This window comes from Bolinopsis microptera, chromosome 2 (genome assembly GCF_026151205.1).
Source record: "Bolinopsis microptera isolate Bmic1 chromosome 2, MBARI_Bmic_1.0, whole genome shotgun sequence".
In the NCBI taxonomy this organism is placed as follows: domain Eukaryota; kingdom Metazoa; phylum Ctenophora; class Tentaculata; order Lobata; family Bolinopsidae; genus Bolinopsis; species Bolinopsis microptera.
The window spans coordinates 17074117-17190087 of record NC_087073.1 but is presented as its reverse complement, the minus strand read 5'-3'; the positions used below and the strand labels follow the sequence as shown (position 1 = coordinate 17190087).

The window sequence follows — 115971 nt, the reverse complement described above, 5'->3', positions numbered from 1 at the left end:
TCACGCAACCTACCCCAGAATGCTGGTCTGTGTGGCGGGCCATGTTCTAAATCTCTTTCATTAACTAAAATATCGATCTTATCCATTGCACAATCTGCATACTCACATGAGTTCTTAGGACCCATCGCCGCTCCACGCTCCTGACGGTATGTTATACCGTTGAACGAAGCTATGTTGTAATCAAGAGTGATTTCTAGAGCACTAATAATGCATTCTGTACTGAACAATTGATCATAACTACTTCTTTCATTCAGGTGCTTGGTGCATTGTTGGATCCCCATATCCCTGGGGATATTGGTGAACATGTTGGATATATCTATGGCAACATGTATCACCTCCTTACCCAACAATATGGTGGACTCATTCAAGCTATCAATCTTCCTCAAAAAATGAGGGGTGTCAATAATTCTATAATCTAAAATAGCCTTCTTCAATTCGTATGCAGTCAGGGCAGATAGGTTCTCAATGTACGAACCACATCCAGTAGTAATCATCCTCCCAGGGTACAAAGGTGGCTTGTGGGCCTTGGGATTCAGGTACATATTACCAGGCTGGTTGAGCTCCGTACACGGAATAACCTACTCCCTGACCTTCTTAGACATACCTAATTCTTCTTTATACTTGACTGTCCAACATGAAATTTTATCAATTAATTCTGAAACTAAATCATCTACATTATTTACAATACTATATACAGATCTATCATTCAAATGTACACCTATTCGTTGAATATATTCTTCCTCTCCAAGAAGAAAGAATCCTACCCCTTTGTCAAAAGGTCTAATAACCACATTCTTCCATCCTTTCACTTCTTTGAGAGCTGATCTGATAGGTGCAGCGATGTTGTCTGGTGAAACATACTTCTGAGTTGGCCGGTGGAGATCAACTTCTGCTCTGCAGCATTTAATGAATGCCTCGAGTGCAGGGTTTTTACATGATTCAAAAGTACGTGATGATTCGGCCTTGATGAGGCAGCGCTCCATGTCAGTAACTCTTTTATCTGCTTTGTTGGGTCCACATTTGAAGCTATCAAAAACAACTTTGGCTCTCATTTTGGAAAACCATGTACACAAATCGTTCTCGAAGCGACTCAGATCTGGTAGGGGAGGTGTAGGTGCAAACTTATGAGACAAGAAGAAGACATATAGTTGCTCTTTGGTGAGCTCCTTGTCTGTAAGGTTAACAACTGTTATATTATGATTGGCTACTGGGACACGTCATACACACGGTTGGATTGTTAATTCGGTTGAAGTACCTTTACATCCATTATCACCATAATCTGAACATGATTTATTAAAAATTTGCAATATCGAAAACGAAAAATGTGAATAAACTGAAAATTTTGAAACTGAAAGCTGCACTCAATTGATGGAAGGCAAAAATTTACTCATAACTAGCAAGGTAATAGCTACAAATGAACAGCAGATTTATAAATCTGCTGATAAAAATTAGATAAAAGACATGGTAACTGATAAGAGTTTGAAATTACACGTAAGCAGATAAATTGTCTAAAATTTCTGTCTCAAATCAAGTTTATAGTGCATCATGAATTTAGGCTTGTTCGATCAAAGTTATATTAGGAGATATTAGGAAAATAGTTCGGTCGGCCGGAAGGGAGTCCAGACTGAGTGTGGTGTGGAGGCAGGATCACCGAAAGACTCGAGATGCTTGTGAGAGTAGTGTACTCATCTAACCGCCATCCAGTATGTGCCACCGGTAGAAATACATATATTATGATTGGCTACTGGGACACGTCATACACACGGTTGGATTGTTAATTCGGTTGAAGTACCTTTACATCCATTATCACCATAATCTGAACATGATTTATTAAAAATTTGCAATATCGAAAACGAAAAATGTGAATAAACTGAAAATTTTGAAACTGAAAGCTGCACTCAATTGATGGAAGGCAAAAATTTACTCATAACTAGCAAGGTAATAGCTACAAATGAACAGCAGATTTATAAATCTGCTGATAAAAATTAGATAAAAGACATGGTAACTGATAAGAGTTTGAAATTACACGTAAGCAGATAAATTGTCTAAAATTTCTGTCTCAAATCAAGTTTATAGTGCATCATGAATTTAGGCTTGTTCGATCAAAGTTATATTAGGAGATATATATACTTTTATAACAGATTTGCTATGTAATTAGGTAATTTGGCAGGGGACCTTAACTTTAAGATTGCCTATCAAGTATTACTACATATTATTATTAAATACGTGAGGGGCATTCAGAATTAAATTGCGGTCTGTTTGGACTGAGCGAGTTCATACTTTCGCACCGTTTTAACTACGAAAATATAATGCGTTTTTTAGAATATAATAGGCGGGTTTATACTTTTGCATTTCAACTGCGATAGTGAATTCCCGGCCGTAGGCACGGTTGCACTAGTTAATTTATAATTACAGGGAGGTCTAGGCACCATTCAGCGATTACCGTACTTAAGGAGCATTCTGGGAGTCAAAGCGTCGGACTTAAAACTAAAAAGTGACAGTTAATTGCCATTTTTTAATCGTAATCACATAATTATATCAATTATAAAACTTCGCTAGGCCTTAAAGTTTAATATTACTACCACTCTAACTAGTAGGCCTTTAACGCGACTCTAAATTAGTTAAGTGCAGTTCTTGTGACTGTAATAGTACTGTTACTACTTAAGTACTACAATGAGTGCCTCTTCGAATAACAACTCATACTAGACTTATCAGTTGGTACTAACTTTAGAGTTTAGACAATTACTTAGCTAAATTCTTTTTTTCTTTATTCTTTTTGATATAGAGCAGCTTACCACTTAGGTCTAGGATCATTAGCTCACTACTTAACTACTCAAGTTTGTTCACTAGCTGATATAAGTTTGAAGGCTACCCTAGAGCCAATCTTTATTAATAACCGAACGGCATCAAAAATTATAATATATCGGGTAAAATGTCAATGAACTAAACATGTATCTACCCTTAGGCCTTAGTGTTACGGAGATATCTACGGAATGTTTTGCAATAACCCTATAAGAATCCAAGACGTGAAATTCCGTGACACAGACCGGTCTCACAAAGTCGCTAGTTTTCTGCTCATCAGTTCACGAGCAAAGCTACCTCCTTAACCTTAATATTGAACATGAAAATATCTCGGAACCCATGCAGTTTAAGTTGACTGGAAACCTGTTTATAAGTGTAGTGACAAATCAAACGAACGATCTTGGTTATGATTGACGTACTGTGGTTCGACACGCATGGAAGTTCGACAAATAAAGTTCGCCAACCTTATTTCAAAAAAATACCCCTGTCGAACTTCGGTGCTCGTCGAACCAGAGTCCAGCTGTAGCGCATTAAAGTTCGACAAATATTTTCCCTCCATTTACTGCTTAGTGCTTATAATCGAACAGTTCACGTCATGAACAGATAATGTGGTATTAAGGGGACATATACCAAAACCTGATACTTTTTGAGTTTAAGGCCAGATTTCATAACTCAAAATTGAGTGAAACCCTGTTCCAAAAAGTTGAATATGATCTCATCAGCTACACTCACAAGAATTTTTGAAGCGATATCTTATTACCTGGGTGATTGGTAGAATATACAACTTTGATTCTTTTCAAAAATTTCAATTTTTCTTCTCTCGACCTTGTTTGGTCTGTAACTTCGTCATTTATTGTTTAATTATAAAATCCTTTAAAGGGCTTCTTGTACGGATTATAAATAATGTTCAGTAAAACTTTACCTCACTTTACCCTCCATTAAAAGGAAAAAGGGGTCGGTTGGGCTGGTCTCCGACCTAAAGCATCCATCTCATTTATTTTAGGTCAGAGGATACTTTGATAGACGTTATTATTCAAATATAATTAAAAAATTAAAAATGACTTGTTAGCCTCATTTCCCCCTCAATTAGCGAACAAATTTTCTTCTCTTTGGATTCTGAAAGAGTTCGATCTGACGAATCGATTAAACACGTTTAAACTTTTATTGCATGCTTGGAAGCTGTCGTTAAAAAACAAAATGTAAAATGTCTCGTTAGCCTCAATTTGCCCTCGACTAAATGCTTAAAAAATTAATTATGGCATCGTAATCAGCTCATCGAGACAAAACTTTTAGTACTAATATCTTAAGATTTAAAGGAAAATTGTTTTCAAAATGTTGTAATCTGAACACAAGGTTGAAATTTCACCTTCTTCAAATATTATAATTTTGGTACCAAAAGTTGTGTCTGACTAAGCTCATTACGATCCTGTATAAATTAATTCAAAATATTCAATATTTTAGGAGTTTTAGGCATTTTAAGCAATAAATTACTCATTTTTCTTCTTTTGTCATTTTACATTCTTGCAATGCACAGGAGGCCCAAATACAGCTCGACGTTATCGTGCTACACGGTGAATTTTCATTATTCACAGTTAGAGGCAACTTTTGATACCAAATTTATCAAAATTAGATACAAAAAATTCTGTGCCAACTCAGGGCGCTTATTACATAGACTATAGAGTCCTCGTGTGCCCTGTGTTCTTCACTGTTGGTGTTTTGTTGCGAGTGTTTCTTTCTTTTGTTAATCAGTCTAACATTTTAAGCAGCCCTCATTATAAGCAATAGAGATAAAATTGAAAAATCAAGAACTGTCTTGTGTCCATAAAAGGGCTTCTAAGGTAATAATTTTCTGGTTCGAAAAGGTTATGAATTTTTTAATTGAACAGATAATGATATCTTATTTGTGCTATATTACTGACGTCTAGAGTAAAAAGCTTACGCTTTTATTTACGGATGTAACAATTAACATTTTGATCATCAAGCTACGGACTAAAACTGTGGACGGAAATATTTAGGCCATTAACCATTTCTCTAGAATTTCTTAGGGGATCAGATGCACAATGATATAAGCTACAATGAACAATTTTGTCATTTGTAACGGTTTCAATACAAATTGCTTGCTTCAGGGCTTTTATGTGACGTTAACGACAGCTTGTATGTTGTGCTGTTGTTGTTGTTGTATGACAATTTGAATAGTCATGACATGCATGAGCACTGAGCAGTGAGGCTGCCTCTTTGACGCGGACCTTTTATCTTTATATCCTTGACGCATGACCCTTGTTCCTTTAAATCTGCAAGTTAGTAAACAATCTGAGACTTATAATCTATATCCTGAATAGTTCTGAGTACATCAGATAGTTTATATATACCAACCATTAAAGCAGACTCTCCGAGTAAGTGTACCTATATCCTGAACTCGCAGCGCCGAGAAGGGGGATTGAAACTGTTGAAACTCAGGTAATTTAGATGGTCGGCACAGTTTGAGTTTAACTGTGGTCTAAATGTAGCAATTACCTGAGTTGAGATCAGTGTTCTGGTACTTCTTAGCTGCAATTAAGCACGCCTTCACAATGAGATTCAAGCATGATATAAAATGTTACTAGAGTCATATTGTAGCCTGGTAATGAAACATGAAGCTGTTGCCATGCCCGAAATGTAACATACAATTTGTATCTAGTTGTGGGATCATTCTCGGTTGTAAAATACCAATCAATATCATTAACGTTTGAGTGAGACATCATTTGTGTTCACTGACGACTCATTATCTAAGTGTTTATGTTATAAGTTTAAGGTAGATCTTTAAGCCAAGCTTAGCGTTGAGAAGTTTCCTTGTACTGATCCTGCCAAACTATTATAATTTCCGGGTACCAATTTCCGGGTACGAATTACCGGATACCAATCACCGTTTAGTAACGTTTGCCTACTTTACTTCAGAGTTCATTCTGATTTTTATGGAAATTGGCAGCTGATTGACGTGACTAAGACACTGCTTCATCATTTAACTGAGCAGTGAATCACAAACCACGTGACTAAAACACAATTTCATCAGTGAATCACAGAACAACTACACTTAGTATTCAGATGCCAGCTACTTAATAGAGGATACGTTTGTATATTTATTCGTTTGTTATTTTGCGAATATAAAAGCACTCCTATAGTTTTAGACAGCTGAACATACCCGCGATGAACAATTTTACGGACAAGAAAACCCGCTACGATTCACGACTTTACTTGGTAAGAGATAAGTGTGTCGCATCAAGTTCAACAATCAAAGTTCTCACTGCTGAATGGTGTAGTATTATTTAACGAACTTTTTATCTTGGCAGCCTTCACCTTGCAACATACTAAGGCCATGATATAAAGTGAAATTAAAGCATCCGAATACATCATCGTGATATAATTCAAGTTTAGAGCGCACAAACAAGCAAATTTTAAAGTGCCTCAAGCACAAATGAGCAGTTTTTGCTCTGAGTTACCTTATCTTAGCCACTTAATTGCTACGCAATATACTGAAAGAAATAATGTTTAAATCAGCTTAATTAACTGAATAAATAGTATGAAATTTCGAGGTTTGAAGCAGTAATGAACAATGCTCACTTATTTACCTGAGAAATCAAATGTTTCAGATCGAACAGAAGCTGATGATCTATGTGCGTACATGCGAAAAGTTTCGTCAAATGGTTGAATATCAAGCTCAGTGCGGACCTGAATGGGAGGACCCATTATTAGGTGCCCCACGTCACTAATTAGTGACGTATATTTAGTGATGTGATTCATCAGTAGAATGGACACAGGGTAGAGTTCACATGTCAACTCTGTACATTATAGCTGTGCATTAGAAACATACATGATCTTTAAGATTTGACCACTGGACTCGTATATCACATAAGGGACGGGAGCTCTTGATAAAGGGGCGTTCTTGTATCTAGGGATGTGAGATGTACGTGCCAAAGGCATGTCAACAGCTACTCGACTCTGATGGATACATTTACTCCCGGAAAATGGACACGGATCGAGTATTTGTTTACTGTAGCCTCAATGTTTCTGTAATTTCATTTCTGTTTTAGTTACGCATTTGATTTTTAGTATGCGAATAGAAAATCAATACGGCTTTAAAATGCGATGTTCGGCGACCTCCTAGCTCACTCATTAGACTCAGTAGAAGTGATTAAACTGCGAGGGACAATTGAGGCTAACGAATTAGCCTCATCATTTTTCAAAAAACAACTTTCTCAAGTAGAATTTAGATAGTGATTAGACTTGATCAAGATCTAAGCTTTAAATATTCGAGGTGAAAATGAAGCTAACCATCTTTTGAGAGGGTGACATGAGGCTTTCGAACAATTTGAAGGACTATTCCGAAGAAGCAGTGGAACAAGTAATGAACAAAACCTTGATAGTTAGCCTTATTTTACCCTTCATCAAAAGACATAAAGGGTAGGTGTAGTCTAGTACCATCGACCTAAAGTATCCATAATGGCCCATGGCGACCTAATCCGGAACACTAGAGTAAAAAAATTGTTTAGTCGTTCCTGACCCTATAGAGCAACTAATAAGATATGATTTCTAATTATTTGAAAAACTTTTGGTAAAATGAACCACTCTAATCCATATAATGTATACCAGGTCAAAGAATAGTTTAAAGGACGTTATTGTTCAAAAATGAGAAATGATCTGTTAGCCTCACTTTACCCTCCATTAAAATGAAAAAGGGGTCGGTTGGGCCGGCTCTCGACCTAGAGCATCCATCTCATGTATTTTAGGTCAGAGGATACTTTGATAGACGTTATCATTCAAATATAATTCAAAAATTAAAAATGACTTGTTAGATTCATTTTCCCCTCAATTAGCGAACAAGTTTTCTTCTTCTCTTAAGATTCATCTGATGAATCGATTAAACACGTTTAAACTTTTATTGCATGCTTGGAAGCTGTCGTTAAAAAACAAAATGTAACATGACTCGTTAGCCTCAATTTGCCCTCGACTTAATGCTTTAAAAATTTTATTAATCGAAACTCAATTAGTTGAACTATAATTATAAAAGACATGTGACATATCATATATATATATAATATGCCTATTTTAAAAGTTCTTCCTGTGCCAATTTTCTATAAAGTTAAATTGGGAAAAACGTGGTCCATCTCGTGCGAACTTTCCAAATAACCAGGGTCATGTACAGTTTCTATTAACATTATCAAACTTTATCATATGTGACTCATAATTATTCAATGAAAATCTGTCATTATAAATTAAAACATAATGAAATAAAACAGAATGAAACTGAGTTGAAAGCTAATCTAAATTACAAAATGACAAATGTATCTTAATCTCTGCTCTCTTGTTGAGTACAAAGGTTGGGACTTGCCAACTCAAAGTTCCCATAGGAAGTCACCACTAACAGCTACCAAGCACCAGGAAATTTCTCTTTCAGATATCAGGTTACAATTATAGTACACGCACAAATGACGACACGTTAGACACAGATACCTAGCTCTAAGAGCTATTAAATCACCAGGAAATTCTCTTTCAGCTTTCAGGTCCCATCGAAGTCACCCACCACAGAGCTAGGGATTCCAATTTGCTCATTCTGACTACAAGGACACACTGATAATGAGTAGTCTTGGCACTCCTCCCTCCAGTAACCACTTTTCAGGTCTTTTCAGTTAAAACAGCTAATGCATAAGGGCTGACACACGCTAGACACAGGCTGGTGATAAGACAGAGTTAGGGATTTCATCCCTCTCACTCCGACTACGAGGACACACTGATAGCGAGAATTCCTGGCACTTCTTCCTCCAGTAACCACTTTTCAGGTCTTCTCAGCTAGACAGCTATAAGGGGCTCATCTTGAGGCCATCACATTTAACCTAGGATTTGGGGACCGGGTTAGCTTTGCCACACTCTTCATTGAAGTGTGACTGGACGCTCTATAATCATCTAATAGCAGCAGAGTTTGACTGACACCCTTACTGGTTCTAATCAGTTTCTACAGTGGAAGATCTCAACGCTCGAAAACAGTTCATCTCGGACATCCTGCAGAGATGCTTTATCACAGCCTGTCCCATTACACGGGGAACCCTTAGATCTACAGTACCCTGGTGGACAGCATAGCTCACTAAAGCATAGCGGACCTCTTTAGTTCTGAGACGCAAAGCTAACCGGACCAGGAATAAACAACAATGCAATGCTTCGGGGATGCAAATAGGACATACAACTTTTAACGAATGCCTTACTCAAACTTTGGATTCAATTTGTTAGCTCGACGTTACATGGTAACAATACAGGTCAGAAAATCCTCCTTCAGGTTCATTGAGGAAATCATACTCGCTATTTGCGTTACACATGGCAAGTATCTGGACTAATGATAACTTAGGATCCCCATCAATCATTAATTCCTCTCAGATTCCCAGGCTGCATTTAAAGCGCTTAACAGCACCAGTTTTAACTCCAGGTTCGTTCTGAACATCTCAGACCAACTCAACTCACTAGGTATTCACAATGAGTAGAATTTAGATGTTCCAGGACATGAAGGAGTATACGGTAAAGAACTAGCGGACGAATTCGCAAAGGACGATCAATCCAACAACATCCCCATAGAACCAGAACCCTTCCTACCAATTAGGCCACACTCAGTGACAAAAGAAAATCACGCTTGAGATGTTCCTCCACAAATATAAATACAGGAACTTTAATTTTTCTGGAACTCACATCAGATGGCTAACATGGCCGCTGTCAGGATAGGTCACAGCCCACTAGTTTACTTTCAGAACGTGGCGAACAACGTCAACTTCGAGACGCAAGATTGTGAACACTTTTCAGGAGAAGCAGAAACATCCCAGCACCTCCTCTGCAAGTGCATCCAGATCATGACGCTCAGAATGAGGATAATTGGTAAACCCCTACGGAGGATCTTAAGAACAGTAAACTCAACCATATCTTCAAATTTGTGGAACAGTCGACAAGACTGGATAGGGAAAACTCTTTTGGGTAACCTCCTTGGATTCTTCACCAGGAACTTTCGCTAAATCCCACACTAGGAACTCAACCTAGGCCCATCTCCGCATAGAGACATATCTCCCAGGCTTTGACCTTGCTCAGAAGTCCCTTGTCTGCCCGTAGAACTAGAAGTACTACAACGGAAGTGGGTTTGCTCTGAGCCAGGTAGCGACAGCTTCAAGACTCCAGGGGTCTGTTGCATTGATATTTATTGTTTTATGCATTCTGTGGACACGGCGATAAGACCTCCCTCTTAAAGTAGGAGGCCAAAAACCGTTGACCAGAACAGAGAGAGAGAAATCAGTTTAACATTTTAAGCAGCCCTCATTATTAGCAATAGAGATATAATTTCAAAATCAAGAACCGTCTAATGTCCATAAAAGGGCTTCTAAGGTAATAATTTTCTGGTTCGAAAAGGTTATAATAGTCTTAATTGAACAGATAATGATATCTTTTTTGTGCTATATTACTGACGTCTAGAGTAAAAAGCTAGCGCTTTTATTTACGGATGTAACAATTAACGTTTTGATCATCAAGCCATGGACTAAAACTGTGGACGGAAATATTTAGGCCATTAGCCATTTCTTCAGAATTTCTTAGGGGATCAAATGCACAATGATACAAGCTACAATGAACAATTTTTTTATTTGTAACAGTTGTAATACAAATTGCTTGCTTCAGGACTTTTATGTAACGTTAACGACAGCTTGTATGTTGTGCTGTTGTTGTTGTTGTATGACAATTTGAATAGTCATGACATGCATGAGCACTGATTGAGCAGTGAGGCTGCCTCTTTGACGCGGACCTTTTATCTTTATATCCTTGACGCATGACCCTTGTTCCTTTAAATCTGCACTAGTAAACAATCTGAGACCTATAATCTATATCCTGAATAGTAGTAGTACTGACTACTGAGTACATCAGATAGTTAGATACCAACCATTAAAGCAGACTCTCCACGTAAGTGTTCCTATATCCTGGACTCGCACCGCCGAGAAGGGGGATTGAAACTGTTGAAACTTAGGTAATTTAGATGGTCGGCACAATTTGAGTTCAACTGTGGTCTAAATGTAGCAATTACCTGAGTTGAGATCAGTGTTTTGGTTTCTTAGCTGCAATTAAGCACGCCTTCACAATGAGATTCAAGCATGATATAAAATGTTACTAGAGTCATATTGTAGCCTGGTAATGAAACATGAAGCTGTTGCCATGCCCGAAATGTAACATACAATTTGTATCTAGTTGTGGGATCATTCTCGGTTGTAAAATACCAATCAATACCTATCATTAACTTTTGAGTGAGACATCATTTGTGTTCACTGACGACTCATTATCTAAATGTTTATGTTATAAGTTTAAGGTAGATCTTTAGCGTTGAGTAGTTTCCTTGTACTGATCCTGCCAAACTATTATAAACCACTTATTTCCGGGTACCAATTTCCGGGTTCCAATTTCTGGGTAAAACACAATTATCAGTGAATCACAGAACAACTACACTTAAGTATTCAAATGCCAGCTACTTAATAGAGGATATCATTGTTATTTCTTCGTTTGTTATTTTGCGGATATAAACGCACTTGTCCTATAGTTTTAGACAACTGATCATACCCGCGATGAACAGTTATACGGACAAGAAAACCCGCTACGATTCACGACTTTATTTGGTAAGAGATAAGTGTGTAGCATCAAGTTCAACAATCAAAGTTCTCACCGCTGAATGGTGTAGTATTATTTAAAGAACTTTTTATCTTGGCAGCCTTCACCTTGCAACATACTAAGGCCATGATATAACTTTAAATGAAAGCATCCGAATACATCGGTTCACGTACTGTAGTGCGACACGTACTCTAGTGCGACATGTACCCTAGTGCGAAACCTCCAAGATCGACACTGTCGCAGTAGAGTACGCTACCTGGATCGAAGTGCGACACGTACTCTAGTGCGACAAAGAATTTTCATGGCCGACACTGTCGCACTACAGTGCGCTACCTGGACTGTAGTTCGACACGAACTAAAGTGCGACAAAACACTTTATACATAAAATCAAAGATTACAATCACAATATTCAATTCAAAATCATTGTTCCAACACACTTCAAATAATCCATTCTGTCATAATCATCGTAGCTATCAATCACAGCGTTCAAGCGACGGTCGTAATCGGTCCACTTCTTCAGTCGGCGAGGAGGTGGTTGTCTGAGCATCTTCTGGTTGATCTTCTATTGGGTTAGATCCTGCTCGTGGATAACGTTTCTTGAACCAGTAGTGCTTCCAGGATTGAAGGTGATTGAAGAAGACATGTTGATGTTGTTCGATGCTTTGGTAGAATCATCGCGTGACCTTATATATGGCCCAAGCATATGAACTTGTTATCCCAATCGGAGATATACCTTGATACGATGCGTGTGATAGGAATGAGGATCATATGATGCTTACGAGTTACCCGGTGGATCACACACTGCATACGTGGCTGACCCGAAGGAATTATGATCAGTGGATCACTTCGAAACACGTGATGTGAACCGACGAATCGTATTCGCAAGATCACTTCGAAATAAGTGACGTGAACCGACCCGACAAATCACTTAATGGTCCATAAGAAGGATAGGATGTGACCTGAACTTGGAAATAAGTCAGGATATTTTGTCGCAGTAGAGTTCGCTACCTGGATCGTAGTGCGACACGTACCCTAGCGAGTCAGCAACAGAAGGTGTTTTTGTCGGAATTCGCACTAGAGTACGTGTCGAACTAGAGTACGTGTCGCACTACAGTACGATTACCGAATACATCATCGTGATATAATTCAAGTTTAAAGCGCGCAAACAAGCAAATTTTAAAGCGCCTCAAGCACAAATGAGCAGTTTTTGCGCTGAGTTACTTTATATTAGCCAGTTAATTGCTATCACAATGCTGGCAAGCATAACCGTTGCCCTTATATTCACAACACTATTTACCCCCTATACTATTATATCCCCTTTATTGTTTTCAATTTCCAGCATTAAAACTCATCGAAAGTAGTTCAGCAGGTATATTTAAGTTCAAAACATTCTAATTCAATGTTAAAGATGACAGGAATAAGAAATAGTTATGTGGAGGTTTTTAAGAAATTTGCGCAAAATACGCGCCAGCATGTTATACGAAATTAGGTAAAAAACCCAAAATCGCCATATTCAGGTGCCTTAAAAACCATGTTAAAATTGAGTTAGAGATCTGAAACTTTGCAGGGCGTCTATACCTTGTCCAAATCGACTGTAAAAAAATTTCATGTTTCAGGAGTATCGGGAAATGGGTTTTCTGGAACCCCTGTTTTACAACAGATTGTCGTGAAGTATAGTATACTAGAAACCCGCCGCTAGTCGAAAGCTTTGTTCGAGGAAATTTTAAGCATCAGTTAAAGTTATGTTTTAATTTCTCTTCATCATATAGCCCCAAAACGATACTTTTTACCGCATCAAAAAATTTCAATCACAACCAAAGTTATAAATATATATAGGTATATAGCGTCATGAGGGTAAATGTGAGCTAGTTGTGAAATTTTGATATTTCAATCAAGAATGACAGTCAATTGAATTATTGCCAGGCAATTAAAATGTTTAACTGCGCAAAGTTATTTGCGTAATTAGAAAACAACAATATTTTTGTTGATTGTGTGTGCGCGGCGTAATGTCAGCATTGTGTGTAGCTCTAGCGAATTTAGTATCGAAAAAAAAGTTTCGATACTTTTTACTGCATCAAAATATTGCAATCACAAACAAAGTTATAAGAAGTCATAGCGTGAGCGTAAATGTGAGCTAGTTTTGAAATTATGACGTAGCATACAGCATAACAACGCGCGTTGTTAATCTGTGGTTGCTCGCGCACGTGCATTTTTATCGTTGCTAAAATAACGCCATTATTCTAACGATTATTCAACCTCACTTCCGACGTTAATTATAAAAAATCTAAAGCCTAAATCAATATTCTAAGAATGCTATAGCCTATTCCTATCCTTTTTCTACAACCCTGCTAAAAATGGCGAGGTTTCAACTCCATTTGCGAGCTGGGTTTGGCTTCACCAGAGGGTCATTTTGAGGTCGATTTTCGGTGTTTTTTCTTCTATGTCCCCGTTGCCGGGGAAATTTCGTCAAGTTTAAAATATAATATAGACTAGAAACCCGCTAGTCGAAAGCTTTGTTCGAGGAAATTTTAAAAATCAGTTATGTTTTAATTTCTCTTCATCATATAGCTCTGTTATACTGTAGACATAATGGAATTTATCTAACAATGGCGACAGCGTTGTTAGTATTCGGATTCCCAAAACGATACTTTTTACCGCATCAAAAAATACCAATCACAACCAATGTTATGAATATAAGTCATAGCGTGAGCAGTGAGCGTAAATGTGAGCTGGTTTTGAAATTATGACGTAGCATACAGCATGCATAACAACGCGCGTAGTTAAGATGTTTTTGCTCGCGCACGTGCATTTTAACGTTGCTACGCAACAGCGCAGTAAACCTTTGCTGAAATAACGACATTATTCTAACGGTTATTTTACCTCACTTCCGACGTTAATTATAAAAAAACTAAAGCCTAAATCAAAATTCTAAGAATGCTATAGCCTATTCCTATCCTTTTTCTACAACCCTGCTAAAAATGGCGAGGTTTCAACTCCATTTGCGAGCTGGGTTTGATTTCACCAGAGGGTCATTTTGAGGTCGATTTTCGGTGTTTTTTCTTCTATGTCCCCGTTGCCGGGGAAATTTCGTCAAGTTTAAATTATAATATAGATATGTATGTTATATAGACGCTTTTGGCAGTCAATTGTAGCCTACATTTAAGTGTCCGTAGATTCAAAAGTATAAAAGATACAGTCATTTCGAACCACAGGTTTTAAAGATAATCGTTTATACTTTAGTTTACATTATATTGAAAAATAATTTAACGTCATCATCATCACTTGATGACGTCATCAAGTTAAGTGTTTTTAAAACCTGATTTTTTATAAAATAACAACTTTTCAAATCGATTTAACACCATTAAGGAGTAATTTTATTCAAAATCTGAGGACATTTTTATCTTAGATAATTGTTCAAGCATTCTGAAAATCTACCGGAAAAGTTTCCTACCTTGCTCCTTCATAAAGATATTCGCTATTGAAGTTAGTGCTTTTTTGAAGAATAATTTTATAAAAACACAAAAGTTGTGAATTAGTATTCTCTAGTGTTGGGCCATCCCTTGGGTTGTGGAGCTCAATTTTTCTTCCTAAAGGTCTAAATTGTGTTATAGGCTAGTTTTAAAGTTGAAAATCGAAAAGTTGCACACGTGGGGACACGCCCAAATTGATAGAAAATTGCTAAAATTACTGAAAATTGCTGTTTTCACCATTTTTATCAACTTTGGAGTCCCGTTGTGATCCAAGTTCTTTTTGAAATCTTCTGAAACTTTTCATGCTTATCAAACTATATATTAAATATCACTATGCAAAAATTGATGGTCATTCAATATTTTATGCGCACGCAACGTCCGCTCAAAGTTTGCACGTGCGAAAGGTGAGAATTTTGCTCATTCGTGATTTCGAATATATTCTGCTTTCCCACGATATTTAAATGGCATTAAATATATGAATTTAATGCCAACTTGAATGAGTAAAAAGTGCCATATTCAGTCAGGTAAAATTTCGAAATCGATGAAATTACCTCCTAATTATTAATATAAATATTAATGAAGTTATGAGTTTACATTTCGGCTTTGTAAATTATCCTGACATAATTATAATCAAAAAGAGATGATATTTGACCAAAACCCATAATCATGGGTAGAGTGTACCGCTGCCAGTGTCTCTCTTTTCCAAACAAAAGGAAATGATATTAATTTGAATAACCGTCCGCAAATGCAAATTGATACCGAGAATGAAATCGGTCGCTCGCTTTTTCCATTCAATAAGCTTTATTACAATTCGTAAGCCGTGATCGAATGGAAAAAGCGAGCGACCGATTTCATTCTCGGTATCAATTTGCATTTGCGGACGGTTATTCAAATTAATATCATTTCCTTTTGTTTGGAAAAGAGAGACACTGGCAGCGGTACACTTTACCCATGATTATGGGTTTTGGTCAAATACAATATATTGAAATAATGTTCAAAATCAGCTGAATTAACTGAATAAATAGTTTGAAATTTTGAGGTTTGAAGCAGTAATATAATGAACAATGCTCACTTACTTACCTGAGAAATCAAATGTTTCAGATCGAACAGAAGCTGATGACCTATGTGCGTACATGCGAGAAGTTTCGTGAAATGGTTCAAGCTCAGCTCCTACCTGAATGGGAGGACCCATTATTAGGGGTTCCACGGAGATCAGATCATGTCGACAATTAGTGACCTATAATTAGTGATGTGATCAGTGGCGTAACGTTGCTTGTTGGTGCCCCCCCCCCGCCCCGCCGAAAATGCGCCCCCTGTTGACGCCCCTTTTTGCACCCCTCCCTAAAATTGAACAAATTAGTTGATTTAGAGGAGACACTGGTAAAATCTCTAAAAAAGTGTGTTTACAGAGCAAAACGCGCAGTTTTGCTAGTATTAATTGACGATGTCAATTCATCTCAGCTCGGCGCGGCACAGTAGCTGGTAGCACTAGCGCATCTCGCCGATCTGTGAGAAGCCTCATTGAGTGCGCGGCGCGGCACAGTAACGCATCGCGCTACAATTTTGCTAGTACCTCAGTTAAGTTTTTCAAAATTTTCACTAATTGGTGACATGATCTGATCTTCGTGGGACCCTTAAAAATGAGGGGACTTGGCCGTCGTGCAGCCACCTGAATCCAGATTCGGCTCTTTGGAGAATATTAACTGCCACGGAAACGAATGAAACTACCTTATCGGACCTTATTTAGACGGACATTAAATAAATGGACATAATTATGAACGGACATTTATATGAACGCTAGAAGGCATTCAAAACCATCAAAAATCCGAATTTTTTCCATTTCTTTTGACGTTTTTTTTTATACCAGCAAATGATCTTTAAATCCATTTTTTATACAATAGCATATAAATATAATATAAGCATCTCAATACTCAACACTCAATATATTACATTGCAGCAGCCGACCACAATACAGAACAGTTTTAAGTTCAACGTACAATTTTTATTTTTTCCATCGCCTAAAAAGGCAATAGATGGTTAGAAGTGGTAGGATTTGAGAATGGGTATAGTGGGTATAGGTTTTTCGTCGTGTCACAAAGCAAAACATGCATTAACCTCCGCAAACACGTGCTCCTTTACAAATTATCTCTTGATGGTCGCGCGCGCATTTTACAATGCTTTTATGTCAAGGTGTACTCTATACCAAGAATCGAGCTAATAAATCGTGTACGGCGCGCATGTATATCTCTTTTCGCTATTATACATTTTGATTCGCATTCAGCATTGATATTTGTCGTTTAAGCTTTCGTTAACTTCATGCGATACAAACTTCTCATTTTGTTGTGGGTGCTTGGTGCAACCCAATATTAGTAATCCGTTATGTTGTTGTATAAATTATGATGTTATGACTATCATGTTGAACATGATTGCCAATAGATTGATTCATTATATTTAGACGAAATGAACGATACATTTTATTATGATTCACATTGTATTAACTACCACAGATTTGATTGGGTGACATCTGTCCGACAGTCGAATTACCGGTTTCGGACAAGAGTCGCTGTCAGATAGGAGTCGTTTTTGGCGACATCTGTCCAACTTTCGGATCACATTTGCAATTTCGGATCACGTTCGTATTTCACTAGCTCACGTGTAATCTTGTGACGTTGCTCCCACAGTCCTAATATAATGCTGATTTGATCCATTGAGATCTGATCCATTGAGATTTGATCCATCGATACGTGATTGACTATTTGAGGACAGGATCATGCTAGCCGTACACTAACAAGCTGTAACAAGCTGCCAATCACATCACAGCCTACATTACACACAGGAGATCGGTATGGAGATCAGTTATTTATATAACATTTAAACTATTGTCCAATTTTTGACATCAAATGAAAATAAACTATGGTAGAGTTCAGCTCAGGTCATATCTCAGTTCAGATCATGTCTCTAATTGGAAAATGGAAATGTGTCGTATTGCAATTAGATCACAATTTCGGACAGATGTCTTTTTTTTCTGGTAACATATTGAGTCGGACAAGAGTCGCTGTCGGACAGATGTCCTTTTAACTGCATCATGCATATCACCGTACAGGCTGCGCTACGGTGTCCGGTCGTTTAACTTTCGATTCAAATAATTGACAACGGCAACCCCTCCATTTTGTTCTCTGTAACGCCCCAAAGAAATTTGGTAATTTAACCAATATGAAACGATTGTTAATTGTAATTAATTACGGGCGATGGAAATCTAGCGTCCGCTAACCGGCGCAATTCTTGTTACATTTTATTGTTACAAAAACCTACTATTTATTGTTACTAAAACCAACTATTTATTGTTACTTTTCTATGTTGTCCTTTCAATAAAGTTGTACTATTAAGCATGAACAAGTTTTTTTTCTCTGCAAATACCAGTGTACTAAATTGTGTGAGTCCTATATAATTTAATGTTGTTTCTTCCCGGTACTCCTAGCGAAAATTACCCGCGTGAACCGAGCGTCCGAGCGTACCCACTTTTAAAAGGTAATTAAAATAGAGTATTCACATATATCACCTTGTGGAATTTCAGACTGTGGATGCTTCTCTCTTCTACCATGAATCAGATGATAAGGAAGGAGCTAATATCTCAGAAGATCAGCGAACTCTTATGGCTGACGGACAACTAGGAACCTTTCAATTTTACCTAGTTAACTAATTAACTGCAAGCTTGGGAAATCCAATCAGCTCCGACAACTAGGAACTAATCATTACATATCCCCGACAACTAGGAACCTCTGGAGATACTTTAAACATTCAGGTGTCCACTGATTTCACTGCTGTGCTGTATATATTTCTGCACTAATTAAGACAAAGATCCGAGTATTTGGAACAGATATGGAACAACTGGTCATCGGAAGTTTTCCTTCTAATCCTTTTCTTAGAAGGCGTTTTTCCAACACCCACTGAACACCCAGTCGATCGATAATCGATATGGTAATCAGTGATTACTTTTTTTTTTTTTTTTTTTTTTTTTTTTTTTTTTTTTTTGTGATTACCTGCTGCTCCCGAAAAGCACAATAGTACTCTTGCACGGTCGGCTTGGGTCGATTCTGGGTCACCGACAAGGGCTGTTCAGCAGCTTTCCGCTTCAGTGAGGAGAGGACTTAACACTTCTGTGGAGCAGCGTTGTAAGCAGGGTGGTTGTGGAGTTTGGAGCCAAGGGATAAAGAGTTATCTGACAGGTTGAGGTAGGCATGATTGGGACACTTGGTAGGAGGGATGCGCTTCCAGCATCGCCAAGCAGAGTAGATGGCTGTATCTTTAGCCTTCTTTCTGGAGTAGATGTACCCGTCCGTGTCCACCAGCTGTTGAGATCCTCTCTGTCCTTCGATGAATTTGGAGAAAGCAGGCATGTTGAATTGAAACCGATACTCTTCATGTTCACGTTTCAGTATATATACTTATATACCAGAAGTGCAGTTGTATATTATATTAACAGCTGATCAACTCTCGTACTTGTGATTACTGATTGTATGTCTTGTATCACTCCCATTGCATGCTCGGCTCACATCCTTGGATACGAGAGGTTCCTAGTTGTCGGTCACCGGTCTTATCAGCTCAGTTAAAAAAAATTATTACACCAGATTTGAGCAAAACACTGCGACATTAGATAGTTAGTGGAGATCAATTGTAGTTCTCAGTATCATTGTTTGATCCGACTAGTTCTAAATAACACATTGAAGCAGTGTGATACAATACACTGTCTTAGTATTGAGAGGTAATCAACAGAAAATGAAAACTATTTGTAATCGCAAAGAAACTCACTTCTTTGTTACTTTGTTTTATTTTGTATGATACGTTTATGAAAGCTACGTCATGTATAAAGAGCCTAAGCTGATTTTACAAACCACAGTCCTTGAAAAGTTTGTGTGTGACTTATACCAGATATATTTGTTGTATGACACCTTCAACAGATGTTAGGCACGTTGTGAAAGGAAAAATCTCTTAGCGCAGATTTTGACAGAATAACTATTGAATTTTACTAAAATCACATTACTTTAAAGAATCCATCCTAATCCGTGAAATTATCACAATGAAAGCTGATCTAATTCGCACACCTTAACTTTGTGAGCGTTGGGAGGAGGTTCAGCTGGCAGTAGGATTAAAGTTTCATGACAGTATAAAGGACTGAAGCAAGAGCCTTTAAGTTTATTGAACATTTGAAAGGATTTTCGTTGTCATCAACTCGTGATGATTTTTCTAGCACTTCTTATCGTCGGGGCTGGAGCCTTAAGGCTGCCTGAGGATAAACCTGTTGATTATTCGGGATACAAGGTAAAAATTATTTGTCTTGTTTCATTTTAATTACAAAACCAATTATTAAAATGCACTTTTTTTCTGGTTAATCTGTTGATGATTTCCATCGTACCATTTAGACACTTCGCGTGGCGCTGGAGTCGGAGGGTCTTAAGGAACTGGTAAAGTTAATGGTGGAAACTGAAGTTATCTCCATCATGGACGAAGGTCTTGGAGAACAGATCGATATTCTTGTGAGCCCTCTGGAGCACCCTGGTGTAAAGGGCAACCTTGATGGAGCTAATGCTAAGTATCAGGTAATGTTTGGAAATACCGCTTTCATGGTCAAAAACGTCAGTCCGTTTGAAAGTCATGGCTTTTAAAACGATGAGACTGATTTTACATTATAAAACTGCTTTGTTTCATGCACAGCCCCATATAAAAAACCATGTCTTATGTAGGTTTTGAGTCATGACGTAGGAGCTGATATCGAGGAGGAGAGATTGGAGATACTACAGGCTGTTCCCGGAGTATTCGACTTCAGGAACTACTACGCAGTTAAGTACCAGCACTCCCATCTGGACGCGCTAGTGTCTCGACATCCTGACAAAGCTGAGACTTTCAGTATCGGAACTTCTTACGAGGGCAGAGACATGAAGGTTAGAACTTTTCATTTTCTGCTGAAGATAACTCATTTTCTTTTAACAAATATCCACCTCTGTCAGCAGTCCGTCGGTACATTGAAATCAGAAATCCTTAACCAAAGTATAAAAGTATCAACACAGACACTTCATAATATTTCATCATCAATTCATAATAAAAAATCGAAACATTAACGGCAATACATGAGCTCAGGTGATCAGGATAAGCAACGACCTCGCTAACGCTGACAGTAAACCTATGATCTGGATAGATGGAGGTATCCACGCTCGGGAGTGGATCTCATCTCACACTGTCCTCTACATTGCTAACAGTCTTCTCTCAGAGATCGACACCGGACTAAAATCTCAGGTTACAATTAAAACTTTAAAATAGCCGTTCTCCGTTTAACTGTTAAAATAGTTAGTAGTTAGGCTAAGCTGGGCGCCTAGTGGCAAGATATTATCTATATTTTAGTACTGATTGTTCAAGTTACAATTCCCTTAGAATAGCTGCTCTCTTATTCGCAGCAGTTTTTAGTAAATAATAAAACCACTCGTGACAAAGACAGAGATTATAAAAATTATATCAGGTGACATCCATGCTAGACACCTACCAGTTTGTCATCTTACCAATGAGCAACCCTGATGGATACGAGTACTCCAGGACCCACAACAGGTACACATAACTCAAATCTGATATATCCTGATTTACCTCGACCCAATTTGCCGCGGCTCTTTCCTTTCCCTAAACTCTCCGGTAAATCGGGGTTTTACTGTACACATATTCGTTATTCATTGTGAATAATCGAAATCTGGTATATCAACCGTGTAGCAAACATTTCGTTATCTAAACCATGATCTATAAATAGTCACAAAATAATATTCAATGAAATAGTCTAAATGGTAAGACTTAATTCATTTCTTGGTTTGATAGCTACAAAAACAAGTTTGAGCAAAACATTTAAACTCAGGATGTGGAGGAAGACAAGACGACCATCCGGCTGTAAATACGGTTACACTCGACCGGACGGAAGCTGCTACTACGGGCAGTGCTATGGCATTGACCCTAACAGGTATGGAATGTAAAGAGGTACTGAGTTTCAGTAGCTGCCCAGTCAGCTTCGTTATTGATGTTAGGATCCTTGCATCATTTCATTTCATAACACACAAAGGAGTTGCAGCCGCATTTTACATGCAGTAGTGAATCCGTAAGAGCTAACCATACCTCAGCAATTCCAGATTTTTTAATGCTTCGTGTGGTTTCATTAACGTAATTTCAGGAACTTTGATGCTGATTTCGGACGTCAAGGAGTGAGCAGTAACCCTTGTAGTGATGTTTACCCAGGAAAGAAGGCTTTCTCTGAGAAGAATACCCAGGCTATGCGGGATTACCTTCTCAAACACAAAAGGTCAGTGTGTGGGATATACTTTTATTTGAGTCTCAAATTAGGGTAATGTTTATACATTAGTGTGTGGGATAAACTTTTATTTGAGTCTCAAATTAGGGTAATGTTTATACAAAATTGTTAATATTTGATGGTTTAATATTTATTTTATTTTGATTTAGATAGGTGTTGCTGCTTTTATTGCAAGCTGCACATAGCGACCACTACTCAAACCAGGGCAATTATACGGTCACATACAGCACAGTCTACGTATTTTATGAAAGGTAAAATGTTCAATCATTCAGCAAGCTGGCGCTGTGTCTCTAGGTTGAAATTTTAATAAATCTGCAGTCTGGCGCAGCAAAGTACTGTACATAATTAAATTAGAATCATTCAGCAATGTCAAGCTTTACCTGAGTTTCCACTCTTACTCTCAACTCTTCTTGAAACCGATTGGATTCGACCGAACCCCACCAAAAGACCATGCAATTCATGACGCTGCCGGAAAAGCTGTTGTCGATGCTATTAAGAGTGAGTAAAATTTGATTGCTAACAATAAATTGAAAGGGCTTTAAACTGAGCTTAAATCAAAAAGTGTTCTAATTTTAGTACCAGGCTGGGTCAAATGATTTATCCAGCCCAATCCAGCTCAGAAGACTTTTCATTTCCGTGGCTTACCTGAGATATAATAAGATCTTACCGTCAAACATTACAATCATAATCGGCTGGGGCTCCACTCATATCATGACCATTTTATGTAACTATTGCACACTCTACAACTCTTACACAGGTCCTCTAACACCTCACTCTACAAGTACAACTCCTACACAGGTCCTCTAACACCACACTCTACAAGTACAACTCCTACACAGGTCCTCTAACACCACACTCTACAACTCTTACACAGGTCCTCTAACACCACACTCTACAACTCCTACACAGGTCCTCTAACACCACACTCTACAACTCCTACACAGGTCCTCTAACACCACACTCTACAACTTCTACACAGGTACTCTAACACCACACTCTACAACTCTTACACAGGTCCTCTAACACCACACTCTACAACTCCTACACAGGTCCTCTAACACCACACTCTACAACTCCTACACAGGTCCTCTAACACCACACTCTACAACTCCTACACAGGTCCTCTAACACCAAACTCTACAACTCCTACACAGGTACTCTAACACCACACTCTACAACTCCTACACAGGTCCTCTAACACCTCACTCTACAACTCCTACACAGGTCCTCTAACACCACACTCTACAACTCCTACACAGGTCCTCTAACACCACACTCTACAAGTACAACTCCTACACAGGTCCTCTAACACCACACTCTACAACTCCTACACAGGTCCTCTAACACCACACTCTACAACTCCTACACAGGTCCTCTAACACCTCACTCTACAACTCCTACACAGGTCCTCTAACACCACACTCTACAACTCCTACACAGGTCCTCTAACACCACACTCTACAACTCCTACACAGGTCCTCTAACACCACACTCTACAACTCCTACACAGGTCCTCTAACACCACACTCTACAACTCTTACACAGGTCCTCTAACACCACACTCTACAACTCCTACACAGGTCCTCTAACACCACACTCTACAACTCCTACACAGGTCCTCTAACACCACACTCTACAACTCCTACACAGGTCCTCTAACACCACACTCTACAACTCCTACACAGGTCCTCTAACACCACACTCTACAACTCCTACACAGGTCCTCTAACACCTCACTCTACAACTCCTACACAGGTCCTCTAACACCTCACTCTACAACTCCTACACAGGTCCTCTAACACCACACTCTACAACTCCTACACAGGTCCTCTAACACCACACTCTACAACTCCTACACAGGTCCTCTAACACCACACTCTACAAGTACAACTCCTACACAGGTCCTCTAACACCACACTCTACAAGTACAACTCTTACACAGGTCCTCTAACACCTCACTCTACAACTCCTACACAGGTCCTCTAACACCACACTCTACAACTCCTACACAGGTCCTCTAACACCACACTCTACAAGTACAACTCCTACACAGGTCCTCTAACACCACACTCTACAACTCCTACACAGGTCCTCTAACACCACACTCTACAACTCCTACACAGGTCCTCTAACACCACACTCTACAACTCCTACACAGGTCCTCTAACACCACACTCTACAACTCCTACACAGGTCCTCTAACACCACACTCTACAAGTACAACTCATACACAGGTCCTCTAACACCACACTCTACAACTCTTACACAGGTCCTCTAACACCACACTCTACAACTCCTACACAGGTCCTCTAACACCACACTCTACAACTCCTACACAGGTCCTCTAACACCACACTCTACAACTCCTATACAGGTCCTCTAACACCACACTCTACAACTCCTACACAGGTACTCTAACACCACACTCTACAACTCCTACACAGGTCCTCTAACACCACACTCTACAACTCCTACACAGGTCCTCTAACACCACACTCTACAACTCCTACACAGGTCCTCTAACACAACACTCTACAAGTACAACTCCTACACAGGTCCTCTAACACCTCACTCTACAACTCTAACACAGGTCCTCTAAGACCACACTCTACAAGTACAACTCCTACACAGGTCCTCTAACACCTCACTCTACAAGTACAACTCCTACACAGGTCCTCTAACACCACACTCTACAAGTACAACTCCTACACAGGTCCTCTAACACCACACTCTACAAGTACAACTCCTACACAGGTCCTCTAACACCACACTCTACAACTCTTACACAGGTCCTCTAAGACCACACTCTACAAGTACAACTCCTACACAGGTCCTCTAACACCTCACTCTACAACTCTTACAAAGGTACTCTAACACCACACTCTACAACTCCTACACAGGTCCTCTAACACCACACTCTACAAGTACAACTCCTACACAGGTCCTCTAACACCACACTCTACAACTCTTACACAGGTCCTCTAACACCACACTCTACAACTCCTACACAGGTCCTCTAACACCTCACTCTACAACTCCTACACAGGTCCTCTAACACCACACTCTACAACTCCTACACAGGTCCTCTAACACCACACTCTACAACTCCTACACAGGTCCTCTAACACCACACTCTACAACTCCTACACAGGTCCTCTAACACCACACTCTACAACTCCTACACAGGTCCTCTAACACCACACTCTACAACTCCTACACAGGTCCTCTAACACCACACTCTACAACTCCTACACAGGTCCTCTAACACCACACTTCTCAAGTACAACTCCTACACAGGTCCTCTAACACCACACTCTACAAGTACAACTCCTACACAGGTCCTCTAACACCACACTCTACAACTCTTACACAGGTCCTCCAAGACCACACTCTACAAGTACAACTCCTACACAGGTCCTCTAACACCTCACTCTACAAGTACAACTCCTACACAGGTCCTCTAACACCACACTCTACAAGTACAACTCCTACACAGGTCCTCTAACACCACACTTTACAACTCTTACACAGGTCCTCTAACACCACAGTCTACAACTCCTACACAGGTCCTCTAACACCACACTCTACAAGTACAACTCCTACACAGGTCCTCTATCACCTCACTCTACAACTCCTACACAGGTCCTCTAACACCTCACTCTACAAGTACAACTCCTACACAGGTCCTCTAACACCACACTCTACAAGTACAACTCCTACACAGGTCCTCTAACACCACACTCTACAACTCTTACACAGGTCCTCTAACACCACACTCTACAACTCCTACACAGGTCCTCTAACACCACACTCTACAACTCTTACACAGGTCCTCTAAGACCACACTCTACAAGTACAACTCCTACACAGGTCCTCTAACACCACACTCTACAACTCTTACACAGGTCCTCTAACACCACAGTCTACAACTCCTACACAGGTCCTCTAACACCACACTCTACAAGTACAACTCCTACACAGGTCCTCTATCACCTCACTCTACAACTCCTACACAGGTCCTCTAACACCACACTCTACAACTCCTACACAGGTCCTCTAACACCACACTCGACAACTCTTACACAGGTCCTCTAAGACCACACTCTACAAGTACAACTCCTACACAGGTCCTCTAACACCACACTCTACAACTCTTACACAGGTCCTCTAACACCACACTCTACAACTCCTACACAGGTCCTCTAACACCACACTCTACAACTCCTACACAGGTCCTCTAACACCACACTCTACAACTCCTACACAGGTCCTCTAACACCACACTCTACAAGTACAACTCCTACACAGGTCCTCTAACACCACACTCTACAACTCTTACACAGGTCCTCTAACACCACACTCTACAACTCCTACACAGGTCCTCTAACACCACACTCTACAACTCTTACACAGGTCCTCTAAGACCACACTCTACAAGTACAACTCCTACACAGGTCCTCTAACACCACACTCTACAACTCTTACACAGGTCCTCTAACACCACACTCTACAACTCCTACACAGGTCCTCTAACACCACACTCTACAACTCCTACACAGGTCCTCTAACACCACACTCTACAACTCCTACACAGGTCCTCTAACACCACACTCTACAACTCTTACACAGGTCCTCTAACACCACACTCTACAACTCCTACACAGGTCCTCTAACACCACACTCTACAAGTACAACTCCTACACAGGTCCTCTAACACCACACTCTACAACTCTTACACAGGTCCTCTAACACCACAGTCTACAACTCCTACACAGGTCCTCTAACACCACACTCTACAAGTACAACTCCTACACAGGTCCTCTATCACCTCACTCTACAACTCCTACACAGGTCCTCTAACACCACACTCTACAACTCCTACACAGGTCCTCTAACACCACACTCGACAACTCTTACACAGGTCCTCTAAGACCACACTCTACAAGTACAACTCCTACACAGGTCCTCTAACACCACACTCTACAACTCTTACACAGGTCCTCTAACACCACACTCTACAACTCCTACACAGGTCCTCTAACACCACACTCTACAACTCCTACACAGGTCCTCTAACACCACACTCTACAACTCCTACACAGGTCCTCTAACACCACACTCTACAACTCTTACACAGGTCCTCTAACACCACACTCTACAACTCTTACACAGGTCCTCTAACACCACACTCTACAACTCCTACACAGGTACTCTAACACCACACTCTACAACTCCTACACAGGTCCTCTAACACCACACTCTACAACTCCTACACAGGTCCTCTAACACCACACTCTACAACTCCTACACAGGTCCTCTAACACCACACTCTACAACTCCTACACAGGTCCTCTAACACCACACTCTACAACTCCTACACAGGTCCTCTAACACCACACTCTACAACTCCTACACAGGTCCTCTAACACCACACTCTACAACTCCTACACAGGTCCTCTAACACCACACTCTACAACTCCTACACAGGTCCTCTAACACCACACTCTACAACTCCTACACAGGTCCTCTAACACCACACTTCTCAAGTACAACTCCTACACAGGTCCTCTAACACCACACTCTACAAGTACAACTCCTACACAGGTCCTCTAACACCACACTCTACAACTCTTACACAGGTCCTCTAACACCACACTCTACAACTCCTACACAGGTCCTCTAACACCTCACTCTACAACTCCTACACAGGTCCTCTAACACCACACTCTACAACTCCTACACAGGTCCTCTAACACCACACTCTACAACTCCTACACAGGTCCTCTAACACCACACTCTACAACTCCTACACAGGTCCTCTAACACCACACTCTACAACTCTTACACAGGTCCTCTAACACCACACTCTACAACTCCTACACAGGTCCTCTAACACCACACTCTACAACTCCTACACAGGTCCTCTAACACCACACTCTACAACTCCTACACAGGTCCTCTAACACCACACTCTACAACTCCTACACAGGTCCTCTAACACCACACTCTACAACTCCTACACAGGTCCTCTAACACCTCACTCTACAACTCCTACACAGGTCCTCTAACACCTCACTCTACAACTCCTACACAGGTCCTCTAACACCACACTCTACAACTCCTACACAGGTCCTCTAACACCACACTCTACAACTCCTACACAGGTCCTCTAACACCACACTCTACAAGTACAACTCCTACACAGGTCCTCTAACACCACACTCTACAAGTACAACTCTTACACAGGTCCTCTAACACCTCACTCTACAACTCCTACACAGGTCCTCTAACACCACACTCTACAACTCCTACACAGGTCCTCTAACACCACACTCTACAAGTACAACTCCTACACAGGTCCTCTAACACCACACTCTACAACTCCTACACAGGTCCTCTAACACCACACTCTACAACTCCTACACAGGTCCTCTAACACCACACTCTACAACTCCTACACAGGTCCTCTAACACCACACTCTACAACTCCTACACAGGTCCTCTAACACCACACTCTACAAGTACAACTCATACACAGGTCCTCTAACACCACAATCTACAACTCTTACACAGGTCCTCTAACACCACACTCTACAACTCCTACACAGGTCCTCTAACACCACACTCTACAACTCCTACACAGGTCCTCTAACACCACACTCTACAACTCCTATACAGGTCCTCTAACACCACACTCTACAACTCCTACACAGGTACTCTAACACCACACTCTACAACTCCTACACAGGTCCTCTAACACCACACTCTACAACTCCTACACAGGTCCTCTAACACCACACTCTACAACTCCTACACAGGTCCTCTAACACAACACTCTACAAGTACAACTCCTACACAGGTCCTCTAACACCTCACTCTACAACTCTAACACAGGTCCTCTAAGACCACACTCTACAAGTACAACTCCTACACAGGTCCTCTAACACCTCATTCTACAAGTACAACTCCTACACAGGTCCTCTAACACCACACTCTACAAGTACAACTCCTACACAGGTCCTCTAACACCACACTCTACAAGTACAACTCCTACACAGGTCCTCTAACACCACACTCTACAACTCTTACACAGGTCCTCTAAGACCACACTCTACAAGTACAACTCCTACACAGGTCCTCTAACACCTCACTCTACAACTCTTACAAAGGTACTCTAACACCACACTCTACAACTCCTACACAGGTCCTCTAACACCACACTCTACAAGTACAACTCCTACACAGGTCCTCTAACACCACACTCTACAACTCTTACACAGGTCCTCTAACACCACACTCTACAACTCCTACACAGGTCCTCTAACACCACACTCTACAACTCCTACACAGGTCCTCTAACACCTCACTCTACAACTCCTACACAGGTCCTCTAACACCACACTCTACAACTCCTACACAGGTCCTCTAACACCACACTCTACAACTCCTACACAGGTCCTCTAACACCACACTCTACAACTCCTACACAGGTCCTCTAACACCACACTCTACAACTCCTACACAGGTCCTCTAACACCACACTCTACAACTCCTACACAGGTCCTCTAACACCACACTCTACAACTCCTACACAGGTCCTCTAACACCACACTTCTCAAGTACAACTCCTACACAGGTCCTCTAACACCACACTCTACAAGTACAACTCCTACACAGGTCCTCTAACACCACACTCTACAACTCTTACACAGGTCCTCCAAGACCACACTCTACAAGTACAACTCCTACACAGGTCCTCTAACACCTCACTCTACAAGTACAACTCCTACACAGGTCCTCTAACACCACACTCTACAAGTACAACTCCTACACAGGTCCTCTAACACCACACTCTACAACTCTTACACAGGTCCTCTAACACCACAGTCTACAACTCCTACACAGGTCCTCTAACACCACACTCTACAAGTACAACTCCTACACAGGTCCTCTATCACCTCACTCTACAACTCCTACACAGGTCCTCTAACACCTCACTCTACAAGTACAACTCCTACACAGGTCCTCTAACACCACACTCTACAAGTACAACTCCTACACAGGTCCTCTAACACCACACTCTACAACTCTTACACAGGTCCTCTAACACCACACTCTACAACTCCTACACAGGTCCTCTAACACCACACTCTACAACTCTTACACAGGTCCTCTAAGACCACACTCTACAAGTACAACTCCTACACAGGTCCTCTAACACCACACTCTACAACTCTTACACAGGTCCTCTAACACCACACTCTACAACTCCTACACAGGTCCTCTAACACCACACTCTACAACTCCTACACAGGTCCTCTAACACCACACTCTACAACTCCTACACAGGTCCTCTAACACCACACTCTACAACTCTTACACAGGTCCTCTAACACCACACTCTACAACTCCTACACAGGTCCTCTAACACCACACTCTACAAGTACAACTCCTACACAGGTCCTCTAACACCACACTCTACAACTCTTACACAGGTCCTCTAACACCACAGTCTACAACTCCTACACAGGTCCTCTAACACCACACTCTACAAGTACAACTCCTACACAGGTCCTCTATCACCTCACTCTACAACTCCTACACAGGTCCTCTAACACCACACTCTACAACTCCTACACAGGTCCTCTAACACCACACTCGACAACTCTTACACAGGTCCTCTAAGACCACACTCTACAAGTACAACTCCTACACAGGTCCTCTAACACCACACTCTACAACTCTTACACAGGTCCTCTAACACCACACTCTACAACTCCTACACAGGTCCTCTAACACCACACTCTACAACTCCTACACAGGTCCTCTAACACCACACTCTACAACTCCTACACAGGTCCTCTAACACCACACTCTACAAGTACAACTCCTACACAGGTCCTCTAACACCACACTCTACAACTCTTACACAGGTCCTCTAACACCACACTCTACAACTCCTACACAGGTCCTCTAACACCACACTCTACAACTCTTACACAGGTCCTCTAAGACCACACTCTACAAGTACAACTCCTACACAGGTCCTCTAACACCACACTCTACAACTCTTACACAGGTCCTCTAACACCACACTCTACAACTCCTACACAGGTCCTCTAACACCACACTCTACAACTCCTACACAGGTCCTCTAACACCACACTCTACAACTCCTACACAGGTCCTCTAACACCACACTCTACAACTCTTACACAGGTCCTCTAACACCACACTCTACAACTCCTACACAGGTCCTCTAACACCACACTCTACAAGTACAACTCCTACACAGGTCCTCTAACACCACACTCTACAACTCTTACACAGGTCCTCTAACACCACAGTCTACAACTCCTACACAGGTCCTCTAACACCACACTCTACAAGTACAACTCCTACACAGGTCCTCTATCACCTCACTCTACAACTCCTACACAGGTCCTCTAACACCACACTCTACAACTCCTACACAGGTCCTCTAACACCACACTCGACAACTCTTACACAGGTCCTCTAAGACCACACTCTACAAGTACAACTCCTACACAGGTCCTCTAACACCACACTCTACAACTCTTACACAGGTCCTCTAACACCACACTCTACAACTCCTACACAGGTCCTCTAACACCACACTCTACAACTCCTACACAGGTCCTCTAACACCACACTCTACAACTCCTACACAGGTCCTCTAACACCACACTCTACAACTCTTACACAGGTCCTCTAACACCACACTCTACAACTCTTACACAGGTCCTCTAACACCACACTCTACAACTCCTACACAGGTACTCTAACACCACACTCTACAACTCCTACACAGGTCCTCTAACACCACACTCTACAACTCCTACACAGGTCCTCTAACACCACACTCTACAACTCCTACACAGGTCCTCTAACACCACACTCTACAACTCCTACACAGGTCCTCTAACACCACACTCTACAACTCCTACACAGGTCCTCTAACACCACACTCTACAACTCCTACACAGGTCCTCTAACACCACACTCTACAACTCCTACACAGGTCCTCTAACACCACACTCTACAACTCCTACACAGGTCCTCTAACACCACACTCTACAACTCCTACACAGGTCCTCTAACACCACACTTCTCAAGTACAACTCCTACACAGGTCCTCTAACACCACACTCTACAAGTACAACTCCTACACAGGTCCTCTAACACCACACTCTACAACTCTTACACAGGTCCTCCAAGACCACACTCTACAAGTACAACTCCTACACAGGTCTTCTAACACCTCACTCTACAAGTACAACTCCTACACAGGTCCTCTAACACCACACTCTACAACTCCTACACAGGTCCTCTAACACCACACTCTACAACTCCTACACAGGTCCTCTAACACCACACTCTACAACTCTTACACAGGTCCTCTAACACCACACTCTACAACTCTTACACAGGTCCTCTAACACCACACTCTACAACTCCTACACAGGTCCTCTAACACCACACTCTACAACTCCTACACAGGTCCTCTAACACCACACTCTACAACTCCTACACAGGTCCTCTAACACCACACTCTACAACTCTTACACAGGTCCTCTAACACCACACTCTACAACTCTTACACAGGTCCTCTAACACCACACTCTACAACTCCTACACAGGTACTCTAACACCACACTCTACAACTCCTACACAGGTCCTCTAACACCACACTCTACAACTCCTACACAGGTCCTCTAACACCACACTCTACAACTCCTACACAGGTCCTCTAACACCACACTCTACAACTCCTACACAGGTCCTCTAACACCACACTCTACAACTCCTACACAGGTCCTCTAACACCACACTCTACAACTCCTACACAGGTCCTCTAACACCACACTCTACAACTCCTACACAGGTCCTCTAACACCACACTCTACAACTCCTACACAGGTCCTCTAACACCACACTCTACAACTCCTACACAGGTCCTCTAACACCACACTTCTCAAGTACAACTCCTACACAGGTCCTCTAACACCACACTCTACAAGTACAACTCCTACACAGGTCCTCTAACACCACACTCTACAACTCTTACACAGGTCCTCCAAGACCACACTCTACAAGTACAACTCCTACACAGGTCTTCTAACACCTCACTCTACAAGTACAACTCCTACACAGGTCCTCTAACACCACACTCTACAACTCCTACACAGGTCCTCTAACACCACACTCTACAACTCCTACACAGGTCCTCTAACACCACACTCTACAACTCCTACACAGGTCCTCTAACACCACACTCTACAAGTACAATTCCTACACAGGTCCTCTATCACCTCACTCTACAACTCCTACACAGGTCCTCTAACACCACACTCTACAACTCCTACACAGGTCCTCTAACACCACACTCTACAACTCTTACACAGGTCCTCTAAGACCACACTCTACAAGTACAACTCCTACACAGGTTCTCTAACACCACACTCTACAACTCTTACACAGGTCCTCTAACACCACACTCTACAACTCCTACACAGGTCCTCTAACACCACACTCTACAACTCCTACACAGGTCCTCTAACACCACACTCTACAACTCCTACACAGGTCCTCTAACACCACACTCTACAACTCTTACACAGGTCCTCTAACACCACACTCTACAACTCTTACACAGGTCCTCTAACACCATACTCTACAACTCCTACACAGGTACTCTAACACCACACTCTACAACTCCTACACAGGTCCTCTAACACCACACTCTACAACTCCTACACAGGTCCTCTAACACCACACTCTACAACTCCTACACAGGTCCTCTAACACCACACTCTACAACTCCTACACAGGTCCTCTAACACCACACTCTACAACTCTTACACAGGTCCTCTAACACCACACTCTACAACTCCTACACAGGTCCTCTAACACCTCACTCTACAAGTACAACTCCTACACAGGTCCTCTAACACCTCACTCTACAACTCCTACACAGGTCCTCTAACACCACACTCTACAACTCCTACACAGGTCCTCTAACACCACACTCTACAACTCCTACACAGGTACTCTAACACCACACTCTACAACTCCTACACAGGTCCTCTAACACCACACTCTACAACTCTTACACAGGTCCTCTAACACCACACTCTACAACTCCTACACAGGTACTCTAACACCACACTCTACAACTCCTACACAGGTACTCTAACACCACACTCTACAACTCCTACACAGGTCCTCTAACACCACACTCTACAACTCTTACACAGGTCCTCTAACACCACACTCTACAACTCCTACACAGGTACTCTAACACCACACTCTACAACTCCTACACAGGTCCTCTAACACCACACTCTACAACTCCTACACAGGTCCTCTAACACCACACTCTACAACTCCTACACAGGTCCTCTAACACCACACTCTACAACTCTTACACAGGTCCTCTAACACCACACTCTACAACTCCTACACAGGTACTCTAACACCACACTCTACAACTCCTACACAGGTACTCTAACCCGCCACCTCCTCTTCAGAGTCACACGGCAAAGTGTACCGGAACATCAGGAGTGTAGAGCTCTACCCGACTAGCGGCTCCTCTGCAGACTGGATCTATCTGGAGGGGGTTGTTAACTCCTACACTATCGAGCTCAGGGATACTGGCAGATACGGGTTCAGACTTCCCACTTCCCAGGTCAGTATCACGTGACCTTTGGGGGACTCAGGGTCTTAACGAGGTAACAAGTGGAAGTAGGGATGGTTTCCCAACTTTAAAATCCAGTCATGGCACTTAAACCTTGTAGCATGGGATTATTGCTGTCATGATTCTTCCAGGTGGGAAACTGCCGTTATTTTTACTTGTTACCTGGTTGTGCTCGTGGTTATTACATCTAGTTGGGCACTTTGCGGTTAACCAAATCATTTAGCAGTTGGAGCTTTAATCTTTTAGCTTTCGTAGATTTCTATGAGAAGTACGAGCGAAACTCACTTACAAATTTGATGATCCGTTTGAATTTCAAAATTAAATCGTAACATTTTAACCAACATTTCAGATCATTCCTACTGGCGAAGAGAATATTCGTGGATTCATTGCTCTTGTTGGCACTTTGTAATTGATTGAAAACTTAACATAGAGTTCTATCATTCACTTTTGAAAAAGTAGTAGACATTAAACAGCCCCTTTCATGGCTCAAATTGTTTTCAATCTTTTGTATTTTGAAAAGGTTAATTAAGTAAAAAACAGCCAATTCAATTGAATAAAACACAAATCTGAAAAGGCTAAAGATTTCCTTCTCACAAATAGCACCGATAACATCGAAATCCAAACAATATCAATATAAATTACAATTACAAAACTGGAGTACAAAAAGTAAAACCCACGAGGAACAATCGGAGATGTGAACTCTATTCTGAATGCTACAATAAACCACCCCAGCTAACAAAAGTATCATGACACCCCCTGAAAGACCCCCCTTCAAAGCCCCACTTCTGTCCCTCTGTCTCATACCGTCTGGTAAATCCTTTGTACAATGAGAGACAGGGTTGTAGTTCTCATCACACTCCGTACACGGGTTTAGCACTTGGTTTATGATAGTCTCTAGGTTATACTCGGGCTCCTCGCACGTGCACAGGTCGTCTGTGCAGTAGGCCCACACGAAGAGGAGATTAGTGTTTGGTACTGTGTTGTACCTGAACAGGAAAAGTGTTGGTTTATTGACGACCAGAAGATTTACCAAGAATTAGTAAAATAACGAATAAGGACATTGTATGCGATTGATCTCATTACTCATAGATCCAAAATGGTAGAATTGTAAATCAAAATCCAAAGATAATAACGCCAACGGTGCCCTCTGCGTAATCTGTATTATCACTATTATTAAAACTGACTCCAAAAAATTACTAAATCAAAATGGACTACCCACTTGTATGATTTGGTGCAGGTTTCATCCTGCTGAAGGTTGCTTCCTTGGTCCACCATAACAGAGAAGTTTCGAGACATGAAGGGATGGACGTGACAGCAAGTTAGATTTATCTTGATAGATTTCCAGTCTTCATTAAATTGGGTAGCAGAGTCCGGCATGCTGTGGAAAATGTTCATAATTTAGAGAGAACATACATTCGTTAAATTATCTCAACAAACAACGACATTTTGAAGAAGTGAAAAAAATAGGGGTGAAACTCTTACCTTGATACTAAAAGTAAGGATGAAGGATTCAGTATGAAAAACCAAAAATTCGACATCAATTTTGCCACCAAAGATGCTGTGGATAACACTAGATTCATTACGGCTTTTGCGGAGTGATATGGGAGGTACCTGTTCACTGATAAAGAGTAAAGACTGTTGTTAGAACGACGGTGATTGCATCAGATGCATATGGTACTGCATTACCGAAAAGAAACATATTTATTGTGATGACTATACAATACTACAGCAGCAGAATAGACCTTGGGTATTTTACCCTTTTCAGTTAAGATACTCCTCGTAAGAGGGTCCTGTTGTTAAAAGATTGGGTATTGAAGCTTCATCGCCCATATTACCGACTGCAATCAACAACAACGAACGCTTTATAGGCTCGGAGAGTGAACACATCATGGACACTGTTTTCTTCTAAAGGTCTAGATATTCACATAGTTATCAAAGCTATGATACTGCTGGGCATACATTAGACAATCAATTGTTTCGGTTGAATTTATATCTATACGAAATCATATGGTTTTGTATTTTATGCCCAAATCTAGAGAAAGAGTTCATTAATTAAGGAGAAATTCTGAGGGCAACGAATAACTTTGACTCTATTAACGTAACTTCAGTCGAAAACGTGATTTGATCTTTCAAATTTCATTAGTGATCCATCGACGTTGTGTAGAACTGTGTTGATATGAACCGATGGAAGTTAAAGAACCGTAATTAAGTAATTACACGAGATCAAACTAATTACCTGTGTTCGATCGTATTTTATGGTTCATAATATAATCAGCTCCAAGACCACGCGTTCTCTAACCATTGACACGAACTTTAAGTTTACTCGGCTGCACTTTGTATCTGTATACTATCTTAAGGGTATAAAAACACAAACATTGCCTTTTATGGTAGTGTTACTTTAATACTATGGTAACTAACGTACTTGACTCAGCCGCGCTTCGTATCTGGATAGTGTCTTTAGGATAGTAATCTTCACAGCTGAAGTAGCATTCAGTGTGGTTGAAGTAGTTGAATATACCCTTCGCTAGCAACTCCTTCGTTAGTATTGGGTACAGTTTTGCTGATCATAAATAAAAGAGGATTATCACGATTTCATTATTTTTTAATATAATCAAATAAACAGTTTCTCGTTACTGCATGCAGCTGCATCCGGAAATCCATTTGTTGCCGCAAATTCAATATGCTAGAATCTTAAGCCAATCACCATGGTTACCAAATTAAACCACTGTCTTACTAAAAGGTAAATGATTAAAGAACCGTTCGAACGTCATGAACATTTCAACCTGATTCTTTTCATGCTTGCAATATCATGCTTGCAATATTAGATTTGTACTGGGTTCCATTTGTTAAATTTAAACCACTGTTTCGTCACCACGATCCGATTCAGTACCAGTGACCGTTGGCACTGCAACTTTTGATTCACAAAAACTCGAAATTAATTGTGTCTGTAATTTCTGTTGCATTTTGATGTATTTGATAGATCATATTATTATATTTAATAAATACCTAAACACTTATTTAAATCCACGGTTAAATTGAGAAATACTGTAAAAACCTACCTATGTGTTGCCCTTCGTTATTATCTCCGTCAGTCGCTATGATGAAACCGTTCTCGTCAACTAGATATCGGCGACCTCCCAGCGCTTTTCGTAAATTTCTAAAAGGCCACTGGAAAATATACAAAGATTGAAATTGAGTTAGGAAGTGATCTCAGTTTTCAATCTCATCGGCAATGAAAAAAAAATCCAGCACCAGTTACCGCTTTTGCCCCTTTATCGAAAATCAAGGAAGTGAAGAACTTTAAAAAGAAAAGTTTCAACTTATAGCCACCAACAAAATTAAAATTATAGTCTCTGACACATTTTGCGGCACTAAACCAGTATTGAGCTACCAGAAAAAATAGCTCTTCAGAAAAACTAACCTCAATGATTTTCTCCAGCTCAAAAGCTGGAATCTCAATAGATAGCATGAGTGGGTAGGAGTTACTCTGTAAATGGTAGATAACCTGAGACAACTCGAACATGTCTCTTGAGTTCCGGTTAGTCACATTGGTTACCGTCAACATGTCCGTACTGTTACTGTTACTGTTGGTCACTATTGAGATGAGGCGCGTGTATCTCTCGCGGGTGTAGGGGTTGTTGGTTCTTCTCAGCTGCTTAGTTCCTTGATTTATCTGAGGAGAGGGTAGGACGTTGAGGATTGGCTACTTTAAATTCAACAATTCATTGTTAACAAAGCTCCCGCCCAGGGTGTTTGTTTATAGCAGCAAAATGAATGGTGGTTCACTTCTAGACTTCTTTGAAACGCAATATGAAAATCTCACCTCGAATCTATTCCCAGCTGCAGTAGTGACAGACACCCTCGGATTCATCTCCAGATACTCATTTAGATAATTAGACACCATGTAAATATCATCAAAAATCTCAAAAGCGAAGTCATGACACTCTGGGAACTGCAGCTTCCGGGTGATGAACTGCTCCACTGTTTCACTCTGCCGGATATCCTCGAAGTCTCTGATGGAGAACTGGCTGTAACTGCAGTAGGCAGTGTCACGTGACTCGTCCTTTTGGGGACCTAATCTAGCGGGTAAAACGTCTCTTGCTAGCATCTTTGCTACGTTGGTTCGCTTCGGAACTGAGGTGAAATGATGTCGTTACTTGGGTCGTTATGCGCAAATAATTTGACACAACAGATAAAGTAAAAATACGCAATAAGGTAACTTCATGAACGTAATCTAACACTTGTAGATAAGGAGGGTAGGACACAAGTGTTTTTGCACATTGCATTTTAAAATACCTTAAATCGTCATGTTTTGCAGTATTTTGCTGCTTTGCTCTGTTGGCACCGCAATAGCTTTGAAGAACAGTGATTATGCAGAAAAACAACCCAATATAATTTACATTCTGAGTGATGACTTAGGGCATTCTGATGTGGGCTTCACAAATGGTCATGTCGAAACTCCGAATCTTAATAGGCTCGCAAGAGAAGGTAAATGCAAATTATATTTTGTAATCATGAATTTGAATATTTTTCTTTTCTAACTAATGATTAAAAGAACTGCTTACCGAAACATATCAATATAAAATACTTTCCTTTCTATCAGGAGTTCTACTGACACAAAACTATGTTCAACTAGTTATATTTTTTCCTCCTTATCAGGAGTTTTACTAACGCAGAACTACGTTCAACAAGTTTGCTCTCCAACAAGAGGTGCTCTCATGTCAGGAAGATATCCATTTCACACTGGATTACAACACGAAGTCATCTATCCGGGTGAGCCATGGGGACTTCCACTAGACGAAACCATAATGCCTCAGGTCCTCAAGGAGTACAACTACTCCACTCATGCGGTGGGAAAGTGGCATATGGGCATGCATAAATGGGCTTTTACACCGCTTTATAGAGGATTTGATGATTTCTTTGGCTACTACATGGGAGGAGAGAACTACGACACCCACTTAAAAGACAAAGGCTTGGATTTGAGAAGTAATTTCTTTGATGAAAATGGAAAATTTGTGGACGAACTACGTTGGGATTTGGACGGAAGATATAGCGCAGAGTTGTATTCAGAGCGCACAGTAGATTTGGTTAACAAGCTCAAATCTCAGGAGGATCCTTTCTTCATCTACTTAGCTTATCAAAGTGTCCATGCTCCACATATGGTTCCTCAAAGATACATCGACCAATTTTCTTCCCACATCACAGATAAAAAGGAAAAGGTATTCGCTGCAATGGTGAGCTCTATGGACGAAGGAATTGGGAACATCACCAAAGCATTAGAGAGCACAGGTTTGGCAGACAACACAATTATTGTATTCAGTTCAGACAATGGTGGCAATGTGAACTGTGTAGGAAAAGTGACCTCAAGCAATTATCCTTACAGAGGCGGTAAACGGGCTCTTTATGAGGGTGGCGTTAGGTCCCCTTCATTCATATGGGGTAGAAACAGGTTAGCTCCTTCCAAGTCTGACGCTATGATACATGTCACCGACTGGTTGCCAACTTTCTGGTCACTGGCTAGTCTCCAAGGCAAATTGAACCCTAATAATCCGATCAAAACAAAACCACTCGATGGAATCAACCAGTGGCTGGCTATTTCAGAGAACTTGCCATCTAACAGAACTGAATTTGTTATAAATATCGACCCTTTTCCTGTAAAGTGTGGTCATCAAGTGTCGCATGCTGGACTAAGATGGAAGGAGTGGAAGCTAATCATCGGTCAAGGAGGTCCTCCAAGTGGCTGGTACCCTGCTCCTGGTGATGCTAATCTTGAGAACCCTTGTGGACCTCAGGACAGCTACATTGAGTTATACAACATCATTGAGGATCCATCAGAAACAAGGAATGTGTCAGACAAGTTTCCAGACATTGTCCAGATGCTTACAGAGAAGATAAAGGCTTACAATGCAACAGCGGTGCCGATAGGAAACAAACCATATGATCCAGCCTCTGATCCAAAACACTTCAATTACACTTGGATGCCTTGGCTGGATATGTTTGCTGAAGTCCCGGATGAGACATATACGCTCACTAAAGATCTCTGGCTTTCTGGAAATGAACTCACTGAGGATGATATTCTCTCTTCAAGAGACGCATGTTTTGAACCCGATCAAGACATTAACACTGTAGAATTTTGAAGAATACAAATACACTGGACTGTTCAAAAGTTTTATTTATTTTTGATTCCACATAGTTTATATGCTTTTAACCTATATCAATATGCTGTCAATTTGTAAAATAAAGCCTGCTACTTCTAATTTATTCTCCAAAACGTTGATCAGTTTAGAACTGCTGGTGGCTATGATATTTCAATTAAAAAATGTCGAGTGAAATACCGAAAATATTGTTATTGTGCTTGACCTAAGTAACTTGAGGAATTACACAATTCAATGAAGGAAGGAAAAGCACATAAACCATATTTCCTTGTAAATGTAATTCAACACGTCTTGCAGATAAAATAAAATATAAAATAATAGAAAGCCTGTGGGATGAAGCTAGTAGTATTTTTTGAAAGAAAGTTTAAATTGCATTAAAAAAAATCCATCCCAACCAAAAATACAGCCGATTTAAATATCTCTACTATAATTCAGAAAATTATTTTTGTATGTACGACCGCCCACGTGCAAATTGGATGAAAAATAGATAGTTGCGTAGTTACCATGGTAACGAGGGTTATTACACGCACGTGCACGTGCAATGATCGTTTTAACGTCATTTTAATCGGTATAGTTGATATTACGCTGTGTTCACTTGTTCAGTGCGAGCTACATTTTAATTGGCTGTATCTTCGGTGGGATGAATACTTTTTGACACGATTAAAACTGACTTCCAAAGAATACTATTAGTTACCTCCCTGTGACCACGGGTTTTCTAGTCTCTACTATAATTCAAAGAATTATTCTGTATGTACGACCGCCCACGTGCAAATTAGATGAAAAATAGGAATTTAGGTAACAACCAAAAGGTTCCATAGCAACGGTGTTTTAATGCACACATGCACGTGCAAAGATAGTTTTAACGTCATTTTGATCGTTTTTTGGTGATTACGTTGTGTTTAAAGTGTTTTATATTTAAATCGGCTGTATCTTCGGTTGAGATGGATATTTTTTGATGCGATTGAAACTTTATTTCAAAGAATACTACTAGCTTCGTCCCTGTTACCTACCACGGGCTTTCTAGTCTCTACTATAATTCAGAAAATTATTTTTGTATGTACGACCGCCCACGTGCAAATTAGGCGAGAAATAGGAAGTTACATAATAACCATGGTAACGAGGATTGTTACACGCACGTGTTAAAACTGCATTTTTTATCGGTTTTGTTGATATTACGTTGTGTTTAGTGCGAGCAACATTTTCATTGGCTGTATCTTTGGTTGTGTAGGATATTTTTTTACGCGATAAAAACTGACTGCCAAAGAAATAGAAAACTACTAGATTCATCCCTGTTACCACGGGCTTTCTAGTAACTATATAAAACACGTTTAACACAACGTTATTACCACAAAACCGATCAAAATGGCGTTAAAAGAATCATTTGCGCGTTTCAACACCGTTACCATGGTTACTATGCACTCTTTTGCTTTTTACCTAACTAGCAGGAACCCGTATAACCCTAAAATGGTGTCAAGACTCAAGAGACTAAAATAATTATTACCTATTTGATTCGCGTTTTTGACACCACTTGGAGTTGGGGGTCTAGTTTAACATATGTTTAACATAATGTTTAGGTCAACACGAGGGTGGTTTATGGAGTGTTTAGAGATGACTAGGGTTACTTGGTTGGAGCTATCGACAGATAGTTAAGGATTGTTTAGCTAGGGCAAGTACTGTAGTAAGAGGTTTAACATATGTTTAACATATTGTTTGGGTCAGCACGTACGAGGTTGATTTATGGAGTGTTTATACTTTTATCTTTTTATAGATTACTAAGGTTACAAATTGTAACCACTATCCAGTCGATAGCCACGCCATTGTAACTTACAATGGCGTGGCTATCGACTGGATAGTGGAGGATTGTTTAGAGATTGCTAACAGGGAGTGGAAGATTGTTTAGACTATCAGGGGCGAGAGGGAGAAAGGGTTAGCTTTTTGGGATAGGTGAGTAACAGTTTACCCGATCGAGAGGTGGGTCAATTTGATACCGTGCAGGTTCGGGAGCTGAACCTGGCAAGGTTAGGTCGCTGAGTTAGGTAGGTGGTTATAGTGGTTAGTATATTAGTGGCGGTCGTATGATAGTGGAGCATTACGTAGTTAATGTTATCGGGATAGAGGCATTTGTAAGTGTAGTTGACCGTGATAAGTAAGGGCAGAGTAAGAACGTGCGTTTTACAGTATATTGAGGGCGATTAAAGTCAGAGTAATTAGGAAGTATATTTTGTAGTAATTGGATAGTTAGTCATTTTGGTTCTTACCCTATTCGATAGAGGGTCATGATTGATGCCGGACTAGTATAAGAGACCAGGACCAGTTAGGGTTGGATCCTGGATACCTAGGTTGGATCCTGGATACCTAGGATGGGGCCTGTCGTTATGGGGAATCAACAGTGGTTGATTCAGGTCATCTAGATTAGGGGATAAGTTAAGGTACGGTCAAGGCGAGTTGACCGTACTATCAGTATTTTATATTAGAGCATTAGATCTGTGGGTGTGTTTGGGCGATATGAGTCTGGTTAAGTATGATTTGAAGTAGAAGTTTGTCGGATTATTCATTGTGTTGTTTTATAGTTTAATATCTTGTAACCTTCGTTATCACGCTCGTTTCCATTATCCAAGCCCTTAATTAAATACGAATAAACTGTGTCCACTGCTTACACAAACAAAAATAATTCTTTGAATTATAGTAGAGACTAGAAAGCCCGTGGTAACAGGGACGAAGCTAGTAGTATTCTTTGAAAGAACGTTTTAATCGCATCAAAAAATATCCATCTCGATCGAAGATACAGCCGATTTAAATATAAAACACTTTAAACACAACGTAATTACCACAAAACCGATCAAAATGACGTTAAAACAATCTTTGCACGTGCATGTGTGCATTAAAACACCGTTGCTATGGAACCTTTTGGTTGTTACCTAAATTCCTATTTCTCGTATAATTTGCACGTGGGCGGTCGTACAGACATACAGACAGAAATAATTCTCTGAATTATAGTAGAGATTGTTTCTTATACGCATCACGAAAAAATCGTCATTCGTTTGTTTAGCATTCAACCTCGAGTTTTTATAGATTTCAATGAATCTGTTTCTGATCAGTGTGCTCTTCTGCTTCCTTGGCACCTCAATCAGTTTGAAGAACAAGGATTATGCAAAAAAACAACCCAACATTATCTACATTCTGAGTGATGACTTAGGGCATTCTGATGTGGGCTTCACAAATGGTCATGTCGAAACTCCGAATCTTAATAGGCTCGCAAAGGAAGGTAAATGCAAATTATGTTTTAATGTTTTGCAATAATGAATTTGAATATTATGTTTCTTTTCTAACCGAAGATTATGAGAGCTGCTTAATGAAACATATTAATATAAAACACTTTCCTTTCTATCAGGAGTTCTACTGACACAAAACTACGTTCAACAAGTTTGCTCTCCAACAAGAGGTGCTCTCATGTCAGGAAGATACCCATTTCACACTGGATTACAACACGAAGTCATCTATCCGGGTGAGCCATGGGGACTTCCACTAGACGAAACTATAATACCTCAGGTCCTCAAGGAGTACAACTACTCCACTCATGCGGTGGGAAAGTGGCATATGGGCATGCATAAATGGGCCTTTACACCGCTTTATAGAGGATTTGATGATTTCTTTGGCTACTACTTGGGAGGACAGAACTACGATTCCCATCGAAATTTGAAAGGCTTGGACTTGAGAAGTGATTACTTTAATGAAAATGGAAAGTTTGTGGACGAACTACGTTGGGATTTGGACGGAAGATATAGCGCAGAGTTGTATTCAGAGCGCACAGTAGATCTGGTTAACAAACTCACACCTCAGGAGGACCCTTTCTTCATCTACTTAGCTTATCAGAGTGTTCATGGTCCGTACATGGTTCCTCAAAGATACATCGACCAATACTCATCCCATATCATGGATGAAAATAAAAAAGTATTCGCTGCAATGGTGAGCGCTATGGACGAAGGAATTGGGAACATTACCAAAGCATTAGAGAGCACAGGTTTGGCAGACAACACAATTATTGTATTCAGTTCAGACAATGGTGGCAATGTGAACTGTGTACATGATCCAGAAGTAACATCGAGCAATTATCCTTACAGAGGCGGTAAACGGGCTCTTTATGAGGGTGGCGTTAGGTCCCCTTCATTCATATGGGGTAGAAACAGGTTAGCTCCTTCCAAGTCTGACGCCATGATACATGTCACTGACTGGCTGCCAACTTTCTGGTCACTGGCTAGTCTCCAAGGCAAATTGAACCCTAATAATCCAATCAAAACAAAACCACTCGATGGAATTGATCAATGGCTGGCTATTTCAGAGAACTTGCCATCTAACAGAACCGAATTTGTTATAAACATTGACCCCAAACCAGTGGCTTGCGGTCATAGAGTGCCACATGCAGGACTGAGATGGAATGAGTGGAAGCTTATCATTGGTGCTGGTGGTCCTCCGAACGGTTGGTATCCAGCTCCAGAACTAACTGACATTGAGAAAAACTGTGGAAATCACGACAGCTACATTGAGTTATACAACATCATTGAGGATCCATCAGAAACAAGGAATGTGTCAGACAAGTTTCCAAACATTGTCCAGATGCTTACAGAGAAGATAAAGGCTTACAATGCAACAGCGGTGCCGATAGGAAACAAACTATATGATCCAGCTTCTGATCCAAAACACTTCAATTACACTTGGATGCCTTGGCTGGATTTTTTTGCTGAAGTCCCGGATGAGACATAAAGTATATACGATTACTAAAGATGTGTGACTTTATGGAAATGAACTCACTGAGAATGAAATTATCTCTTCAAAATATGGATGCTTTGATCCCGTTAACACTGTTGAATTTTGACGATTACAAATACGCTAAACTGTTCAATACTTCCAATTTTATTGTCCAAAACGTTGATCAGTTTAGAACTCCCGGTGACTCAGACATTTTAATTAAACAAGCTACCGTTTACAGAAAAAACCTCGTTCTTTAACCGTTGACCTTGACTCTTTTGTGCCTTCGGCACCTGAGTCATGGAGTGGCTGAGTGACCTCAAGCCACTGATTACTTTAATGAAAATGGAAAGTTTGTGGACGAACTACGTTGGGATTTGGACGGAAGATATAGCGCAGAGTTGTATTCAGAGCGCACAGTAGATCTGGTTAACAAACTCACACCTCAGGAGGACCCTTTCTTCATCTACTTAGCTTATCAGAGTGTTCATGGTCCGCACATGGTTCCTCAAAGATACATCGACCAATACTCATCCCATATCATGGATGAAAATAAAAAAGTATTCGCTGCAATGGTGAGCGCTATGGACGAAGGAATTGGGAACATTACCAAAGCATTAGAGAGCACAGGTTTGGCAGACAACACAATTATTGTATTCAGTTCAGACAATGGTGGCAATGTGAACTGTGTACATGATCCAGAAGTAACATCGAGCAATTATCCTTACAGAGGCGGTAAACGGGCTCTTTATGAGGGTGGCGTTAGGTCCCCTTCATTCATATGGGGTAGAAACAGGTTAGCTCCTTCCAAGTCTGACGCCATGATACATGTCACTGACTGGCTGCCAACTTTCTGGTCACTGGCTAGTCTCCAAGGCAAATTGAACCCTAATAATCCAATCAAAACAAAACCACTCGATGGAATTGATCAATGGCTGGCTATTTCAGAGAACTTGCCATCTAACAGAACCGAATTTGTTATAAACATTGACCCCAAACCAGTGGCTTGCGGTCATAGAGTGCCACATGCAGGACTGAGATGGAAGGAGTGGAAGCTTATCATTGGTGCTGGTGGTCCTCCGAACGGTTGGTATCCAGCTCCAGAACTAACTGACATTGAGAAAAACTGTGGACATCACGACAGCTACATTGAGTTATACAACATCATTGAGGATCCATCAGAAACAAGGAATGTGTCAGACAAGTTTCCAAACATTGTCCAGATGCTTACAGAGAAGATAAAGGCTTACAATGCAACAGCGGTGCCGATAGGAAACAAACTATATGATCCAGCTTCTGATCCAAAACACTTCAATTACACTTGGATGCCTTGGCTGGATTTTTTTGCTGAAGTCCCGGAGACATAAAGTATATACGATTACTAAAGATGTGTGACTTTATGGAAATGAACTCACTGAGAATGAAATTATCTCTTCAAAATATGGATGCTTTGATCCCGTTAACACTGTTGAATTTTGACGATTACAAATACGCTAAACTGTTCAATACTTCCAATTTTATTGTCCAAATCGTTGATCAGTTTAGAACTCCCGGTGACTCAGACATTTTAATTAAACAAGCTACCGTTTACAGAAAAAACCTCGTTCTTTAACCGTTGACCTTGACTCTTTTGTGCCTTCGGCACCTGAGTCATGGATCGGGAAAAAATGTCGAAGTGAAATTATAATCTGAGATCCTGACAATATTGTTATTGTGCTTGACCTGCATGACTGGAGGAATCACACACTTCAATGAAGTCGAACGAAAAACACATAATCAGAATCTAAATTTCTTTGGAAATGTAATTCAACACTTGCAGATAAGATAAGATATAAAATATTGTTTCTTGTACGCAATATCAAAATTCGTCATTCGTTTGTTTGGCATTCAACCTCGAGTTTTTATAGATTTCGATGAACCTGTTTCATATCAGTGTGCTGTTCTGTTTCCATGGCACCTCAATCAGTTTGAAGAACAGTGAATATGCAGAAAAACAACCCAACATAATTTACATTCTGAGTGATGACTTAGGGCATTCTGATGTTGGTTTTACAAATGGCCATGTCGAAACTCCAAATCTGAACAGGCTCGCAAGGGAAGGTAAATGTTCATTAAATTTTTTTCACAATATATTCAATTTTTTTCCTGACCAATCAAGTAACTCATTTAAATAAAAATTGAAAAGAAGATAACTGATTTTATCAAAATCTTATATTTTTTCCTCCTTATCAGGAGTTTTACTAACGCAGAACTACGTTCAACAAGTTTGCTCTCCAACAAGAGGTGCTCTCATGTCAGGAAGATATCCCATCCACACGGGGTTACAACACGACGTTATCTATCCTGGCCAACCTTGGGGACTTCCTTTAGATGAGACCATAATACCTCAGGTCCTCAAGGAGTACAACTACTCTACTCATGCGGTGGGGAAGTGGCATATGGGCATGCATAAATGGGCCTTTACACCGCTTTATAGAGGATTTGATGATTTCTTTGGCTACTACTTGGGAGGACAGAACTACGATTCCCATCGAAATTCGAAAGGCTTGGACTTAAGAAGTGACTACTTTGATGAAAATGGAAAGTTTGTGGACGAACTACGTTGGGATTTGGACGGAAGATATAGCGCAGAGTTGTATTCAGAGCGCACAGTAGATCTGGTTAACAAGCTCAAATCTCAGGAGGACCCTTTCTTCATTTACTTAGCTTATCAAAGTGTCCATGCTCCACATATGGTTCCTCAAAGATACCTCGACCAATTTTCCTCCCACATCACAGATGAAAAGGAAAAGGTATTCGCTGCAATGGTAAGCTCTATGGATGAAGGAATTGGGAACATCACCCAAGCATTAGAGAGCACAGGTTTGGCAGACAACACAATTATTGTATTCAGTTCAGACAATGGTGGCAATGTGAACTGTGTAGGAAAAGTGACCTCAAGCAATTATCCTTACAGAGGCGGTAAACGGGCTCTTTATGAAGGTGGCGTTAGGTCCCCTTCATTCATATGGGGTAGAAACAGGTTAGCTCCTTCCAAGTCTGACGCCATGATACATGTCACTGACTGGCTGCCAACTTTCTGGTCACTGGCTAGTCTCCAAGGCAAATTGAACCCTAATAATCCTATCAAAACAAAACCACTTGATGGAATTGATCAATGGCTGGCTATTTCAGAGAACTTGCCATCTAACAGAACCGAATTTGTTATAAACATTGACCCCAAACCAGTGGCTTGCGGTCATAGAGTGCCACATGCAGGACTGAGATGGAATGAGTGGAAGCTTATCATTGGTGCTGGTGGTCCTCCGAACGGTTGGTATCCAGCTCCAGAACTAACTGACATTGAGAAAACCTGTGGACATCACGACAGCTACATTGAGTTATACAACATCATTGAGGATCCATCGGAAACTAGAAATGTGTCAGACAAGTTTCCAGACATTGTCCAGATGCTTACAGAAAAGATAAAGGCTTATAATGCCACGGCTGTGCCTTTGGGGAACAAACCACATGATCCAGCTTCCAACCCAGCAAACTTCAATTTTACCTGGATGCCTTGGCTGGACATGTTTGCTGAAGTTCCTGATGAAACTTATACACTTACTAAAGATCTGTGGCTAGATGGAAACCAGTTGACTGAAGATGATGTTCTCTCCTCGATGGATGCATGCTTCGATTCAGATCCGGATTCTGTCGAATTTTGACATGGGTTCTTGTCTGGGAAGTGGAAATACTTTGATTTCATGCCTATATACGTATCTAAGATTGTGAATTGTCAAAAATTGTCATGCTATTTAACGGAATGGTGTCAAAATACGTGAGCAATATTCCAGGAATATGGTCACTTCCTCAGTTTCTATGCTTCTTATGTTGAGGTGACATTTTAATAATATGTGGTCGTATTTTGACAAGAAAATTGATATTATAATTAAGTTACCCAACTTGACGGTCGGGAATTGAGTCGGGAACGTGACATAATATGGTTAGTTCCCCATCATTCTTCCCTTCCAGAATGTGGAATGTATGTATCTATTTTTAGGTTTTTCGTTGTGATTTTGATTAATTTCCATATGAATGATTCTATTATTCATAATAGTCAGCCAGTTAACGCATTTTTAGTTTGAAGTTGTCGTGAAATATTTGATCGTTTTACCAATTGAAGAAATTTAAGTCAATGAACACGTTCTCAAAAGCAAAAATCTGTTACTCACATGCCAAAGTCTGTCTGTTACATATGTGTAGTAGAGAAGTTTTGTCATCAACCGCTATTAGCACATTGAAAAAGTAGTTATTGGCAAAACTGCGCTGTCTATTCGACCTGGACGAATCTGATACCTGAAGAGAAATGGAAATCAGGGTGAGAAGGCTGCCGGATAGTTACGCCCAATCCCTGGACGTAACTTTCGTTTTAAGAATCTGACATGACGAATCAGATCACGTCACTGATTGTCGATTGAGAACCAGGAACCTGTTAATGTGTGGAAAATGGGCGCAACTGAATATTTCTAATAACTTCGCTGTGGGATAATTTCGCCATGGACACTTCCAATTTAAATAAATGTTATAGAATGAAATATGCCATTTCTAATTCTAATAATAATATTAAGAATTCTGCAGTGGACAGTTTATCAATCTGGTATCCATTGTTTAGTTTGTGGTCACTATATTTGTGGTCGGTATTTGTGGTCACTATTCGTACCTCTACATAAAGCATCTCAGCTTGCTCAGTAAGATTCTGAAAGACCATGCCGCGTTCCACTTCTTTCATAGTCTTTGCGTCGTTGATGTAGGAGTAGAGGTGTAGCTTCTGATCTATCTCTATAGACTCCTTTGTACTGTACAGCACAGGGTGGTACAGTACGCTTCCTGGGGATATTTCACTGTTTCTAGACATTTCCCTTAAAATTCTAGTTGGGGATAAGATTTGACACAGATATAAGGGCACGTGCGTCGTGCTTAAATGGAACTGGTGGGTTTGCCATGATTTGATTGAAGTCTCATATAGCTGTATAGTTATGAAAGTTCATGCTGTCAGCAGCCTCAGACATTATCTAATGAAATATTTTGGTCAGTCAGGACACATACTCATAGCTGACAAAATATGAAGTAAAGCAAGAATTTGGCACTTTAACGTGCTATATCTAACTCTGACTTAATAAGTTAATAATAACAAGTAATTACTTTGACTTATCAGTCATAAATTACGGTTAATTGAATTAAAGAATTAACTAACTAATGGGAAGGCGATTGCCGTAATTCTCTAAAATACGAAAGTTTTGCATTATTTCTTATTCTATTTCTAAACACAGCCGTGATAAATCATATCAACACTATGGAGAATTTGGAGTACTGATCAAGGTTGTCAAAATGACATCCCCGTTTAAGATGTGAGCTCTTACCAGACACCCCAACATGTTCAAGCCTGCCGGCCAACCTACTAACTCGCTGATTTGACATCAACTAACTTTATCAAGTGTCAAGTCAGTACTTGATTAAGATTATATCGCATCAAACCTATTAAATTAAATTTAGTCTCTGTCAAAATTTGGGTTAAATTCTTGACGATAGATTTTATTTTGTCAGTTCTTCAGTACCTTTCAGATCGACAGTGATAGCGTAGCATCCCCTAGTTGAAGATAGAGGGTACTGTCCTAAACTCTTTGCTTCTACATCTACTGCAGCGACTCCTAGGAAGGACCCTTTTTCTCGACGTAAACTTGATTTCCTGGTCCAGTTCGCGACCTGAATTTTTATAATTAGACGTTCCTAAAAACTTCGATATAACTTATCTACTATAAGCCGTGGTTGCACTCATCAGTCCCTGTGCCGGAATGCCTGTTGCGTACAATAGGTTTCTTACTAGCCCGGGGCTGAGTTGCGTGAGTGCTACCGCATCTTTTCTCCTGCCGCGATGACCACCGTTTATATTAAGTATTGAGACTGTACACTACCATGTTAGTCAATTCCTTTTAAGATCTTCAGATCTTTTTTCTCTTGACTACCACCTTAAAGCATCGAACCACACCAAGCCTCATCTATAAGTACATTAAGAAGTTTGTAATTGCATTATATTTCTTATGGCCTTACGATTCAAATCTTAACTACCGAACAATTTATGTGAATTTTTGTGGGAACCAGTTTTGGAGTTCTCTGAATTCAGCCAATAATCTGCTATTCTTAAAAGAATAAATTCTTTCGTTTGTGAAATTCTAGAGTTATAGAAAGATATATTAATAAGAGATAATATCTATATTACCTTATCTGTGACAACTGGAAGAACCAAAGTGGTGATGTATTCCTCGGTGGAGGCGTCCAAATACATTGGCGTGGTTTTAACCTAGCACAGTTGAAGTTAGTTCACCAGCAGCTATAGTGCAGGTGGAGGTTAGTTCAACTAATTTATTTGCCTATGAATATGTCACCACAGTTTTCTGTCAGGACTTAAAATAACCAGCAAAGTACTTGTATTGCCAGAATTCAAGATTTAGAACTTGTCTGGGTACTATAATTGGACAGCGGATTCGTAAAACCACGAATCATTCGATTATCGAGTATTTGGCTAAACGAGCTAATCCGACACCTTCACCGATATAGTGTTGCGGAAGCAGAAACGCCCAGCAAGATTTTAAAATCAAGCAAAAACCCCTCCAGCAATCAAAAGCCGTTCCGTAGACAACATGTCATTAACGTGGCATTAGTAATTAGTAATATAAGCACCTGACATGCCCTGAGCAATCACTGCCATGCTTCAGCTATCAATAAATCATTTCTGTCTGATAATCGCAGTTAATTTAGCTTCATGTGCCAACATTACAAATATCGAATTAAAATCTTCAGTACAGTTGTCACAGTTTCTAATTGGTTCCCAAGAAACGATCGGCAAGATTTTGGCATAATCATTCGAGGTCAAACTCTGCCATCATGCCGTCATGCGGCTTTGTCATTCCAATTTCGCAGCGAATTTCACGAGGTATAGTCCGCGGAATTATATCAATTCTAAATACGATAATATTTCTGTCAAGCAGTTGGCGTCATGAAAATATAAAGTTGAGCAAAATTTGTATTAATTTAGAATCGCCCGTAAATATAAATGTTATATCTCAAAATAACTATATAATAACTATATAATAAGTAGGCCCTCTCACCATTAAGGCTCAACCGTCTAACTTACAAAAGTTATCGTGATTTTGTTATTTGCTGTAGTATAAATATATATGCTGTATTTGTAGTATAAATGTTGCATCGAATGCTTAGAATTTATAAGCTGAAAATTGTTGAGGAACTATAAATAGTTCCTCAACAATTTTCAGCTGGGCGCATGCATTGATCAATCTTTGCAATTGTAATTGTAAATTCTTAGCTAGATTTCGTTGGTTATTATTCAAACCTTCAAAGCAGCCAACTTGATGCCAACTGACAACCTAATATAAATAGCATTGCGGTATATTTACGTGATTTGTGGTTTCATAATCTATCCATTCGGATTCGTCCTAAAATGAAATCAGATTTTATCAAAAATATTTTTATGACAATTTTATGACAAAAAACCAGTTTTGTCAAGTTTATTTTTGTAACAATTGAGTGTTCGTAATTTTTACAGCCTAATTATTTTAAGATCATGATTATCAACGGGAAGTATAGAATAAAAACCAAAAATTACTTCGAAATTTGCCAAACCCCATTTTATTTTTACATGACCACTTATACAAAAAATTGATTCATTAGACCGATTAAACTATAAAAATAGATTTATAAAATTTGTGTTTATTTCAATTAAAACAGATTAATATACTGGCCAGTGGAAATAGTTTCACTGTTCCATAACGATCCGGCGTTGGTCCTTTGGATATATAACTATAGCGTGCCGCTATAAAATCATACTTCACTTTCATTTTTTTAGGTCCTCATTTGAAGTTGTGTAATGTCCACAAACTTTTTTTAAACGATTCTTATTCTAAATCAATTGTCTAAATCAACTTAATCTGTTTTTATGTATTTTCTATAAAATGGACAAGATTACCTTAAATATTTTACATTTCACAAAAGTTACTACAAAAGTACAAAGGGTAGCAGAGAGATAGCTATATTATAATGTCAAGAACTTGCATTGTCTTTATAAGGGATACATTTTATACATTTAGGCGTAAGTGGAACAAGTATAAAAGGTAAAACCAGAGGGCGAAGAGATTATATACATTAAAGTCATAACGTGTATAGATAATTCAAAATGTGGCATATCAAGAAGATGATACATATCTATAATGAATAACTAACAGAAGAGAAAGATGTCTCGATAGATAGAATTAACCGAAAGATGTTTCAATAACATTTGTTAATATTTATAGTACCTCAAACTGAGTTAATTTTTCTGAATGTGTGCTTTCTGATGATTCCTGAATAGAAAAGACTATGGAAATTCTATGATGTACTCAACCAACAATATCCAATCTCTACTGTTTACTATAACATTTTGCTCGTTCATTTTATGAAAATTTTGAATTAATGTACAATGTACCTGAAGGTCATCGTCATCAACCAAAGAAGTATAAGCGCTAGTAAGCTCCAATATAGTTGGGCTGATATCAGAAAGGTCTTCTATCCTGGCGTAGAAACCTTTCAGTTCTGCAGCTGCTTTCCTCAGGTCCCTCGCAAACATAATGTCTTTACTGACTTGTAGGATTACTATCTTTACCGACGAATCTTCTGCAATTGTAAAGGGACATCCATCAGTGATCAGTTTTTGCTTTCTGACCATTGAAGTATTGACATTGCTAAGCACCTCAAGTTCTACAATGCTTAACATTTTAAATTTCTGATCGTTGGGTATCTCATCAACAATTAGACATACTACTGGGTCGTTTTACTTTTGGCAAAACGCTGCCGCGATTAATTAAGATTTATGCAGCAGAAAACACTGATTTTGTGGATATAAGGTTATAAGCAGAAGGTCCGCAGAAATGGTTTCAGAACATAATCCGTTTAATATTGCATTATAAACCAGTTCAATTCCGGAATTTCAATTTAATCTAAATTGCAAATCCACTTTAGATTATTTAAAGTTAGACACGATGCCGAGGTTTTGACGTGCGGTTAATCAACGTAGAGTTTCGACAGCAATTTAAGTCAATAGTTGTCATGTCAAAATATGTCAGAGTTCTTGCAATTGTGTGCTCTCTCCAGGTCGTAGTCAATGTTTAGCATCTTGCTCGGTCAAATATAAACTCAACTCACTGTTATATTTCTGATGATCTCCGCCACATCGGTTTGAGTGTAGTCAGTAAACAGCACCAGAGTGGAGTGACATGTCACCTGACTTTTCATGTTGGGTGGTTTATAGTTTTAGATTGCTTAAATCAAGTAATATGTTTCAAAGATTAAACCTACATAACAGAACTAGAAGCTTGGAAGGGTAATCGTACTGTAGTGCGACACGTACTCTAGTGCGACACGTATTGTAGTGCGAAGTCCGACAAAAACACCTTTTATCGCACTACAGTACGTGTCGCACTACGATCCAGGTAGCGTACTCTAGTGCGACAGTGTCGATCTTGGAGGTTTCGCACTAGGGTACGTGTCGCACTAGAGTACGTGTCGCACTACAGTATGCATTACGTGACCCGCTTGAAAGCTGGTCTCAATCAGGCATGTTGAAACGGACATGTATTATAATCAAAGAGAAACTTTAACCTCAAACAAATTTCCCATGATTACTAAAACAATTAATTTGCACCATTTCTACGTGTAGTTCGCATATTTCAATAATTGCAACATTTGTGGAAAAGCTTCCCAAGTTCAAAGTTATACCGCAACTAAGAGATTAACTTTTTGAAAACGCTCTCCGCGATAACCACCACCACCATTACTATGGCTTACTTGGAGTTGTTAAGGACCTCGAATCCCATTCGGATAGCTTCTGTTAGGTTTCCCGCGCCCTCGGGACTTATTTTGCGGATTTGTTCGCCGAGAATGGTTTTTATCCTGCTTCTAGCCCGCACTAATTTTGTTCCACAGCCTGTGATAGAAATTCCTGTCAGCAAATTGGCAATGTCATTGAGATGTTTGTATAGCGTGCGTTTATTCGTTGTGCAACTGTGACAGCAGATAGTTCTACATTGTCCAATTTTAATTATATTACCGTCTCTGTTCGATCAACTATAATTTGATCCAATGACAATGAGTCTTTGATATTTTCACGTAGCATCACTTAGTCCTTCAGCCGAACAGACGGTTAGTCAAATAGTCAACATTTTAAAATCTTAGTGCATCGAACAACATATTCTTCACTGCAACAAATGGAATACTGACTTACAGTGACCTGCATCACCGGTTCCTAATATTCAGAATTCCGTCTGTAATATTTCACAGCCTCATAAATTAAAAGTATGACCTCATAAAACGATTTAAGTTGTGAGTTATTTTGTTAAGTGGTCAAATAAGTGACCAATCGGAAATCTTTCTGCTATACAACATAGATAACCACTCTACCATTACTATCTTGCAAAAAATAATTCCCCACGAACAACGCCATCACGAACAACGCCATCACGAACAACGCCCTTGTAGCAAAATTTTACAATCATAGTTGCGATTTGTTTGTGAAGCCAGCAGCAGGTGTTTTGAACCGCGTGGGTCTAGTTTTCACAACTTTATTGAACGGTAATGTACCTAAGGGTTCCACTATTTGGTTGAAGGTGAGGACTGATATGTAGTCTTCGTCGGATATCATGGTCTTGATAATGTTGATAGCCATCTCCCTCATAAGTTTCACAGGTTCACCTACAAGAGTTCCACTCTTGTCCATGAGGAAAACCACTTTGTTTGATTCCATCGCTCCTACTGCGTACCTAGAATCAATTTGTACATTGCCTTTTAGGCGGTAGTATTCATTCAATTCCATGACTGAACACAAATTAAAAAAAATTAGTTAACATACTGCTCTTAAATTTAGTGGCATGACGAAAAAAATACAAACCATATTCTGAAGCGGTGATCGTAGGTGACCCACTTTCCCACTCTGGGTGTGTAATAGGAGGGATACCCTCTCATGACCCCCTGAGGGGTGCCAATATACTGTAGCAACGTCGCTGAACCAGTCTGATGGGGAGTGTAGATAACAACCACCCGACTTGGGGACATTGAGTCTAGTGAGGAGTGTAGATAACAACCACCCGACTTGGGGACATTGAGTCTGGTGGGGAGTGTAGATAACAGCCATCCGACTTGGGGACATTGAGTCTGGTGGGGAGTGTAGATAACAACCACCTGACTTGGGGACATTGAGTCTGGTGGGGAGTGTAGATAACAACCACCCGACGTGGGGACATTGAGTCTGGTGGGAAGTGTAGATAACAACCACCCGACTTGGGGACATCGAGTCTAGTGGGGAGTGTAGATAACAACCACCCGACTTGGGGACATTGAGCCTGGTGGAAGTGTAGATAACAACCACCCGACTTGGGGACATTGAGTCTGATGGGGAGTGTAGATAACAACCACCCGACGTGGGGACATTGAGTCTAGTGGAGAGTGTAGATAACAACCACCTGACTTGGGGACATTGAGCTTGGTGGGGAGTGCAGATAGCAACCACCCGACTTGGGGACATTGAGTCTGGTGGGGAGTGTAGATAACAACCACCCGACTTGGGGACATCGAGTCTGGTGGGGAGTGTAGATAACAACCACCCGACTTGGGGACATCGAGTCTGGTGAGGAGTGTAGATAACAACCACCCGACTTGGGGACATTGAGTCTGATGGAGAGTGTAGATAACAACCACCCGACTTGGGGACATTGAGTCTGATGGGGAGTGTAGATAACAACCACCCGACTTGGGGACATTGAGTCTGATGGGGAGCATGTAGATAACAACCACCCGACTTGGGGACATTGAGTCTGGTGGGGAGTGTAGATAACAACCACCCGACTTGGGGACATTGAGTCTGGTGGGGAGTGTAGATAACAACCACCCGACTTGGGGACATTGAGTCTGATGGGGAGTGTAGATAACAACCACCCGACTTGGGGACATTGAGTCTGATGGGGAGTGTAGATAACAACCACCCGACTTGGGGACATTGAGTCTGGTGGGGAGTGTAGATAACAACCACCCGACTTGGGGACATTGAGTCTGGTGGGGAGTGTAGATAACAACCACCCGACTTGGGGACATTGAGTCTGATGGGGAGTGTAGATAACAACCACCCGACTTGGGGACATTGAGTCTGATGGGGAGTGTAGATAACAACCACCCGACGTGGGGACATTGAGTCTAGTGGAGAGTGTAGATAACAACCACCTGACTTGGGGACATTGAGCCTGGTGGGGAGTGCAGATAGCAACCACCCGACTTGGGGACATTGAGTCTGGTGGGGAGTGTAGATAACAACCACCTGACTTGGGGACATTGAGTCTGGTGGGGAGTGTAGATAACAACCACCCGACTTGGGGACATTGAGCCTGATGGGGAGTGTAGATAACAACCACCCGACGTGGGGACATTGAGTCTAGTGGATAGTGTAGATAACAACCACCTGACTTGGGGACATTGAGCCTGGTGGGGATTGCAGATAGCAACCACCCGACTTGGGGACATTGAGTCTGGTGGGGAGTGTAGATAACAACCACCCGACTTGGGGACATCGAGTCTGGTGGGGAGTGTAGATAACAACCACCCGACTTGGGGACATTGAGTCTGGTGGGGAGTGTAGATAACAACCACCCGACTTGGGGACATTGAGTCTGATGGGGAGTGTAGATAACAACCACCCGACTTGGGGACATTGAGTCTGGTGGGGAGTGTAGATAACAACCACCCGACTTGGGGACATTGAGTCTGGTGGGGAGTGTAGATAACAACCACCCGACGTGGGGACATTGAGTCTGGTGGGGAGTGTAGATAACAACCACCTGACTTGGGGACATTGAGTCTGGTGGGGAGTGTAGATAACAACCACCCGACTTGGGGACATTGAGTCTGGTGGGGAGTGTAGATAACAACCACCCGACGTGGGGACATTGAGTCTGGTGGGGAGTGTAGATAACAACCACCTGACTTGGGGACATTGAGTCTGGCGGGGAGTTTAGATAACAACCACCCGACTTGGGGACATTGAGTCTGGTGGGGAGTGTAGATAACAACCACCCGACGTGGGGACATTGAGTCTAGTGGGGAGTGTAGATAACAACCACCCGACTTGGGGACATTGAGTCTAGTGGGGAGTGTAGATAACAACCACCCGACTTGGAGACATTGAGTCTGGTGGGGAGTGTAGATAACAACCACCTGACTTGGGGACATTGAGTCTGGCGGGGAGTTTAGATAACAACCACCCGACTTGGGGACATTGAGTCTGGTGGGGAGTGTAGATAACAACCACCCGACGTGGGGACATTGAGTCTAGTGGGGAGTGTAGATAACAACCACCCGACTTGGGGACATTGAGTCTAGTGGGGAGTGTAGATAACAACCACCCGACTTGGAGACATTGAGTATGGTGGGGAGTGTAGATAACAACCACCCGACTTGGGGACATTGAGTCTGGTGGGGAGTGTAGATAACAACCACCTGACTTGGGGACATTGAGTCTGATGGGGAGTGTAGATAAGAAACCACCCGACTTGGGGACATTGAGCCTGGTGGGGAGTGTAGATAACAAACACCCGACGTGGGGACATTGAGTCTAGTGAGGAGTGTAGATAACAACCACCCGACTTGGGGACATTGAGTCTGGTGGGGAGTGTAGATAACAACCACCCGACTTGGGGACATTGAGTCTGGTGGAAGTGTAGATAACAACCACCCGACGTGGGGACATTGAGTCTGGTGGGGAGTGTAGATAACAACCACCCGACTTGGGGACATTGAGTCTGGTGGAAGTGTAGATAACAACCACCCGACGTGGGGACATTGAGTCTGGTGGGGAGTGTAGATAACAACCACACTTGGGACATTGAGTCTGATGGGGAGTGTAGATAACAACCACCCGACTTGGGGACATTGAGTTTTTTTTAATGATTATACATACATTGATAGGATTAGGTGGAGGGGGCTGTGGATAAAATGTTATACCTACTCCCTAGTAGTATTAGTAGTTAGTACTAATAGTAATACTCTAATACTTCACGAATAAATTCATTGAAATATGTTGTTGCATGTGTTTTATATCAGTCTGTCAGATATTTACTGACCGTCATCAAGCAAAGAGTGCTTCTAAGATACTATCATGTCAACTGTATAATTGTGCGAACACCATTCACATTCAAACACAAAATAATGAAATCAACCACACCCAATATAAGGAGTCTTATCTCCCATAACACACGGTTCTATTTGCTAAACGCACAACCAATTCATGCCCAGAGACATACGTATTTCCAGGAGTGAGGTGACCTAAGTATGTTAGGTGGAATCCAGCACACCCCGACGTGGCAAGGTACCTGTATCTTTATCAGAATTATAAGCTTTCAAGATAGCTAAGTACCTGTATCTTTATTAAAATCATAAACGTTCGGAAATAATGAAAATCCTTAAAATTTTAATCACAACCATGATTACTTGATTTAGTATGATCATATCAAAGGTGGAAAGCGTCCTAAGTGCTGCACTCAGTGATTTAAAATCCGCAAACCACACCATCCCTTCATTAATGATCATCCCTGTTATTTCTGTAAGGAGAGGAACCACTATTTTTATGGAAAAGTCCCTCCTGGTAACTGGTAAGCCAGGAGGGCACGATCCCTAATAAGTATAGATGGAGGAGCCACAGACTCTAATGGTGTCGGTCTGCGCATTGCGCAATTCTCTAGAGAACTGTGAACAAACTATACGGCGTGGTGCCTATACCACAAGCAATGCGATTGATAGCACTTTACCGCCCGGAAAGACCTATTATACTATTGATATACAGACAGGAGCAGGGAGGGATGGACGAATCAACCCACCCCCAGTTTGATAAGGGTTAAAAGTCCATTTACCAGGTTTGGTGACCAGTTATCTTTGAAGGCTTGGTCCATGTTAGCTGTCCACAGAATAGTCTCCCTTACTTCCGTCCAGTTGTAATAAACATCTATAGGAAGCACCAGACTGGAGTTAGTGACGGCTACCTCCCGTTTAAAGTTAGCTGTTTTGTGGTAGCTGATCGGGAGGTCTTTGTGTGTCCTGAAAAAGAACAGAGCTCACCGTTAAATAATTTGTAGTTTTATAATGATTATCCTAGCCGAATTGCAAGATCCGCTTAACTTTACAACATGAGCCATGAACTTGGTAGTTTTGTTAAAGTGTCTCGTGCAGATCATTTAATAAATACCTTATCGGACCTTATTTGGACGGACATAATTATGAACGGACATAATTGTGAACGGACATTAATATGAACGCTAGAAGGCATTCAAAACCTTTAAAAAATCCGAATGTTTTTCATTTTTTAATAATTATAACTCGTGCAAGTCCGAAATGGGCCGTGTGCTGCTTCTAGGAAGTACATATGACAGTGCATATCAGCACACTGTTGGCTTTCTTAGAGACCTGATGAGAACCAAGCGGAAATCATGATTGCCTGGTATGCAAGTTCACACTCATTCCGAATGGCGGTAGACTTTACAGCTACACTGCAGCTTACACTGTAGTGGGAATCGCGTCACTGATATCCTCCGAGCATAATTACCAGGATAAATCCTGTACCAATCACAGCTTGGTGACCTGGCCTGCCTGCCTCAGACGGGGTTTGAACCCCGGTCTTCCGCTTGGGAGGCAAGTGAATTACCACTACACCACCCGGCTGACAAAAAATTTTTTTATACTTTTTATACTTTTTTTATACTTTTTTACTACTTACATTTTTTTAAACTTTTTTTTATTTCAGCAAATAATTTTTAAATCCATTTTTCATACAGTAAGTAAGAAAAGCAGTCGTTATGTAGTAAAAATGTTAAAATATGTGTACATGATCAGTGTCTAATGTTACATATTATCATCTTCATCAAATGGGTTTCCGTACATGAAATAGTCCATGCTTAAAGCATCAGTGATTTATAGCTTTATGGAAACCTTTTTTATCAAACTACCCCGATCTTGCATTTCAGTATTAACTTTTACAAGCCATTCGGCGTGAAGCGGTTTTATCTTAGACAACTTTAGGTTAACCTTAACATCACGTGGAGCTTTCCTAGCACTGTTTCATTACCTCCCCTGTACTGAGTAATATGAACTATAACAACGTCGGACAATGTCATTTACCGTAATTTCTAGAGGCTGGAACAAGTTTGTCATGTTGGCGGGGACTAGCTCATGAACTATGTTGTTGAGTGCCATAATATCGTTGACTTTTTCTGCCAAGTGACCCTTGAAAACATCATATACTACGTCTACTAGTAGATGTAAAATCCGGATTGGAGTATTATTTATGAGTCGCATTGTTGTAATGTATTACTGGGAGTAATCTCCTTAAATTCCTTTCCCTAATAAGAGCATTTTTACTTGTCGCAACAACCGGGATAAAGATAATTTTACCCAGAATACATCTACTAGTAGAGTTTTCTGTGCCTCCGGCAGACCAATTTGAACGTTAGGGCCTCCAGCGTTCAATTAATGTCCGTTAAAATAAGGTCCGATATTGTACGCAGATCTAACTGAGTAACAGACAATTGCGAATATTATGTTATGGGTCAGGGTTGGGAACATATTAATCTAGCATAATAAAGTTACTAAGTTACTAAGTTACTAAGTTACTAAGTTACTAAGTTACTAAGATACTAAGTTACTAAGTTACTAAGTTACTAAGTTAGCTGATTTCCCAACATGTGGCACTGGAACTACACTTAGATAATAAATACCTCCCCTCACCAGTTTTTCAAGTGAGAATTATATCATCACTTATTGGAAAAGCTTGTGATTGATTGGTTTTATGTGTTATTACTTTAACTACTTCCCCTAACAACACTGTTTCAAAGAATTTGGGGCGTACTGGACTGTAATCACTATAATTATGCGTCATTTAAAACTGGCAATTCTGTGATTCAGTTTGTTTTATTTAATGTTCATGAATGATTTTGTGGCATTCGGGTATAAAGTTAGTAATTGGTATTGATTTAAAAATGGTTTAGTCATTCTGTATATCCCTGCAGCGAATTTAATTGGTACCCGATTAATACCCAAAAGCATCGATTATAGTGATAGTATCCACCCATTTTCATTTATTTCTATGTAATATAAAATCTTTAAACTTTAATAGTTTAATAAAACCTTTACATATCTTAATTAGTCTTAAAGAAGGCTGTGTAATTTGTGTTTCACTTTAGATAAAGAATCTTATTCCAATTTGGACTACCTCTCGGCTCTCCGCAGTTTGGCTAACAGTTTAACTGTAACTTCTGGATAGTTGTTGATTTGCTACAAACATTAAAGCAGCATAATTAAAGAACTGCTGAAACTTAAACACTCTGGAAGTTCGCAGATTAATTTATAAACTTCAGGACAGCACCTAGACGCCCATGACGATAGTTTACGCGAACCGAGATAGTTGGGACGTTAATATCGGTCTCAAAGTCATGACGATTGCTCTCGTTAGCAATCTAAAGTCCTGTTCTGTCAGTGTTACCCACCGTAATTCATGCTCGGAACCGCACTGTATTTTAAATGCACTAGTCGTGGTATCATGTGATGTGATATGTCCTCTGAAGGATCATTTATAAAATGTCAGATCTTATACCAACGAGGCAGATTTTGACAAGATTGCTGACTATTTAATTAAACTTGCTCTTATGATTATGATCAGCACCACGGTTTAAATATCTTAACTTCTCAATAAATCAGAGGTAAATTGTAACTCTATAAAGCTCATTACTCATTGAACATTGCTGACTTCTTTCCGGTGAAGGTGATTGTTTCCTCTGAAGGAATCTTTTGAATCTTCCACCGGAATTAACAAGTCAGCAATGTTCAACGAGTACTTTAAAATAGGATTCTTCATACACTTATGTGTTTCATCTTTAGAGAGCCTTTTGTATTTCCATTTAGATAAATCAGAGGCTAACAGTTGATTTTAAATTCATCAAATAGCTGTACGATAACATTGACGTTGGACTTTGCATCGTGATTTACTATTTTCAGTTACTCTCGGGAAATTTCATGATTTTTTCGTGGAGCCATTTAGAAATAACTGACAAAATTTAACTCCATAGGTAATTCCTAACTAATTGAAAATGTATGGTTACTAACATTTTAAATAAGATATAACTGCTAACCTGTTTTTAAACCGATTAAGAAAGTCAAAGTCGTTGGTGTCTCCTGTGTAATTGTAAAAGCTTTCCAGAGCACTCTTTCTAATGTTGCCTAAAGCTTCTTCACCGTTTAAATACTGATTGGTCACATTCTTCTTTATTATCTCAAGTATTTCCAGCCCTGTTAGTGGTAAAAACCAATGATAAATGTTTAGTAAACTTCATGGCGATTTGTCTTTGTGAATAATTCTCTTTATTTAATACACTTCTCTTACCCGTTAAGGTGTCGTAACTTTGCGTGCTATAAATCTTTGTGATAGCATCCTTATCGAACCACTTTGCCATGAACTGAGCCAACACATCCCCAATCTGATTGGCTATGTTGTCAGCAGATCCGAGATTAGCTCCAGTTTCTCTAACACAGACCACCAACAAGACCAAAAGCACTGCAGGTGCTCTCAGAGATACCATTATTATCTGTCCTACCCACTACTCTACTACTGATCCTTGTAGTTTAGCTCAACTCACCATCTGACTCGTGCCTCGTGGGCTCATCTTTCTCGATACAATTACTATTCACAGTGTGTATCAATGTATCTTATATTTGTTAAAAGTAGGTATATACTAAATAGTAATATAATCTATACTCTTATGTTATAATGAAGAAAAAAAAATCATCAAAAAATCTTTCAACCATATAATGCAACAAAAAAGACAACAGTAACTCTTTACAAAAAACGACGTCACAATTCAAGTTATAGAGCCAGAACCAGAAGCTAAACGACATGAGGAGAGCTAAAGACCTACAAGAGGGTACTTGCAGGGTACAGGACCTACTGAGGTATTTTCCTGGTAACAATACCATTATGACACTAACTTTATCTAAGAGTGGAAACTTTAGGAAACGTCCCCTTACACACAGCAACCTGGACAGTAGTAATGATCTGCAGGAAGGACTGAGCCATTATCCATAAGCAAATTAAGCTTAAACAACTGGTATCACTCCGGATTGGAGCGAGATGTAGTTACACTGTGATACACTGTGTGACACTGTGTAACACTGTGTGACACTGTGTGACACTGTGTTACACCGTGTTACACTGTGTGACACTGTGTTACACTGTGTTACACCGTGTGACACTGTGTAACACTGTGTGACACTGTGTAACACTGTGTGACACTGTGTGACACTGTGTAACACCGTGTTACACTGGTATAATGTTACACTGTTACACTGTTGCACGGCAGTGGGAATGAATTAAATACTTAAATTATACTTAACATAAATTCAATAAATTAGTGACGTCAGACGTTAGATGAGTTACGGGAGCACGCGAGGATGTGCCTAAAACTAGTGCTACAGGATTACCAGGCTTTATCCGCGAGCATAATCTTAATCTTAGTCAGTAAATTTTACCCAATTTCCCGGTCAGACAGAATTACCAAATTTCAGCTAAGGTCATATTTGTAATTTTCATAATTTTCATTGGCATCATATTAACCTCTTCCAAATTTAAATCATCGACCCATTATGGTAGCCTACAAATGCTATCAAACAAAATACAAAGCATGAGATTAAAAATGGCGGGACATTGCATCATGTCACTATCAGACATCCTGAGCTACTAGCCAGTGATTTAGTCTTATCATGGGAACCTGTGCAGAGGACGTCAAGGCCGACAAAGCTATTTGTCTATCAGTAGTCAATGACTAGACAGGGTTATTGAAAATTACAAAGAGTAAAATGGCGTCTGGACTTGGGACCAGCTCATAGTACATTAAATTTCATTAATGCCCTCTGAAAACCATTCTGCTAGCTAAAAAAATGATATTGTTAGGTAAAAACGTACTGAAAATTAAAATTAAGATTAAAATTGAAAATGTTACTGGTGGAAGTTGGGACAAACTCCAAAGAGAAACTGCGAACCCTGATGCGGGACAGGACTACATATTATATAGATTGGAGAGGGTTATCTGGAGGGCTTAGTTCCGACCTAGTACCAGTAATATCGGGAATATTGTCGACCGATGTTTTGCCATTCCTTTCAATAGTTCGTTTTTTATTTTAACACCCTTGAACACATATAAATAGAAAAAATTCCTACTTACCAATGAACGAGCAAGAGTACAAACGGAGATTGAGATCCCGGCACAGACGAACATATTATATAGCTATTGAAATTGAAGCACCGAAGAGTAGTGCAGAAAACATATTGATAAAAAACAGTAGCACAGCTTGTCTCGAGGTGACAAAACGATAAAGCACCTCGGAGCAAGGCTAGACATTGGAGTGATACTTAACATTGGCTCCGAACCATTGTACTCAGTGTATATAAGCCTTATATTGCACGTGCACCTTGCATTGCACGTGCACTCATTATTACACGATAATTATTGTCTAGGTACGAGTGCACGAATGCAAGCCTGTAATTTAATCGACACCACACAATAATAAACAAGGCTTCTGACTGGTAGGAGGGTGGTACAGGGCGGAGATATCCCCCATCAATATCAGTTAGCAAGATTAATGATCATGTGCTATCGTATAAGCTCTGTATGAGGTGGAGACACATGATAGTATCTGCTAGTTATCTACCCGTCACTACTATATAATACACAGTGTAATCATAATATTGGTATAAGGATCCAATGTTGTTTAAATTTAAAACGTAGTGCAGAATACAAGCTATGAAATTCTGGAATACGATCTACCTTAAGAACGACAAATTTAGTCTACGTACCATAAATTTAGTCAAAATTTTGACTAAAATTGTTGTAAACCAAATTTATTGAGACTAAATTTTTTGGCGACTAATTTAAAAGCAGACCAAAATTTCAGTAGAGCATATTATATGACATGAATATTATTGCTTAAATTGTTTATAATTAATATAATGATATAATGACATCACCGTTCCTACTGCTAAACTACTTTGACTATAATTACACGTTTAATTCACTGCTTTTATGCTTTCGCATTCTCTTGCTTCCTTTTCCCATCAGGCAGTTTCTGCATTTAGTTTAAGTTTAACTCATTGAAGTAATTATGTGAAACGACCCCTTCTAAAATTAAGCCTTTAAAACCGCTGCCATATGTCATGGAAAAATCAAATAAATGGAATGGAAAATGGTTTCGAAAAGTCAAAAAATGTGGCTAAAATTGTTGTAGACTAAAAATTTACAAAATTTGTGACTAAAGTTATAGCAACCAAAATGTTTGTAACCAAATTTATTGTGAACCAAATTTATTGGCCTTAAGGTATAACATCGAGTGCAGACGGTACCTGACATGTTTCAACCTCGATATTTAAATTCACTAAGCTTTATTTAAAACAAAATGTCGTGTGTTGAAATGTCTGCTCCCCAATCTACAAAACAATCTATATTGCTCCATAAAAGAAACAATTATTTATATATTAAAACAATTATTGAACTAATATAACAATTATTTATCGAAGTATTTCAAATCGATTAAGGAATAATGACCAAGGAGGGGTTATTGAAAGATAGGTTTCATGATCAGAGTTGATCGAGCATGAAGCTCTAGTATTAACAGAGGAATATATCCAAACCTTCTGACATGGAGCATGGTTTAATAGTGGTGAGGCGGCAAGCTCTGATGCCTACTGTTACGCATGACAATTTGGACAAAAAGTGACATAGCTCAGCAATTAAAATAATACGAAAAGTACTGAATCATATGTCAGTCAATCTGGTATATACCCGATCAAATTCCTGTTCATTTTACAGATAACGTAGCAATTAGGAGATCCAGTGCATCAACTATATTCGAACAACACAATCTAACAAAATCAAAGCGTGCGGGAAATACTTGGTATCAACCGGTTAAACTGTTTTTTGTTTTACTAAAAAGCTCATTCGACTACTTCAATGGAGTACTAATACCTAGTTCAACACCCACAAAGGATCTGTGACTCTGTGATATTTGCCACGGTATGCCCACATTCCGATATAGTGATATACAGGTGTACACAAAGCTAACAAAGAAATCACATACGCAGTTTAAAATGTGTTTAAAAAGCTTAAAGCTTATGTCATGAATAATCCGCCAATAATTTATCAAATCTTATTTAACCAGTACTGGATTTTGCAAGTAGTTATTATGTTATTATGGCCAACTAACCGACCTCGAAATGCTATGAATTTTATATTTTTATTGTGCAAGTATTGGTTTTTTGAGATCCATCAAGCACTTGGATCTAAAATCGTAAAACTGAAAGCTAAGTTTGAAAATTAATTTTAAAGTGGCTTCTTCTTATCACTAAGAAACTCAAACTCCGAACAAGGCCTTTAAGAACAAAGCCAGCAAGGTTTACATACTATATATGCAAGATGCTGGAAAGATGTGCAGGTGTCCACTGTTTATGAACAAGACGTTTTAAGCTTGACAATGTCAATAAACGAGCAGCCCTAATATATAATATTCAAAGTTCTTAAATTACCTCGATGGCTTTGTTTTTAGGTTATTGTCTATTAGTCTGAGACGAAACGGAATCTCGTTAGCTTTTCGTGTTAAAAGCGATTTCTCAACGGTTATCACCTCTCTAGATGATTCTTAAAACATTTGGACTTCATTGCATTTTTGAAATAAATGCAATGAGGGCGTTTTCGGCCACACCCTTTTTCAGGGTTTCGCGGTCACTCGAATTTTTGTATTTCAGGCCAGGAAGGTCTTAAAGACTATTCCGATACACCAAAATGTGCCTAATAGCCACATTTATATACAACTTATGAAGCAACATATACCTTAAAATGCTTCGTTTCGGAAATATGGCCGAAAAACGGTTTTTGGCTTGACGCAGTTCATAATTTCCGTGATTTTTGGCATTTCCGCCTAGGAAGGTCGTAAAGACTATTCTGATACACTAAAATGTACATAATGGCCACACTTATATACAACTTATAAAGCAACATATACCCTAAAAGACTTATTCTCGGGAATGTGGCTGAAAAACGGATTTTTGCCGAGCGAACAATGACAATATTCACAAATGGGCTATTGGACTGTTAACTAGAAAGGTCTTAAAGACTCATGAGCAACACAGCATTTGTCACAAGATGTAAGATGACTCACTTTGTGTCCAGAAACACCTACAAAAATTGGAGATTGATCTACTTTATTGGGCATCTCTCTTAATGGGCCAGGCCAGCAGCATATTTGTGTCTTACGAAAGGGCAATTTTTCAAAATTACGGTTTCTTTAGTAAAGGTCAATGGGTCAGTTGCTAACAGCAAATTGTTCGCAATTGCCGACTCATGCACATCATAATATACTCAAAAACGCTCACTTTAGGAGTCATTAATAAATAACTACTACATGATTTGTGAAAACTCCAACAATTTTTCCTTGGCACCAATTTAGCCAAAATGTAATGACCAAAATTCAACTTTTGATTTATTCATTCCATGAAACCATGATATGTACTAAGAATACGGGACCTAAAATAACTCGGCACTGGATCCGGGCCAGATTGTCGCTTGACCACTGACCAGTACCCCACTTTATAATTATAATTGACTTCACTGCCTCGACCAATATTGGTCTGTAATCCCTGGATTGAGATCTGTTGGCTGCAGTTTAATTTAGCTCATTTACCATAATAGTAATACCGCAGTGGTTTGGTTCGCATAGATTTTCCCATCGTATGATAATGTGTGTCATTCCCTCGTTTTTTAATCAAGTGGTTACTGGCTAGCTCTTTTGTTATTACAGCTGCCTCGAGATCTTATCTAGGGCACAATACATTAGTACTAGAACATTAGAACTGTAATTCTAGAACTTCAGATTAAGATTACTTGGCCGAATGACAGGGTTCGATATTCGACTCTAAAACGCTCAGTTTAGGACTGATTAGTAGATAACTACTGCTTGATATGCGAAAACTCCAACTAGACAAGGATCATTCTTAATCAAAGTGTTCCTCGACTTGAACTTAAGTCTTGTAACCTACTGGAGTTTGGGCCACTGAATCGAATACGACCTGATATTAATTTTAGGATGTCGGGAAATTCATTAAGATTTTTGTTCTTTGGTTTTTCAATTGTGCTACGAATCCGAGTTTGAGTTGATATCAACGAATTTCCTGTTTGACTCTCAAAGAGAGGAACCAAGGCTTACGTTCCTCTTTTTGGCTCTGAGATTCAACTTTAAGATCGGACTTCGGAGATCCTCGCGTCGGAGATTATGTTAGTGTAACATCAGTACCGGAGATTAGACGTTTTTGCTTGATATTGGACCTATATAAATCTAATTATATATTCGAAACAGCACGGGATGTAACCAAGGTTATATTAATTTAGATAAGATATACCAGCTTTCGGGGTTACAAGACCCTACGAAAGGCAGGCAGAGCATCCTAAATCCTCATGCTATCCTCACGTTGACCATCTAGGTCCAGACTCCAGCCTCTCATTAAAAAACAGCTATTAGTCCCGTCAGTAAGAGATCGTTCAGATTTTGGTCATTTAGACCCCTCCCCGCTCTAAAATCCACTTTACCCAAAGCTGGAAAAATTTCACATGTAATCTGAGGTTCTAGAATTACAGTTCTAATGTTCTAGTATTTGTGCCCATGCCCCAGATAAGATCTCGAGGCAGCTCACAGCTGAAATAACAGAAGAAATAGCCAGTCACCACTTGATTAAAAAACGAGGGAATGACATGCACATTATCATACGATGGGAAAATCTATGCGACTGAAAAAAAGAATATGGGGTCATTCTGAAGTGGGAACCAAACCACTGCGGTATTATAGGAAATTAGCTAAATTAAACTACGGCCAACAGATCTCAATCCAGGGATTACAGACCAATATTGGTCGAGGCAGCGAAATCAATCATAATTATAAAGTGGGGTACTGGTCAGCGGTCAAGCAACAATCTGGCCCGGATCCAGTGTCGATTTATTTTAGGTCCGGTATTCTTGGAACATATATCATGGTTTCATGACATGAATAAATAAAAAGTTTGAAGTTGAATTTTGGTCCGGCACGTCACACATTTTATTTAAATTGGTGCCAAGGAAAAATTGTTGGAGTTTTCACAAATCATGTAGTAGTTATTTATTAATGACTCCTAAAGTGAGCGTTTTTGAGTATATGATGTGCATGAGTCGGCAATTGCGAACAATTTGCTGTTAGCAACTGACCCATTGAACTTTACTAAAGAACCGTAATTTTGTAAAATTGCCCTTTCGTAAGACACAAATATGCTGCTGGCCTGGCCCATTAAGAAAGATGCCCAATAAAGTAGATCATTCTCCAATTTTTGTAGGTGTTTCTGGACACAAAGTGAGTCATCTTACATCTTGTGACAAATGCTGTGTTGCTCATGAGTCTTTAAGACCTTTCTAGTTAACAGTCCAATAGCCCATTTGTGAATATTGTCATTGTTCGCTCGGCAAAAATCCGTTTTTCAGCCACATTTCCGAAAATAAGTCTTTTAGGGTATATGTTGCTTTATAAGTTGTATATAAATGTGGCCATTATGTACATTTTAGTGTATCAGAATAGTCTCTACGACCTTCCTAGGCGGAAATGCCAAAAATCACGGAAATTATGAACTGCGTCAAGCCAAAAACCGTTTTTCGGCCATATTTCCGAAACGAAGCATTTTAAGGTATATGTTGCTTCATAAGTTGTATATAAATGTGGCTATTAGGCATATTTTGGTGTATCGGAATAGTCTTTAAGACCTTCCTGGGCTGAAATACAAAAATTCGAGTGACCGCGAAACCCTGAAAAAGGGTGTGGCCGAAAACGCCCTCATTGCATTTATTTCAAAAATGCAATGAAGTCCAAATGTTTTAAGAATCATCTAGAGAGGTGATAACCGTTGAGAAATCGCTTTTAACACGAAAAGCTAACGAGATAGCCTTTTAGAACGGTTGGGATCCGACTATATCAGCGATGGACAGCATTGATCTTCTTTATCGAGCGTACTTGTGATTATCTTTCAGCTCCATATCTAAAATGAAGTGGTTGTACAGCAACCTACAACACACTCACTATAACTATAAATCACAACTGTAGGATGAGCCACCACATATAATCGGAGCGAGGATTGTCTTTAACTTTAATATAACCAACGCAATCATGATAGAGAGTTCAGGATAATAGCGAATATAGTGTTATAGCAATTGAGGAGTGAGGGACCATTATACTATCATTATTACTTTATTATAGTGTGTCGTGCTGTGCATCAGGGTATTTTTAATAGTAATTTCACTGTCGGACCTTATTTCATGGCCTTATTATTATGTACATGCAGGTGCCCTTAAAGGGAGTTTAATAGGTTCTTAAGAATAAGGTATTTTTTTAAATTTTTTTAAAGAGAGGCTGGGCCAAAATAGCCCACGAGAGGATAGCATTGAAATGCTCTGCCTAAGAATAAGGTCTACAGAACTTATTAATAACTTAATAAAATATTGACATCATTGTAGAGATCCAGTTCGCATGTGTATTTTGAATTTGAATTTTAGTTTCTTAATAATTTTAGTTTTTGTAGAATTCACGTAAAAGTTGTAAAGTTGAATGTGGAGCTGTGCCAACTGATTCCAGACTGATTTCTTCACAGTACCTGATTCCATCTCCTGATTTTAGGACAAGAATTTGAATCTAGGACAATAAAATGATAAAATCCCTTTTAATCTTAAATCTTGAAATAGTGTTAAATTCTTTGAGAGAACCCGAGTGATTCAAACTTTGATCAAATAAGCGGAATCATTTATTGAACAGCATGACACTGTACGATACCGAATAATTGACAAATGATTTACGAATGATTACGGCCAAAGCCAGGTTTTTAGGAGCTAGTTGTTTGATGATTTGAAAGTTGATTGAAAGCCGCAGACGCGGAGACAATGATATTGTATGCATGAATATCGAATTATTGTTGAGACTGGAATCCCCGAGGTTAGTACCGGAAAGCCCGAGGTTAATACCGGATGCCCGAGATTGATGTCGGAGGAATGATTACTGAGATAAGCGCGATAATTGGACGTGTTTATTTAAGCTGAATCAAGCAGCTCTAATCAGCACAGCCTCGTATTATTTTGAGAGAGCTTTGTCACTTCAAAGAAGTTCAACAGCTAGCTCCCATTTTCCTTACTGTTAAATATGCTACAATAGTTTAAATCAGTTTCATAACGTGCTCGTTTCTCTTAGTCCCCCTTAGTCTTGTCCAAAGAAACCCTAAAGCGCACAATTGGTGGAGAACCCGGGCACTGAAGTTCTAAAGACTCCTGATCCCGAAGTAGATAAGAATTTGATCGATTAAAAATGGCTTCCATTGACGCTCTTGAGTTGAGTACTGAAAAGAAAACTGCCGTGGAGAACCTTATTATGCAAGCACAAAGGGAGGCTGCTGTGCAAGCTACTAACCAAGCCAAAGTTGACTTCAGAGCTGGAGTTGCTGGAAGTCGCCGGCCTAACTCGTTTGACCCGACCACTTCTCACATTACTTCGTATTTCGATAGCTTTGAACCTTTTCGAATGATAATGAACCTTGTAGGTGCTGAGGCAATTAATACTTTCCTGACTTATCTCGACCAAAAGTCACTAAATGCCTTGATTACCAATGACCTAGTTAGGAAGGACGACTGGGCAGAATTTCGTAGAGAGGCGATTACAGCCTTGACCTCCCCCAGTGAAGCGGTCAAAGCAAGATACGAACTGAAAAAAGCTAAACAACAACTTGATGAAACAGTGTCTCTGTTTGGAGAAAGACTTATGGACCTGGCTAAATTAGGTTACAATGCTGATGAACAAGACGCTATGCACTCCATTTTAAAAGATGCCCTGACTGGAGGATTGTACAGAGATGAAATCGCTGTTGCCTTGATCAATGAACCTGAGTTAGATTTTAAAAGAGCTCTCGAAAAAGCCGTCAAGTTGGACGGAGCTTATAGGGCCAGGTCTTCGCTACGTGATGAGGATAATGTCCACGTTACAGTTCTTAAAAACGAAGTTAGCATTGACAGGCATGACTCACTAGCCATAGGCGAAGCAGAACAGGCTAACAGACCTCACAATCATTATCCATTGGGCCTACCTCACTATACCGTCGGCCAATACGAGTGCTGCAATGGAACAGAAAGTAGAACAGTGCAGCAAAACCAAGTCTATGGTATTGAACAAGGCTCAAATTATCATCCCCAGCAATTCATTAATCAGCTGTCTTCTCACAGTCCTGGCCAACCTGCTGATCCCAGATATGACCACCAACCTTATGCGGGCAACTTAAGAGGCCAAGTACAGTGCCACAAGTGCTATCAGTATGGTCACTACGCTAATGGTTGTCCTAACTACTCAGTGGTCCAAAACCAAAGACGAAACAACAGCGTCCAGTGTCACTATTGTGGAAACTATGGCCACTTTCAAAGAGATTGTCGTAAAAAAATGAGAGACGAGGGAAGTTGGAGCGCTAGTGGATTGAATGGACAGATAGGACGACCTATCTTCACATCGCCAAGATATGGTAGACCTGGCAACAGCAGACCTGGTCATTTCTCGGAACAAGGACCCAGCTACCTTGGACCTAACAGAAACCAAGAAGATGTTAGACCTCAAGAACCTTATCAAAGCCCAGCTTACCAGCCTGGCTACGATAACGGTTACAATGACAGAAGCTTCACCACTACAAACGCACCTGCAGCAGCACCAACAGCCAGCCATCCAGTGCACCAGCCGTACCAGAACACTGCAAGTAATCAGCATTATACTCCAAACAGCAGTCCTGTGGGTATACAGAACCCTGACCTGCTGAACTCTCGACCTCAAGCAAACTACTCGGTTCCTTTCAATAATACATCTGAGGTACCACAAAACTAGGTCACCACTCCCCTGGAGGGAGGGAGAACACCGCTTCAGATTCTGTCTCTCCATCTTCACAGGTCAATTTCTGTGAAGGCCACGTTTACTTGGACTCAAATTTGTTTGGCACCACTGTAAACACCCTCGTAGACACTGGCGCTAGTATGAACTTGATAAGTGAAGAGCTGGTTAGAAAGCAAGGATAATGTCCAGTACCTCACCCGTAATTTCTTCGACCTGAAAAGATGTAAGTTATCTCCCGAAGCATCAAAGATCTTAAAGATAATGACAAAGATTCTCCTACTAAAGACTAACAAAGACTCGACCAGATTGGACGGAACCTTCAAGTAGTGGCTCTCCAATGAGGAATTACTACCCTATAAATTGTTGAGCCTGTAGTAAATGCTTGAGGGTCTTCACTTCTCTGTTACTGTAGTCGCTCACTGTAGTCGCTCACTGATCAGTCTGCGAAGTCTTTCGACCTCGGTTACCTTGAATACCTGCAACATAATGCAAAAGAAACTCCTCAAACGGCTACAATGTAACAATCAACAATCAACAATCTATCAAACTAACAAAATAACATTGCAGTGAACACACTACTCCCCTCGGCAGGTTCCAGAGGCTCGACACGAGCCATTGGCCGGCCACGCTCATCAATCTCTTCTTTATCACTGTTGGTACTTCTTCTACTTTTCCTGCTCTTCCCCTTCTCTGGTGGTCCCGGCATGTCGTGATTTGGAACACTGTATCAAGACACAAAAAACTCTATTGCAAATGAAGCTCCAGTGCAAGTGAACTGAACAGTAATTTTTAAAGACTTGAATTTACTGCCTAATGCAGCCCAAACAATGATCGACAGTTGAACCGATAATTGCACAGTTCCGACTTTGAATATATAGAATTTTACAATCTTGTCATATGATGCCCTAAGATTTTATACTGGTCCCACTTTTATTTCCCAGTTTTTCAAAGACTGCAGAGAGGGATTTATTTTTAAGCTTTTCTACGGGGAAGTGTTGTAGAGATCCAGTTCGCATGTGTATTTTGAATTTGAATTTTAGTTTCTTAATAATTTTAGTTTTTGTAGAATTCACGTAAAAGTTGTAAAGTTGAATGTGGAGCTGTGCCAACTGATTCCAGACTGATTTCTTCACAGTACCTGATTCCATCTCCTGATTTTAGGACAAGAATTTGAATCTAGGACAATAAAATGATAAAATCCCTTTTAATCTTAAATCTTGAAATAGTGTTAAATTCTTTGAGAGAACCCGAGTGATTCAAACTTTGATCAAATAAGCGGAATCATTTATTGAACAGCATGACACTGTACGATACCGAATAATTGACAAATGATTTACGAATGATTACGGCCAAAGCCAGGTTTTTAGGAGCTAGTTGTTTGATGATTTGAAAGTTGATTGAAAGCCGCAGACGCGGAGACAATGATATTGTATGCATGAATATCGAATTATTGTTGAGACTGGAATCCCCGAGGTTAGTACCGGAAAGCCCGAGGTTAATACCGGATGCCCGAGATTGATGTCGGAGGAATGATTACTGAGATAAGCGCGATAATTGGACGTGTTTATTTAAGCTGAATCAAGCAGCTCTAATCAGCACAGCCTCGTATTATTTTGAGAGAGCTTTGTCACTTCAAAGAAGTTCAACAGCTAGCTCCCATTTTCCTTACTGTTAAATATGCTACAATAGTTTAAATCAGTTTCATAACGTGCTCGTTTCTCTTAGTCCCCCTTAGTCTTGTCCAAAGAAACCCTAAAGCGCACATCATGAATATAGTGGAGCTTGATTTCTGAACTGAGCTTTTTTCGTACGGTTCCTTTGTTGCAGGTCACTATGAATCTAAAGCTCTAAAGTGAGGGCCTTGAAAAAAGGGTCGATAGAATAAGTTACTGAACGATGAAATAAGAATTAGGTGCAACAGTGACCACTTAAAATTACAAACATCAAGTAAGATTAATAATTATCTGTTACATAAAACCTCATAGAACTTATCCAGTTATCCGTGTATTCAAGTTTTAAAGTTTTAAAGGAAATAAAATATGTTCACAATGAGAAATAAGTTGATATACCATAATGAACAGTTCCCTGGGTGTAGTACCCGGGGTTACACAGATGTGGTTCCCGGAGTATAGTACCCAGCTGTGGGTATATAAGTATATAATACTATGGTATAACTGCGGGTATATAATAACATGTTAATGATTCTTGTATTCTTGTATTCTTGTATTCTTGTATTCTTGTATTATAATATACAGATTACAGGGTGGCCCAAAAGTAACTACCCACACGCAACCCTTTAATAATTCACTTTATTCGTGTCAGAATTTCACAAATTTTCAGAGAATCTAGATATGGGTCAAACTTAGAATTTCTGAAAGTTTCGCAAAATTTCATTGGTTACACTTACAAAGGGTGTGGCACGCCATTCCCTCTTTTTCACTATTGTCGCCACAAAGTGAGAACGCTTTGAGCTGGGAACTCCAAAGTTTATAGACACATTTGGTTTGATAATTCAAGTGATTTCCCAAAATTTCAAGTTGATTGTTTTCAATGAAGCCGAGTTATAATCATTTTAAGATCTGGTGGATACTTGATCACGACACCTAATCAGTGATTTCGTCACCTAATCAGTAACCAACTTATACGATGGTATATAGATCTGCTCCAGTTGATAAACTCAGGATCTTTTGACCATACCATTCATAGCCTTTACAATCCCTTACTCAAGGATCCTCAACATGAGCCAGCCTAGTGGTCGAGTAATTGAATATTGTAAAGATTGAGCTCAATCTTTACAATATTCAATTACTCCACTTACATATTCCCATCTTTACAATATATTGACGCATCATCTACGTCAAGTCATAAAGTCCGGCTGTTTTTCCATGTCCTGACAAAGCCCACACTGACAGAAGGAGAGTAGAAGTTACTTGTTGTTGCAGCTAATCAGCGGAGTGGGGGGTCTCAATCTTACACAACATACCTGCACAAGTTATCACACTTTAACTTGGTCTTTTAGAAAGATCACTTCACGTTGTCAAACTGCCATGGCTACCAGATAGCCACGGTTAACCGCAGCTTGGTTCTTTGATATGTCGGCCGTCTAGCTAGGGTCTTAGTTTGTTATTCTGCTTGGTTTATTGTTATTCTGCCTCAAATATAATTGTTTACCGATATTGAGTGTTCTTTTCCAGTGTTGTATTTGTGGTTATGTCGTCCTTTGGAGAGCGTTTGAAAGCGAGGAGACGAATGCAAGAACAAAGCTACCGAACCATGAAGAGGGTGAGACAGAAGAACATGCGGGTAATGAATCAGCTGGACTGTCAGTGCCGAGTCCTGGACAACGAGAGAAAGGTTAACACTAAACACGTACTGTACGGTAACAAAACACACAATATAAGAATATAGATGTATTGTAATAAGGTCTATTATACAACAATCTGCATACCATGGAGTGAAATAGTATGTACATTATACAACAATCTAGCAGTAGCTATACAGGAGCAGCAGAACAATGGACAATTAAACTGGCCCTCACGGTCCACAGTGCTCATAATCCTACTGCAAAGCAATCTTAATGATCATTGCCTCTACTGCAGAGTGTTACCATGGTGTAACCATGGTGTAACCATGGTGTTACCATGGTGTTAGTGTTACTACGGAGTTACTTAGCTATTACTGTGTGGTATCCGTGGTGTTTTACAACTTTTCCTTTTTGTATAGATAAAATCGCACAGTCTCCAAAAAGAAAAAGAACTTCTGGAAGATTCGATACAGAATTACAAGAGGGAGAGGAAGGCTGTTCAGAAAAATATTCTGATGCTGCCGGATGCTGCTGAGGAGCAGGATTACGTTATCAGATCTACAGAAGATATTAGACTTCTCAAGTGTAGTTTGTTGAGACTTGTACAGGTTTGGTTGAATATGTTTTTCTTACTATTTACCAAAAGCTGATAAGCAGTTACCTTTGACTCACTGTATAGTGTATATATACTATATATTTAACTTCATTGTAATTTATTTGGAAGAATGGGGGTTATTTATTAACTGAACCCTGAACCAACAGGATGATGACAACGAAGAGCTTAACATAAAGAAGTTCAAGAAACTACCCCGTGGTGCGTTCTTACCAAAGATTTCTTTTGATCCGCAAGTTCCCTTGAAGATGATTGATCGGGACATGAAGGATCTGAGAAGATTCAACCACATTGAGCTCAGGGACAAACTGCTCGTAAGGTTCGGAACGCGCTGAATCTCGTAACTCTGTTTCAACTTCAATCTTTTCATCCATTATGTTAATTAACATATTAATATGTTTGCAAAATGCAATTTGATGCCCATGTATTTTGGAAATTCTTCAAATTATTTAGATATATTTTACTCGGTATCATTGAAATCACTATTTCTCTAAATCAGTAAACTAATAGTATAAACGGGTCATTTATTGTAAACGGTTGACGGTTCATTAGAGCGTAAATGGTTCGAATTTATAAACTGTCATGAGAATATAAACGGTCCACCATGTTTCTGAAAATTCTCCACATTTCTGATTTGATATGTTAACCAGCAAAAATTGTATCAAGCCCTTTAAAATTTGTAGCATGAGTACTTGGCATGATTTCTTGCCAAATCAGTTTAATTGTATGCAAATACTTCCATCTCAGTCGATTTAGGACGGCACAAAACGCGAGGTTGCTGCATTCGTCTCTCCAGGAGAGGTACCACAGCTACAATGTTGATTCGTTTGGGAAAAGTAGTACAGCTGAGGGCAGGAGGAAACTTCCTGATCGCTCTTACCAATCTGTCTCTACCCCCTTTAGAAGAGGCTTGGAGCGCGAGGGTACTGCTGTAGCTGGACAAATATGCAAAGTCAGGGACAAATAAATTGTTTGATTAATGGGTATTAGGTTTCATCACAGGAACTATGTTTTAACTATAAACATATGAAATTGGATGCATAACTGTATTGAGTATTGACTATTGAGTTAATGAGATATTTCTTGCTATAGGATCTGATCGTCGGCGTGATGTTATACTGTTATAGTGTGCGACGCTGCAGACCACGTGTAATTTCAGGTCTATTGCTGCTATTAAAGCATCCCTGGCTTGTGGTGCTTAGGTACTTTATCATGATGCTACTACAATTTGCGTTATTTGCTTGATGGTCGGATTATATATAGCCTAAGTATTATTGAAAATTGAGTATATTTATTTTTGTTTTATGCAATTTTTCTTGAAATTTCGAAGACCCTTTGTTTATGTATGAGCGTTACTCAATCTTTACTCTAAAATATTCCTTAATTGTCCGTTTAACTTATTAACGCTATTGTTCAATAATCATTAGCTCTGGAGTGAAAGTTAGAATAAGCCTAGGAATGGGACGTGTGCAAGTTCAGGGATAGTGTAAGACAAGCATGTTTCAATTCCTCTCTGATAGAATAATTGGCAACTAGAACGAACACCGTTGCAACAACAAGACAACATTAAGACAACAATAAGACAACATTAAGACAACAATAAGACAACAATAAGACAACATTAAGACAACATTAAGACAACATTAACGCAACAAACACCAATAGTGATCAATACTAATAGTGCTGATCAAGAGGGATCTAGGAGAATGGGCCGGAGGGTATATTGTAAAACCATCAGACAAGGAATTTAACAAAGAACCAATATATGCTTTTAACCGAAATTTTATGTAACCAAATAGGTAACTATTCGAAATCCATCAGTTTGTCAGCGTTACCGGATACGTTCAATGGTTATATACTTGAGCCCTATAAAGCTATAACATTGATGAAGCATCCTAAAGTATGAACCGTTCTACTTCGTTCAAGTTCACGGCAAGTTCTATCTTCATGAAATAGCGACAAGTGATACGAGGTGGGCACAACGGAAATGTCAACAAACAATCCAGTAACTATAACAACTGTCAAGTACCGGACAGACGGACAAACAGACAGACAAAAGGCTACTCCAACTAACAAAGTCCTCATTGACCATTGTACGTCACGCAGGCATACTGTAGTGACCTCACAAATCTGAATAAAACAGTACCTCGTGACAATGCAGCTGACAGGGGAGAGTTAGTTCTGACAGGTAATTAATGAAGCTCATAATTTCATTGTTGTGGTTATATTTTTAATATTGTTTGGTGAGTGGTTGGTATTTGCGTAGGTAATACAAGTATCCCTATCCTGGTTGATCACAGATCTTGATTCAATGTCCTCCTTGAAATGTTCCAGCGGTCAAATAAAAATCCGCTCAGTATCAATCAAATCATTTTGCGGTTTTGACCATGAGTATTTTCTGTGACTTATTAAAAAAAGTCGGCCCATTATCGACGGAACGAGTGGAATAAATGAATAGTACCGATCATTCTTATGATCAGTTTCTACTGATTAATTCCCCGCCTCACCACTGAAAACCAGTACCCTTAATTGCTTTTCTTGGAATCTTATCCATTTATAAATTGCTTGTTCCGTTGCTTCAGTGGAAGAGCTCGATCAACCAAGCCAGGAAATTACAATGATAACTGGGGGACTTTGATTCCACCTTTGACACGTTGCACGTTTCACGCTCCGTTCTTCAATCCAAGCTGGGTATCTATTGAAAAAGAGAGGTTAACACTCATCATGCTCTGATTTTCTCGATGATCAGTCTGTTTATTCTGGAGAATAAAGCAGACCCCTTCATATCGGATTTAAAAACAACCCGGGGCTTAATCTTTATTTTAACCTGAGTCCCCTCGAACCACCTTGCACAATGCACAGAGGCTCCACCATCGTATTTACAGTTTACACTAGTTATTCCTCGTATTCTTTACACTCCTTGTACTCATTGTTGTGGTTCATTAGTCAGATTAACTACATATGATATTGATAGAAACACACCGGCCACCGCCCGTTCAGGGTTTTATTAAACGATTGGACGCTGATGTTATTCAACTCGTGCTAGGATCTAATCTACAACATTCTTTATATGGGCCCTTATTTTGTGGTTCACTGTTAATTACCCGCTTGCAGGCTAGGTTAGGGCCCCTGTTGTGGCCCCTAATTACCTGCTTCCAGCCCTAACAGGAGATCAGATATGTTGGAAAATGTAATATTATTCTCGGTCACAAAATGGTCCTTTTTGTAATGAGAAGTTGGATTAAACATAAAACATTTTTTGCAGTGTTCACTTTATGTTCAATATTTGTGAATGTATGTACAAAATAAATGGACCTGCATATCCAATCTTTTGTTAGCTAACCTTGGCGCAACATTTGCACCGAGTATTGATATATTATAGTAAACATTATATTTATCCGCAACCACATGAACAAAAAAGGTTTTAAAGCCCAGAAGCTTTCCAATATTTTGATTAATTCTCATTTAAATATCGTTCTTCATCCGATTTTGTAATTATTTTTTATTGAAAAATCGGAAAATCGTCGTTTGAATGTGGGACAATTTTGAAAAACTTAACTGAGGTACTAGCAAATCTGCGCGTTTCACTTTAGAAACGCCGAGCACTTTTTTGAGATTTTACTGGCGTATCCTCTAAGTCTAAAATCACCTAATTTATTCAATTTTAGGGAGGGGCGCCAAAAAGGGAGGGGGCGCCAACAGGTGGGTGCATTTTCGGCGGGGGTCGGAGGGGGGGGGGGGGGGAGAAGGGAGGGGAGCGCCACTGATGACGTCACGAAATTAACCAACTCAAGGTGAAGTAGATTTTGGATTAAACTAGGTTTTAGAACCGAAAAAAACACATTGTCGCTTAAAATTCATGTTTTACTGATTCAAGCAAATGTTTGACTCACCTAGGGGGTTCAAGTATAGCTGAGTTGTGCGGTAGAAAAACTGAAAGAGACAATCAAGGCAATCATCAGTTTCATCACCTTAACTGATCGAACAGGTACTTATGATACACAGGTACTATAACACAACTGTGGTTGTGTTGACAATTGATGAGACTGTAGATCTGTCCTCAGACTTTAGGGTTCTTTCTTCTCCTGCAAGCTAGATAAACTCTACAACTGCCTATTTTCAGATTCGTGTGCAATTTCAGGTTTTTTAGCACTTATAGCCAATATCATATATTAGTGTTTTTACTTAAAGTTGCTGTATCATGGTGTATAAATTTGCAGTTATATTTGCTTACTAACAATCATGATTTCGTCATGATCACTATCCATAAGAACTAAATTGAACTTTAACTCACAGATTTTCTCCACCTCGCCCATTCATGGCTGAGCTTCATGGCCTTGCGGCATGAGTATTGAGTACTAAGCAATCGCCCATTCTACCAATCATATAAATGAGTTCACCATTTCGCAGTGGTCATGTGATATGTTACCATAGCAACTAAACGACGTTGATGACCAATAAAATTTTTCTAGGTACGGCTGCGTGCATGTGCTTTTGCTATTAATGATCTAAGACTATATGAACCGGTAATCGCTGTTGTTTATGTAAAAAGGCATTATTTTAACGGCGTTTTTAATCTCCACCACACATTCTATCAAGCAGCTTCGATGTTTTAGCTTCATTTTTATTTCGCTGCTAAGCACTGTTTTTCCCAAGTGATTTCATAGAGACTTTTATTAACTGCCGGGTGGTGATGGCTCTTTTTTCGTGGATCGCTGCAGGAGGGAGTGAAAGTAACTATTTTGAAAACAATAAGATGATTAAATGATAGTTCCTCAACGCATGTTTAATAAATTGGCGTCACTATATTGGCGTCTCGTGTTCTTGCAGTTAAAGAGACCGAATGTTCTTTATTCACCTAACGTGAGTAGTCATTGAAATCTATTTGATTGGTTCTTGCCACACATGATGGTATGAGACTATAGAAGTTTCGCTTGACTAGGGAAGATTGGAAGTTCTCAAGATGATCTCGATCGCGTTGACAGTAATGGCAAGTAATCAATTTCAACTCATCTTTGGAGGTATTTGACGAGGTGCACACAGTTTCGTGAGCACTCACTCCCCTCTCGTTAATGTTAGGGAAGGGTGTTTAGGTTTCTTGCATTGTGCAGTGCTTCTATTTGGATTCCATCAGTGCGGATCAGGTGAATCTTTGAAGTTTTTAATTCATTTAAATGGTTTTTTTTGCGAATATAGTTCAATCAAAACAACGAACTTTAGAGCCCCTTTTATAGTAAGGTTAGGGTTACACAGCTAGGGTCCTTAGACACAAGATCTTTGAGCAGAACGACGTGAACCAAATAGTCAACGAAGCTTGCTATAAGTTTATTAGTATTGATGAAGCATTAGATACTTACTTGCATTTTATTTTTTACTAAAGATGCGTCAGATTATTGGTTTCTTGTGGAGGTTTAACCCATTATTCGCTCCTATTGTTATTTGTTAATACTTAAATTTGAAAAACCTCAATCAAACATGTTTTCACTAATACAGCACGACATAAAAGATCTTTTTGATGCTTACTTGTATATTCACAGTTTACAATTTTCAGGAAGCTAATTTATTCAAGTCCAAAGACTCATTTTCATTAGTCTGAACACTTACAGAGCTAGTCACGCACACAATTTTTTGTGCATGGTATGTGACACTATATAAAAGTGGTTACAATTTGTAAGCACTAAATCATGTGTTTCTCTCTAGAATCAGGCGCAGAAAGCACTCGCAAGTTCTTTGCAAAGCATAGGACTGATGAGAGGGCCTTATTAAATAGAAATTATTATCGATACGGTTGAGCATGATTTTGTGAAACTATCTACTACTCTACTAGTTCCAAGGGTGGAACCTCCACCCTTCATCAAATAGTTTGTTTATTCGATTTAATATTTACCTTTCGGCTGCATTTTCATTTTAACCTTTTTATAACTACCAGAAACCAGGTGGTAAAAACTGTGTTCAAAGAATTATCATCATAAGATCTAATCAGCATTATCTTGATATAAGAGTATTATACCCAACATTGACCGGCGAACTGATAGCTACTTCAGAAGCAATGAAACTACAATCTTCTAGATAAAATGAGTCATAGTACTTTCAGCCGGAGCCATCATAAGTGACATAAATCTAAAAGATAGTATGGTTAGTTTCTAAATATAAACTCAAACTCTGAAAAGGAAACTGCCGTGAAATATGAAACATCAATAAAAGGACCAATTATTTAAAAAATAATTTATGGAAAGCCCCTCAGGCAAAATAAAAATCAATTATGCAATAAAGGAATCTTAAAAGGGTTTGTACTATTCATTCCTGAGGGGCGGAGGGAATTTAAGGCATGTATATATCGGTGCTCCTTAACATCTAAACTACTAGGACTTGAATTTTCTAGGATACACACTGAAACACTATTGTTAAAATTTTCCTTCTGAGTCAGTCCATGCTCTATATGGAGGTGGAGTCCTACGCAGTTTGAGTCATCATCCGTGTCAACCTTTTGCCCACTGATGATCTTGTAGAATGCTCTTCTGTGTTCGCCAAACCTTACCCGTAGCATTCTGGTGGATTTGCCTACGTATGGTTTCTCACACAGTTTACATCTGATCAAATATATGATGTTGTAAGTGATGCATGTACCTGGTGCTGGTTTTACCCGTTTCCCATTGATGCTGATTTGTGTAGCACTATCAATAGACTCACACGTTGCACAGTTCTTCTTTCTACACGGCCTTGTTTGACCATGCTTATTCCCCAGAGCTATTTCTTTCACCTTAACCAACCGGCTTTTGAGGTTGCTTCCTGTTTTCTTGACAAATTGGAAGAACTTTTTGCCATTCTTCTTTTCTTCAAGGGTGTTACTCTGTTGTTTTGAGTCACTCAGGTTACAAAAACTTCTGGTCTTCTTTAAGTTCTCCTCATACTTTTTCACTGTGGTGACAATGTCAGAGTCACTTCCGTAGGTTGAGACAACCCTTATTGGTAGGATCTCTGGCTTCAGTGTGTTGTCCTTGGGAGGTCTTCGTTCAAGGTTTCTTTCTGAGTTGAGAACTTATCTTGATATAACTTAATATATATAATAGATTATTTTGTATTCGATTAGCAAATAAAATAAAATAGAGCGATATCCGTCGTTCGAATTTCGCATTTTTTTTTCACAATTTGACGGTTGCAAATGTTCAACGAAATGCTCCTATAGCTGAAGTCACAATCAGTCCAGTTCTTAAAATTGGAAAATGAACGATGTCTGAAGATTTCGTGCCAAATATGACATTCTGCCAGTTACAATAATATTCAGTCCTCTTTTGGTAAATTGCTTGTCACCATTGCGCATCGGCTGGATATTTATCCTGAATTTAAATAATCGCAAATAACCGCTGCTGTAGTTATAATGGTTATTTATCCTGAACTTAGATTATCACAAATAACCACAGCTGCTGGTTTTGGGAAAATCCTTTTTAAATCCCTTGTCAACCAAGGCTGGTCACTTTCATGATCACAAATAACCGCTAATAACCGCTGCAAAAATCCTCAACCCTGAACCTATCTCTGAACCTATCTCTGAACCTTGTCTCAGTCTAGTCAGCTTATTTAATATGATTCACTTAGATCAGGGGATGTGTCAGGGCAGGTCTGAAGGGTGACTTCTTCTCCCGCTGACACTAAAGATAAAGATACAGATTCAAGCTCATGTGAACATGTGACAAGATCATGATACCGGATAAATGGTAGAAACTGCTAACGGATAGTTGCAATCACGAAATTCCGATGACATATGTCCCCGACAGTATAATTATTTGATTCGATCCTGTCAGGGCATTACTTGTAATTTGATGAAATTAAATTCTATGCAAGCTCACGTGTGTACACATGCAACCACTTTGTGAGAAGTAACGCAATATGCCAATATTATTTGCGAATATTTCACCTACCACTTAACACTTGACAAAATCAATACTTCGTCAATTCTCAGCTTACATGGTTGATAGCTGCTGGATTTCTTGTGTTCGTTGGTTTTTTCAACAGTTTAACCTTGACATTATCAGACATGTCTCCGCAATTTGTCCACGGTTGCCTAATGCATAATCCATATAACCATATAATCAATTGCACCATTTGCAGTGCCAAACCGACCACTCCCAAAATTTCCGACAAATTTTTGTTGAAATGCCGCCCCTAGCTATTTTTCGGCATTTACTTATATATTTATTTAATCGTTTCAGATATGCTATTTAATAAGCCGCACCACTATTCCCTATCCATACTTAAGCTGAAATTCTATTCAGATAAGAGAAAAAAGAATTTGTTCGCTACTTTTCAGAAAAATTACTTTGCAAGGCTGCCAAAAGTTAAGGGCTACTAATTTTGCTAGAACACTTTTAAATTTCAAATAGGTAGATTCAGCTCATTCGCAAAGTCTGAAGGCTATACTCAAAAGATATTCGCGCTGGATTAACTGTCATGACTTATAGCTTTATAGTACAAATTTTACAAGAAATCTCACTATAAAAGATTTTTGACTTTCTCATCACCTTACCGTCGCCAAAATGACAGCTGTTCATTAAACGCGACCGAGCTTATCATTTCCATTTATAAAATTAGCACATCTGTTACCAGGACAGTACCATGGCTATTATAAAATAGATGACTCGTCGTTACAAGATACCTGTCGTTACCGTGGTTACCATGGTTACAAGATACGCATGTCTTCTGTCCACGCCGCCGACCATCTCCGCTCATTTACAATTCTATTTATAAATGCAAATGGGTTTAAAGAAAGAATTAAGCAATCCATAGGCACAGTAACGTTTGCAGAACGCAGTTTATAGTTCCTCCATCATGACCAGCTAATGGGAGGTACCGGGCTGGGTGACCATATGTGACACTAAACTCTATCTTAGTGGTTAAAATACGACAACCCCCTGAAGTATAATAGCAGCCACCCCGGCTCAGAGATCGCTATAATCTCATTTTATAACTGCAGTTTACCAACAGCAGCTCGTACAGACACGATTGTAAGAGTTGGACATTGTTTGTTTTATTATTAATATTGTTTTATTATCCATTTGATTCGGGATATCATTTTTAAAAGCTACATATTTCAAACAGAGAACTGTAGTCTAACTATCCAGTCTCAACGTTTTCCTTCCAAAACGTTTTATACCGGTATTATAGGCAGATCCCATGCTGATAAAGTTAGGACACTTAGGAAAATTGTGGTAAATGCAACAATTTGTTGCATGCTCATATCGATCATTATACATACCTTTATAACGGGATTGTAGCACAAACACATCCGGCCTCAGAATATTCTACAATCTACATGGTAAATCAGGTATTGAATTAACGTACCCTTGCTCTAAAGTTACAGTAACACCACACAATATCGGCCGTGTGTTTGGACCTGTAACTGTGACACTAGCTATGTTGCTGTGAGACTCGGTGGTGATCTTTACCACTGTAACACGTTCGCACTTCGCTATCACAACAGATGGTACTGCAGCTGTTTTTAATTTCTGGAGCGAGCTCAGCTCGACTTTTTTATACAAATACGTGCATCTTTGTCAAATTGTGGGCCTATTAATATTTAATTCTCTAAAGATTTTACTTCGTCACCATTTTTTATTACTCCATATTTAGATCATCCATAATGATAAACGTAATCGGGTTAATCGGGTTATCTGGCGATATAGGGTTGGGTCACGGTTGTGCCTGGGGAACGGTTAGGCGCAGTCGGGCACAAAATGAAGAATCACAATCCGTGTTATAATCTAAATAGTTATCCGGTGAAATACAAAAATCGCTATCTCTCCTTTGGGGAGGGATTCCCCTGAAGTGTTAAGTTATTTTGCTCTAACTGTAGAAGTATAAAGTTATAACCAACTGTGCTTCAACCGTGGCCTTTTCCTGAACTGATATTCGGTACTGCAGTGCTCCAACCGTTCTGTAACTGTGTTCCAGCTGTATATCAACATGAACCACATTAAGTTTTTTGACCCAAACTGTTCAGTTTTTAAAAGGAACAGTTTGGGTTTAATGAGACACAAAGTTTTTCGCTTCTAGTATTGCTACATAAAGTGATTTAAAAGTACTAAAAGTAGAAAAAAATTGTGTCTCATTAAATTTCTGTTATTTTTTTCTTCCTGAATCGCAAAGTTGCTTTTCTTGACCAAATATGGTAATGTTTGAGCGTTCTTTTAACCAATTATACCCTCCAACCCCAATCGGCCGATGAATGCTTATACATATATGAGCATATTATACTTCTTGTGATATATTTCCTTCATAACACTCACAGGAATTATCTGATTGTTCAATGGTAAGCGGACTCAATAACTACCTAACAATAGGAATATGATTAGAGGTTAAGAGGGATGGGGCTAGAGTTGGGGCAAGGGCTAACTTTAAGTAAGTGGTAGGGATTCGGTCCGCCACCATTGTTCAATAACTGTGGTCATAATATATTTGTCCGTAGCTTTAGAGACCCTTTTATGGACAGCTCTTGTTCGAGTAATTTTTCATCCATCAGTCTTTTTAGGTTGGTTATTGTCTTCAAACCAATTCTAGGAAATAATTAAATCGTTCTGTGGCAATCAGGTCAAACTTAATTAAATTTTTACTCAGCTAATTGAAAAGGAACAATTTTACTACTATAAGCCTATAAGAACAATTATTAGTCTTAGCTTCCGTTATAAAATACAACAAATTAATCAATATTCTAACAGAGTATATTTACATTTTACAATATCATCAGCTCCAAAATCATTGTCTGCGGTAACATTTGCTGTGGAAGGACTGGCTGTACTTGTCTCAGTCTAGTGTGAAGCCGATAGCTTTTTTCGTCGACACTTTACTTTAACCAAATACCAATATACAGTTTTACTCAGAATTGTCACGATTCTTATAGTTTTGAACTGCACTGTTTAGTTTTCATGTTAATAATGACCTGTTCTTCAATTTTAGGAAGTATTCAACAAAGCTTGAACTACAGGTGTTATACTTTTTGGGTCAATGTAGTGCTAAATTCCAGCGGACAAGGAGTTTCTATTTTAGTTGAGTTTTAAAAAGCGTTTAAACTAGCTGAACTGTTTTATAGCGCAAGGAAATGGTGTTTTGCATAATAAACTTCTTCTCCATCTTCTGCAATAGAGGAGCTTTTAAACAGCTACCATGGTTACCATTATTACTTTGCAACAGTTTTTTTCTGCAGCGAGGTAAAGTTCCAAAAGCATTTAAAATATGAACGTTTCGGTGCAATATAAGAATATACAGCAGACGTTCAAATTTAATACTATCATGATCAACATGATGTTTCCAAGGCGGTTCGATCATATTAGTTGTCAGTTCCACATGACACATTATGTTCTATGTTAGCTGATTGCAGATAGAATTTATTATTCACAAATGAGTTTTAGACGGTGGTGCATCAATCGTCAGAGCAAATTATTCGGATATCGATCTAAATTGAATATGGAGGTGCTGGACAGATAGTCTATAAAAGTATAAAGCTGCAAAAGCTGACAATCTCGTATTGACACCTTTTAATCTTGATGACAGTTGACTTTATAATCAAGCCGAGCCGAATACCGATAAAATTATAATTCTATAAATCTTGCATGTAATTATTTGAGGGTACTCAGTAAATTTAATTATAGTAAACTGGTCGATCTACCATCTACCATTTCCAAATCTGCAGAAATTGAATCATGCAGTTTGGTGGTACTCAGCAGATCAAATCATAGCTGCTGCTGATCGACCTCTGCAGCAGGAGACGTAAAGAACTTTTTGCACTTTCGGCATTGATAATCTTTGTGGTCTTTACTCGAATTGGAATTTCTGCAGTTGGTACTTGGTAATCGAGTCTGGTTATTTTACATTATTCGCAACTCATCGACGTTGTTAATATTATGTTAATAAGTTAATATTATGTTAATATTTCAAATACAAAATAGATATTATATTGTGCGGGCAAAACCCGTTAATTCACCGCCAACAAGCAACATGATATGATAATATTATTACTAGCTATAAAGCTATAAAAATGTCACAAAATTATGAAAGTCAAGATCCTCTAAATTTGATTCATATTATTGGTCAGGTGGTAAGTATGCAGTGAAGGTTATGAAGCGTCAGCTGTGAATTTGATCTTTATAACGCACAAGATTTTGCTATTATATACCTTAATGTCTTGTCAGTTTCGACCTTTGGTGCATCCAGTGGTTGCGCAATAACTTTGACATTAAATCGTGCCAAATTGTTTCATTTTTCAATCATTATGTTTAAGATTAAATCGCATTGAATATAACTATTAACTTATAGTTATATTTGTAAAAATCTCTCATTATTACAGTATAGTATGTCTGAGATAAACGTGACTACATCCACCATTCTGGGTTACAGCGACAGAGAAAGATCGCTCATGCTGCTCATTCTAATACTGCTGGCATTCTTTGCCATCGCGGGGAACTTAGCCCAGTTCCTCGCCATCTTCCTGGAGACCAGCCTCCAGACGGCCAGCAACATCTTTATAATCTCCCTGGGTTGCAGTGACTTTGGTGTGGGTGTTATCACCCTGCCCATGGTGGCTCTTACTGTCTACAATAGAGTCTGGGTGTTCAATGACTCTGTCTGCAAGCTGATCGGAGTGGTAGATTCTGTCATGATCACTGCTTCCATGTGGACTCTTGGGTTCACTGCTCTCGATCGCTTCCTCTTGGTTCAATCTCCTATCAGCCATAGAAACAATATGACTAGATCTAAAGCAACCAAAACGGTAATATTCTGTTGGTGTCTGTCCTTTGCTTGTGCAGTGTTGCCTCTGTTTGGTTGGAGTGATTACTCCTTCTCCGAACACAGCATGTCCTGTGCCATGACGTCTGTTAGGGGGTTCAACAGTGTGGATAAGTATTACTTCCTCTTCTATGTCATGGTCAGTTTCCCTATCCCAATGGGAATGATCATCATATGCTACTTCATGATCTTCAGATATTCTGTAAACAGGAGCATGAGTGGGATTGTCCTGCCCGGCAAGGCTGGTACCTCATGTAAACCCCTGGTCCTTGTCTCCAACATCCGCACTGCCAAGATCACTCTCCTGCTTATTATCTTCGTGCTGGCATGCATCCTCCCTACCTTCATCTTTGGAATGTTTTTTTGGTTTGAGAAGTCTATCCCCTTCGGTCACCAAACAAGTAAAGCTGTGATATGGTCTCTGCTGGGGAACAGTGCTTTTAATCCCATACTCTATGGCTGGTTCAACAAGCACTTCAGGTCAGTTTACAAACAGATGTTCCTCAGCCTGCTGCTCCGAGAGAAATACTCCGTCCTCCGTAGAGCCATGATGTCCATGAAGTCCATCCAAGGAACCCCGAAACAGTCTTTCAACAACAGTGCAGCTGGCCAGGTAGAGTTCCCGGTAGAATTGTGTAGACGAGAATCCAACTTTAGCTACTCTCTGAAGCTACTAAGGAGGTACAACAGGAGACTGAACCGAGAGCCCCGGTGTTCCATGCCCAATGCCATCACCATGTGCTGTGCAACCCCCGAGTTATCAGACGGGAAGAACCCACGGCGGCACTCTTTTGCTGGAGGGGATCTGTACACAAACACTCACACAGTCCCTGTACATTACCGGAGCGAACCCAACATAATCAATGATTGGCACATCAAAACTTGCACTTACCACAGGTAAAAGCAGATCACAGAGAACTGGGTTTAAACAGCAGGATTCAGAGATGTAAGAATGAGACTTGATCGTGTAGCTGACTTTGATATTTTAAACAAGGGATCGCAGGGGCTGATCTTAGCTTCTCGCGTCCACGTGCTTTCAGTAAACATTTGCCAAACATGTGCTGAGCCGTTCACCCATGGCGAACTTTTATCTAATTAATTGATTGTTCTTTATATTTTATATGCTGCAAAGGGCTGGTGTTAACGCCTAAACATTTCCTTATAGGCGCTGATCGTATAAAAAAAGCTTCTTTCTTGTGAGAGCTGCTCATGGCTCACTCAGTGTGTTGTAACCGCTATGACAAATAATAATGTCTCATAATTTTTTCTTCCAGTAGTATGATGCTGTCGGAAGATTATTTGAAATCATGGTGATAAGATATTTCTCAGCTTACCGTTACCATAATATTTAGTTCTGAAAATTGCACAACGTTTAATCTCATGACATTAATCAGCGGGTTGTATTAAACCCTTAAGCAGAGAAATGTCAGCCGTGATACACATGTCATATAGGCTCATTTTGTTAGGTTTATAAGCTCGATCCTCATAATTCATTTGCCAAATTCAATACAATCACTGCACTTTTTTGTCTTATTAGTTTATTTTAGGTGAAAGAAGCTCGACAAGGGAGGGCATGGGAAAATATTTCTGCTTTATTATTTGATTAGTGACAAACAAGACCCCTGCCACTGATCGCTCGACAAGTGATGGGATTGTGCATCGTACCTTGTTGAATATAAAAATAGAGGGAGGTATAGCTTGATTGGGGCACAGTTTTTGTAGGCTGACCCACTTTAATGTTTATCACTTCATTTCATCTTCTTGCTATCACTCCACAGTTCCATGACTATCCGTGCGATTATACACTAATTGCATTGGCGTCCTACAATATCGTTCTTGATCCTTTATAATTTTAGATCTGATGATAAGAAAGTTAGCTTTATCATCAGGAGCACTCAAAGCACTTGAATTGCTTTGCTTTTGCTGACAGTTATGGGCTTGGGTTAATACCTTATCACTGTACAAGCACACTATACCGTCGCAGAGATATATGGTTCACGACTTCTTATGTCCGTCATTTTATAAGGGGAAGATTGCATGGCTTGTTAATGAAATTGTGAACGCAACCATGTTATTCATACCATGCTTTTTAACTGGCTAAATTTAATTATATTTATTTTTATGTTGTTAATTTCATTTCATATAATTAAACATTTTGCTTTGTGCTGCTATATTTATTGTTGCTGCTGGTCCTGTAACTAGTCGACTTCATGTCCCAGATTTCTGTTTATCCCGAGGTTCAGTTCGGTTTAGTTTGAGGTTAAGTTTGGACTAAAAATGAGGGTTTAGGTTTGTAGGTTATGTTGTTATTGAGGAGGAACTTTCAACTTTGCTATATTTGTTCTTTATTGCTATTAGTATATTTTGAGTTAATATGTTTTTGAGTTTTTAACTTTTATTCGGGTTTGCTTTGTTCATTTGTTTAATTCGCTGTGCTTTTAATGCTTTTAATGGTTTTGATATCTTTAATGTTAATTTATTTATCATAATGATTATAACTTATTTTATAAAATATATCATCGTTTTCCTGATTTTGTAATCATTTTAAGATAAGTAAACATTCAAATCTAAAAAATGTGAGGAACACTAAAATTTATGTGAATTACTTACTTTTAAATTTAAAAAAGGATTGTTCTTTCTAAGTCACACAATTTATTGATTATTTCACTATTCCAGGATAATGAAATGAACTAAACCGGACAGAAAGCTCTGGCAGGACAATTTTCTCTCATCTGATCTGCTCATCCGGTATGAACTTTTAACAAAGTATATTTTGTTTCCAAATCTACACAATAATATGAAAACTTAATATGATTACAAATATTATCATGTATAAGTTATGCCACATATCTAACCCCGTCACGCTAAGTGGTCATGTCACCACGACCCCACTCCACAGATGGAGCTGATACTCTACTGAAAGGTTCACCAATTACTAGCTTAAGAGCCTCCGTTATAACTTGTAATAAAGCACATTAGGTATTACCTGAGGACCTCAGGCTATTATGTTCGAATAGAGATTCGGCGGAATGACAGGCTGAGCGCGGCCCAGTAAATTAGGTACAACTTTACAATATCCCGCATGCCCCGTGCTATATAGTCTATATCTTTAATATGCACGATCAGTTGTCCAAGAAGCACGTACCATTTACCAATACAGCTGTACTAAATCCATTGTCATAGCTCCACTATCATCAACTCTTATCAATAATGACAAATGAAAGTGCATTATATCATAATGTCCTCAGCTTAGCTTATGATAAAGCATTGATAACTTGTTGTCACATGTTTAACAGACCGATAAGTGATCTCATAATGAACATATTTATGTTTATGATATATTATTGATGGCAGATCAGTGATGGCACTGGCAGTTTATTATTTGTACTGTCTGCAGTGGCGTAACGTTACCATAGCGGGGTCTGCTGGGCGTGCTGGCCCTTTGTTACGCCACTGGTAGCGTCCAAGATCTTGATATTAATAGAGATTCAGGGGACAAAGTGTTTAAGCAAACGATTAACCTTGTTTTCTGCTTCAATTTCGTGAGGACAAATAATGCGGAAATAAAATTAGTTGCCTCATGAGCTTTCTCTTTTAGTAGTTAAAATTTCCTTCTAAATTAGTCAAATTACTGCTGAAATCTCTTGATCAAACAAACTTTGAAATATCAAAGTCAACGCACCGTAAAATATAAATTTTAACAACAATTAATGAAATGTGGAATTTACAATCGAAATATCCAGATTATAGTATATCTTTCAAAAAATTAAAGTTGGGAGCGGAGAAAGTGGTTCAAATTATTGCAGGATATCAGTCTGGCACCTATAAAGAGGATTTGGCCGAGACTATTAGTATTAACATACCGTTTTACAATATCTCAGCTTATGGCTCATATTCATAGTTATTTCTACTCAGGTATTACTGTTACCATGGTTTTACTTCCTAAAAATCGTTTGATTATAAATTATAACTGTGTGTGTTGTTCTGGTAATGAAATAAAATAGGAAAGGAGCAAATACAAAATATTGCGTTCATTAGCTTTCGACTGCAATTTAGTTTACTAACATTTTCCATACTGAGAGACCTTTATAAGTTGCCCTGATTTTCCTTAACACGCGGTTGCTAATTTAATTGCTTGATATTGGCAAGACATTATGTTTAAATATGCATATAATATTTCTGACATTGAGTTGTAGCCGATATCTATTTGAACATTGGTTACGAGGTAAATCAAATTAAGTTTGACAAGTGTCAGTGGTTCTGAGCTTTGATTTAACGTCATCAATCAAAATGAATTACTTATAAAGCCTTATAAAGACACCTCGGCATCAAAATTAAATTCTATCGCTATCGATGAACTTCCTCAAGAATCAAGATTCCAATAAATTGGTTTTATTTTAAATATGTAACACCTCCTTTAACGGGTAATGAAAAAAATGAACTTTTTTCAAATCCTTTTATCGGGTCGATCAATTCATTTGTGGTCAAAATTAATGAAACAGTGTTAAAATTTGGACAATTTTGAACAAAAATAGTCAATGTTAAACACTCAGAAGCCTCTTGCAGTAGGCACAGATAAATTTATTTCTCACAGTAGCCACTGAAGCGGCTTGTACAGTTTATTGAAATTTGGAAAAGCCAACGTGACGACTGGCGAAGCTTCACAGCCATAATTTTATAGCACAACGTATGACTAAGACTACTATCTACCGGATTGTGAAGCGATATGAGCAGGAAGGATCTGTAGCTAGAGCTACACGGTCAGGAAGACGTGCCACTAAAATGACACGAGAACAAAATGGCCCAACTTAGACGTTCAGTTAACCACAAGACCGACATCTCCTAAAGGTCCCTGGCTGTACGATAATAACGATTTAGCTGTACTTTATAGCGCTTATTATTATTATTAAATGATATTGTTATTTATGCGCATATGAAGAATAACAGAAGTTTAACAACAAATTTATGTGGTAATTTCGTTGGTTTCAAGTTTAGGGGCGCGAATCCCTCAAGCTGCACTATCTTACGCGTCAGCAGCAAACCAACGGTTTAATCTTCCTTCCTGATTGGACAGAGTCAACTCAAACTTGGAGTGTCCTCCGATGTCTGAAGGCTTAATTGGCTGGAGACTAGGTGAAATTATAATTAGGTCATCTGTCTCTTTAAATCCAGTGCCTAAAGTGACTTAAACTTAAAGCCGAATAGGCAGAGCTTTAATTTACTGGACGGCGCCAGTTCCTCTTTCCGACATATATTATATAATTCGATCGGTTTTTAAGTTACTTAGCCTGAGATCCCTTACCAAGGTTAAATCTAAAAGCGCTTTAAATCTTTTTTCTGACTGCTGATTATTCCATCGCTCGCACAATTACTAAACCTGACCAAGTAGGCTAAGGTTTAATCTAACGCACTATAAATTGATTTTTTTACATTCTGTGATTCTGAGCCCTGATCACAGCTGCTTGCAGGACGCAAGAAGTTGCTTATCTTATAATACAACCTTGTCATGTGTCAGCTATAAAATTCCAATCCTTCAGGTAAGATGATGATTAATTAACACTTTAATTGTCAGTTCATTGTCGTCCCAATTATAACCAGTTAATTGTCACTCCTATCATAAACATACACACATAGCTGTTAACACCGACGTTTATAAAGTTACATCAGTTGTCAAGTCAGCGGTTGTGAGCTTATTCCTGCGTAAAAACATTGTGTCATTAATTATAATTACAGGTGGGAGAACAAGCCATTACCTTCTTTAATTACAGTCATTATATAATTAACGTCATTACAAATTAATTAGTTAACTGACCTCTTACGATATCATCTAAGCAGACCTCAGCAGCACACGCAGCAATTATTATTACGCAATTAACAATACTGCACAAAAGGTGCCTTATGAACTGCGAATTACCTAATTATGTAGGTAATTAATTACTTGGTTATGTAATTTATGACTTTATTTCTAATAACGAGATATTTACAATTATAGGATACTCACTTACTTTTAGTGTATGAGCTGTTTCTGACGTGACACTAGCACATCATGACTCTTACGTAAGGGTCGCTGTGAAAAATTAGTTAAATCAAAACGGTTTAAGTACTTTCTGATTTGAATTGTGGTCCATTCGGAGATGTCGTTCATTTCGAATTGTGGCACATTTCGAAATGACTAATTGGGTAAAGGATCATGCTGGCTTATTTAATATGTGATCACTAATGTAACTATAAATATAACTACTTTTTTTTGTGGTTTACATAATCAACTTCGTGACCAGTGCGACATTTTACCAACAAATATTACTGATGAATACTTGTAGATTGAAAACGATTGATATCAAGCTACAATATGTGGTTTATTATATTACGTCTCTAAATAAGCATCTGCTATAATGAACAGTAAAGCTGTAATTTTGCATATCAGTGCATTTTAACGCATTTTAGCGCATGTACAAATTGTGCCGTGTACGTGTTACAAATTAGACCTGTTAGAGCTTGGTGTATGGCTTCTCTTTCGAGTAAAACGACTGATTTGTTTACTATCTAATTGATTTTATACATCAAATGGCAGTTTGGGCGAATACAATCCATTAACGGTAACCAAACAATTTTTTTTATTACATCAAGGAGTAGGGTATGATTATGTGAGGACGGTAATGACGACCCACACAAGGTTATAAGAGTGATTTGATTTTATTGAATATTGTCTTGACACATACAAATTAGTTCTTCGTATCTTAACTGAGATCCAACTTGGATTTAAGTATACGGCTAAAATAAACAGGAAGAGGGCATTTTATCAAATTTATTGCGCTTCTAGGAGTTTTAATCAATTCAATTTTTGTAAACCAAAAAAAACGTCTGAAAGATTAAAAATAAAAGTACAATTTGAGTCCAAATACTGGTCCTAAAGTCCTAACTCCCAACTTTATATTCAACTTTGTGTTTTGCTCTTGCCCTATTAATATAAAGACTTTAGCAATGCAATTCATTGAGCATTAATTAAACTGCCGTCTTATTGGGCCCTATCTAATATCTATGACTATACTCATCTAAGATAATCTTGTCCTCCATCCACTATGAATGCAATGATTACTTAAAGAGCATTGAGCAGTTGTACAGAAATTAGGTGGCGACTCTATGCAAAATATGCTTATAAAGTTATAATAATGTTATAACACTACAGACTACAGCAAGAGATATTATTTGAGACCACTCCAGAATCACGCTCAATCACGTAATCTTATCATATTGGCCAGCTTTTACGATCGTTACCCCAGACACTTGTTATTATACAGCTGATCAAATAGCCTTATAACATGTGGTCGAGACCCTGTTCGATCATCAAATCTTTATCAGTTGGCCTTTATAACCTTTATAACCTATATAACCTTTATATAACCTGCAGTTTTTGATATCATTGAAACGATGACTCGTATGATATTGATAAGCAACCGAATGCAAAGCGCATTCGTACTGATAAACCCTCAAAACTTGAACAGTTTTTTTCTTGTCTCATCCCTATGTACTACAGATATAGACCTTCTAAGATCTTTAGAACCTCACAATTTGAATTGTTCAAACTTCGAACATTAAAAGAAGAATCTTTTAGCATGATTAAATCCGAGAAAGTACATGAATTACGAATATGATCGCATTATAATGTTGATTCATTTACTGCAATTATCTAACTAACTTTATGAGCAGATGTGTTATTTTAAAAACACATCTGCTCACAAAGTTAGTTAGATTATCGCAATAAATTAATCAACACAGACTTGACTAACACAGTGTCAAGGTTCTACTCTTAGTCATTCGTTGATTTGTGTTGAAAGCTATTGAATTTGTCATGAATTTTTCCGTTCACGGAAATAGCGTTTTGACTCATAAATTGCAGCAATTTTTGTCTGATTTAAAAGGACAAAGTACAAACACCCTAATTATTTTTTCACCAGGAGATTTCATTTGAAGGTGGACAAAACTAATTTTATTGGTTTGTTTAACAGACTTGTTATAGGTACGTTAAGGGTTCCGGAATTAAAACCCCCTCAAAATGTGGTCCTAGTATTTCCTGCGATTGCTACTTTGCAGTTTACATTCTCAAGTTTTCTAGCCCTAAAGTTTCCGTCCTCATGACGAGAGGAAGCCTGGCTTGAAAAGCAAGAGAGGCCGGGCACCATTGCTTTTCAATGAAAAGTAATAGTGCCCGGTATTAAGTTTGCACACGTCCCTCCACAGTCTACATGGTGTGCTTATACTTTCGGACAATAGACTTTTTGAGAAGCAGGTCCGGGGATTGACTGAAAGGCTTTCGGGAGCAAGGACTGATTAATCATACCTGGACAGACCGAAACTATTACACAAACCACATTTTAATGTCCCATTATCCGCCCTTCGCCGGGACACTGGATTAATGCTTATATAATGCAGGCAGCACTTTAAAGTTCTTTCTCTGCATTTCTTTCATACATTTTGTAGAGGCTTTTTATTCACAGGAAATAATATGTGCAGTGATTTGCCCACAAAGCACGTATATGACGTGTTTTTATCGACTAAATTAGTTTTCTTATGATTCGGCCTGTTGTGGTTTACGAAGATTTTAAATTAATCAAGTCGTACAAATGGACCAGATTGGATTGTCGGTCTGGTCCAGTGAAGAGGCGTTTGAACGAGTCACATGAAGAGCAATATGAAGTGCTGGAGCGGGATGTGGTTGTGTTTGTGATAAAGTTGTTTTTGTTTAACTTTCTGTGAAAGATTTGTGCTCGTGGGTCGCGATCTTGAGGACTAAATAGATTAAAGTATTCAGTGAGGAGTCAGGAGGTTAAGTGTTGTACTTCGTAGCAATCTCATCTCAATCTCATGAGTTTCTTCCTCAAAGATGTTAGATTCTTATGAGCTTTGCTTTTATAGAGATAAGAATGATGTGTCCACCGTGTGGTTGTCGTGAATAATTTATAAATACTCTCTGCAAAAATAAAGTGCCTGCCCGATCTTTCGAGCAATTGTTTGACATTGTCAGTTTCAACCTCTTCAACGGTTTATTGAATCAAATTGTTTCGACAGAAATATTACAACAGTATTGTCATTATCAAATCTGAAGTTGAGTACGTTTGATCTGTATCATTCTGGAAGAAATGTTATTGCATCATGCGAGCATGCATAATACTATAATATTATGACGAGAAAAGTATTTTTAATATCTTGAACGTCAGATGAAATCAATGCAATCATGTCACAGCCACTACTGGATAGGTCATTAAATGTGATTAATAAGCTTGTTAAATTGGCACTTCGCAAGTGGTTATTATTGTAAGCACCTCCTCCAACTGATACTATTAATTTATTAGATTATGCGGCATAAATTATGCTTCATTGACAGAGCATAGTGTGGAGTGAGCTATGTGCCCATCCTTGGAGAACCCGGTGGATGTCCTTGCTGTACGGCAGTGTTAAACAAGGAACTGCAGAAACCGAGGGGTTCCGTTCAGGCCGTTCACACTTTGTTTCTGTCTAGTTCTAATGTACCGTCACAATAGTGACTTTAATATATAAGAGCTATAATGATGGTCTGGTGGTCTGGTCCTAGTAGCTTGATACCACGGTTAGTTTCATTGAAACGTGGAACTAACAGGCCGGCAGCTGACTAGTACCCACCAGCTGGCTGTCACTCCCACTAAATCATAGAGCCCACCACTTTCTCCTTTTCTTATTAGACCGGTTACCGGCCATCTGTATTCAGTTATCTTCCCATGATTGGGGACGGCAGTAACCTTCGCTTGGTGTTGGAGTTGTCATTGTGTTCTAGTTCTAGTCGACAATTGCATAGACAATTGTTTAAATGATCCTGTTTTTTTTTGTAGGGGCGTAGCCAAGGGAAGGAGCCGAAGATTTAATAACCCAATATCTGGCGTCAAGTTTTAAGGATCTCATAATTAGTTTGACGTTAAAATTATGCGATTTATGGACATAATTTTGGTCACATAAATATGTTGAATTTGTAAATCTGGTAGCATAGCAATTTTTGAAGATCATATGTTTAACACTTTGATGTTATCGTTTAACTAGAAACTTTCTCTGGAAATAAAAGTATATTTTATGCCGTACATCACCACAATTATATACATAGGTACCAAATTTTGACCCAGAATTCTAGAAAATATCATGAGTTTCTTCAGCTTCTGTAAATAAACCAAAGCAAAACTCTATTTTATAGGTAAACATGGGGAGCAGCGAAGAGTCAGCGTTCCTCAGTCTGGCAGGCCAGGTGCTGGTACTTTTCTTGATATCAGTTCTCATAATCCTGGCTGTCTTTGGAAACATAGCCCTCCTCTTTGCAATGTACACTCAGCCCAAACTCAGGACTACTTCAAATCTCTTCATCGGCAGGTTTGTTAATTATATTAGGTTTGTTAATTAGTTAATTCTTTGTATTTTCATATCTTCCTTTAAAGTATTTTTATAATAATTTCCCCCAAGACCATGATTTATTGTAATATAAATATTTTACAGCTGGATCAAACACCTGGAAGCATAACAAAAATCAAATTATTTCAGTTTGGCGTTTGCTAATCTCATGACGGGTCTGTACACCATGCCGATGGGCTTCATCGCCATCGCTTTCAAAGGACGGTGGATACTGGGAGATGCCATGTGTCAGTTAGGAGGGTTTATCGATCAGATGACCATATGCGCTGGGATGGTCACCCTCGGCATGACCAGGTTAGTGTTTGAGGGGATCTTTAACAGATCACATAAGCTAGCATAGAGGGTCTAGGGAGTAATTCCTACATAAGTACATAATAGGTAGTAGTGAAGTGGCGTACGGAGGAGGAGGGGGTATAGAATGGGGGGGGGGGGCTATAGGATGGAAAAATTACCAGTCTTTTATCAGCATGACAAATATCACTTTCTCGTGTTTTATAAACCATCAGTATAACCACGTGGCAATTGTTAAATATTGAAGTTGCAAACTGGAACTGAGTTCTTGCATGTGTCACGTGACTAACTACACGTGTCACATGACTAACTACACGTGCCACGTGACTAATTGCACGTGTCACGTGACTAATTGCACGTGCCACGTGACTAATTGCACGTGCCACGTGACTAACTGCACGTATCACGTGACTAACTGTTTAACTGTAAGATGTAAGATTTAGATAACAGTGATCTTGCAGTGTTGATAGATATTTCCTGGTGTGCCATGCTGTGAAGTATCCAGACATCATGACAAGGAAGAGGTGCTGGGCCTGCATCATCGCCATCTGGGTAAGTGAAATCTTAACCACTCGGCTCTGAAAACCTAGCAATGGCTGCAGGTAGAATATACAACTTTTATCATGCTTCTGATCAAAGAAAATAGAGCAAATTCAAACCTTCTTAATGAACTGAATGATGAAATTATTTAAAGGTTTGGAGTGTGAGCGTATCAATCCCTCCTTTCTTTGGGTGGAGCGAGTACAGTTTCTCTGAAGCATCCTACACCTGTGCAAGCGGACTTGGTTCCTCCTACTTCAAGTTCTACGTTTCAGCTACTTTTCCAATTCCCATCCTCATCATATTCCCCACTTATTACTTCATTCTCAAGAGCTCGATGGGAGGATCCGGAGCCTTGACAAAGTCCAAGAGACACCGAGGAAATTTGAGGACAGCCAAGATTATACTCCTTATCATCATCATATTCGCAGTAAGTGTATATTATTTCTGCCATTTCGCATTTATTTTATTACATTTTATTATAATATAAGTACAGACTTTTATATGTTAAGATATAAGTACAGACTATCAATTTATTTGTTTTAGCGAAACATTAGACTTGGGCGTTGTTTTTTAACTATCGATATGCATTGTTTAGAACTTTTATCTAACAGTAATGAGTACTAAAGTACTGACTAACGTTATAGAAATATTAAGTTATAACAAGCAACATAGTGCATATCTGACATTGTCATAACATTATAAATATTTAACAAAACTTTTAACTACTAATAGTAATTCGCTATTCTCACCACACACATAACTAGGTATTACAAAAAGTAATAGATATGGATTCTAATGGAGAAGTGAGGCATTTGCTGTTGACACGTGACAGTTATTCTGGGGTTTGATTAGTAAATAGTGGAAGCTGATAGGTAAATTGTTGTGGCGTGTAAAAAACATGATTCACCTCTCCGCCACAATCTGCATCCATAACTTGACATAAAATAGGAAATACAATAAACATCTAGAGAAAGTTTCTTAAAAAGTGTCCTCTCTCCAGGTGTGTGTATTCCCAGTGTTCCTCATTGGTATCCTACTGAGTGCACGTGTCACGTGACTAACTGCACTTGTCACGTAACTAACTGCACGTGTCACGTGACTAACTGCACTTGTCACTTGACTAACTGCACGTGTCACGTGACTAACTGCACGTGTCACGTGACTAACTGCACGTGTCACGTGACTAACTGCACGTGTCACGTGACTAACTGCACGTGTCACTTGACTAACTGCACGTGTCACGTGACTAACTGCAACTAAACTAACACACTCTCTCTCCAGGTGTGTGTATTCCCAGTGTTCCTCATTGGTATCCTACTGAGTGCAAATGTCACGTGACTAACTGCACGTGTCACGTGACTAACTGCACGTGTCACGTGACTAACTGCACGTGTCACGTGACTAACTGCACGTGTCACGTGACTAACTGCAACTAAACTAACACACTCTCTCTCCAGGTGTGTGTATTCCCAGTGTTCCTCATTGGTATCCTACTGAGTGCAAATGTCACGTGACTAACTGCACGTGTCACGTGACTAACTGCACGTGTCACGTGACTAACTGCACGTGTCACGTGACTAACTGCACTTGTCACGTGACTAACTGCAACTAAACTAACACACTCTCTCTCCAGGTGTGTGTATTCCCAGTGTTCCTCATTGGTATCCTACTGAGTGCAAATGTCAACATACCAAAAAGCCAGAAGTTAGCCTTCTCAGTGATCTGGCTCCTAATCGCCAACTCCAGCATCAACCCCATCCTCTACGGGCTGCTGAACAAGAACTTCCGAGCGGTGTACCTGATAAAGATCCAGCGGTGTCTGGGTCTGCCCCACCACACCCCTCACAAGTCCCCCGGACTGAGCAGCTCCATGGGACCAGCTAGTGTGGTGATGAATGGGACGGAGAGCTCATGCGCTGTTACTCAGGGTACTACCAGGTGCCATTTCAACGCTGTCTTGGAGGACCACTGAGAGACACGATATTTGTTCCGTTGTACATAAAATGTGTATATATATTTTATGTTATCTTAAGGATTAATGAATATTTTGTGCAGGCTCAGTCAAGATTTGTGGCAGACATTTTTACTCATAATCAAAATGTAGCACGTTTCCTATATTAGAATATTTATAGAATTACTTTAGAAACTTTTCTCTGTTGAATAGCATCATTGGTGAGTAGAGCTTTTTATTTTGGAAAGCTTTGACTAATACTTAATTCATAGCAATTTGTGATGTCCTTAGAACTGTATAGCTTTCCTGACAAAGCAGATTAATTGTTCCGTGTGTGAGGATTGAACTTTCAGTACTTGAACTTTCAGTCATCCGTACAAGAAAACACATTTGATGGGATGGACCGTTTTTTGTTCAACACATAGCATTATAGCTTTTACTCCTATTTTACTGCGCTATCTGATTAAATTAGTTATCTGTGTATTGTTTATCGATGTATTAATTTGAAGTCGCTATTTTTAATCACTATGATTGTTCTCGAGAAAAAAACTCCAAAAAAAACGCTTTTGGTAATAAAAAAACAAAAAAAGTTAATTATAAACAACTAAGGTTGCTAAAAACAACAAAATTTAATAAAAACAACGAAAGTTAATAAAAAACAACAAAAGTTAATAAAAAACAAAGGTTAATATAAACAACTTTCTGATTAAAAACAATTCCCAATCTGCCTGGATGAATGGGTGATTCTTGTTTGACAGCGACTTTTGCCCGAATCCAAAATTAATTTGTTTTTATATAGACTTTATCCACTGTCCTGAGCACTAAACCCTATTCTCACCTACTACTCCTGCTGAGAACCTAAGACGTGAAGTTCGTACGGTACGTACCTTTAAATTAGCTGTACGGTACGTACTTAATAAAGTAGGCTGAAAGGTACAAATCAATTTATGAGACCAATTTTAGAGATTATGAGTATATTATGGACAAGCGTAGATTAAGGTTGCGACCTGAGCTAGCTGAAAAGCTGGTGTTCGTATACTGCAACAAAAGGATGAAGCTTTGAGTTTAACGATAATTACAAGTTGTAGTAGTGTAGTACCGGTTAAGAGCGATCCGGTACACAAATTTTCCTCTTAAATCTTTTATTGTTTTAACCACTGTGTTTATTTTCGACTTCTATCTCAAAAATTATGATGATAATACTAATCAAAAATTGCAAGTAATTCACAGAAGTTGATTCTAAAAATTTGACAAAAAATGGTACCTTACAGTGCCTGTACAGTACGTACCTTTAAAAGTAGCTGTACCGTACGTAATTAAAGCCCTGTACCGTATACGTACTTGCCATCTAAGCTAAGAACTCCGGCTATAACACTGCTAAGCAGTGCTTAGTGTGAGTAAACGGAAAGATTGGCACTGACTCTACCTCTTCACCCCATAGATGTGGAATCTTACTATTTGGCGCTTCATCGATGTCCTGAAGAAGGAGCAAGACCTGACAGACTGGAAGATCAACCAAATGTGGGATGTTGCTAGTTGAATTTAGTGTCAATTATTTTTACAATATTATCTGTATCTATTAAAAATTATCAAATTTCGTATGTGACTTGACTCAAAATTTGTCAATGAAAAAACTGAATCGAAATCTGAAATAAATTAAAAAATGTATCTTTATCTTTTTTATCTTTTTATATTTATTACCTTTTTCGGATTCTTAATTTTGTAACGGCTTGAGTTTCACTAACCTTTTAACATTTTTTAGGTTCAATGTCACTGGAGATGACTACAAATATAATCGAAATATATTTGGCAAGAATCTGAATGTTTTCAGTGTTGAAAGTTTAGTTTTTTAAATCCTGGAGTAGTCATTCGTGTCCCTGATATTTGGGTTAATTCTAACTCTCCTATGTATCTTTATCAATGTTTATGAATACAAAATATCCCTTTCACCCAATCGCAGTTCTCTTGTCGAACTTCAGTACGTGTAAAACTAGTTCAAAGTATTATAAAGTCCAGGTAGCGTATTCCAATTCAACAGAGTTGAACTTTAGAGTTTGTCGAACTAGGGTGCGTGTTGATCTAAGGTACGTGTCGAAGTACAGTAGAATAACAGTACGTGTACCTTTCGGACACCAGCCGCTGTCGGACAAGAGTCTTAATTGGCGACTCATGTTGTCCGAATTTCGGATAAAAGTTTTATTTCACTAGCTTACTGGTTATCTTGTGACGCTGTGTCTACTGTCCTGAGATAGTGCTAATCGTACACTGACAAGCTGCAACAAGCGGCCGATCACCTCACAGCTTACCTTGCATATAGGATGACAATATGAAGTTCAGTTATCGCAATCGACAGGTAACCAAGGCTCGGAGAACCCTGCCCTGAATTACTTCCAAACGAAGGAACGAGACCGCATATTGGCAGTGTTCGGCTCCCAACAATATCAGCAGCAGTGTCATTGACCACTTTCATTAGTGCTAGTGATTTCAGTTTTGTAGTTGGATCACTTTAGTTCTTCTACTCTGCAACATTGATCCTGAATTCAATTATGTTAGTGTATATTTTCTCATAACTTTCTCGCTTCGTTGACGCATGGGTTTTGTTTTAGCTCTGTGTACAAGATAGAGCTTTACAAGTGAGGCGATAGTGGATGCCACGATCTTGTGATTCGAACTTAGAGAAGTAGCGATTAGCAAGTAACAATTTAGTTCATTTTTCCAATTCACCATTGAATATTCATATTCGGTTCAATTCAAATTAAGACTACAGTCGTTTTTTCGATCACCTGATTTGGACAAGATTCGCTATCGGACAAAAGTCGCGTTGCCCTACAGGCAACTTGTTTATCAGTCGAAGCACACTTTTGGGAAGAACATTAAACTATAATTAAACTAATTGGAGCATATTTAGTAGGGTAGTGTACATTTGGAGCACAAGTTTGCTTCGACAGATAGCCAATAAGTTCACCTAACGATTTAACTATGTCTATAAGAATATAAGTGTGGCAAATTGAAAATTAAATTAAACAAAAGCCAGAAGATAATGATGTCATCCGCCACGAATAGACTACTTGTAAAAAAATACTAATATTATATAGAAGCAGGGCGCAACTTGATGACGTAATACTAATATTATAGAAGCAGGGCGGAACTCGATGACGTAATACTAATATTATAGGAGCAGGGCGCAACTTGATGACGTAATATTAATATTATAGAAGCAGGGCGCAACTTGATGACGCAATACTAATATTATAGAAGCAGGGCGCAACTTGATGACGTGATAAAACACACCAGTATGACCTCACACCAACTAAGCAGTGCAGGTGCGGTTTGGGGGAAATGTGCCGGACTCACACTCCCATTCCAAACCCCACACAACGAGTCACAAATCGACGATAATAAGTTGTGCAATTTGATGTTATCGACTATTAGGCGAAATTTATATTTCAGAGCTAATTCATACTCTTGACTGTATAATGCAATATGTCTTAACACACATTAATAATACTATTATTGGGAGCCTTACTAAACCACACACGCAATATAGCTGTATTTTACTAGTATAACTACTATTATTACTCAGGTTCAAGTAAAGAGCTATCAATTCTACCGGTGGCGTTAATTAGTATTACGACAATATTTAGGTGTAGCTTGTCAAGTTGAATATGGTTTAGCGCTTTTGTAAATTCTACTTACCCTGCTGTACGTTCTTATACACCTGTCTAAACGTCTATAAATATTACGAGTTTTTAATGTGTCCACTACTTGCCAAGTATTTGCTTTTTGCTGAGCGAACCTCCTTCTTGAAGGACCTTGATTATCATTCAACAAATCAGCAGCTTCCTGGTAAAGAGCTATTTTCTGCAGAATGTACTCCTATCCGGCACTGGTCAAGATGGTCGGTATCTCCCACCACACTTAGCACTCAATTAATGGCGATAGTAAAATGGTTATTTATACACACAATGAGTCATTATGGAAAATCAAACGGCTTCCGATTTCGATCTTATGTTAAGTTTATCAAATATGTATTAAAGAGGCGGCTATGATTAGACCAACACACCTTGAACCAACCCACATTCCCGTCCAAATTCCCCGAAACCCACTTCCTAAATACCCAGGAAACTACAGGAAAATGTATATTAATAACCATAAGTAGGTTTAGAGCAGATCGTCATGTTGAGTATGCGGTGAAATGTGGGCTCACGGTACCGGACAAGTACCGGACAGTCCCGGACACAGTACCAGACAAGTACCGGACAAGTACCGGACAGTCCCGGACACAGTACCGGACAAGTACCGGACAAGTACCGGACAAGTGGCAGGGTCAGTGTGAATGTGGTGGTAAGAGGGCGTGTAGTAAGGATGAAGTAAAAATGTAGTAAGGGTGAAGTAGCTGTATAGTAAGGGCGTAGTAAGGATGAAGTAAAGGTGTAGTACGGGTGTAGTCTAAGTCTAAGTGTAAAGGGAGTGTAGTAACAGTGTAGCAGTGTAGCAGTGTAGCAGTGTAGCAGTGTAGCAGTGTAGCAGTGTAGCAGTGTAGTAGTGTAGCAGTGTAGCAGTGTAGCAGTGTAGCAGTGTAGCAGTGTAGCAGTGTAGCAGTGTAGCAGTGTAGCAGTGTAGCAGTGTAGCAGTGTAGCAGTGTAGCAGTGTAGCAGTGTAGCAGTGTAGCAGTGTAGCAGTGTAGCAGTAGTGTAGCAGTGTAGCAGTGTAGCAGTGTAGCAGTAGTGTAGCAGTAGTGTAGCAGTAGTGTAGCAGTAGTGTAGCAGTAGTGTAGCAGTAGTGTAGCAGTAGTGTAGCAGTAGTGTAGCAGTAGTGTAGCAGTAGTGTAGCAGTAGTGTAGCAGTAGTGTAGCAGTAGTGTAGCAGTAGTGTAGCAGTAGTGTAGCAGTAGTGTAGCAGTAGTGTAGCAGTAGTGTAGCAGTAGTGTAGCAGTAGTGTAGCAGTAGTGTAGCAGTAGTGTAGCAGTAGTGTAGCAGTAGTGTAGCAGTAGTGTAGCAGTAGTGTAGCAGTAGTGTAGCAGTAGTGTAGCAGTAGTGTAGCAGTAGTGTAGCAGTAGTGTAGCAGTAGTGTAGCAGTAGTGTAGCAGTAGTGTAGCAGTAGTGTAGCAGTAGTGTAGCAGTAGTGTAGTAGTGTAGTAGTGTAGTAGTGTAGTAGTGTAGTAGTGTAGTAGTGTAGTAGTGTAGTAGTGTAGTAGTGTAGTAGTGTAGTAGTGTAGTAGTGTAGTAGTGTAGTAGTGTAGTAGTGTAGTAGTGTAGTAGTGTAGTAGTGTAGTAGTGTAGTAGTGTAGTAGTGTAGTAGTGTAGTAGTGTAGTAGTGTAGTAGTGTAGTAGTGTAGTAGTGTAGTAGTGTAGTAGTGTAGTAGTGTAGTAGTGTAGTAGTGTAGTAGTGTAGTAGTGTAGTAGTGTAGTAGTGTAGTAGTGTAGTAGTGTAGTAGTGTAGTAGTGTAGTAGTGTAGTAGTGTAGTAGTGTAGTAGTGTAGTAGTGTAGTAGTGTAGTAGTGTAGTAGTGTAGTAGTGTAGTAGTGTAGTAGTGTAGTAGTGTAGTAGTGTAGTAGTGTAGTAGTGTAGTAGTGTAGTAGTGTAGTAGTGTAGTAGTGTAGTAGTGTAGTAGTGTAGTAGTGTAGTAGTGTAGTAGTGTAGTAGTGTAGTAGTGTAGTAGTGTAGTAGTGTAGTAGTGTAGTAGTGTAGTAGTGTAGTAGTGTAGTAGTGTAGTAGTGTAGTAGTGTAGTAGTGTAGTAGTGTAGTAGTGTAGTAGTGTAGTAGTGTAGTAGTGTAGTAGTGTAGTAGTGTAGTAGTGTAGTAGTGTAGTAGTGTAGTAGTGTAGTAGTGTAGTAGTGTAGTAGTGTAGTAGTGTAGTAGTGTAGTAGTGTAGTAGTGTAGTAGTGTAGTAGTGTAGTAGTGTAGTAGTGTAGTAGTGTAGTAGTGTAGTAGTGTAGTAGTGTAGTAGTGTAGTAGTGTAGTAGTGTAGTAGTGTAGTAGTGTAGTAGTGTAGTAGTGTAGTAGTGTAGTAGTGTAGTAGTGTAGTAGTGTAGTAGTGTAGTAGTGTAGTAGTGTAGTAGTGTAGTAGTGTAGTAGTGTAGTAGTGTAGTAGTGTAGTAGTGTAGTAGTGTAGTAGTGTAGTAGTGTAGTAGTGTAGTAGTGTAGTAGTGTAGTAGTGTAGTAGTGTAGTAGTGTAGTAGTGTAGTAGTGTAGTAGTGTAGTAGTGTAGTAGTGTAGTAGTGTAGTAGTGTAGTAGTGTAGTAGTGTAGTAGTGTAGTAGTGTAGTAGTGTAGTAGTGTAGTAGTGTAGTAGTGTAGTAGTGTAGTAGTGTAGTAGTGTAGTAGTGTAGTAGTGTAGTAGTGTAGTAGTGTAGTAGTGTAGTAGTGTAGTAGTGTAGTAGTGTAGTAGTGTAGTAGTGTAGTAGTGTAGTAGTGTAGTAGTGTAGTAGTGTAGTAGTGTAGTAGTGTAGTAGTGTAGTAGTGTAGTAGTGTAGTAGTGTAGTAGTGTAGTAGTGTAGCAGTTAGCTAGTGTTAGCAGTGTAGTAGATGTAGCAGTTAGTAGCAGTGTAGCAGTGTAGTAGTGTAGTAGTGTAGCAGTGTAGTAGTGTAGCAGTGTAGCAGTGTAGCAGTGTAGCAGTGTAGTAGTGTAGCAGTGTAGCAGTGTAGTAGTGTAGTAGTGTAGTAGTGTAGTAGTGTAGTAGTGTAGTAGTGTAGTAGTGTAGTAGTGTAGTAGTTAGTAGTGTACTACGCCTGGTTAGCAGTACGTTCTCAGACCCATATCGAAATTGACTTATTACGTCGTCTCTACAACCCACGTCCAGCAAAGATTAATGATCAGCATCTAGTAAGTAGTAGTATGATAGTTGTAGAATGTAGTAAGTGTAGTAGTGTAGTGTGTAGTAGTGTAGTAGTTATAGTGTTACTGTAGCAGTGTAGCAGTGTAGATGTAGCTGTAGCAGGGTAGCAGTGTAGCAGTGTAGCAGTGTTAGCAGTGTAGTAGTGTGTAGGTAGCAGTGTAGCAGTGTAGCAGTGTAGCAGTGTAGCAGTGTAGCAGTGTAGCAGTGTAGCAGTGTAGCAGTGTAGCAGTGTAGCAGTGTAGCAGTGTAGCAGTGTAGTAGTGTAGTAGTGTAGCAGTGTAGCAGTGTAGTAGTGTAGTAGTGTAGTAGTGTAGTAGTGTAGTAGTGTAGTAGTAGTAGTAGTGTAGTAGTGTAGTAGTGTAGTAGTGTAGTAGTGTAGTAGTGTAGTAGTGTAGTAGTGAGCAGTGTAGCAGTGTAGCAGTGTAGCAGTGTAGCAGTGTAGCAGTGTAGCAGTGTAGCAGTGTAGCAGTGTAGCAGTGTAGCAGTGTAGCAGTATAGCAGTGTAGCAGTGTAGTAGTGTAGTAGTGTAGTAGTGTAGCAGTGCAGTAGTGTAGTAGTGTAGTAGTGTAGTAGTGTAGTAGTGTAGTAGTGTAGTAGTGTAGTAGTGTAGTAGTGTAGTAGTGTAGTAGTACTACCCGCCTGGTTAGCAGTACCGATTCTCAGCACGCCACATATTCAGGAAATTGACTTCATTACGTCAGTTCTCTACAACCCACGTCCAGCAAAGATTAATGATCAGCATCGTTCAACACACCGCTACGGTTAACTCTTGTTTCCCATTTTTGCCAGTCTTTCGCAATCAGCCCATTCCTCTTTCTTACCTTCTGCTTGTGTGTTAAATAGCTAGGTGCGTTTAGCGTGTGTATTTTAGTTTAGATTTCGTTATAATTCTGTTATTATAATAAACACCAGAATACCCCAAATTCTCCAGAACGCGTTAGGTAGAGCTGCGCCTGATGAAGTTATTGTGGCAATTTTATGCGTCAATGTGCGATGATTTAGATCATTAGTCGAACCCGGAAAGTTCAATTAACAAGCTGGTACTAGATTGAAAATTCCAAAATGCCCAAATTGGCATAAAATATGGTGAAATCTGTTCAGAAGTTTTTGGTTGCATAATTAAAAGCTATGTGGCGAGGTGAGGGAGAGAGGATTTATTTGAGTGATTATTAATCTTCTCCCGTCGCAGATAGAATAAATATGTCGGTCAAAAATTTAGAGAGAAGCATTTAATTTGATTAGAAGAGCGTGCCACACGTATGAGCACATCCTTTTACATTTTTGGTATCAAAAAAGAACATCATGGGTCGAGTTTATGTGTGTTGCTTTTACCAATAATTGTTGTGGCGTGTTTGTGTGATATTTGGGAAGGTGACTGACTGGTAGGAGATGTAAACACTCCGTCGTCCAGCCGACTGGGCACTCTTAAAACGACTCAACAAGACACACTTAATTTACACAGTAATAACCAATCTGCTGGCGGCGGACTAACATAGTTAGTTATTTTACCGTATGTTTGCAACGCTTTTCTATTATTTGTCAATCTCTCTTTGGTAAGAAATCTCGCTGAGGGGAAGCCGGCTTTTTACAGTGTTTTTCTTTTTTTTTTCTATTCACCCTTCATTCATGACTGCGTCCTGTCTTTAAAGCGTTAATGGCTGGTTTAGCGCTGTAGCCCTTGAATTAGAGTTGGACTTCTATCTCCGTTTTGGTGTGTCGGGTAAATGAGTTTGGAATTAAACTGATCCAGTAATAATTTGGTCCCGGATTAGCCTGGGTCCGTGTTGGATGTTTCACTATATCCCAATTATAAACATTCTTTGACTTCACCCGATCTTCATGTATAATATTTCATTTTATTTGCCGCATATATCAATGATTTTTAAAAGTTTTGGTTGCGTCATAAATGAATGACCGAAAAAACGCTTAATATTACATTAAACATCAATAATAACGTTCCCGATTTTGATTTCCACCTGCGTAGTGTGTTTTGTTAAAGTAGTTCTGTCTTTCTTTAGTAAATCGGTGATCAGCTATGTGAGATTGAATTAAACTGATCTCCGCTATAATACGACGCACTCTTTTACAACTTATAACGCGCTTACTTGACCTTGGATAGAGATTTGTAGATTTCAGATTTGTTTCATACCGGTACATGTAATCAGTGTACTGGTTTAATGGCGAGTGACAGGGCCCTTGAAGTGAAAGTGAAATATAAGGTAGGGAGGGAACAGGTCCTAGAATCATTGCCGCCCTACAATGAGACCCCAAAAATGATTTAAAAAGTTTGATTCGAACGCTAAAAACAACAAATTACTATGTAAATATCTTTACCCTCTAAGTCTATGACAAGAATGTTTTTAAAACCTCTGGTAAGTTCAGAAAAATTAAATATACCGTTTGGCCAGCCTCTAAAAGCAAAGAGAAATTATAGACGTCAAAATGTTCACATGCACAAACGGCAACTTTAAAAAGAATAAATTACAAAATCCTTTTCAATCATAAGTCTGCATGAATCGAATTGAGCCCCATTGACCCAATTGCCCAATTGGCGAAAATAACATTTCGTCTACCAGTGTACCTGTGCAGTGTTTAAGTTTGGTGCAAATCTTGTTTTTCCTTCTTACCTCCCTCCCTGTATATATATAGTACGAGGAATGGACAGTACCAGTTTTGACAGACAGCGATCTCGCTACTATACAAACACTAGACAAAATTCAAATATTTAGACTTGAAAGTGGTAAAACACGTCATTTGAGTTCGTTAGTGTGAAGAGAAAATGTTGTCGTTGCAGTGTTTGTCACGAATAGCGCAAGACAAGGGCGGAGAGAGAGAAAGCGGAGGAGAGAACTGAGACGGGAAAAGTGTTGATATGGCAGGAGCGTCTGAGTTAAACCAATGAAATTGAGAGACACGACAGGGCTTGGCTTTCAGTTATCCTGAATATATTGTACTATTGTAATCATATAGTTACAGGCATATGGTAGGTTGTGCACTACACTGACATCAAAAATACTTATCACCTAATAAAAACGGCGAATTGGCTGTCAGGTTCATGTTTTTCCACTTTCATCACTTTGATATAACTTTTGTTATTTAGAACAACTACAACTTGTTTAGTGTTTACGGCATATTTTCAAGTTGCCAGACACTTTTTGGTGGTTTTTGATTTTGCTCTGAAGTGGCTAGGTGTTGATATTATGGCGCTATTTTTTATGGAGACACAGATTCTTTAGCTTTTTGGGGTACCGTGGTTAAAATCCCGCCTTCAACACTTATTCTATTTTATTAATCGCAGGAAAACTTCAAAGGTGTGTCCATTGTATACGGAGTGTCATGTGATTCCGTCGTACTCAGTTCACGTACTGTCCAATCTTTGGTTCCGTCGTACTGTTTAACCTTTTTGGAATGTTCCGTCGTACCGTCCACTCTTTTCGGAATGTTCCATTGTACGTTTCTCTCTTTTCGGAATGTTCCATTGTACCTTTCTCTCTTTTCGGAATGTTCCATTGTACCTTTCTCTCTTTTGGCAATGTTACGTTGTACCGTCCACTGATCAGAACTTGTAGTTGACCATGGTTAACAATCAACTCAAATGCTGTATCTTTACAGGATCACACATTAACAAATCTTGAACAGGTAGTCAGAGTCTACCAACTCACAAATCTAAATATTGTTTTATTTCATTTTGGTGGGGGAATGACTTCACAGGTATGATGGTTTCTTGAAATCTTGAAATCATTATCATTAGACTACTACTACTACTACTATGTCGGAACTAAGTCCGATCTACGCCAGATAACCCCCTCCATATATCCCTGTCCCGCATCAGGGTTCGCAGTTCCTTTTTAGAGTTTGTCCCAACTTCCTTCAGTAACATAGACAAGTAGCTTTGTCGTGGTCGGCCTTGCTGTGCTCTACCATGCATAGGTATCATTAGAGATCCATATAACTCAAATTGTTTGTTATATAGTAGGGTTGAAAATATTAAAACTTATAAATCGTCTGGAGGGGTTTGGCTCATTTGAATGCTTGACTGACTGACCAGTCCCTAAAATATAGTATGAATGTGACTCAGCATTGAGTGAATATTTATAACCTTTTGTATCTGATCACTTTTTGTTATCTGTCACGTACAGTGTTAACTGTTAAGCCATTGGAATCAACGAGGCCATACGATCCATTGCGTAAGAATGACTTCAACCTTTCACAAACGTCATGTTAAAGTGTATTCTGGTTTCATAATAGGTGTTCAACACCGTGTTGTTAACAG

At 39.3% G+C, this 115971-nt stretch overlaps 9 protein-coding genes across 10 annotated transcripts; 8 read left to right on the top strand and 1 right to left on the bottom strand.

Moving 5' to 3' along the window:
• Positions 1 to 20066: 20066 nt before the first annotated feature.
• LOC134811094 (carboxypeptidase B-like) lies at positions 20067 to 35491 on the top strand. The gene is made up of 10 exons (XM_063817817.1): positions 20067 to 20243; positions 20345 to 20521; positions 20666 to 20863; positions 21060 to 21215; positions 21436 to 21521; positions 21817 to 21918; positions 22126 to 22254; positions 22628 to 22761; positions 34815 to 34972; positions 35331 to 35491. Exons 1-10 carry the CDS (start codon positions 20160 to 20162, stop codon positions 35388 to 35390), a joined length of 1284 nt encoding a protein of 427 aa, XP_063673887.1. The 5' UTR covers positions 20067 to 20159; the 3' UTR covers positions 35391 to 35491.
• LOC134811092 (uncharacterized) lies at positions 35319 to 64674 on the bottom strand. Of its 2 annotated transcripts, XM_063817813.1 has the most exons (20): positions 64376 to 64674; positions 64125 to 64281; positions 60858 to 61041; positions 56855 to 56976; positions 56548 to 56726; positions 55756 to 55894; positions 55110 to 55195; positions 54398 to 54582; positions 54231 to 54275; positions 52139 to 52219; positions 51477 to 51624; positions 50582 to 50748; positions 50094 to 50217; positions 38805 to 39115; positions 38403 to 38654; positions 38041 to 38149; positions 37404 to 37541; positions 36464 to 36599; positions 36201 to 36359; positions 35319 to 35967 (listed from the first exon to the last, which is right to left on the bottom strand). In XM_063817813.1, exons 1-20 carry the CDS (start codon positions 64569 to 64571, stop codon positions 35610 to 35612), a joined length of 3276 nt encoding a protein of 1091 aa, XP_063673883.1. In that variant the 5' UTR covers positions 64572 to 64674; the 3' UTR covers positions 35319 to 35609. The 2 variants fall into 2 exon arrangements, with proteins under 2 accessions (XP_063673883.1, XP_063673884.1); XM_063817814.1 differs by lacking the exons at positions 35319 to 35967; positions 36201 to 36359 and having other exon boundaries at positions 36523 to 36599; positions 37404 to 37459.
• Positions 39300 to 41169, top strand: LOC134811093 (arylsulfatase B-like). The gene is made up of 2 exons (XM_063817816.1): positions 39300 to 39469; positions 39641 to 41169. The coding sequence occupies exon 2, from the start codon at positions 39700 to 39702 to the stop codon at positions 41116 to 41118; it is 1419 nt and encodes a 472-aa protein (XP_063673886.1). The 5' UTR covers positions 39300 to 39469; positions 39641 to 39699; the 3' UTR covers positions 41119 to 41169.
• On the top strand, positions 44148 to 45897 carry LOC134811996 (arylsulfatase B-like). The gene is made up of 2 exons (XM_063819171.1): positions 44148 to 44401; positions 44528 to 45897. The coding sequence occupies exons 1-2, from the start codon at positions 44215 to 44217 to the stop codon at positions 45895 to 45897; spliced, it is 1557 nt and encodes a 518-aa protein (XP_063675241.1). The 5' UTR covers positions 44148 to 44214.
• Positions 45972 to 47249, top strand: LOC134811995 (arylsulfatase B-like). Its single transcript, XM_063819170.1, has 2 exons — positions 45972 to 46083; positions 46207 to 47249. Exons 1-2 carry the CDS (start codon positions 45972 to 45974, stop codon positions 47247 to 47249), a joined length of 1155 nt encoding a protein of 384 aa, XP_063675240.1.
• Positions 47730 to 49946, top strand: LOC134826649 (arylsulfatase B-like). Its single transcript, XM_063839108.1, has 2 exons — positions 47730 to 47982; positions 48115 to 49946. The coding sequence occupies exons 1-2, from the start codon at positions 47796 to 47798 to the stop codon at positions 49584 to 49586; spliced, it is 1659 nt and encodes a 552-aa protein (XP_063695178.1). The 5' UTR covers positions 47730 to 47795; the 3' UTR covers positions 49587 to 49946.
• A 13338-nt stretch (positions 64675 to 78012) lies between the features above and the next one.
• On the top strand, positions 78013 to 80274 carry LOC134812029 (uncharacterized). The gene is made up of 4 exons (XM_063819214.1): positions 78013 to 78309; positions 78679 to 78867; positions 79022 to 79191; positions 79620 to 80274. Exons 1-4 carry the CDS (start codon positions 78166 to 78168, stop codon positions 79837 to 79839), a joined length of 723 nt encoding a protein of 240 aa, XP_063675284.1. The 5' UTR covers positions 78013 to 78165; the 3' UTR covers positions 79840 to 80274.
• Positions 80275 to 90857: 10583 nt separating this feature from the next.
• Positions 90858 to 92550, top strand: LOC134826852 (histamine H2 receptor-like). The gene has a single exon (XM_063839356.1). It carries the CDS (start codon positions 91216 to 91218, stop codon positions 92548 to 92550), a length of 1335 nt encoding a protein of 444 aa, XP_063695426.1. The 5' UTR covers positions 90858 to 91215.
• A 9321-nt stretch (positions 92551 to 101871) lies between these two features.
• On the top strand, positions 101872 to 105335 carry LOC134826851 (probable G-protein coupled receptor No18). The gene is made up of 5 exons (XM_063839355.1): positions 101872 to 102038; positions 102207 to 102371; positions 102830 to 102920; positions 103063 to 103338; positions 104545 to 105335. Exons 1-5 carry the CDS (start codon positions 101872 to 101874, stop codon positions 104881 to 104883), a joined length of 1038 nt encoding a protein of 345 aa, XP_063695425.1. The 3' UTR covers positions 104884 to 105335.
• The last annotated feature ends 10636 nt before the right edge of the window (positions 105336 to 115971 follow it).

Excerpts from the sequence above, each read along its gene's own strand:
- LOC134811094 (XM_063817817.1), top strand. The coding sequence starts at position 20,160 with ATGATTTTTCTAGCACTTCTTATCGTCGGGGCTGGAGCCTTAAGGCTG. Across the intron at positions 21,216-21,435 it reads ACACCGGACTAAAATCTCAG|GTGACATCCATGCTAGACAC; the intron begins GTTACAATTAAA and ends AAATTATATCAG. Across the intron at positions 21,522-21,816 it reads TACTCCAGGACCCACAACAG|GATGTGGAGGAAGACAAGAC; the intron begins GTACACATAACT and ends ATTTAAACTCAG.
- LOC134811093 (XM_063817816.1), top strand. The coding sequence starts at position 39,700 with ATGTCAGGAAGATATCCATTTCACACTGGATTACAACACGAAGTCATC.
- LOC134811996 (XM_063819171.1), top strand. The coding sequence starts at position 44,215 with ATGAATCTGTTTCTGATCAGTGTGCTCTTCTGCTTCCTTGGCACCTCA. Across the intron at positions 44,402-44,527 it reads TAATAGGCTCGCAAAGGAAG|GAGTTCTACTGACACAAAAC; the intron begins GTAAATGCAAAT and ends CCTTTCTATCAG.
- LOC134811995 (XM_063819170.1), top strand. The coding sequence starts at position 45,972 with ATGGATGCTTTGATCCCGTTAACACTGTTGAATTTTGACGATTACAAA. Across the intron at positions 46,084-46,206 it reads TGATCAGTTTAGAACTCCCG|CCACTGATTACTTTAATGAA; the intron begins GTGACTCAGACA and ends AGTGACCTCAAG.
- LOC134826649 (XM_063839108.1), top strand. The coding sequence starts at position 47,796 with ATGAACCTGTTTCATATCAGTGTGCTGTTCTGTTTCCATGGCACCTCA. Across the intron at positions 47,983-48,114 it reads GAACAGGCTCGCAAGGGAAG|GAGTTTTACTAACGCAGAAC; the intron begins GTAAATGTTCAT and ends CCTCCTTATCAG.
- LOC134811092 (XM_063817813.1), bottom strand. The coding sequence starts at position 64,571 with ATGGTATCTCTGAGAGCACCTGCAGTGCTTTTGGTCTTGTTGGTGGTC. Across the intron at positions 51,625-52,138 it reads TTCCAGTTGTCACAGATAAG|GTCGCGAACTGGACCAGGAA; the intron begins GTAATATAGATA and ends ATAAAAATTCAG. Across the intron at positions 38,150-38,402 it reads AGCTGGAGAAAATCATTGAG|TGGCCTTTTAGAAATTTACG; the intron begins GTTAGTTTTTCT and ends TATATTTTCCAG.
- LOC134812029 (XM_063819214.1), top strand. The coding sequence starts at position 78,166 with ATGTCGTCCTTTGGAGAGCGTTTGAAAGCGAGGAGACGAATGCAAGAA. Across the intron at positions 78,310-78,678 it reads TCCTGGACAACGAGAGAAAG|ATAAAATCGCACAGTCTCCA; the intron begins GTTAACACTAAA and ends CTTTTTGTATAG. Across the intron at positions 79,192-79,619 it reads AGGGACAAACTGCTCGTAAG|TCGATTTAGGACGGCACAAA; the intron begins GTTCGGAACGCG and ends CTTCCATCTCAG.
- LOC134826852 (XM_063839356.1), top strand. The coding sequence starts at position 91,216 with ATGTCTGAGATAAACGTGACTACATCCACCATTCTGGGTTACAGCGAC.
- LOC134826851 (XM_063839355.1), top strand. The coding sequence starts at position 101,872 with ATGGGGAGCAGCGAAGAGTCAGCGTTCCTCAGTCTGGCAGGCCAGGTG. Across the intron at positions 102,039-102,206 it reads TCAAATCTCTTCATCGGCAG|TTTGGCGTTTGCTAATCTCA; the intron begins GTTTGTTAATTA and ends AAATTATTTCAG. Across the intron at positions 102,372-102,829 it reads GTCACCCTCGGCATGACCAG|TGTTGATAGATATTTCCTGG; the intron begins GTTAGTGTTTGA and ends GTGATCTTGCAG.